At 39.7% G+C, this 119,417-nt stretch overlaps 3 protein-coding genes across 3 annotated transcripts; 2 read left to right on the plus strand and 1 right to left on the minus strand.

Annotated features, from left to right (window-relative positions):
• Positions 1–28,591: 28,591 nt before the first annotated feature.
• On the minus strand, positions 28,592–33,684 carry FAM217B (family with sequence similarity 217 member B). Its single transcript, XM_077831780.1, has 4 exons — positions 33,590–33,684; positions 32,118–32,229; positions 31,923–32,008; positions 28,592–29,795 (listed from the first exon to the last, which is right to left on the minus strand). Exons 1-4 carry the CDS (start codon positions 33,682–33,684, stop codon positions 28,592–28,594), a joined length of 1,497 nt encoding a protein of 498 aa, XP_077687906.1.
• A 7,419-nt stretch (positions 33,685–41,103) lies between these two features.
• PPP1R3D (protein phosphatase 1 regulatory subunit 3D) lies at positions 41,104–43,418 on the plus strand. Its single transcript, XM_077832029.1, has one exon. It carries the CDS (start codon positions 41,639–41,641, stop codon positions 42,560–42,562), a length of 924 nt encoding a protein of 307 aa, XP_077688155.1. The 5' UTR covers positions 41,104–41,638; the 3' UTR covers positions 42,563–43,418.
• Positions 43,419–56,173: 12,755 nt separating this feature from the next.
• SYCP2 (synaptonemal complex protein 2) lies at positions 56,174–116,365 on the plus strand. Its single transcript, XM_077832460.1, has 43 exons — positions 56,174–56,197; positions 58,197–58,337; positions 60,551–60,679; positions 61,723–61,827; positions 63,457–63,481; positions 65,977–66,062; positions 67,006–67,094; positions 68,309–68,343; positions 69,054–69,196; positions 69,275–69,327; positions 71,404–71,449; positions 71,689–71,784; positions 74,026–74,086; positions 75,134–75,282; positions 76,785–76,859; positions 78,156–78,311; positions 79,937–80,036; positions 81,362–81,537; positions 83,138–83,233; positions 83,343–83,421; positions 83,539–83,596; positions 83,855–83,991; positions 84,109–84,485; positions 85,187–85,311; positions 89,721–89,778; positions 90,614–90,669; positions 91,204–91,252; positions 91,618–91,792; positions 96,916–96,983; positions 98,429–98,611; positions 102,254–102,455; positions 103,462–103,715; positions 106,407–106,592; positions 107,263–107,353; positions 108,318–108,470; positions 109,747–109,827; positions 111,043–111,170; positions 112,786–112,880; positions 112,964–113,063; positions 114,100–114,158; positions 114,519–114,597; positions 115,862–115,918; positions 116,294–116,365. The coding sequence occupies exons 1-43, from the start codon at positions 56,174–56,176 to the stop codon at positions 116,363–116,365; spliced, it is 4,707 nt and encodes a 1,568-aa protein (XP_077688586.1).
• The last annotated feature ends 3,052 nt before the right edge of the window (positions 116,366–119,417 follow it).

Raw genomic sequence — 119,417 nt, forward strand, 5'->3', positions numbered from 1 at the left:
TCTCTCTGGTCACGCAATCACAGACATGAAGGTCGCTATCTTAAAACAAAAAAACTTCAAATCCAGACTCCAGCGAGAAACTGCTGAATTGGAATTCATTTGCAAATTGGATACTATTAATTTAGGCTTAAATAGAGACTGGGAGTGGCTAAGTCATTATGCAAGGTAGCCTATTTCCTCTTGTTTTTTCCTCCCCCCCCCCCCCCCAGATGTTCTGGTTTAACTTGGATTTAAACTTGGAGAGTGGTCAGTTTGGACGAGCTATTACCAGCAGGAGAGTGAGTCTGTGTGTGTATGGGGGTGGGTTTTTGGAGGGGGGTGAGGGAGTGAGAGAACCTGGATTTGTGCAGGAAATGGCCTAACTTCATTATCATGCACATTGTGTAAAGAGTTGTCACTTTGGATGGGCTATCACCAGCAGGAGAGTGAATTTGTGTGGGGGGGGTGGAGGGTGAGAAAACCTGGATTTGTGCTGGAAATGGCCTAACCTGACGATTACTTTAGATAAGCTATTACCAGCAGGACAGTGGGGTGGGAGGAGGTATTGTTTCATATTCTCTGTGTATATATAAAGTCTGCTGCAGTTTCCACGGTATGTATCTGATGAAGTGAGCTGTAGCTCACGAAAGCTCATGCTCAAATAAATTGGTTAGTCTCTAAGGTGCCACAAGTACTCCTTTTCTTTTTGCGAATACAGACTAACACGGCTGTTACTCTGAAACTAGTGTTACAGAACATCATGTCATTGATGCATCCCCTGAATCCCTGCCCAGGAAGAGTGTAAAAATAACTACAGCTTGTGAATTATTTGACCCACCATATTTGAAGGTCCTGAACCCATGAGCCAAGTATTTGGGGGCATAGCTGAACTACTTTTAATTGAAAAACTTCACTGAAGACATTTTTAAACACCAGAAAATAATAGACTAGACCACTGGTCCATCTAATCAGATGTCCTAACTCTGACAATGCTAGATGCTTTAGAAGGAGATATAAAACAACACACCTAGCTAACTTATTTCAGTTACCTTGCACAGGATCAGCTAATAAGAACTCCAAGCACAAAACCATAAATATGTATAGAAGTATTAGCATCAGTGTTCTACAAAAAGGGAACGGACTTCATTATTATTTTTAGACAGGGGTATATTTTATACGAGTCTTTATGTTATCCAAATAGTATGATAATGAAATTATAGTATTTATATCAGTGCATTTTTATAACAGCATTATAGGCAGTATATATACATGTGAAGATTATAAAAAATATAGGTTGTCTGTCTAATTGGTACAAGTATATATAAAATATATATTTACAGTAGTTCTAAGTATGAATTATTAAATTGTACTGTTTTTTCTATTAATGCTAGTAGTTTATAAATGAACAGGTGTGAAATACGCATGTATTTACTAATTGATAATCAATTGATTTTGCATTCTGTGGGTTCTCCTACATGCACTTGTGTTTAAATAAGGCCCTGATTCTGCAGAGACTTTCACAAATGCTTAACTTCAAGCATGTCACTACAGTAGAACCTCAGGGTTACGAACACTTCGGGAATGGAGGTAGTTCGTAATTCTGAAATGTTCGTAAGTCTGAACAAAATGTTATGGTTGTTCTTTCAAAAGTTTACAACTGAATATTGACTTAATACAGCTTTGAAACTTTACTATGCAGAAGAAAATGTTGCTTTTAGCCATCTTAATTTAAATGAAACAACCACAGAAACAGTTTCCTTACCTTGTGAAATCTTTTTTTAACTTTCCTTTTTTTTTTTTTAGTCATTTACCTTTAACACAGTACTGTACTAGATTTGCTTTTTTTAATTTTTATTTCTGCTGCCGCCTGATTGTGTACTTTCGGTTCCAAGTGAAGCATGTTGTTGACCCATCGGTTCGTAACTCTGGTGTTCGTAACCCTGAGGTTCTGCTGTAGTTCCACTCAACTTAATGGGACCATTCATATACTTTACAGTAATTCTTTGTAGAACTGGGGACTGAGATTGGTACCAACACTTTTTATGTATTATTTCCATTGTTTTACCTTGTAGCAATATCCTTCCAACTTGTTTGGTTATGTTTTGCACAAAGAAACCTATTTCACAGAATCATAGAACTGGAAGGGACCTCGAGAGGTCATCTAGTCCAGTCTCCTGCACTCAAGGAAGGACTAAGTATTATTTAGACTATCCCTGACAGATTTTTGTCCAACCTGCTCTTAAAAATCCCCAGTGATAGAGCTTCCACAACCCAGTGCCACCCAGAGGATTCAGGGGACCTAGGGCAAAGCAATTTTGGGGGCCCCTTCCATAAAAAAAGTTGCAATACTATAGTATATTGCCCCAGGGCCTGGGGCAAATTGCCCCACTTGCCTCCCCTCTGCCCCCGGGGTGGCTCTGCCACAACCTCCGTCGGCAATTTATTCCAGTGCTTAACCACTCTGACAGGAAGTTTTTGCTAATTTCAAACCTAAACCACCCTTGCTGCAATTTAAGCCCATTGCTTCTTGCCCTATCCTCAGCGGTTAAGGAGAACAATTTTTCTCCCTCCTCCTTGTAATAACCTTTTATGTACTTGAAAACTGTTATGTCCCCACTCAGTCTTCTCTTCTCCAGACTAAACAAACCCAATTTTTTCAATCTTCCCTCATATGTCATGTTTTCTAGACCATTAATCATTTTTGTTGCTCTTCTCTGGACTTCTCCAATCTGTCCACATCTTTCCTGAAATGTGGCGCCCAGAACTAGACACAATACTCCAGTTGAAGCCAAATTAGCACAGAGTAGAGTGGAAGAATTACTTCTCGTGTCTTGCTTACAATACTCCTGCTAATACATCCCAAAATGATTGCTTTTTTTGCAACAGCGTTACACTGTTCACTCATATTTAGCTTGTGATCCACTATGACCCCCAGATCCCTTTCCGCAGTACTCCTTCCTAGGCAGTCATTTCCCATTTGGTATGTGTGCAACTGATTCTTCCTAAGTGGAGTACTTTGCATTTATCCTTATTGAATTTCATCCTGTTTACTTCAGACCATTTCTCCAGTTTGTCCAGATCATTTTGAAGTTTAATCCTATCCTCCAGAGCACTTGCAACCTCCCCACAGCTTGGTATCATCTGCAAACTTTACTCTCTATGCCATTATCTATATCACTGATAAATTGGAGAACTTGTGGCACCTGCTCAAATAAATTTGTTAGTCTCTAAGGTACCACACGTACTCCTTTTTGTGGATACAGACTAACACGGCTGTTACTCTGAAATCTGTGGTTGATGAATTGATCATTTGTAGGCTTGGAAGGATTAGATTTTTGTTGGTAAACGTTGAGTTCACCGTACCTACACAAACAGACACATTTCCATCCATGATCATTTAAATTTACAGCTAGCCAATGTAAGAAAAATTCTGCTTCAAAATGTACTAGTATTTGATTTAAGGATATTTACCTTGTATATTTTGACATACACTGTTGTCAACTTGTGTTTTAATGGTTATAAAGCCTTAACTTTTTGAATCTCATCTACCGTCATTAAATAATTAGTGTCTGGCCCCTCCTTAACTTCCCACAACTATGAAAATTTAAATTGATTAACAATCAAAATGTTTTAAAAGGAAATTATTGAAAAAAAAACCAACAAATTCTGCCAAGCCTACCTCTTGGAGATCAGCACATCTTTGAAGAAGGTAGGTTAACAGGCAAACAATTTCAAGGGCAAAGATTTTGATTTCCAAAGGCTTCCCCCCTATAAGCGGCGTTCCCACAGTGGGGGAGTTTAATGCGGGGTGGGGGGGTTGCTGGTGGCACTGAATTACTCATACCGGTGCGGGGGAAGCCGAGGCAGACTCCGTGTATCCTTTCCATGGGGGGAAAGGGAGACCCATCTGCAGGCTGCGGAGCCTTTCTCCGGAGCTTCCCCAGCTCCCGCATCCGCTGCCTGGGCACAGCTCCAGCCTCTTCCAGCGCACGGTGCCCGAACGCCCCCTGCCCAGCCACCACGGGGCGCCCTGTCCCCCACGGACACCCCCGCACCTACCGCCAGGAGAAGCAGCAGCGCCAGACCCGCCATGGCCAGCAGAGCAGGCGGCGACCGGAGCGCGAGCTGGGCTGAGCCGCGCCACCGCAGCCTCCCCGCTTATGAAGCGGGCTGGAGGAGCCGCCTGGGCGGCCAGGTGCCGCCCCTCCGTCCCCTGCGGGGATACCGCGGCCGCTCCCCGGAGAGGCGGGGGCCCGCGGAGCGATGGGGGGGCGGGGAGCTCCCCCCACCCCCTTCCCCCCACACACACGCTGGCTCCGGGGAGATGCCCGCGGCCCCCGTCAGTAGTTGCTAGGGGTGCAGGGCAGCTCCCCGCCCCCGGTTGCAAAGTGCGGGCAACACGCTCCGCTTCGGACGCAGAGTTTGGGGCCGGGACCCATCGGTGCAGGGGCCAGCGCCGGGAAGAAGGGGGTGGGCGCGCTACACAGGGCCCCCGGGGAAAGGGGTGCGGGGTCGGGGGAAGCTGCAGGGCCCCTGCCGTTCTTCTGGGGCGTTGTCCGAGCCCACGCCCCACCCCCGCGGCGTGATCCTGCGGCCCCCCACCCCCACTTCCCCTGGCTGTAGCGGGGCGGCTGAGAGTGAGGAAGGGAGGGTGGTGGGAGCCAGCTGTGCCCCTAACGGCAGGCTGTGCCCAGGCACCTTGTGGACAACACCAGGCTCCGCTCCGGGGAGATGATGCAGATGTTTAAAATAGGCTCATGCAGTGGTCTGCTCTGCTGGGCTCCACCTTGGCTGTGCTTGAGTGTAACCATGGGCTCTGCCTGGCTGAATAAGTAGCGGTGTCTCTAAAGCGCTACCCACTTGTAGCGCTAAAATGAGACACACACCCTAGGTGCATGGGTGCTGGGGCGGCGGGGGGGGGCTGCTGCAACCCCTGGCTTGAAATGGTTTCCATCTCATACAGGGTTTACGGTTTAGTTCAATGGCTCTCAGCGCCCCCACTCTACAGATTGTTCCAGCACCTGTCTCACTGCCTTGTCCAGGTCTCTGATCTTCCATCTCCTTTCTTACTGCTGCGGTGACCTACTTCACACGTTGACAGACATCATCATCACTAGATGAATGGGGCAGTTTGCCCCTCCCTGTTGTTCCAGGCTCTCTGCAAACTCAAATAGTTCATCTCTGCATCAGTTAGTCAAGGACACTTTTTTGTGGTTTTCTTCACAGCCACACCAGGTGGAGATTTCTTTGAAGAAGACTGAAACCTGAGATTCTGGAGAACAACACAGTATCTACAGAAAGGTGGAGTGTGTTGTCTAGGCTGGTACCAGCTTATTTCGAGCCTCAGTCAAGGGCACGCAGCGCCTCGGGGAGAGCTCAACACCTGCCAGGCCCTGGCCCACAGTGTCTAAGGCAGGGATCGGCAACCTTGGCAGGTGGCCCCTCAGGGAAATCCGCTGGCAGGCCAGGATGGTTTGTTTACCTGCCGCGTCCGCAGGTTCGGCCCACTGGAGCTCCCACTGGCCGCGGTTCGCCGCTCCAGGCCAATGGGGGCTGCGGGAAGTGGCGCGGGCTGAGGAATGTGCTGGCCGCTGCTTCCCGCAGCCCCCATTGGCCTGGAACAGCGAACCCCAGCCAGTGGGAGCTGCCATCGGCCAAACCTGCAGATGCTGCAGGTAAACAAACCGTCCCGGCCTGCCAGCGGATTTCCCTGACGGGCCACATGCCAAAACTTGCCGATCCCTGGTCTAAGGTCTTGTCTGCATCAGGGAGTTTTTGTACCATTGTAGTTTAACAGATGTAGTTCCACTGGGGCAAACCCCTCGTGTAGACTCATTTCACCAGCGTAAAACAGGGTTGTCACCAAGCTGCCCTCCTCAAAATGTCACTTCCAATGGAGTGCAGGTAGATCAGGGTGTGCTGCTCTATTACAGCTACATCAGCGTCACAGCCACCCTCTGATGCAAACATTCCTGATGCTGACAAGGACTAGATGATTTTCTTTAATATGCTATTTCACTTCTAATGTCAAGCTAAATTGAAATACAGCAAATCACGTCGTGAGCAGCTTGACCCATGTCAGTCCCACACTGGCTCTAGCCTTTCTCCACTGGTGGTTTAAATGAGCACCATTTCTGCTGATGCTACAATTCTAGCTGTTAACTCTGAGCTCATTGTATCAGTGAGGTATGTACCAGGACAGTAAAGACCACAACGTGTTAATGCATCATACTGTCTGTCATTTATCAATCAGTCCCAGAACCAAAGGAAATGAAACACTACCTCTCCTCTAAGAACCCAAGCCACAAAAAAGGAGACCTGCTGTAGGCAAGGAAATGCCCCCATTCCCCATAGTTCAGTGCAGGAGCAAGTGTAGTGGTAGATGAATCACATATTACATTTACTGAGTAGCCTGACCATTCGCACATGGATACCCAGTGTCTGTTCCTGAGCTTGGATTCTGGTGCCTTCACCAGCAGAAAGGGTGAAAATACGACCCTCAATTTAACTGGCCAAAATCATAGAAAAAATCTGGGTTTATATGCAAAGAGTCTCCTAGGAAATTAAGATGATTTCATGCAGCTGCTTTGGTAAATACAGTCTATAAAATGAGGCAAAGCTCATATCATCAGCTCCTTACACTGAGTTTCTGCAGCCATTGCATGCCATGTGTGAAATCCAGGGATAATTGCAGTCAAGGGACCGTAGATTGCCTCCTCAGTGCATGCCTGTGGACAGACGTCCTCAAAGGGTTGGGAAGGTTATGAGAGCATGGTCCCTTGGTACTGAAGGAAGAAGTCTGCATCACAGCATAATCTGTGAACCCCCTGTGTACAGGTGAGCTCAGGAAAGGACTGTAGCCCAGTTGCCGGCCCTTACAAACACAGTTGAGCCCTCTGTGACTTTGAGTAAGTCATTTAGACCAGAGGTTCTCAACCAGGGGTACACGTACCTCTGGGGGGACCAGAGATCTTCCAGGGGGGTACATCAACTCATCTAGACATTTGCCTAGTTTTACAACAGGCTACATAAAAAGCACTAGTGAAGTCAGTACAAACTAAAACTCCATACAGACAATGACTTGTTTATACCACTCCATATACTATACATTGAAATGTAAGTACAATACTTATAATCCAACTGATTTATTTTACAATGATATGGTAAAAATGAGAAAGTAAGCAATTTTTCAGTGATAGTGTGCTGTGACACTTCTGTATTTTTATATCAGATTTTGTAAGCAAGTAGTTTTTAAGTGAGGTGAAACTTGGTGGTACACAAGGCAAATCAGACTCCTGAAAGGGGTACAGTAGTCTGGAAAGGTTGGGAGCCGCTGATTTAGACAAAGACCTAATGGGAGTTAGGTGCCTAAATACCTTTGAGGATCTGGGCCTTTGTCTGTTTCCTCACTGGTAAAATAGGGGCAATACCCACTGTGAGAGATAAACGTCAATATTGACACAAAAATGGTTATTATTAAAGTTATAATTTATTCATATCATGTTAGGTGGTTACAAACTTTTCCACACCTTAACTAAATTTGAAGAAATAGCAGTATTTGTAAGTACTTGTATACACATGGTGCTTGGAAAATAATTTATATACTTATGTTTTCAGTTGATTGTTTTATTAAAGTGTTCAGGCTAATTAAAAAAAAAACAGAAGAAATCTCTGATTTCTCCCAATAAGTGACAGGCACAAGCAGCTTTGTTTTTGCAGAGTTTGTTTCATAGGAGTTTTTAATTGTGAACTGTGGGTGAAGTTATTGTAGATCCCACTTTTTGGAACTATTTAGATAACAGGGCAACATCCATGAGGAATGTCTGTCAAAGAGCCAGACACCGCCCACTTGTCAAGAAACATGAAGATGTTCTTTTTCTCAGATGTGATAGAGAAGTGGTGTGTAGCACCTCCTTGGTCAATGCCACAAAGACCAAGGCTGGAGCCTCTTCTCTTCTCCTTCTCTCTTCACAGAGGAAAAATTTCAGTTTAAAACTCATACAAAGAATTCTAGGAATATTTTAATTAAAAATTGATTCCTTCTATAAACACTCTGAAATCTTTACATAACTTTAAGGAAAACAGGTATTGTTGGGAAATGTAGAAAATCATTTATTCCTTAAATGCTTAGAAACAGCTTAAGCTGCTCTGAGATGTTTATTTACTAAAGTTTTGTGTTTATATAAATATAGATAGATGTTTTATGCACAGATATAGCAAGGTCACTTGGTCCTATCACTGGTTACTAATATATAAAATCCATTTGCATATAAAATATTGTTGTTAATTGGGGAATTTAATTATGTATCTGGCAGTGCTTAAGCAACTTCCCTATCAAACTTAAAAAGACAAGAGCCCCCTCTCCAAAGATTAAGAGAAGGGACAATAATTTATTTGATTGTGTAAGTGTAAAAGACTTTATTTAACAATTATTCAAGTTTGAAGAAACTATTTTGAAAGCTAATAAATTGCTTTTATAGATGATACAAGGGGTTTTGGACTTACATGAACAAAACCTCAACTCTCATGAAAGCCTAATGAAACTAAAGAGTATTTCAGAAAATGGACTGAATACAAGAAAGAATTAAAACTCTAAATTTAACAGATGTTCTGAGATTTCCCTCTACTAAACAGACAGTTACAACTCTTGTTGCATTTACATTAACAAAATGCATATTCATGAGCTAAAGAGGCTATCTGTACCATCCATCAACCAATGAAAGGGTGAAATCCAGCCATGCCCCAAAGGAGGAGTCTTGCACCTCCAGTGGAATTATGAAATAAGATTATAAATCTCTCTGAATTAAGAAAGCAGCACACTGCTCCCATCTCAACTTCAACATCACGAATGTCTCAACACGCTCAACTCAGCCTGCTCATCTCATCTCCTTCAATTAAGCAAACAACAGCAAGAAGACAAAGAAGCCACTTACTGCATCAGAAGCACTACTTCTGCAGCATAATGTTGTCACCAAGACCCCAACGTGAGGGGTGAGAAGAAGTTTGCCAAAGCATGGCCAAGGAACTAGGTTTAATTTTTTCTTGTAATGATTTTAATGGGACATTGAAATGCTATTGTAATTTAAGACAGTAATAGCTTCTCTTTAAGACCAAAAAGATTTAGACTGTATTCCTAACAAGGAGACATAAGCTAACTCAGTAAACCGAGAGAAAAGTGGATTTAATTAGAATATTAAGATTCTTAATGCTAATTAATATGTCTGTCACAGGACAGTTCCTGGAATGACTTCTTATAAGTAACTGAATTTAAATTTATATACTTTCTCTAGTTCCATAAGACTTAATTAAAATCAATTAAAATCAGAGATAAGGCAGGTGAGGTAGTGTATTGGACCAACTTCTGTGGTGGAAGAGACAGACTTTTGAGCTCTGTGATCTGAACAAGAGCTCTGTGTTGCTCAAAAGCTTGTTCCAATAAAATATATTACATCACCCACCTTGTCACTCCTAGACACCAAAATTCCACACAAAGATGGACTACAAGCTGTCAGGAACAGTATCCCTGATAATGTCACGGCAAACCTGGTGGCTGACCTTTGTGACTTTCTCCTCACCCACAACTATTTCACATTTGGGGACAGTATATACCCTCAAGTCAGCGGCACTGCTATGGGTACCTGCATGGCCCCACAATATGTCAACATTTTTATGGCTGACTTGGAACAACGCTTCCTTAGTTCTCTTCCCCTAACACCCCAACTCTACTTGCGCTACATTGATGACATCTTCATCATCTGGAGCCATGGAAAAGAAGCCCTTGAGGAATTCCACCATGATTTCAACAATTTCCATCCCACCATCAACCTCAGCCTAGACCAATCCACACAAGCAGTCCATTTCCTGGTCACTACTGTGCTAATAAGCGATGGTCACATAAACACCACCCTATACCGGAAACCTACTGACCACTATACTTACCTACATGCCTCCAGTTTCCATCCAGGACACACCACACAATCCATTGTCTGCAGCCAAGCTCTAAGATACAACCGCATTTGCTCCAATCCCTCAGACAGAGACAGGGAAACACCTACAAGATCTCTATCAAGCATTCTTAAAACTACCATACCCACCTGCTGAAGTGAAAAAACAGATTGACAGAGCCAGAAGAGTACCCAGAAGTCGCCTACTACAGGACAGGCCCAACAAAGAAAATAACAGAACGCCACTAGCTGTCATCTTCAGCCCCCAACTAAAACCTCTCCAGCGCATCATCACAGATTTACAACCTATCCTGAAAAATGATCCCTCACTCTCACAGATCTTGGGAGACAGACCAGACCTTGCTTACATACAGCCCCCCAACCTGAAGCAAATACTCTCCAGCAACCACACACCACACAACAAAAACACTAACCCAGGAACCTATCCTTGCAACAAAGCCCGATGCCAACTCTGTCCACATATTTATTCAAGTGACACCATCATAGGACCTAATCACATTAGCTGTGCCATCAGGGGCTCGTTCACCTGCAGATCTACCAATGTGATATATACCATCATGTGCCTGCAATGCCCCTCTGCCATGTACATTGGCCAAACCGGACAGTCTCTACGCAAAAGAATAAATGGACACAAATCTGACATCAGGAATCATAACATTCAATAACCAGTAGGAGAACACTTCAGCCTCTCTGGCCACTCAGTAAAAGATTTAAACGTGGCAATTTTGCAACAGAAAAGCTTCAAAAACAGACTCCAATGAGAAACTGCTGGGCTTAAATTAATATGCAAACTAGATACCATTAACTTGGGTTTGAACAGAGACTGGGAGTGGCTGGGTCATTACACATACTGAATCTGTTTCCCTAAGTTAAGTATCCTCACACCTTCTTGTCAACTGTGTAAATGGGCCTTCTTGATTATCACTACACAAGTTTTTTTCTCCTACTGATAATAGCTCATCTTAACTAATTAGCCTCTCACAGTTTGTATGGCAACTTCCAACTTATCTGTATGTATATATATATATCTTCTTACTATATGTTCCATTCTATGCATCCGATGAAGTGGGCTGTAGCCCACGAAAGCTTATGCTCTAATAAATTTGTTAGTCTCTAAGGTGCCACAAGTACTCCTGTTCTTTTTCCTAGTTAATACTGTAATTGTGATTATTTTGCTTGTTTTTCTTGTGGTGTCCACTAAGGCATGGCAAGAACCCCATGTGACTAAAATAATGGGAGTTGCATTCTTGACTGGGTATGAAGACAGACAGTTATTAAGATTTGGCCTGACCATTTCTTGTTTCTATAGATCATAAATTTAGTAATTTTGCAGATACAGTTACTTAACACTCAGCTAAAAAAAACCAAACCCTTTCTACCCTACTTTCAGGCCTTCAGGTGGAAGGTACTGTGTAAGTGCAAAGGACTGTTATCAAAGGGGGGGGGAAATAGTACAGAAGCCATCTGAACCGCAGCTGAGAGAAGATTTCAAAAATCTGTGTCTGTGATTTGAAATAAGCACTTGTGCATTTCAGCATAAAAGGATATTTGTCAGCCTTCCGGTGCTGGCTATTGGCAGCTCCTCCAATCCATGGGCAAAAAATAGTTTTTTAATTAAAAAAGCTCCCTGGCAGTATGGCTTCGCTAGAGCTGTATTAACAGAGACTTCCTGTGGCTACGACTGACCCCAAAACATGGGGGAGGCTGTGGAAAATGGCTGTATTGTCTTTCCCAAGGAATCTCCATGGTGCTGGAGAGGGCCCTCTACTGCTGCCATCTCCTGCTTGTCAGCTCGCCACCCCTTTCCATTCTCCTCCAGTGCAGACCCTGGATTCCACGGAGATACAAAGGAGTGTGGGAAATGATGCCATCGAGGTGTTTGAGCGTCCATTCTGCACAGAACAATGGGAGACTTGTGCATGGAGGATTCCGTACTGTGCTAATCTAGGGGACACATACTTGGGCCTTCAGCAGTTACATAGCGATTGGACTGTCCCCAAGAAGTTAACACAATGGCTCATAAGGAGCAGGTAGTTCTTCAGTAACTAGTTCACCACAGTTCTGTGGTTGTTAGAGCTGTTTTGGGCAATGAGCAGACATTTCTGACTTGGCAGATTTCTTATCAAATAGGAATTCAACGAACAATGATTGAGATACTGTTAAATGAAAATGGATAAAAAAACAAATCACAACTACTAGTTTGGGTAGCTCTAGTGTTTTGTCACTTCATTGCACCTTGTACATAAGCTTGAGTGATAGAAAAAAACAGGTGTCTTTCTCCACAGAGTTCTTTGGAAATTCGCTTTCCAAACAACTTCACAGTAATTGTTTTGTAAAAGATAGACAAACATGACTTGATTCACAGGGTTTTTATGGTAGTTTTAAGTAAGTTGTTTCCCGTGAACTATTTTTTTATCTGCCCACATGGAAGGTTACCTCATCTGCTCAAGTGACTGATTAAGTCATACATTTATGCAACATAGCCATAAACAACACTGGGATTGTGTTGCACTTCAATGAAACATAATAATGCACCAATAAAAACAATGAGAAAGTCCTTGGTGCTTCAACTTCTGAAATACTTTAACTCAACTGTTAATATAGGGAAATACGAAAAAAACAATTTTTGTAACATCACTGTAACGGGGCCCTTTTATGCTCATGTCCTTTTCCCTGTAGAAACTGCGTGGACTCTCCTAGGTGTGCTCTCCGTGAAATTTTATTTCAATTCCCCTTCACCAGTATCACCACAGTCTCCCATGTTCCCACCTATTTACAATATTTGCTGACCTTTAGGCCCTCTCAACAAGACCTGAGGGGAATAGGGATCTCCTAACTCTCAGCCCTCTGTATTACTAGACTCAGCTAGCCCTGTTCTGTTCCTTTCCCTTCCCCACTTCCTTCCTGTGCCTCTTTTATCAGCCTGGTGCTGATGGGGCCAATTAAGTTTTTCCCCCATCCAGCCCACCAGCCTGAGCAGATTATTACCCCCAATCAGCTTCTCCTGGGGCACTAATTAGCATCTAAGTGATCAGAGTGCAGGCTCACTTTTACTCACTCCCTGCACTCTGTCACAATCATGTAAAATACAAGAGACAATCTGAATAGTAACTAAATAAAACAGACACTGAATAGTTCAGATGCAAGCAATAATATTTGAATTTTTAACAAACATAATGATTTGTCCTGACATTTATTCCAGTGCATTACGATTTTTGCCAAAGAAACTCAAATGTGATGGCTGAGTAAGGCAAGAAAACATCTTGGTATGTGATTTATTGAAAACAACTATGATTTGTATTGTGACAATGCTTACTAGGCATAATAATGTTTAGAGCTCCACTGTGTTAGGCACTGTGTACACTCAGAAAAATATTCTCTTCCTGGAAAAGGGAGTCGTCATTTTTCTGTGGTTTACTTCCTTGATACAAATAATACTGAGATGTAAGGTAAAGTAGGTCATATATGTGGTTAAAAACATCTTGACTGCAACGTGCCCTGTAAAAATGATTTTTCACTACCCCTCAGGTAAATCATAGAATTTCTGGATCTTCCTGTCCCCTTTAGATTTCTAATTTCCATGGAAAACCTGTTACATTTTTATCACTGGTAATAGAGGGACTGTATTAGCAAGCTTTTTCTAATCTCAATAATAGCTAGACTTCTAATTTTTCTGATATTTCTAACAAAACCTCAAGAGACTTCTTGTTTCAGCAGAAGAACAGGATTCATTTTCTTTGAGGTAAATATTGACTTCAGCTTCATCTTGGTATGCTTGACATTTTTATTTACTCTTTGTGTGAATAAATATTAATACTTACCTCAGCAGAAGTCAGTAGACTCATAGACTTTAAGGTCAGAAGGGACCATTATGATCATCGAGTCTGACCTCCTGCACAATGCAGGCCACAGAATCTCACCCACCCACTCCTGTAACAAACCCTTGACCTATGTCTGAGCTACTGAAGTCCTCAACTCGTGGTTTAAAGACTTCAAGGTGCAGAGAATCCTCCAGCAAGTGACCTGTGCCCCATGGTGCAAAGGAAGGTGAAAAACCCCCAGAGGCAAAGTATTTGTTTAGATATTGGGCCATGCCTAATTTATCCTTAACCTCCACTCCATCCTCAGTGTTTAGGAGTTCCACTTCTTCTTTCTTTGTTTTCTTCTTATTTATATGGCTATAGAACTTTTTACTGTTGGTTTTAATTCCCTTTGCAAGGTCCAACTCTACATGGCTTTTGGCCTTTCACACTTTATCCCTACGTGTTCTGACCCCAATGAGGTAGCTTTCCTTGCTGATCCCTCCCATCTTCCACTCATTGTAGGCTTTTTGCTTTTTCTTAATCACCTCTCTGAGATGCTTGCTCATCCAGCTTGGTCTACAACTCCTGCCTATGAGTTTTTTCCCCTTTCTTGGGATGCAGGCTTCTGATAATTTCTGCAACCTTGACTTGAAGTAATTCCAGGCCTCCTCCACCTTTAGATCCACAAGTTCTTCAGACCAATCCACTTCCCTAACTAATTTCCTTAATTTTTTAAAGTTAGCCCTTTTGAAATCAAAAACCCTAGTCACAGATCTCTTATCCTTCCATTTAGTTTGAACTGAATTAGCTCATGATCGCTCGAACCAAGGTTGTCCCCTACAACCATTTTTTCTATGAGGTCCTCACTGCTCACCAAAACCAAATCTAAAATGGCATCCCCTCTTGTTGGTTCAGCAACTACTTGGTGAAGGAATCCATCAGCTATCGCATCCAGGAAAATCTGAGCCCTATTATTATTACTAGCACTTGTCCTCCAGTCTATATCTGGAAAGTTAAAGTCTCCCATGATCACACAATTCCCATTAGTAGCTACTTATTAGTAAATAACAAGGAGTCTTCAGCAGTTTGACTTTCTCTTAAACTCAAAAGGAGGACATGACTGGAATGGGGATATACATCAAGTCTCAATCAGGGGGAAAAGATAGATGGAGGATCAGCTACCCGGAATCATTACAACTAAAAGCCCTGGGGTGGCCATCAGTTAGATTAATTGGTGTCTGGGTTTTGCTGGAACATGAGATCAGTGTTGGGACCAAAAGAGTGGGTGGGGTACACCCGTCCAGGAAACAAAATGTGAAAGAGTTACAGCAATTACAAAGTATTACCCTTCAGCCAGCAAATGTTCCCTTCTGAAGGGCCCAACTGCTCCCAAACACGTATTTTAGCCAGTAGCTGGATTTTCAGGTCTTCTAAAATCTTAAAACTCCATTAAGACAACCATTAATCCAGCTCACAAATGCTTGTCCTGGCTTGCCAGAGCACAGTTCTGGTTACTGTTTGCTTTTCTTTCTTTTGTGACAAAATCAACAGTATTTTCTGTACCACACAATTGCTGTGGGCACGGAGAGGGAGAGAGAGAGAGCTTTGTATTTATCTTGTCACGCTCATGTGAAACACTTTATTATGATAAACCCATTTAAGCAACATAGCTGTATGTGGTAAATGAAGAACATTGCAACATAAATGAGTAAATTTAGGAAAAGCACTTGTATACCTGGAGAGAAAGATAATGTGTTCAATTTACATTTACAGTATTCAGCATCTAGTTCTCAACTGAAATCTCATGACAAAGTTTGTTTCCTGCATTTGACAAGACAATTATGGGACAGGCAAATAGTAAATAGAAATTCTTCTGCTTTGCTATTATGCAGAAACATCGTATGGCCCGGATGGTATACAAAGTTTTGAAATATAGTAGATGCCGTTTGCCTATTCAGCAGCAAGCTGGTCAGTGTCCAGTTACACAGACGGTCATAAGTGGGTGAACCTCTAGTCCCCATGTATTTGTCTTACTGCAACTTATTACTAACTTGTCCTGACAAAAGCCATTTCTTTTGCAAACCTAGAGACTGATTCTACAAATCCTTACTTGCATAAGACAGTTCTTCAACTTTATATGAGTAAGAATGGGTAGAATTGGCCCTTACTCCAGCCAAAGAATAAAAACGTCAGTGGGAGTCAGGCTTATGGGAATGCAGTGCATAGCCCCAAATTAAGGCCCAAACTTGCAAGGTACTGACAGCTTCTCCAAACATACTGAGCACGCTCAACTCCTGCACCTCCCAGGAATAGCTCAGCAGCTTGCAGGATTAAGCCCTAACAATTGGCCTCATCCTGTTGCCATTTATGTCTATGGAAAAAACTTCCATTGAATTCAAAAGAGCAGGATCATTTGTGGAAGGGCCACTTTAACAGCATGGGGGCTGATCTTGCTTGCATCAGAATCAATGGGAATTTTGCCACTGATTTAACTGGGAATAGGAACTGGCCCATAGTGTTCCAATGACAATCCTGTCCCTGCACAAATGTACCAGCTTCCCGGTATAGGGGCCTTCTGCAGGGATCTGGATTTGTCCCTTTGTTAAGTGAGTTAAGTGAACAAACAAGATTTTAAAAATCAGCACCACATACTAAGATGTACTGAACTATACACAGCTATCAGTAGTATGAAGGCAGAGTCTAAGATCTGAGTGCAGCGCTGTTTGCTGGAAAGAGGGGCTGCATCTCTCGTTCTAGGGGTTATGGAATTAGCAAAGTGAGGTTCAATATGAAGCTGAAGGGGGGATGATTTTTCAAAGGGGAGTTTGGGTGCCTACTTCTTTGACCTATTTGAAAATCCCATCCTGAAAGAGCAGAGCAGATCAATGCAGAGCCTGGTGCTGTTCTCAGATATCTCACTGACTTGGGACCTCCCCCCCACACACTCACACCTGCTTGCAGAAGTTGGCTCAGCATGGGTAAAATTACTGTAAGAAAATCCTTTGATAGTGAAGAAAGAGCAGATTTTTGCCCTTTGGTACCCCAGTATTAAACCACTTATGTCAATGAATTTGTATGGATATGAGGTCAGAACTTGCCCAAGTACTATGAATTTTTTTGCCGTAGGATTGTCACCCCATCTTGTCATTAGGAAGCACGTCCATTTTAGGCCTAATTTTTCTCAACCTCATGCAAATCTGGTATTTTTTCACTTTTACAATTCAATTATTTACATCCCAAATATCCAGTCATGAGGCTGATGTTATAGACAGGTTTCCTGTTGATTTCACACCCACACTACCTGTAGGGAGCCAGGGTGGCTTCCCTCCGAACCAGAGGGTAAAGAGCCACCCTGTCAGCCTGAGTGGGCAGGGCCAGACCAAACTTATGCCAATCCCCAGAAGGGGAGGGGTGGGACAGGAAGTACAAAGGGCGGGGCCCTTTGCCCAGTGAGAGAAGCACCAGGGAGGGAGACAGACACAGGCTGCTCCCTCCAGACCCTGCTGCCGACCCAGGGGAGGGGCCAGGAGGAACCTGACCAGGAGGAAGGCCTGTGGCGACCAGGACTGCCAGCCGCTGAGTACCCGGGGGACCTGGAGGGGCCCGGCTGTAACCCAGGCCAGCGTGAGCCTGACACAGAGGGGGAGCTGGAGCTGCCAGCAGCTGAATACCCGGATGAGCTGGAGGGACCAGAGAGGCCCGCTTGAGAGACCAGGTAGGAAGGAGACCAGGGGCAGAACTGCACCGTGGGGTGGGTGTATTTGGTCAGCAGGGCGCAGATGGCCCCCCGCTGACCCAGCGGCGGGACCTTCGCCTCCCGCTGCTGTCAGGGCCCTGGGCTGGAACGCAGTGGAGTTGGGTGGGCCTGCGTTTTCCTACCCTGGCCAACCTGCCTTGGGTAGCAGACTCGCGCCAGCGTGCCCCGGGGCTTGAGGGGTGCGCTACGGGCTCCGGCCGGCACATCTTTTCTGCTAATTCCCCAGCGCCTGAAATGTGTGACTAAGGCCTGCCCGCGGGACCCTAGCTCTCCATCACCCCCTCGGGGCTCGGTGGACTGATTGAAACCTGTCACACTACCCTATTGACTTTGATGTGACTTCCCTGTGGCACTTAGGGGGCTAACTTCCAGTTTCGGGACTACTTCAATTCACAAAACTCCTGCTGAATCCTATAGGCATCTAAACTCACTTAGTGCTTACATTTTTGCAGTAAAAGTTCCTAGGTACCTATGTTTCTGCCTGTGGACAGATACAGTGCTGCCACTAGGTGCCTGTAGGTTTATTTCCCACCCAAGTCCCGAGCGATTCACAAACTGGGGGACGACAGACGTTCAGCTGCCAAAGTTGTTTGCAGGACCCGATCCAGTAGTTGCACTCTAAGCATGTCTACTGGATCAGGCCCCACAGGCAAAGTCACACAATATGGCAGCAGTAGGCCCTCCCTCATAACTTCTAGCCTAGTGGTTAGGGTAGTCACCTGGGATATGCCTGAGGGGAAGAAAGGATTTGAACAGGGATCTGCCATCTCTCAGGTGAGTGCTCTATCCACTGGGATAAGGCTGATGTGGGGCTGTCTCACTCTCTCCTGTTGAAACTGTTCCACTAGACAAAGACTTAAAGAGTCACCGGAGTAGGGATCCTGGATCTCCTCCATCCTGTTGAATGCTCTAACCAGGTTAGAGAGTCAGTCTCATGTGTGTGCTGTCACTCACTCACTCTCTGTGCCTGGCCCAAATGACACCAAGTATTTATTCACAATGCAACAGCGTCAATAGAGATTCAGGGCACACACACACTGCCATCAGGATGTTCCATAGCCCAGTTGTTCAGGCACTCACCTGACAGGGGATAAAGTCCATCCTTTCTCCCTGTCAAGTGGAGGGGGACTTGAACTGGACATATCTCACTGGCTGCCTTAGACAGCTCCCTGCCTAATGTGCTGGCTTTTGTGAATTGCAGCGTAAGGCACCCATCTCTCCCTATTCATTGTACATGAGTCTAGGTGCCTGACTCAGGCTTTGTGAATTGCAGGGATTTTCTAGACATTAAGGTGCTATGATGCTCAGAGTCACAACACCTAACTTCTTTTCTGTGCCCTGGCATATGTGACTTCTGTAGGACAATATAGAACGTAAATGAGCACAAATGTTGGCCCATTGTTCTTTATATTAAATTAATTCCACCTCATTTACATGTTCCTGTTTCTTTGGTGTCTCTCATTTTGGGTGTTTGTCCTCTCTTTGGACACTAGCAGGCGATGCTGGGTTGCAATCAGCAGACACTCTGCCAGGATTCACAGTAATGAGCTTTGCATCTTAATTAAAAATATTACTAACAGACCAAAAATTGTATGGTGCAGCTCCCACTATCTGACCTCATCATTGTCAGTTCAGGCGGGAAGAGACTGACAATTTGCAGGGCATATGGGTCAGAAAAGATGATATATCGCAGTAAGCACTTATTAACCCCTCACACACAATTTGGTTTTACAATCTTGTGCAAAACATACTAAAAATCACACTTCCCCAACGCTTCCATCAAAATGGGTTCAAGTGTAATATGCACAAGAGCTTTGACCTGGAAACAAATGTTTGGTCATTCTACTTATAACAGTACAAAGAACAAGGATTGGGTAAATATTGTGGACTTTTCCAAACAGCTCAAATGGCTTTGGGAATGTGAAAAAATGTTTTGAGTTTACAACCATTTTTCAAGCCCAAATTCTAACCCTCAAGCTTTCCCCACACTTCAACAATGACTCAGTTTTGAGAGACAAAACATTTTTGCTACCTAGGTGAAGTTTGAGCTTTATATGACCCCCCACCCCCAAAGCAATCTAAACTCGCATAAACCACAGAATTATATACTTGCTGAGCCTGATTCTACTTTCAATTCACTGGCATATGTCACTAATAACTCCACACTGTAAACTGGCATAAGAGAATAATCAGGCCCAGTGGATTTATTTTTTGCATTATAATTTCCTCTTTTTCCCAAATAATATACACTCTGAGCAGAAGTTTTGAACCCACAATGCTTGAATGGGTTTGAAATTAAGCAAAACAAGTTTGTCCACACTTAGCAGCGGCTCCAAAAAACTGTTTTTAATGCCTTGCAAACGCTTATACTTCACTTGCTTGCAAGATCAGGGCCTAAGTATCTGTGAAGCTATCACAGAGCATGTGAAGGCCATTGGATTGGGTAGTTTATTTTTCAAGTTCAATCAACACATTTTCACAATACTGAAACTAAATTCCTCCCACTGATTTGAGGATCTTCAGGTGGACAGGCAATCAAAGATTAACTTGTGGTTGCCACCTTGTGGCTGACGAAAAAAATACATAAAAATGACAAAGGTACAGTATCACACCTTTATGTAAATAAATGGACAGTATATATATTGAATTAGCAAGATCATTTTCCTATTACTAGCAAAACCAAACATCTGCTAAACACAGGAAGCTAGGCTACAAAGTTATCAGAAAGTTAACATATTACTATTGTTTCATATACATCACATTTATGGCCTGATTTTCAGGAAGCCTGAACACCCACACATCTCCCTGATGTCTATGGGAGCTGCAGATATTCAAAACCTTTGAAAATCACGTCATTAAACGACATCGTAGAAATTTTATCTATTTTACAGACACAGAAAAAGGCACTGTACACTGAATATTACAAACCCCTCTCATCAAAAACACCATGAAAAAGTTCTGTAGCTAGTACTAGATCCTCAAAATAACAGAGTCAAGATGTAAATTGCCCCAGAAACAGCAGTGACCATCACATACAAAGGGAGCATGCAGGGGTTTTGATTTTTAAGGTAAAGTTTAGGAAATATGAAGTTAAGTGGGCAAAAATAGCCAGGTTATTGAAGGATATATATAAGGGCTACTGTACTTGTTTTGTGGCCATTTTTCTTATATGACAGGTCCAGCTCACAAGGATGAATTAAAGTTAAAATCAGATCCTATATGCAGTACTGTTTATGAGCCAAGTCACTCCTCTATCTTATAAAAACAGAAATTCCCACAGTATGGGGTCAGAGGGAAGAAAACATCAATGAGCCTCTGCATGTATCCCTTGAGTCCCATGTTGAACATGATGGAGGCAGGGGGACATTCACACAGATGCTCCCACTCCATTCTGCTTCTACACCTCCTCCATGCTATTCTTCACTGCTCTTCTATCAGTACCGTGCTCTTCCCTTGTGACCCCTGCTCTTGGGTGGGGGTTCTACAGTGTGAACATTCTTTATTCAGAAGTTGAACTCCAGGCTGTATTGACTTCCAGGTCAATTTCCTGCCGAGGTGTGTGTGATGTACAGGAGCCTAGAAAGTGTGTGTGGTTGGGGGGAAGGTGGAGGAAGGGTGCTGATAAGGCATCTGACATCCTCCATTCCACATGAGAAGGAGGAGATCCATACATAGAGGATTTTCTTTACATATAGATCCTTGTGAGATGTTCTGGCCTTTTCACGTTGACATGCTCTGGTGTGACTTTTCTGCTCTTAAGGTCAATATGGTGAGGTGTTATGCACCTTTAGGTCCCTCTGAATCCAACAAGAATGGAGGACGCTCAGCACCTTGTAGCAGGTATTCAACATCTTCTAGGACTGAGGCCATATCTAAGAAATCTTAATGATATAAGGCTTGATCCAAACCCCATTCAAGCCAATAAGATTTTTTACATTGACTTCAATGTGCTTTGGATCAAGCCCATACAGAGTTATTCTATGTGGTGGAGAGTAATTAGGGGAGTGAAGGCTGGGGCAGGATACAGAGTTACAAGTGATTCTTGTTAGCTGTGATCTAGGTCAGTGGTTCCCAACATTTTTGGGCAACTGTACCCATGTGCCAAATAGTTCCATTGCGCCAGTTAGCAATTTCCTCTTCTCCCTAGCCCCACGACCAGCATCAATCTTCTCTGACAATTTTAAAGATAATCTCCAGACTCTGTAGTAAGCACTGCCACTGCCCACTCCCATGTAGCTCTGTGCCCTCTAACCTGCAATGTCCATTACACTCTAGAGGACTTCAAATCCCAGAGTATGCTAAATTTTGGAAGATTGGGATTTGGACCTCCACGGCTGGTTAGCTTGCCCATGTGATGGGAGAGGGGTAGCAGTGGCTCAACAGGGCCATCATACTTATATAAAGGGGTTAGGCTTTGAATTCACTAGTACAATAAAAAGCAGGGACTACTAGACTGGAACATCAATGTTAAATTGATGGGAAACTGACCACAAGCAAAAGTTAATTTCATTGCGCAAGATGAGGGAAATGCAGAAAAAAAACACATGTACAAATAGAAAAAAGCAAATTGGTTTTACATTTTTAAATGTTAATCATTTGAGGTATTATTGGTAATGTAGATAAGGAAATGTTTGTGCTTAAAAATATTTGGGGCCCAAATTCTGTTTAGTTTGAACTCAGAGTAACTCCATTTAAGATAATGACGTTATTGTAGGTTTATATCAGTTTACCTGGAAGCAGAATCTCCCCCTACATTTACAGTGAAACCTCAGAGTATTCATTTCAGAAGGAAATAAACAGCTAGAACCTTGGGTTCCCTAAACTTGTGATAAATCACCTTAGTAAAATATTCCAAATCATGATAAATTTGATGTTCAAAAAAATCTTTGAATTTTAAGATTATCTGCAAAGGGTGTTCTTGACATTAACATAAGCATAATGTAACAACAATAAAAAACAGGAATGATTTTAAAATCAAACACAATAAATTCAGTTCAATAAAAACTGGTCTGTTCCTTTTCTACTTGTGATCCTGAAGGCTATATCCCTGAATGAAAAGTCCGAAAAGTGTATACAAAATGAGTGAAGTGTGTACTTTGAGCCTGTGCATAAATGATTGCATTCATCGTAGGCCCAGTGTGTGCACAAGTTAAAATGGAAGAAGAGGAGGAAAACAAAAAATGGCTTCCATATCAAATTCAAGTAAGGGCTGGAGAATAAAGTCCAAATCTCACCATCTGCTGGTCTGTGGAGGAACCATTATGCCTTTAAGGAACAGGCTGAAGCCTACAACCAAACTAGTTTGGGTGTAATCAAGGTCCCCCTGCCCTGGGGTTGAGTTATTTAAACAAGAAAAGGAACTGGAGCAGGATGAAGGGGGTTAGAAGCTATGTAGGCTGTGGTCTCAATGCCTCCTCTTGGGCAAGACCAGAGATTTTGTTTCCTTACTAACTTTGGAGGCTCTGAACCAGGGATCTGAGGTAAGGACCTTATGAACTCTGTTAAGATTGCTTCTTTCCCTGAGACCTTCTTAAAGGGGATATTTGCTTTGTTAGTTTGTTTGGTCCGGACCCATTACATGGTGCTAAAAATAAATAATGTAAGAATTGTTGTTTAGAGAAAACACAACACTTTAGTTCTATAAATGGGGAAAGGAGGCTTTGTTAGGAATAACAGGAGACCAGACTTTTGTGTTTATTAGTAATTTAACAAGTGTTATGACTTACACCAGTGGCATCACCATTCTTACCTGCTTGATGAATTTATTTGGCGTCCTGTGACAGATTCAGATACTACGGAATACAAGCTTTCATTTAAAAACAAAGCTTTCCAGCCCTTCCAGCGTAAACTACCATAGCTCTGTTTAAAGCAGATTGAAATGGTTCTTAGAGGTGTAGACTGCCACACTGATCTCAATGCTAAAAGCTAAGGACTTTAATAGCAAATTTTCTTTTAAAAATGTCAGTGCCAACTTGTATCTGGATACTTAACTTGTGTAACTGTGTATGCAAACGATCAAATAAGTGCAGTTTATATAGTCACTTTTCAGAGGAGAATCTTGTTTCTCGTAATACTCACTGAAAGACAGATTCCTGGTTTTACTGGAATTTGGCTTTTAAAATAAGTATTAATGATTATGGCCCTGCTCCTGCACACCTTCACTCATGTATGTAATCCTTACTCTTGAGTACTTTCACTGACTTCCAGGGAATTACTCATGTGAGTAAAGGAGTACTCATACAAATGAACGTTTACAGGATTGGGCCCAAAGGATGAAACTCACCCTTTGGACTCAAGACCCTTTAAGCCAAAAGGCGGAGTGTCATGCTCTCTCTGAAAAAAGATGGACCAGCAGATACAAGGGTTGTACTGCAGCTTGCTGGTAGTACCCCCTCTAATAAAGCCAATTTATTTGATTTTTGGGCACAGGCACTTGAACTTCACCTTAGCTGACTACATGCAGTCATGACATGCAACTACAGTAGTTTTAAAAATAATTGCAACCTGGCTTGATTATTAAAAATGGAAAGACTATGATATCTTAAAGTGATTTTTCTTCCATCATTCTATCAGAGATGCACATGTTTGGCCTAGAGTTGACTAGGAAGACAACATTAAAAATCACTCAAACTATTCCTGAGCATATGACTTCATTTGGAATGTACCGTAAAATATTCTATTTTATTACTACTTTTATGAACATTCATCTTTCCAAAGTACTTATAAATACATGCTATAAAAGTTTACAGAGCTGAAGTCAGGCAACACACAATGTCGAAAAAGAAACAACTCAGCATTTTAGATAGCGAGTTCAACCAATAGCAACATAATTTAAATAGCTTAATTTGTTCTCTTGTATTTACAGCTTCTTAATGTAAACCATAATAGGCAAGAGCTACTGAAGAGTCATGACTTAGTCATATGTCAAGTAACAGCTCTGATGCTTGTCCCTGGAGCAGAAGTTTAGCATCTGCTATATAAATATTTTCTTCTTTAAAAATAAGTATCAAACTTTTTTCAGATTTTTTTCCTTTGTTTTGAAAAGGCAGGGCTGTATCCTCAGCTGCCGTAAATCTGTGTCATTTCCTGGGCTTGGAATTACACCAGCTGATGATCTCATCCTACAATTCTTTGGTAGCTGTTACGCTAATCTCTCTACTTTCCTGTCTTTCACAGAATTCCACTCTCCCAAAACAAACACTGCAGCCCAAATATGGTCCTGAAACAGTGCACAATCCTGGCTGTAGAGTTACTTTCTGCAGATTCACATTACAGCAGATTTCATGATATGGAGTCATTTCACCCACTCCTGAAATTGGAACCCAAACAAGGTGAAGTAGAGTGGACTGCAGGCCAGTGCTACGGACTGTAGGTGGAGATGTATGTAAGCGATTGAAAAGGGGCTAAAGATGTATCAGTGCTTCAGCAGAAAGCATGTAGAACACATCATGTTAAACCCTCTCCCCAGTAGCCTGATTTTCAACAGGAGCTGCAGAGCTCAGCACATTTGAAAATCAGGCCACAATCTAATGGGATCCATCATTTTTCCTTATTCTTCAAACCTTGTAGGAGATGTGGAACTGATCAGAAAGTACAGAAGTTTCATCTAGAAAGTTTGTGCGAAGAGGGAGAGGAAATCGCAACAGAGCCATAAGCCAGTTGTCCGGTTCTCAGACATTTTCCGAGTAGGCTGGAAAAAGGGCCTTGAGTATAAATGATTGGGAGAGGGGGGAAAGGTTCAGGCAACACAAAAGGCTTAAGAGATCATTATAGATGCCATACATATGAGCCTGAAGGTTTCCTCAGCCATTTTATGTGGGACATTCTGGACAAGGAAGGAGTAACCTAAAATCAATCTACAGCTGTCCCAGATCGACTAGAAAAATGCTACACCAAACCCTCCATCGTTTCTATCCACTGATCACTTTGTTTTAGCCAAAGAAATTCTTTAGAGCTAGGGAAAGCAATGCCACAAGACACAGTAACTTCAAAGGTATAGGGCAATGGTTACTTCTGTGTCTTTGGTCTAGAAATTGAAATAAATGTGTAATTACCATAATTCTTCAGCTATCTTGCTCCTGACAACTGTCATCTCTCCCGGCTGACCAGGTAGGAGAAATCACACTAAAGAAAGATATGAAAAAGACAGACTCCAGTTCCCAGGGACAGGTGTCCATGTCATGAAAGCCACCACCACAAATGGCAGCCCCAGCAATGAGAGGGAAGAATGGTCTGAAACACTGAATCACCACAGTGGAGACAGACCTGGAGAGGAGGGCTGAAAGGGGAAGACTGCCACTCTCACTGCCCAGGCTGTGTAGACCAATAGCTTCATTCCCTAGGGCTGTCAGTTCACCTCTCACCAGCATGACAGTCACATCCTCTTTTTAAAGCTATGAAAGAGGAGCTGATTGAAGTGAGAAGTCTGCAATAGCTGTGCTTTAACTCATTCCTGCTCCTGGGAAATGGTAACATTACTCCACTGGGCCTAATTTTGCTTCCAATGTTGGGGGGGCGGAAATATTTTCAAGGGTTGTTTGAATCCAATTATTGTCACACGTAAGAATGTGATTTTATGTAGACAAGACCAGGCTGTTGTCTTACAACAAACTTATCTTTACTGGAAAGGGAAGAGATGCATTTTTTCTCTAAACCATTGTGGGCCCAGTCCTGCAAACTATTCAGTAACTTCAACCTCCATTGCCATCACTAGGAGCTGAGAATGAACAGGAGCTTTCAAGATAAAGGGCCCAATCACAAGAGAGTGAACAGAAGAATGGCCATATAGGGTCAGATCTGTAGTCCCGTCTAGCCCAGTATCCTGTCCCTTGACAGTGGCCAGTATCAGAAGCTTCAGAGGGAATGAACAGAACAGGCCAATTATCACGGGATCCATCCCCAGTCATCCAGTCCCAGCTCCTGACAGGCAGAAGCTTAAGGGCACCCAGAGGACAGGGTTGTGTCCCTGACGTTCTTAGCTACTGGCCATGGATGGGCCTATCCTCCATTAATTTATCTAATTCTTTTTTGAACCCAGTTATACTTCTGGCCTTCACAACATCCCCTGGCAACGAGATCCACAGGCTGACTGTGCACTGTGGGAAGAAATACTTCCTTATGTTCATTTTAAATCTGCTGCCTATTAATTTCACTGGGTGATCCCTGGTTCTTGTTTGTGAAGGGGCAAATAACACTTCGTTATGCACTTTCTCCACACCATTCATGATTTTATAGAAGTTTATCATATCCCCCGCTTAGTCATCTCTTTTCTAAGCTGAACAGTTCCAGTCTTTATAGTCCTTCTGATATGGAAGTAGTTCCATACCCTTAATCATTTTTGTTGTCGTTCTCTGTACTTTTTCCAATTCTAAATAATTTTTTTGAGATGGGATGATGTGACAGGATATACCAAACCCTCTGTGGTCCCCTGTTGGAGGCCTCATGGCCCAGCCACACCCTGCCCCCAAAAAAGGGCAGTGGAGAGGGTCCTCCAAGCTGCCTAGAGTGGCTGTGTGGGATACAACCAGTCAGGGCCCAGCAGCCTCGTATAAGAAGAGCTGCAGAGCCAGAGGGAGATCAGTTCCTTGCTGGAGTTGTAGGAGTGTGGGTGATATGTGGTGGGCTGACAGAGCTACAGAAGCCCGGACAGGGCAGCGCTATCGTAAGTTGGGGAGAGTGAGAAGGAGCTATGAGCTGGTTGCTGGGACTCCATTAGGACAAGGCCCTGAGATAAAGGTGAAGACAGCATGGGGAAGTGGCCCAGGGAATTATAGAAGCCATACAACATAGTTAAAGGGACACAGCAGATGGCTGCGATCTACAGGATCCCTGGGCTGGGACCCGGAGTAGTGAGTGAGCCTGGGTCCCCCCACCTCATCCCCCATCAGCCACTGGGGGGAAGTGGCCTGGACAGTGAGGCACCCCAGAGGGGGAACTGAACTATAGTGACCCAGATGGAGAGCTGCAGCCAGGAAGTCCCAAGAGGGCAAAGACATTGTCTCCAGGGTGGGAGCCCTGGGGTGCTGCTCTATCCCAGAGGAGGGACTATCAGAAAGCGAGAGTGTGCAAGTGTGTGCACTTGGCCAAGGGGGCACTGACGAGAGGTGAGTGCACTCTGTTACAGGTGACCAGAACTGCAGTATTCCAGGTGTGGGAGTACCAGGGATTTATATAGTGGCATTATGATATTTTCTGTCTTATCTGTCCTTCTCCAAACAGTTCCTACCATTCTATTAGCTTTTTTGTCTGCCACTGCACACTGAGCAGATGTTTTCAGAGAACTAACCAGGATGACTCCAAGATCTCTTTCTTGAGTGGTAATAGTTCAAAACGTGAAGAGGATCACCTTCTAAATGACACAAAACAGCAAGACCTACAAGGTGGACTTTAAGGAAAATGGTCTAACACTACAACAAAGGTAGCTGTATAAAAATATCCAGGCCATATTCTTTGCCTGTACCTAGATGAGCAGATGTCAATCCTTTAGCAGTGGTATGATTTTAACTAGTAGAATCTCTTCTGACTCGGAAGATTACTTCAAAACATTCTCTTCTCTCTGCTCCTCACAGTCCGATTTCCTGCTCTTCCCTCATGAATGAGAGACTTTGACTTTGCATAGATGAGCCTGGCCAGTTCCATTATCTTTTAAAATCAACTAAGCTCTTCTCCATCAGAAAGAAAAGCAAATCTGTTTCCCCTTATACGACACACATGTGTGTCTGCTCAATGGAGAATGTATGGATTTGATTCTTCTCTCACATACACCAGTGTAAATCAGGAGTAACTCCACTGAAGTCAGTGAAGTTACATGGGTGTCAGTGTGACAAGAAATCAGACATTTTATGTTTTCCTAACCTTAATAGATAGAATCCTCTTACATAAGCAAGTGTCAACCCTTTGAGGAAAGACCAGTGGAAGACATTTGCCTTCAGAGAAAAATATTACCTGTTGGCCCAGTTTAAGATCCAATGTGCAGAAATTTGCATCAAGAACAATTTTCTACAGGATTTCCTGATGGAAAAACCACGGCCCCTCCGCTCTCCAGCAGTCAGCATTGCATTGCCAAATTACTAATAAATGATTCTTCATTATTTAAATGCACATGATGTTTGCTTCACACCATTTGTTTTTAACTTCCGGTCCCCTGTTGGTTTCTTGGAAGGAACATAATTATTAGCATTTCCATTCTTCAGATTTGAACATGCCTGTGTGTTTCTCCCCTGGATGGGGGCAGCTGAACTATGGAACTTGGGGGAGTGTTTGAGGGGTCTAATGTTACCAACATCCTGAATACCAACATCCTGAATCTTAGAGCTGCTTGCACAGGGCTGCATATTGAGAAGTTGCTGCTTGGAGGTTGACCTCTTTTTTACCTCATTCCTCATTTCATAGGCACGTCTCTGTGGGGATGACGTGCCACCCATCACCTCAGCAACTTTTGAGTGACTTGGATATGCATTTAACTGGCTATTTTCTTCACAGTGTACATCTCTTCTGTGACCTGAAAGGCTGGTGGGGAGCTTTATAACACTTTCTTGGGGAGTTAATTGCTTGTTAGGCAAAAGGCTATGCAATGATTTGCCTTTGCCAGGGCTTTTTAGCGTCCGAATGATACTAGGAGCCGTCTGAGGCCTAGCCTTGGCTGTCTTTCCTTTCTCATTCTGTATAGTTTGCACCTGCAGCCACTCCAGCTGCAAAAGCCGATCGATATATTTCTCAAGAAATCCTGCTGGCTGTGGTCGAGATTCTGATTTACACTCTGTGTTAACAAACATTGCCAGCTGCTGCAGGTCCCAGGAGTTGAAAGGGGGTGGGAGGAAGTCAGGATAATAATACATTGATTCTTTATACCTCGCATCAAAGAGGTGTTCAAAACATGCTGGGTCAATTTCTTCAGCTCGGAGGTTGAGTTCCGGCGGTGTGCAGGGGGAAGGGGGAATGGGAATTCTTTCTGAGTCAGAAAGGTCACTGGCACTGTCCTCAGCAGCATTCTCTTGAATAATTCTCACTGATTCAAAGTCAAGAAGCATCTCATTCACAGAGGTCCCTGGATGTTTAGAAGTGCAAGGGACAGCTTCAGTCACATGCTCTCCAAGACTTCTTTGAGATTCTCCTTTTTGATTGGAATAAAATCTTTGCATCAGTCCATCTTCTTCCCTACTGGAGCCACCTTGTGAATTCCCCTTCAAATTGGAAGGGGTTCTATATAGTCCAGATTCACTTTGCTTTCTTTCCTTGAGGTCCTTCTTTGCCCCTCGTACTTTGTACAGTGATGTGCAAACACTCATCATTCTATATGAAAAGAAAAAGCATTTACAGTTAGATCATTGAACCCCTTTGGAACTCCAACTACCCCAGGGCTTGCTAACTCCACAGCCTCTGGATCCCCAGTTGTGTCCACAAGCTGAGTCAAAGCTGAAAATGAAAGATAAGAGAAGTGGTATGACTTGAGAATCTATGAATGAGATTAAATTAATATCTGCTGGCAGAAATAACCTTGCCTAATGTCCCATTTCATGGTTTGACCATTTTGATGTACATAACTTACAATATGTGTTTTAGAGTAACAGCCGTGTTAGTCTGTATTCGCAAAAAGAAAAGGAGTACTTGTGGCACCTTAGTGTGACACATTATTAAGGATCTACAACCTATCCTAAAGGATGACCCAACACTCTCACAAATCTTGGGAGACAGGCCAGTCCTTGCCTACAGACAGCCCCGCAACCTGAAGCAAATACTCACCAACAACCACATACCACACAACAGAACCACTAACCCAGGAACTTATCCTTGCAACAAAGCCCGTTGCCAACTGTGCCCACATATCTATTCAGGGGACACCATCACAGGGCCTAATAACATCAGCCACACTATCAGAGGCTCGTTCACCTGCACATCCACCAATGTGATATATGCCATCATGTGCCAGCAATGCCCCTCTGCCATTTACATTGGTCAAACTGGACAGTCTCTACGTAAAAGAATAAATGGACACAAATCAGATGTCAAGAATTATAACATTCATAAACCAGTCGGAGAACACTTTAATCTCTCTGGTCACGCAATCACAGACATGAAGGTCGCTATCTTAAAACAAAAAAACTTCAAATCCAGACTCCAGCGAGAAACTGCTGAATTGGAATTCATTAGCAAATTGGATACTATTAATTTAGGCTTAAATAGAGACTGTGAGTGGCTAAGTCATTATGCAAGGTAGCCTATTTCCCCTTGTTTTTTCCTACCCTCCCCCCCCCCCCCCAGACGTTCTGGTTAAACTTGGATTTAAACTTGGAGAGTGGTCAGTTTGGATGAGCTATTGCCAGCAGGAGAGTGAGTTTGTGTGTGTGTGTGTGTGTGTGTCCCCGGGAAAAAAGGGGGGGGGGGTGAGAGAGCCTGGATTTGTGCTGGACATGGCCCACCTTGATTACCATGCACATTGTAGGGAGAGTGGTCACTTTGGATGAGCTATTACCAGCAGGAGAGTGAGTTTGTGGGGGGGGGGGGGGGTTGGAGGGTGAGAAAACCTGGATTTGTGCTGGAAATGGCCCAACTTGATGATCACTTTAGATAAGCTATTACCAGCAGGACAGTGGGGTGGGAGGAGGTATGGTTTCATGATCTCTGTGTGTATATAAAGTCTGCTGCAGTTTCCACGGTATGCATCCGATGAAGTGAGCTGTAGCTCACGAAAGCTCATGCTCAGATAAATTGGTTAGTCTCTAAGGTGCCACAAGTACTCCTTTTCTTTTTGCGAATATGTGTTTTATGTAAAGTGCAGGGTATAGGAAAGCAAATTTGGATCTGCAGGAAAAGGCAGGCTCTTGCAAGAAGATCTGAGACAGAAATAAAATAGCTAGGCTTTCCGGGCCCTATCACCAACTGATGTAAACTGATGTAGCTCCCTTGACTTCAACTGAGCTTTGCTAACTTATACCAGCTGAGGAGCTAGCCCTCTGTGTGGTTAAATGGTTAAAAACCAGAAAACTTTTACTCTTAGCTCCTAAACCAGTAAATACAGATGTTAGCCACCATTTGCCCACGGGTATCATGAGGTGAACTGGAGAGATCAGTTTTTAACTATGCTTAGAACAGGAAATAATGGTGGTAAGCATGTGGCTCCTGTTGGGGAATGTTGTCTTTATAAACACATACAACTGACTTTTTTCCCCTCTTGCTGTCTCCTGTTTCATTTGAATCTGATTTTGACTATAAAGCTCTTTGAGGCAGGCTAGCAAGATTCCAATATTGGTAACTAAAATCTGTGTTCCTAATAACTGAACATGAAGGGTGATATCATGGCCCCAATTAAGTCAAAGGCAACACTTCCATTGAATTCAAAGCCAGTATTTCACCTGAAGTCTTTTATGTGCAGCTTTCAAAAATCTATGGACCTCAGATAGACAATATAAAAATGTTTACCTGTTTTGCTGATGAGCCTCACCTAGCTTGTTTCTTTCCTTGTAAAGAAAACTTGGTTGACTATCATCCTGGGCACAATGGAAAGTCTAGAAAACATATGTAAATATATGTACCTAAAACTGTAATAAAGAAAAATCTGACATAAAATGTAAGCACATTTTTTTATATATATGCAAAGGATTTGAATTGATGTACCTTTTTCGTGGTATTTAAAATACTTTTGCCTAATCTGCTGGAAGAAGGTCTCACATGGGGAAGTGGTTTCTCTAGTCCTTTGGTACTTGGATGGCCCTTTCCACCATTGGAACTAGCAATAAACAAACAGGATATTGTCATTAAATAACAATATACTTGACAATCACAGCTTCAGTACAGATTCGTTTTAAAAAGGGGGCGAGAAAGATAGAGTCAATTATACTTAAGTGTTCCTTAGATTTATGGGATTTCTCATTTATGCTTCACAAACTTTTTCATGCATATTTGGTGGTCCCTGTTAATTTACATGCCACATAAGTGCTTAATTCACAAATAGATAATTCAACAGTAATACTTCACACTTTTAAAGCACTTTCTGAGGATCTCAAAGCAATTTACAAACATCAGTAATTAACCATATTACTATTGTTTTGCATAGTACATTGAGGAGCTGGTTCATGACTGGGACTAGGTGGTTCCACAATACAACTTAAGTAATGATAATAATATGCAGTAGTAAGAATATAGCAAGCCAAATCTTGCTTGCCTTTTTTATATGCATAGTGCCAGTGATGCTCAAGGGATTACTCATGAGGATGTAAGCAGAATTTGGCTCAGAATGTGCAGTTTGTTACAATAGTAATAGAAGCTATTTCACAACAGTGGCACAAAGCAAAATTCACAGTTTTGTGTGATTACAGGTTGGTGCTTAAATCAAGAGCAAAAAAATCCCACACATGTTCAAAATGAATGATATGCACTACTGATCTGGACAATTTGACATTATAAACCAGAGAGTAGTTCCTTAAATAAATCAGAGACACTCTCTCTGGGGCCACGTTAGAAAAAAAAAATTTTAACATTTAAAATAATGTATTCTCTAAGAATAAGAAAAGTTGCATCTGCATTGCCAATGAGAAATATACCTTATTTTAAAAAAGAATGCTTGAAAATGTCACTTCAAAACAGCAACCATATTCTGTCTGCTTTCAGATGGATTGCAGTAAAATTCACTTCTGTCAGTACATAGTACTCATTTTTAGTTGAAGTCAGTACAGTGTGTTTTGTTTGGAAAAATGATGTTTTGTCACTTTAATGGGTTATAAAATAATGAAAGGAAGTCCCTGGCCCTCCAGCATGGAAACAATCACCTCTAACTTTGTGACCTGCACATAAACTATTTGATCATCTGTGCTGTTGTGACTAAACAAATAGATACATGAAAAGGAAGTAAATGACAACTTGGCTAGCCCTAGGGTGACCAGATGTCCTGATTTTATAGGGACAGTCCCGATTTTGGGGTCTTTTACTTATATAGGCTCCTATTACCCCCGCACCCCACCATCCCATCCCGATTTTTCACATTTGCTGTCTGGTCATCCTAGCTACCCCACTGAATCACACAATCAGTTAGCTACTAATCTGCAATAATTACATATTTCCCTAGCAAAGAGAAAAAATAATTTCCTTACATTACCATTCCTTTGTGGGTTTCATGGATTTGGCTGTCCTTTTTCAGCGTCCCTCGCTGCAGTAGTAAGAGGTAATCTTGAATGCCTGGTCCCATTATTATTCCTTTTAAAGAGTATTTGCAAGTTGCACCTTTTTTTTTTTTACATCATTTTCCACAATCTTAAAGAACTCCAAGCTTTTCTGCCTATAAGATAGAGCGGAGTGGATACAAATACCACCACATCCTGTGGATGCAGTAAGCAAACACCATGCACACCCCCCCCACACACACACACGTGATTTAATGTTTTATAACAGTAGGATAAAAATACTCAGCTAGCCAGCTGCACTGGAAAACAACATTTCCCTCCCCCAAAGCTTGCTGAAGGAGCAGCTGCATTATTCATCTTCTTAATGCTGATCTTTGTTGGGCTGTCACCACCAGGGCTATTGAATGGAGAGCAGCACCGTGCCCCTCCACCCTCCCTGAGGAATAGGTTGGCCATTAGAATTGCAAAGCATTGTGGGTCAAGGACAGCAGGGAGATACGCATACTTTTCTAGAGGAAGCTCGGTGGCTGCTGCTGCAATATTTATCAGACACAGCCTGTCATTCACTCCTGCCTACCATACCCTGGATTAGGGGAGGCTGCGCTAGTACCATCCCAAAGCATGAGTGCCCCTGGGAATCTGTTGACAAACATGGCTCAGCACGATCGCTTGTAAAGGTAGAGGGCTGCATTTAAATGCACAGCAGCCCTGGAACCGTGACCCTTCGTACGCTCCGTCGTGATTTAATTTCCTCTTGCACAGAAGCATTGGGTGGAGCTGAGTGTTATTTCCCAATAACTCTCTGCTTTTACAGTAACAGGAACAGGTGATCAGCCACCTGTGCTTTCCCTTTGAGCTAGCCTTTAGTTAAAAAAAAAAATGCATAGACCTTGTATATATTTGTAGACACTGGCAAATTTTAACACTACATCCATTTCATTTTTGGCTCCTCCTTCCAAAATTAAATCCTAAGTAAAGTCTGAATTCTATATCGAAAATGCCTGGACTGGAGCAGTCTATGGATGCTCTCTCTTATTCCCTTGAAATTGCATTCTCTGGACCAGGAATAAAGAGAGGGAGGTGATGTAATTTCCAGGTGACAGACAACCAATTCCAAAATTCCATCCCCTCACCTGTCCTTAGTTCTGATCATGTTTCTTAAACATTTCGCTCCTCTCCATAAGAAATCTCATCCCTTGGACCAGGACAGAGGACACGTGGGGGATGAGATTTCTGATGCGTTTCTCTGCCATCCTTCAGCAATTGTTTCAACCACTTGTCCTCAGCCCTCTCAAGGGATGCAATTTCTGATAGAGTGAAACATCTCAGAATTTGCACCTCATCTATTCTTGGCCCTGTTCCACAGGGGAGCAGATTTTGACAAGTCTCTCACCCTTTTGAGAATTTTGCATCACTTGTTTGCTTTAAAAGTGATGACTTTTTTGTTACTTTTAGTAAATATTACATTTTACTTGGAATGTTTCAATAATTCTAATTATATTCCAGATGGGAATAATTTTTAAATGGTACTCTATAAAGGTATAATGATGAACATTCTGTTGGCAAGGATGCCCAGTTAAAAGTAATATTCCTACCCTGATTTCTGTCTGTGTCTGTCCCTTTCCCATAGCTGTCCCACCAGAAAAACTGAAATACTGTCATTACAAAAAAATTAGGACCAGATCCTTGCTCCCAGTAAGAGTACTTTGTGCCTTTCCAGCTAACAAAGCAGCCTTCAAGATGATCTAAGTGGCCAGCTGGGGATTCTCCTAGTATGATACAGAATTTCCAGGGGCATAAGACCAGTGTAGCGATGGTAACTGCAGATGTTCATCCCCTTGTTAATTCATGCCAATTATTTTGGCAGTCAATAATGTCCTTAACTAGTCTGTCACATTCCCTCTACCCCTTCTGCTCTACCAGTGACACCACTATTAACATCCCTTCATCCCCACACACAAACATCTCTGCACCATCTCTACAAATATGCCTGGAACACTCTCCTACAACCTATTTTTCAAGTCACTGTGGGGAAATTTTCCTAAGTGGCTAGTGATTTGGGATGCTTCCCTTTTTGAATGCCCAACTTGAGACACCTTAAAGAGGCCTGATTTTAAGAAAATGCTGAAAACTCATCTCTGAAAATCAGTCTTAAGTTGGACCCCACAAAAAACTGAGCCATGGAAAATCAAGTCACTTTTGACAAACTTGGTCTAACTCTCTCCCAAAAATTCACTTTTGCCACAAAGCCTGAAAGAAGTGAACTATAAAAATGTAAACTTAAAAAAAGTTTGCTAAAAATTTGCATGAAGTGAGTTACATGATCATGTGGATTTAAACTTGTCTATTTCATCCCTTTCTGCTATAATTTGTTCTCTCCATCCTTTGTTGTCATTTTAAACTTCTAAACTATAAGTGCTTCAGGGCAGAAACCACGTGAAGATCCTTGCACACCTGTCCTCTTAATACAAATAATAAATTATGGTTTTTTGTTTGCAATCTTTTATTGTTTTGTGAGAGTAAATGTATACACAGCTTTTAAGTGTTAAATACATTCCGTTGTTAGCTCTTTGGGGGCAGGGACTATGAATTATTTTGTATTTGTGCAGCATCTAAAAAAAAAGGCACCCCAAATTTAATTGGAGCCTTTGGACACCAGCCGAAGATATTAATAAATAATGGCAAGATCTCCAGATTATCAAATCAGTGAGGGGAAGGTACCTAACTTAAAAACGGCTGCAAAGCAATATCCAAGTTCCTCTAATAGCTTTGAAATGGTTATTGGAAGAATCTGTCAATGAACAAATGCTAAACTCTCAGAGGCAGGGCAAGGCCAGCCTTTTTGCTGTGTTTATAGACTGCCTTGCACAATGGTCCAGGACTGGGGCTCCCAGGTGCTATCACAGTGCAGAGTCGCATTAACTTTTTGTCGGCCCGGCGCCAAATGTGTTTGTGGGCCGCCCTGGGGAACAATTGTAAAAAAACAGGCAATCGACACAGGAGTTATCTTTGACACAGCGCACAGCTGCCGAGCACAGGTTTTATTTAAGAGTTTAAGTTGCAGGTGGAGGTGGCTACCACTAGGGTACCAGCAATGGTAGCCCAAGGGCAAAAAGAACACACACAAGTGCACGTAAAATTAAATTACAAAAGAAAAATACAAAATTAAACACGGTGGGTAAAAATAGCTAACAAAAGCCAAAGCTGGCCAAAACACCAGCCAGGTGCTGCTCCCACTGAAAGGAAAACTTCACACTATCTCACCCTTCACATTTCTCATATGAACTACCACGGCTTGAATTGATTTTTTTGTATGAAACTGGGGCAGATTTAAAACATTTAAATATGAAAAACCATAATATATTTTATTTACAGCATTATTATTCATACTAGTCTTGCTTGTCTAACAAGTACATCTGCCATACTTGAAAGAACCCAAGGAAGAACCTCCATTAGGAAACCCTCTTTAAATCTGATTGATGGGTTAACAGCAGGATGCTGCCTTTGCAGTAGAAGTGAGGGAAGCAGGTGAACTGTGAGGAAAGACTGAGATCTAAAAAGATATGGGTTGGCAGCCACCCTTTGAGAAAAAGTTAAGGGATATTAAGATGTTACCCAGTTTATTAATTATTATTACTGGAGGATGTTCATGCTAAAAGTAAAAAGCCAACCTTTTTTGCTCTAGTCAAACAGCATTTGCATTGTAACAATTTAAGTTTCAGGAATAACCCATTGTAGTTTACCCACACATACATACCCTATCACACATGAGCATTACAAGAAAAGAATTAACCTGGCTTAACTGCACTGACATTATTACTTAGCCTCTTCTCTCATGGTGTGTTGAGGGATAGATATGAAAGAGGTTTATTTTTCATTTTAATGAACATTTCATATACTTAACATTTAGATTAAGTTCTCTCCCCTTCCTCCTACACACACACACTTTTGACTGAAGCATTATTCACCCCATTACTAACACTGCATCAGTATATTTTAGGGCTGTCAATTAATCACAGGTAACTCACGTGATTAACTTAAAAAAATTAATTGCAATTAAAAAAATTTATCGCGATTAATCACAGTTTTAATCGCACTGTTAAACAACAGAATACCAATTGAAATTTATTAACTATTTTGGATGTTTTTCTACATTTTCATAAGTATTGTATTCTGTGTTATAATTGAAATCAAAGTGTATATTATTTTTTATTACAAATATTTGCACTGTAAAAATAAACAAAAGAAATAGTATTTTTCAATTCACTTCATACATGTACTATAATGCAATCTCTGTCCTGAAAGTACAACTTACAAATGTAGATTTTTGTTGTTACTTAACTGCACTCAGAAACAAAACAATAGAAAACTTCAGAGCCTACAAGTCCACCCAGTCCTACTGCTTGTTCAGCCAATCGCTAAGTCAAACAAGTTTGTTTACATTTACAGGAGATAATGCTGCCCTCTTCTTATTTACAATGTCACTAGAAAGTGAGAACAGGCATTTGCAAGACACTTTTGTAGATGACATTTCAAGGTATTTATGTGCCAGAAGCATTATCTCCTGCAAATGTAAACAAAATTGTTTGTCTGAGCGATTGGCTGAACAAGAAGTAGCACTGAGTGGACTTGCAGGCTCTACAATTTTACATTGTTTTATTTTTTAATGCAGTCTTTCTTGTACATAATTCTACATTTGTAAGTTCAACTTTCATGATAAAGAGATTGCACTACAAAACTTGTTTCAGGTAAATTGAAAAATACTATTTCTTTGGGGTTTTTTATAGTGGAAAATATTTGTAATAAAAAATAAATATAAAGTGAGCACTGTATACTTAGTATTCTGTGTTGTAATTTAAATTAATATATTTGAAAATGTAGAAAACATCCAAAATATTCAAATAAATAAATTCTATTATTGTTTAATCATGGGATTAATCTGCTTAATCGCTTGACAGCTCTAGTTTATTTTAGAAAGCTGACAAACTGTGGAATGGTATAAAGGCATCCAAGGCTGCAGATGTGCCAGTTTAGCATTCAGCTCCTGCGCCACACACCGCTCCGAGTCCCAGTGTGCATTTAACCTTCTAGCTGTTAGAAATTTGACCCCCTCCCACATAGGTGGAGCACAGTAGCAGGCCTATGATTTTTCCTCTTGCCTCAATTCACTCCATTGAGGCTTCTGTCAAGCAGGTTCTCACCTTGCAGGGGCAGAGACTCCGAGATTGAGGGGGAAAGTATACATACCACTTGCTCCTTTATTCTGGTATTCTCCTTTCTAAATTAACCCCCTTGCCCCCCAGCGAGAGAAGTTTTATGGTAATTTCTACAGGAACATAACATGCCATTCACTGCAACAGTACCATGAAGCTTTTCAGTTGCAATATCATCACAGTGTAACTGAAGCTGGCATGTGGTGACAAGCTAATGCCACCTAGACTCATAGCAAGTGACACAGTTATATGCACCAAGATGTCATGCGATTCTGAACTGGCATTTTACAGGACATTGGTCATGATGACCAACAGCATATTCCCTCCCCTGTCTCCTCAAAAGACAATCACCTCTGTTACGCTCCTATTTCTGTATACAGTATGTTTGGCATAGCTTGGTTGGAGATGAAAAGGTGGGAAAGTGGTAGCAGCAGATAACGGAGATAAATTAAGAATATCAGTGTTGTGTTACTGCAATTTTCCCCAATAAGGGCTTGGAGGAAAGGACCATTTTCTGAGCTGCACAGACTTCTTTCCCCAGGTGTTGCCTATGCCCATGAAGAGGGTATAAGATTACCCTTGACCCAGTGGCCACCCATGTGCTCATCCCTAAGGCAGAGGCCACTATTCGAAAACACAGCTGTACACAAAAAGGATGGCAAAAAACTGCCAGAATCAGTGCTGTCCAGGCATACATATTGTTTTCTGACAAGCAATCATGCTGACAATGAAATAGTCTTTTTAATTATGAAGAAATGACACACGATTAGAAGGATCTTAAAAGAATAAAAGAAAGTCAAGATGAACTCTTATGGGGAAAACTGGGAGAAGTAATCACTATGCCACGTGCAAGCCATACAGTACAAGCCTGCATGCTCTGATTTGTACACTACCAAGTGTGACTTACACTTGCAGAAATGCCCCTGCTCTGCACACGCAGCAGCTGTCTCCTCCTGCAGCTTGCTCTGCCTATCAGGCCGCAGACAGAACAGGAGTCCTATGAGCACGCTGGCACAATCGCAGCCGCCTTGGCTTCCTACCTATCGTCCTCCTTGTCCAGCACCCTTGTCCCAAGGGCAGCCACTCCTTCTCTCCCCCCTTCCCCTCCAGTAGCTGTCTCCGCTCCAGGGAGAGGGAATCACAGAACTGGAAGGGACCTTGAGAGGTCATCTAGTCCAGTCCCCTGCCATCAAGGCAGGACTAAATATTAGACCATCCCTGACAGGTGTTTATCCAACCTGCTCTTAAAAATCCCCAATGATGGAGAGTCCACAATCTCCCTCAGCAATTTACTCCAGTGCTTAACCACCCTGACAGTTAGGAAATTTTTCCTAATGTCCAACCTAACCTGCCCCTGCTGCAATGCAAGCCCACTGCTTCTTGAAGTGAAGGGGGGCCGGAGCGTTCGGAAAGTAAATGCGCTGCGGAGCGAAAAACACACCGGGATCACCCTCCCCCCCTTTTCTCTCCCCCATCCCAGCCAGCCAAGGCGCCACGCGGTACTGTCCCCACACCATGCTCAGTGCCCTACAGGGAGCAGTTTCCCGCACTACAATACTCCCGCCTTTTTCCTCTCGCTCTCCCCCCCCCTTTGCCCCGCCTTCGCCTCCGCCTGCCCGCCTCTTCCTGCTCTTGCAAGCAGATCCCGCCAAGGCCTACGGGCAAACCGAAAGGCACAGCCCAAGCCGCAGCGGCTTCCTTTCCGCTAATGCGCATGCGCCGAGAGGCGGGCGGCCCGGTGGTACGATTGGTCACTGAGGGAAGGCTGCATGGGAGGAGGTGCTACCATACTGGAGGAGACGGGGGGCGGGGCGTTGCACGGGAGCGTCAGAGGGGGGCGTGGCCTGCGTGCCCCTGTTGCAAACTGCTGCAAGGGAGATTTGGATTGCAACCATCTGTCAGCTGATGCGCGGGGCGGCTGCACCCCTGAGCGCCCGGGGACCTCGTTGCTGGGCGGCTTCCAGCGCTCGGCCTGTGGCGGGGCTGAGTCTTGGCTACCAGCCCGGAGCAGACGGGCGCCGTGGGAGAGTAGTGGGAGTAGTGGGAGGGGCGGGGTTGGAGGTGGGCTGCAGCGCCGCCTCTTCCCCCCCAGACCTAGATTCCTCCCTGTCCAGCCAGTGATACAGCATCGATTCCACCACCAGGCATCCTGACAGCCTCCAACCTGCTCCAGCCTGTGCAACAGCCTCCTTGCAGCCCAGTGACCTCCAAGTCCCCTCTAGCCTGTGCAGGAGTCTCGAACCATCCAGCGTCAAGTGGGACTGTCTCGAATCCTGCTCCATCATAACAGCCTCCAATCCTCCTTGAGTCTGTGTGACAGCCTCGAACCCCATAGTGCCCACCGCAGGAGCTTGCAGTCCGCCCTCAACTGGTGCAAGAGCCTTGAATCTGCCAGCGTCCAGCACAACTGTCTCCAGCTTTCGTGACAGCCTCAAGTCCACCAGTATCCAGTGTGACAGCCTTGATCCCACCTAAGCCTGTGCAACTGCTTTGAGTACTCCACCATTCAGTGTAATAGCCTTTTAGCCTTGAATTCTCTACCCAGTGAGACAACATATATCCTTCCATCCAGTGCATTAGCTTCAGATTCTCTTCCAGCTAGCGCAGTAGCTTCCAGATTCCTGTCATCCATTGCAACAGCCTGTACCACTTCAGTCAACGCTGGTTACACCATCCAGTGCAATAACCTCAAATACTCCGTCACTGCCTCCGCAACTGCTGTCATCCCGGAGCCCCCTCCCTGTCACAAAAGAGGCAGTTTTCAGTAGCTGCGGCATCAACTTCATCACCTTGCCTTCAGGAAACAATGGAGCTACGTGTCCCTCAGAAAAGCCCCAGTTACCTCTCTGATCTGTATCAGAACATGCTAAGGGCTGAAGAAGGATTGGGTCCAGGACGGTGGCGGCAGGAGCACCAGCCACTGCGTAGCAGCAGGGCCAGTCTGAGCACCCTACCCAAGAGGGAGCCACAACCAAGTCATCTTCAGAGCAGCACTACTGTCAGCTGTGACCCACATCTCCAGCCTATCATACGCCGACGAGCCAGGTCTTTGCCCACCTCCCCTGAGAGGTTGAAAAATACAGCAGCACCATGCCGTGTTCCTGGGTGCAGCAGAAGCCGCATAAACCGGGTGAGATTTGCTGATGCATTGGGCTTGGAGCTGGCTGAAGTGAAAGTCTTTCAGGTTGGGGAGGACCCATCCATCCCCTTGCATGTCCTCTCCAGGCTTTCCATCAACTCGGACCTTTGCTGCAGCCAGATGGATATGGAGATCACCATGCAGTGCTTGGTGCCTGACTTCCAGCAGCCTGTGGACTGTGTGGACTTCTCCACCCGCCTTCATCAGCAGCTGGTGTGTCTAGAATGTGTGACCAGCTCAGACCTGGGGCTCAGTGGCACTATCCAAGTTCTCAATGTGGCCTTTGAGAAGCAGGTGTCTGTGCGCTACACCTTCAACCAGTGGAAGAGCGTGCATGAAGTGTGTGCTCACTGGCACAACAGCAATCCTGAGGAGGATGGGAAGGGCCAAGCTGATGTCTTCACTTTCTTTCTCCCCATGCCTCCTTTCCTCCTCCAGTTGTGCTCTGTAGTCCAGTTTGCAGTGAGATATCGTGTCAATGGGCAGGAGTACTGGGATAACAACCAGGGTAAGAACTACAGCTTCACCTGCAGGCGTCACCTTCTCAAGATGCCTAGGGAATGTGAGGAGAGCTGGATCCACTTCATCTGACCAAGAAGAAGATATATGGATATGGAATGGCTACAGTGGCCTTTTCTTCCTTGGTGTTCCTCTCTGCTTCTCTGACACCACAGAAATCTTTCTAGAGGCAAAGATGTTTCAAAATAAGAGAGTAACAACTTGTGATCTGTACGAAGCTTTTTTGTAAGAGCCTCAGAAAGGATAAAGGGCCAAAACCTGCACAGATTTACATGCCAGGTGACTTCATGGGATTCAAGGAGATTTCATAGAACAGAAATCAGGGCAGAACTGGCTCAAAGGGACACTGTGTCAGGCTAAATATATCAAAAGGAAAATTATTTGTTATTATTAATACTTTAGATTACATAAACAAAAAAGTTTAAAATTCCAACTTCTTTGTCACCATTTTATACTGTTTAATTTTTTGCACTTAACTCACTGGAAAATAGGTTAGCTTTACTTTTTTGTTACAGTTTCGTTTGTAGTATTACACTGGTTCTTGAGCATAATTCCAGTGCTGCAAATGCTGGGGTGCAAACACTGCAGGGCAATGTTTATATCCAAATTATTTGTATTCCTATTTAAACACAAAAATATTGATATTGATATTTGGTTTTATTATTATTTAACAAAATCTAACTATTGATCTGAAACTACCTGATGGGGTCCCCATAAATAAGGTTTTAACCTGATTCTTTTTCTTTCTCTTTTTATTTTTAATCTCCAGTGCTTGCCATTGATACAGTCAGAGTGATTCTTGCTAAGATGTGTTTCTTAAGCCATAAGGCTGGCCCCCTTGGGGAAGGCCTGATATTTTCAAGGTGAGGTTCAAGCCGTTCTTTGGATAAAGTTTTAAAATATAAGCTTGTTCCTTTCTTGCATAATTATTTTCACTAAACAAAACCAGAGCAGTTTTGCACTTTTAATTGCATCTTCCACCTGAGGATCTCAAAGCCCAATACAAATGTTAATGAAAAAAGCCTCACTGCCCCTGTGTGAGACAGATAATTGTGCCTATTTACAAATGGAAACAGACACAAGAGGTTGAGTGCCAAGGCCACACAGTGAATCAGTTTACAGAACCATGGAACAGAGCCCAGGAGTTGTGATTGCTAGCCCTCCGTTCCAGTACCCTAACTATTACCATAGTATTTTGAATCCTAAAATTAGTTAGTTCTGATCTTTTCTGACCAGTGGAACAAGAAGTTATCGGCTCCCTCCTCTCTAGCAAAAAGTGGGGTCTTCAGGGAGGGACAATGGCATGGCTGGTAAATCCATGTCTGCTTGGATCCACAAGCAGAAGTCTCCCCTCTATGGGCGTGGGAACACAGCAACCACTTGGAGAGAATGGCTTTCTCCATACTTAGCCTGTTGTTCTGCCTCTTTGTTGAAGAGGCTTTGATCCTATAAAATTTTTGTGATATATTTTGTGATATATGCAGTCTTCAGTTTGGAAAATAGGAGATAAAATCTGCAGTTATGAAAACATGTGAAAAACTTCTCAGATAGCTAGATACCTTGTTAATACAGCCTAAGTATTAAAAAATGGCTCGTGATCTTGGGTGCCTGAATTTGGAGTGCTCAGCTAAAGGCACCTTAAAGGGGACTGATTTTCAGAAGAGAGGTGCTCAGTACTTCCTGAAAATCAGAGCCCCTTTAAGGTGTCTCAAGTTGGATATGAAAAATTCAAGCACCAAAATCACTAATCACTTCTGAAAATTAAGGCCATAAGCAACACACACAGCCAGGTGTATACTAGTACAAATACGCACACACCTGAGTTATGCAGTGCAGCCTTATGTCATTAAACACCTAAGAAGTGATTGGTATCCAGCTACTGTGCAACTTAAAGTATTAATGCTTTTTGTTTAAAAAAAGTTCATTAAATAAATAAGAAACAATTACTTTTTTAAAAGTGCATAAAATAATTGGACTGGAAATGTCATTCTAACCTTAATCAGCTTTGTTTGTTTTTTTAATTAAGCACTTTTAACATCCTGTCCTAACACTGATTTTAACAAAGTGGATAATAGGTCAATACAGCAAGTTTTGGAGACCAAAGAACTTTAAAACTGCTCTTTTAAATGTACCATCTGGTACCTAAAGTCTGTAGGTAACTCTCGGAATTCCTCATTTTCAAGTTTCAGCTGTCAACCACCAGCTGAAATTGACAAGTGACATTTCCCACTCTCCTCTGCTGGTTGCCAAATGTTAAGTACATCTTCAAATATAAAAATCCTATAGGGGGAGCTATTCCAATTAGTATCATTAGGAGGAGATTTGACTGGTGGAAAGAGCAGAGAGTGGCAATCTGAAAATCCGGGTGCTGTCCCCACTCTTCTACGGTTTTCTGTATGACTTTGGGCAAGTCATTCAACATCTCCATGATCTGTTTCTCTTATGTAAAGTGGGAATAATACCCATTTTTATAATGGTTTTGATATCCTTGTATAGGAGGTGCTCTCTATAATAACTGTATTATCTATAATAAGAGCACATACAGAATGTCTATCCTTTCAACGTGAGTTGATTATTAAAGTTAATATATTTAATTGGCTGGCAAGCTCGAAACCATCAAATATCTAGTATTACTGCACAGGTCAGACCTAATAGACAATTTTTCTTTCATGAAATTACATTCTGATCAATTGGGGAAACATCTTAAAGCATATTTCTTTAATGAAATGTTCCCCCCCCAGTTTATAATATGGTAGCATAGCCTAAGGGGTCTGATTCTCAGTTACTTCATAGGCGGAATTTTATAAGATGGCAAAGGTGCGTTTAGGCCACCTTTGAACTACCTATATTTTTGGTATTGCTGGGGCCCTGCTTCTATGAGTCCTGAAAAACAGAAAACTGTTGTAATGCACTTTGGCTACACACCCAACACTACCCCTTCCAGGTTTGGGAGGAGAGCCAGAGTAGAGCTGTTATGACAACTCTTCATTGACTGAGTAGGCCCTATAGGAAGGAGAGATTTTCTGCTCTCTTTAAGGCCCCTTTGCATTGCTACATCTGTTTAGAAAGGAACTTGCTGAATTGAGAATCCCTAGGAATCTGCTGTCCTAATAGATGTAATTTTTTTTTTAAATCAACAATTTCTCAGCTGACAGCTAACAGCTGAAAATAATAAAAGTTTTCACACAGTTGCTGGTACCTATTTGACAGGGTGTTAACAGGCCAAGGGCTTTCAAAACTAAGCTAAGCTCTTTTGCTCATTTTGATTTTCCTAGCTCTCCTATGGCAAACTATGCAAAACTTTTAAAATCAATCAGGCATCCACGCTGCTCAGTGTCTTTTGAACTGCACCAGGTTTTATCTTTCATTTTCTATTTTTAAAAGATTGCCAGGGCTGGTTCAGTGATATTATAGTAATGCAATGCACTGTCATGCTAGAAGGAATGGCCTACAAGCTTAAGTTAAAGTGTTGAAAGTGCTGAACCACCTGGAATTACAGAGTTGGAAATAGGAGGGTTGATTCACCCTTCTACATGAGGCAGTTTTATTAAGTACTGTGTAGTTTAATGTATGTAGGGCTTTTGAAAACAGCCTTCAAAACTGAAGTCCTAGCTGCTCTTTGTAGACATTAAAGATTCCCTGGTGGTTGGTAAAAGTGAGGATTTGCCTCAGTCTTCTGGCCAAATTTCTGCTCTGACAATGCTGAGCCTCCAGCTGTGCCAGTTAACCTTTGCAGAGTCAAGAACTGAAACATTGTTGGGCCTGGTATTTGTCCAGCTGGTTTAAAAAAAAATAAAGCTAGAGATGGAACATGAGAAACCCTCATGGGAAAATAAATGATATCTAAGCTTAGTCTCAAACCTATTTTTTACAAGAACTGAAAGTTAAAAGCCTATACAGCTGCTAGTAAGAGCTATTGAAAACCTAGATTGGCAGGCTAAAATGTAAAACTGAAAGGGGAAAGGCTCCAGGGTTTACATAGCAGTTGAAAAAAACCTAGAAAAGTTTAAGGAATTTTTTTTTATTAATAATATACAGCTAGTTGTACAGAAGTCAGTATTTTCATCGTAGATGTCATGTAATAATAAACCATTCAAGCTTGGCTAACATAGCTTTTGTTTTTGATACAAACCCAGAAACTATATTATTATATAAACAGGTGTACACTTTCTGGATTCTTTATTTGATATAACAATTCTGTTATATCTTGATTTACACTGGTAACATAATCATCATGATAGCCTAAAACTGGTCAAATAATTTAGAATTAGCAGTGGGGGAAGACCTCATAATAAACTATTTAACAACTAAAACTAGGATTTTCAAAGGAGTATAAGGGAATCAGGTGCCCAGATTCCTTAGGTTCCTTTGAAAATCACAGCGTAAAGTCATGGCGCTCACTCCTGTAAGTTGTTGAGCACCTCTTGCAAAGTGCTGAGAAAACTCAACTCCAGTTTAAGCTAATAGGAGTTGACTGTGTTCACTTTGCAGAATAGAACCAAATGATTGCCAATTAAATTGGGCCTATGTATTTGACTGTATTGTTCTTTATATTCTGAATTGCCAAATGTTTGAGTTTTGCAACCTACAATCCTATGAACATAGCTGTAAAATCAGTCTGAATTTCAAAACAAAATTCACATTTCTCAGATCAGTGTTAGTTTTATGGAATTTAACATTATGGTGTTTAGGCAAGCTTACAGAGTAGTTAAAATTCCCATATTGAATGCTTACAAATTGTTTTGGTAGGGAAGAGAGAGGGATTTCTTTGAAAACAATTATTCACCAAAATTTTCCGCCTGCATTGCATTTGATACTATAATTTGAATTTGCTTCTCAGATAGTTTGCTTTGGCAAATGCTACTACTGAAGCCTCTGCTTATGTGCCTTTTGTTCTTTTGAACAGAGAAAAACAAACAAAAATCTAAGACTTGAGTAATATGACTTAATGTTTCTGCTAATGTACTGTATTATTCAGTACAATATGCACTTTATACAATGAGGGGTCTGTCTGACTATCAGAGGTGCCAAGCATCTGTCCTCCCACTGAATTCAGCTGGAGTTGTAATTACTCATCACTTCTGAAAGTCAGGCCAGCCCTGAGTGTAGCTCTTCATTATAAATAACTTCAAGCTACTAGCAATGTTTTCTATAAATTGTGTATGTAAATTATTTCCAATTACAAGGATGCTGAGTTAAACTACCAAGCTTCCCATTGTAAAAAACATAATTAAGGTTAAGATTCTGTCGCTGGTATTTTTAGTAAATGTCAGAGACAGGTCACAGGCAATAAACAAAAATTCATGGAAGCCTACAACCTGTCCCTGTCTTCTACTAAAAATACCCTGTGGAGGGGAGGGGTGGAAACAGAGCGCTGTCGGGGCTTGCAGTTGCTCTGGCCCTGCCACTGCTCCTTCGGCAGGGGCTGACTGCTTCTGCTTCAGCCCAAGGGGGGGCTGACCCAACCCCAGCCGCTACTCTGGCGTCCTGGGGCTGTCCGCCAATCAGCTGTTCCAGCGCCCTGGGGCTGGCTGATGGTCAGCTGTTCCAGTGACCTCAGGGCTGGTCGATGGCCAACTGTTCCGGTGGCTGCTGCTCCAGCTGCCCCAGAGCTGACAGCTGCTCCATCTCTGCCCCAGAAGAAGTCCTGGAGGTCCTAGAAAGTCACAGAATCTGTGAGCTCCATGACAGAATCATAGCCTTAATCATAATTTCTATATTAGTCTTTATTATAGCACAACCTTAAAGGTCCTGTACAGTATTAGAAGAAAATGAAATGCAGTAATACGTTGAAAAATGATTCTGTAAAACTGCCACTGTGAGGTTCCAAGTTTACATATAAATTGTGTCTTTAAGGCACAGAGCCAGGAACTTACAGAGGCAAGCATAGTACTCCTGGGATTGCAAATGTATGCACTTTGAAAGGGTACGGCATGCTTCCGACCACGTTCCCTGTCCTCCAGATATAGGCCAGAGGAGTCGGGTTTTAACACAATCTGTGGCAGCTCTTGTGCTCTGCAAGGAAAAGGACAGATTGTGTATAGCCCTTGTGCAGGGATGCCAGGAAGAGTGGAAGGCTCTGGGGGTATCCACATAAGGCTGAGCACATTCTAATCCTAAAACATATTGTCTCTCAGTGGCTCCAGATTACATCTGCTCACTTTGAGCCCAACTGTGTACCCATTATGATGCAAAACACTTTCTCACTTGATTAGTCTCATTAAAGTAATTGGGACTACTCACATAAGTGTTTGCCAACGTGGGTAAGAACTATTCAACTGGGCCTTTATTTTTTGTCAGAAAAGTAAGCAGATGAAATGGAATACACGCAGGAAGTACTTATGTTGAGCAAGAAAGTGCCACTTTTACATCGTCATTTTTTCTGATCATAACTGCTTTTCTTCCATTTGTAAGAAGCACTGAATTGCCTCTAGGTAAATCACTAGAAATCTTTCTTTTTTGAGTATTGAATTAAACACCAATTTATCATGGATGCTACTAAACCCCATTGTTTACCATTGGTTTATGGTAGAAATATACTGCTGGCTTCCACTGGTAGAAATTCAGCTAAGTGTTGGTAAATGTTTAAAAAAATCTTAGTGTGAGTGCAGGCAGTGCACAGTAATAGTGCTGCCAGATTATGCAAAATTGAGGCTCTCAGTTTAAAGGTTATGTCATATATATTGCAATATCTGGAGGAGAGGGTAGAACTGAGTGACTAAGCTGTATGGGCTTTCAACATACGGTAGTTTTATGTCTCCTCCCTTCCGCAGCATTGAAGGAATTTACACATGCAAAACCGCAGTATTTGCCCACTAATATCAAGTCCAGTTTTGCCTGTTAGTTTGCGTAGCTTGCACTGCTGGATAAATAAAAGCTAAAAGTGACTCTTATTAAATTATCTGTATAACATTGCTGACTACGTGGGTTGAGTTGGCCCAGCATGAAGTAGAACTGAGAGCAGTCTTGCTTTAATTTGATATATGAAGTGGCTTTTCTTTGAGATGCTTTTAAGTAAATAAATATTCACACACTACTAATGGTTCCTACCACTGCATATGATATATGACATACTCCTACTTATATCATTTTTCTTTACACATATTCTGATCATCAACTGGTTTTGAGCCATCCAGTCCAAGATCTGTACATGGTGGGTACATAGCACCTCTTGTTGCATTGTGAAGGCAAACTTGTGACCACCTTTGTAAATTCACAGGACAACTAAACTTGTCTACATGTGGTATCTTCAAATTCAGTGTTTCCCATCTCGTAGTATAAATTTTGTAAGAGTGAATTCTTTACAGACAGATTGCCACATAATGCACTTTAAAAACAATCAAATTACTGTATATTTAAAATGTTCACATAGTAACTGAATGTCTGTTAGTTTACATCTTGCAACAATGTTTCAGATTCATTTTTTAAAATTAAATATGGAATATGTGTCAATGAGAAGAAAATAAAGGCATTGTCATTATCAGTAAAATGTCTCATAATACTGTACAGAATAAAATTGATCACAAATTTACCACTGCACTAAAAAATGCTTTGGTATATGTAATAATGTTTTGTGTATAGTACATATTCTGTAAAATGCTCTATCCGTTTAAAATAAATAAATTGAAATTTATAATTTTACTATGAAAATTGTGGTTCCAAAGCATTCCTTTTTCACTGTTTTATGTTGTCATTGGTCAATGATACTTTTGTTGTATGTAAATACACAGTGTTTAGAAACCTCAATATGCAGTTTAGCACTATTTTGTTATTAAAAGAGTGACAGACTCAGGTTACTTAGAAAATAAATAAGATGGTGTTAGTTGATTCAACCAATTCAAATAAAGATGGAAATTTCAGACAGTGGACAAGATCCACAAAGGGGACTTAGGCATTGCTATGTTGTCTTATTTTAGGCACCCTGCTGAATCTTCAGCTCTGAGTTAGATTTCCAGGTTCCCTTTTCAATGCATGAGGGGAGTTAGGATCCTAACCATGGGATTCAGAGCAGCCAGCAAGCTGAGTGAGGAGCTGCCTAAGCTAGCCAGTAGGAGAGGGTTGGTGTCTAAGCTCCACCTCTCAAAGGGAGCTAGGGTCCTAAATGGGCTGGAGGGAGGCACCTATTTTCATTTGGGATTCACAGCCAGGAACCCTCTCTTGGAGTTGGGTGCCTGAGACAGGTCAGCCCTTTCTCACAAAAAACAATTGACAGTTCCATACACACAGCAGCTGTAGGACTAGTCTTAACGTCTATGAAAGTAGACACGACCTCACTCTTCTTCATCATTTGTACAGCCTGTTTATGTTGGCAATTGGTGCCAATGAGAAAAAGATAAATAGCTGCTGTGGGATATCTGGGATATGCTTACATCTTTTTTATTTCAATGTGGCACTATGGTTTCTTAAACTGCTTTACCTTAATAGACATCATCTCAAGTTCTGTTTGTATTACACATACTAATTACATTAATTTCAGTTAAGGAAAAATTGCACTGTATTATGGGAGAATTGTACAATAATATCCTCATAAACCTATACACAACAGGGGAGGCATGTCAATTATTTTTTGTGTAATATTTATCTCTTGGTATACTCTTTGTGCCTAACTATCAGAGGATATTCTGCCGTTAACAATTTCCATGATATGTTAGTTTATATTCCAGGCCTTAAATATTATTTGATGTAGTGTTTGTGAATAAGAACTTATACAGATGGAGGAATCTTGTTTCTACACTAATAAACAGAACTACCCCCACTGTGATAAAGCAGAACAGTAAAATAATAGAAGCAAGATGTAGTGAGCTAAATCCCTGTCCCATTGAAGCCAGTGAGAGTTTTGCAACTGATGTTAATGAGGACAGAATTTGGCCCATGTAAGTTGCATACATTTTACATCAGTTTTATGAAGTTATACTATATTTTAAAAAAAATCTTTTGGGAGGGTTAGTGTACTGGCTTTTTTATCTTTTAAGGTCACGTGAGGGTTCAAATTTGTCTGAAACCCTTAAAAACGTTATCCTGGTTAAAATACAGTATTTCTCATCTCATAGCATATTGTTTCCTGTCACATGGTTCTTCAATATCTGTCCACCTAGGGTATGTTAAGATACTCTTAATATGCACAGTGATTACTTTAAAACTGTAGTAATTATTAAATGCAAATTCAGATTTATCTTGTATCTGAAATGCCTTTTCCTCAACACTGAGCAAACACTTATTTCAGATATGTCAGGTGTGTATGTAGATATAATTAAATATTTGACCCATCAATTGCAGGGCTTCTTGCAATGCAAAAGAACAACCTGAAATTAATTGTGATGTATATCATCAATATACATTTTAATCAGCATTAATAACTCTGACATTGCATTGTCAAATTTATTTGGAGAAGAAAACATTACAAATGACAGACTAAATAAATGATAGTATTTACATTATTCTAGTTTGTTTAAGAATGTTAGTTTCACTTTGCAATTGTCATACAAAAATTTGCATTGAAGGTGGGGGGATGTAAAGTAGAGTGCTTTTAGAAATACATAGTATTATAATGCTGTCTGTATGACTCTCCTCTTCCCCTTTTCCTATGCTACTACCCTAAAAACAACTCATTATTTAGTGCTCACATGAAACCAGAATGCACTTTACCCCTTTCCCTCTACTGGTCTCCTTTAAATTATGTGCATACTGCAAATCTATTGGATGAAATGAGATGGGACTGGATGTGGTAGTTGCACAGACATATATCACCCATAGTTTTTATACATATGGCCAATTTCTGCACTGTTACACTAATGTAAAGCTAAAGTAATGCTATTAAAGTCCACAAAGTCTCCATGAAGTGATTCCAGACAACAGATTTTTGTCCACAGATTTCATATAGCACTTTTCACATGTATTCTAGTACTTTGCAGAAATAATAAGCAACGGTAAAATCAGTCACAAGTTTAATCAATTTTGTTGCTTAGGACATCATACGGTTAAGGAGTGATAAAATGGCAGCATAGCTTTGCTGATAAAATGACAATATCTGTCTAAGCAGAGAGAAGCTATTTACTTCTGTATTTTGGCTCTGAAAGATCAATGTAAACGCTAATTGTGTGTAACTGTAATCCCTTTGCAGCCCTTAGTGCTCTATTTTTACTGAAAAATTGATCCATGCTATTTATGTTGCCTCACTGTTTTATAGCTCCAATTAATGAGCTATAAAGGTATCAAGAACATTAAGATTAGCTGTTTTTCTAAGTCACTGACTTCATGTTTCAATAAAGTAAAAATCTAGCCTTCTGCTTTATTTCAGTGGTAGTTTTATAGTTCTAAACATATTTCTGTTATTCTTTTACGTTGAATTACCAACCCGTTGTCTTTATTTGCCTTTATTTTTCTTTAAAAGAGAAATAAAATTGTTAGCTTTTAGTAATAATTCATAAAGAGGCAGTTATATCCATACTTATTTTAGAGCATAATCAGTGTCTCAGGTCTCTTATCTTACTATACATACTTTCCAGCTTCACTTGTTAAAAACAAAGACGAAAAAGGGCAAGGCTAAACTTGTCAACACAAGTCTAATGTTAGAACCAGCTTCTTCCCTGATTAGCTCTTCTGCCTATGATCTCAGACCCACAACTATTTCTGTTAAGGTAATTCAATATGACACCTGACACTGGACCTTTTTGGCATAGACACCTTTGCCCTTTCATAAGGTCTTTCCACATCAGTAGAGCTGACTCCTCATTAGAATATTTAAGATCATGAAGTACTAGAGTAGGAAGAACAAAATCTACAAATCCTTTTTTCACAGTATTATACTCAGAACTCAACACTTGCATAAGGATTTGTTTTGCAAAGGCTTTTGTTATACTGTCAAACAGTCAAACTTTGTTCACAATTTTTTTGATCTTAACATTATCCTTCAAATTTTATACAATCTACAGGCCTAAAAGTGTAGTCACATTTTAAAAAAAAATTTTTGTATGTGCTGCAACATTAATAAAATCATCCCATGGAGCACTTTCCTTCTCCTTTGCAATCATGTAGATCACCTCTCTTCCCATTCACAATCACATAACATTGCTGAAGCAATTACAGCAGCTGTTTCTATAGAAAACACTAAGGAAATATTTAATATATCTTAGCAATCTTTATTGCTAATTAACACCTGAAAACAAGGGAAATGAGTCAGCAACCTGAGACCAGCCAGCTTCTTACAAACCGGTTTGAGTCCTGCTGAAATAGCCTTCTAATGCTACTTATTCTCTCACTTAATCCATGCTACATAGAATGCCACCTTAATTTGACTTTTCACTCACAGCAGGCAAAAACATATTTCAGTAAGGTAAAGGGTCCATTGTAATGGAAGACAGTATCAGGATGCTAGGAGGGAAGGCAGTTATTCTACATACAGGTGCCTGCTAGTGTCTTTAGGACGGGCAACAAGATTGGTGCATAATTTTTGACATTTTGGGGAATGGCATCTGCAAAACATATTAAGCCCTTTAGATTCAGAGATGACAAGGAGAAACCAGTGATGTGGAGGTGAAGTAGGGGGAGTCCTGGTGGGGTCACCAGAGGAAAGGGTGTCGTGGTAGGGGAACGGCATATGAGGAGGTTCACGGGGTACAGGTGGAAAGGGGGTTCATGGTGGGGTATCACACGAGAAGGGGTGTCATGGAGGCACAAAAGAAAAGGAGGGAGGGGGAGACACAAAAAGGGATGTAATGGGAGGGGGCTTGTGAGGAGGGGAGGGTGAAGAACGTAAGAACGGCCATACTGGGTCAGACCAATGAGTCGTCTAGCCCAGCATCCTAGTGGGGTGGTGCCAGATGCTTCGGAGGGAAGGATCTAAATAGGCTGCTTCTGGCAGTTGGAGGCTTAGGACATGCAGAGTATGGGTTCACGGACAGGAGTCTGCGAGGGCGGAAGCAGACGAAGAGGGGCAGCACTGGAGTCTCGGGGGAAGCCTGTGCAGGGACAGGCTAGGGTCACGAGAACGGGGTAGTCTGAGGGGGTTTTCACCTCCCGCCCGGCGGGCGCCCAACGGTCAAAGAGGAAAACCCGCCTTCTCGACAGTCGCTGATTGGCTAAAAGGCGGAGTAGCCGTACACCGGAGGACAGGGAGGGGCGCGATCACGCAAACACAGCGCTCAGGAGGTGATTGGCTGCCGAGACGCAGCGCTGCGCTCGTGGGCGGTGATTGGCTAAGAGCCCTTCCCCTTATTACGTGAAGGTGATTGGCTGAGAGGTCTGGCGCCCTTTTTGCTCTGGTGGGGGCGGGGTGTGTGAGTCCGTAAGAGGACAAGTAGAGTGTTGCGTCCACCGTCCGTCCCTTCAGGGCCTCCCCGACGCTGGGGACTGGCCAGGTGACCGGGGAGGGGCAGATTTTCGGTCACTATGGTGGGCGTATGGGGGAAAGGTCGCTTAAGGAGTTGTCCATGGGGCTAGGGATCAGATTTCTCACCTCAGTGAATGGGGTGGGGGGCAAAGTCCCGCTCCTGGCTAACTAGGTCTGGAGGTGGTTCTAGGGAATATACGTAGCCCCTCAATGACTAGAGGCAGGAGGGCCTTTCAGTAGCTAGGTATGGGGAGGGGACGATGGCTTTTAGAGTCTACAGGCCTCAGCAGGCATCAAATATGTGTCATGAATCCATGAGGGCTTGAACTCTTCCACCCCTTTTCTAGCATATGTGGATCCTCAGGCTCACCACTGAAGTAACAAAGAAGGTGGTTCCTATGCAAAATAAATTTGCTGTGGCCTTCCAATTGCCACCATTTTTGACAATCTCAGCAGGGAGCTGAAGGATTGAATGAGCAGGATCATTTCAATGCAATGGTGTGCCATTGCTTCAAAACTGTACAGCAATGGTTGCAGAACCCATCTCCTGCAGGAGGCGTTTGACACCTCGGAGAGGGCATGTTTGAGGCATATTAGCAGGGCAGTACACGGAAGATTGCGTTCGTGCTGTCTGCTGTTCTGGTGGGAAAAAAAGAGAAGAAGGGCTTAAATTGCCAAAATATTCCTTGGAGCCTAGCACATTGTTGTGGAGTTCTCTGTTTGGTGTCTCCTCTGAATCACTTGTTTTGATCCTCTCACCTACAAATCTGCCCCTGTTTTTTTGTTTTTGTTTTTTTTTAAATGTTTTGTCTCCTCATATCTGTTGATATCTGGCTACTCACCCCTCTGCCACCTAAGGGGGGGGGTGTGGATCTTTTGTTTTTTTGCTGGGCTTTACTGATCCATACCAGCTGTCAAATACATTGGCTCTTTTTCACAAGCACAGAATTATCAGATGCTAATAAAGACCTCTTATTGAGTGTAAGGTTTCTAAAACTAAAATGGAACTGTTGAAACTAGTTGAAAATTCATTAAGATAAAGCAAAGAATTGCTTGAATGCTAAAAATAATCTAGGCTTTAGGTGAAGTCTTAGGGCTTGATCTTATGCCCATTGACATCAAAAGGAGTTTTTCCATTGACTTAATTGGGTGCATGGTTGGTCTCTTTGAACAAAACATAATACTTCTTGTAGTGCCCCACTCAAATTTTTAGAAATTCTAATGTACTTTCTTACATTTCTTTGACTAAAAATTAAACCATGCTTGTCAAATCAATTGTAAACTGTACTGGAAAACCCATTTTTTTCTGACATTTTGCTTCTTTGTTGTACAGCTGATTATGTGAAGTTGCCAAAATGCCGGCTAGACGTGAGGTGCAGGTATGTATTTGTAAGGTAGGAAAACGGTGTTTACTGTGTATTGGTTAGTTGTTGGTTTAAATTAATTAATTTACTACCTTTTCTAGTCCTTAGTTATAAGTAAAGATTTAAGTATTTAACTCTCATTAACTCCCAAATTCTACAGATTTTAAAAAAATATTTTGCTATAGGTTTATTATTTAACATTTGAGCAGAATTGTGTGCTTATTGATGTAGAAAAATATAGGAATACTAGGTCAAGAATTCTAGTTCCTTTCTCCAAGGATTTTACAATGTGACAAATTAGACAGTTTGGAAAATTGAAGAATGTAAGAAAATCAGGTATTCATTGACATCTGAGATGTTGAAGGAAGCTTGTATCACTATATATTGTTCTTGTTCATTTTCAAACGATAGCTTTTCGTCACAATAATAAAAAAGCTATGAAATGCTGGACAGACTACACAATCTCTGAGTGATCCTAGGAACGGGACAAAGCATACCAACCTTTATTATTAGTAGAGCCCTGCATGGATAGAAAATTTGTGTGCGCATCAGGTCCATGAAATATGATCCATGAATATAAAGCAGATATCTGCAGATTTGCAGGGCTTTAGATATAAAATTTGGATCCGCATCCATCCACGATCTGCAAAAATAGTCCACGGATTTGGATATCTGTGGCTGTAAAGCAGATATCCAGCAATTTGCAGGGCTCTAATTATTAGGTAAACTAGAAAATTAAGAAAATACCACAGAAATAAGATATATTTCTTCCAAACCTTTTTATTTTAAAGGACAGGTATACACTTTGAAATGAATAAGGTGCTGTAACGTTACTGTTTAAGAAAGAGATGAGGTGGGTGAGAGACAAGGTTTCCTGAGGAAGAGCTCTGTGTAGGTCAAAAGCACCCACCTTGTTTCTCTCACTAATAGAAGTTGGTCCAATAAAATATTACCTCACTCTTATTGTCTCTCTAATACCAACACAGTTACAATAACATTGTATACAATGTTTTAAAAAGTTGTATTAATTTTGCAAACTTTTTGGGAATTTTATTTTCAGCTTGAAACAATTTTTTGTGAAATCACTATTTTAAATTCAGAACCATCATGTGTTTTGGCGTGTCATATATAATTGTACAGTAGACAGAATTTTGATGGTACTAAGTAAGTAACTATTATTAAAGATAGAATGTCGTATTTATGCAGTCCAATGATTCTATAGGCCTGATCCTGCAGTAAGTACATGAGTAACTTTAGTCATGTGAGTAGTGAAGTGAATTCTATGTAGTTTTGGAATACTTGGAAAAATGCATTTTTCTTTACATGTTCAGCTTTCCTTTTAAACAATGGTATGGTAGAACTCAATGAGATTACTCACAAGTGTAAAATTGCTCATGTGTTCTGGTGTTAGCAGGATTGGGCCCTATATTTGATATTAAAGATACTGCATAATTAGTTCTATGGCATAACGCTGAGAGGTAGCTTTTTAGCACTGTCCAAGTAGTTGAAGTGCTAACATTGTACTATATGAATGTTACTAACAGTTAAGGCTAACTGTGTTTAACACTTATAATTTTAGATTATATTTTCAAAGAATAACTGTAAGGAAGTAGGACAGTGTGAGTCCCGGTCTTGCTGCAATTGAAATCAGTGGAAGTTTGCTATTGACTTCAGTTGGACAAGGAGCAGGCCGTTGCTTATTTAAAAAATAATAATAATATTTTTTGTTTGATTTTAGTTGATGCCGGGCTAATAAGAAGTGACAATAACCAGTGTCTATCAACTGCTGTCTTTTTCTCTTCACTTAGACATCTGATCTTGCAAAGTGCCAGTGTTCTATAATGCACTTTTCCACATACTTTCAATATTGTCATATTTATATGGAAAAGCACCACATTGTTAGCTAAGGATCCTGAAGAGGAGTGTGTTGAAATTTTTTTGTATCAAACCTTGTTAAAGTAATATAAAATCTCAACATATAGTAATGTAGTTATTTTTTTGTTTTCTTTGGCAGTTGGAAAAATGCATAGATGATGCCACAAGAAAAAATAACTTCCAGTTATTAGAACAATTTCTGCAAACAGAAGACTGTGACATTATCTCTCATAAGTGCAGCAAACAGTTTTTCAACAAATTTGACAAACTTATATGTCGGGTAATTCGCTTTTTGTTTCAAAAAGTTCCAGGCTATTATTGCTTGTGGAATATTGCAAAAAACATTATGTCGGATGGTCTGGATTACATCAGCAATTCACTGGAGAGCTGAAAAATAATAGAGACATCAAAATCAGGGTTTGATAGGGTTCTTAAATTAGTATTTCCTTCAGAGAATGAAATATTCGTTACTAAATATCTACTATTATCTACTGCTCAAATTTCTGTTATTTCAATACACTGACCTTCGGTGCTTTGTCATTTTTCACATTTGGCTGGTAAAGTGTCACTTTTCTATCTGTACTAATTTTCTTAATATTCTTCCACCATCTCAATTTATCTAAGGGCACCTTCCTGTGCTCCTTGCCCACCCCAAGTTCCCACAGAGATCATTCTGTTCCCTTTTCACTTCCTTTCAACAAAGAACCATGGGTTAGATTTTCAAAAGTCCTCTGCCTTCATAGGTAGGACCATCTTCCAAAAGAGCTCAGCACCCAGAAGCTCTCACCGAGAATATACTTATTCATCTTATTCAATGGGAACTGCTTGGTGCAAAGTATTTTTGAATAATCTGCCCAATTATTTAGGTGCCTAAACGGGAGCTGTTATTTGGTGCGTTCTTTTAAACATTTGGCCCCTTAGACTCATGTGATCTCTGCCCACTTAAGGCTCAGTCATGCATTTCTTTTCCATCGAAAACTCAGTGTGTATGTGCAAAGAGAGGTTGTTGAGAACTTCTCCTCCATCATAATCCCTATACAGAGGCCAGCCACAATGAAAGTTCTTGCACTCTTACTGGGCTAGTGCTTCTGTTTGCTCCTGCCTCTAGTCTACAGAGATATCTGAGAGGAATTTGGGGCAGAGTGTGGTGCAGAAAGGAACACTTGGTTCACCTTTAAGGATGATGTAGTGTCTGCCCTCCTCTGAGCGCCAGGAGATATTGCATTTCCCTGACCTCCCTCAAGGGCAGTAGATTCCACGTTGTTCCCAACACTTGACTGCCTTAATGCCACAATTTAACTCTGATTAATTACAACACTAGAAGTCTGCTGGTTCTAAGGCTACTAATTAATCTTTCAGGTAATTTATACAAAAGTTTTATGTTTGTCTGAGCCATTGAGAAGAAATTTCACAATTATATTGTCTGTACGATCTGTATTGCTACAAGAATATAGAAGAGTTTTTAGCTGCAATGCTATGCTTGTATATAGCCAGCAACCTAGCAAAAAAAGTCTTGTTCATGCCACTAGCGTTTTTTCTTCAAAAAGATCTTCCTTTATGATCACAGTATACTTTGGGATATTTGAATCAATCACACTACATTATATTACTTTTCCTCTGTAATGGTGACCTACTTCTTACTTGACCATTCTAAAACACCAAATAAATTCCATAGCAGTCATATCTTTTAGTGTTACATTCAGAGGAGTTTACAATGGCATTGCAGTGCTTACTTGTATGTATCACTTTAATATCAATACTCCGCATGTACAGTTATTCAGTAGTCCTGTGTTAGAAACACTAATTTTGAAAAAACACATTTCATTTTAATATATGTTAATTATACAAATTTAAACATAATTAAATGTGATTTAAACTTCTAATTGAGTTACAGGGTATTTAGAAGAATGTCAGGAATCTATCTAACTAATTACAGAAAAGACAATTTTTTTAAGTGTCTTGAGGTGTTTTAACAATTATTGTGACAGGTTTTTTTTCTATTTTAAACAAATGCATTTTTATTTTTGAAAGTTTTACTTGTTTACTTGTTCATCTTGAGATTGTTCGTTTGTTCCTGAGGTAAGGTGATTCTCTCCCCAGGCAGAAAAACATTTTCATGTATACATAAATTAAGATTAGTTACCTCTAATTTTTCAAGAATAAACCTCAACATACTGCTTGAAAATATGCAATTTTGAATGAAAGCTTTAGATTTTATATGGTTTTACTTTCTCTGACACTAAAATTAGATATCTCTAGTGACCTCCAGTGGTAAAGAGTTGTAATGAAAGCGTATAGATTACAACTGAATCATTGAGGCACCGCTCCAACATTTAACAGCAATTCTCTCTCTCTCTCTCCAACTGCTTGAAAGAGAAATATTATCCAAGCATATGTAATAATTTATGAGAACAAAAAAAATTTATTTTGCTAAATGAAGTACAGATTGCTTTATATTGTACACTGAAGCTTCTATTGGTATTTCAATTTTAGGAACTTGACAAACAAGAAGTCAAGAATGTTTCAACGTTGCTAAATTCTCTTCAGAAATATGGTAAAAATATCATCATACCAGGTGGAGACGGTTTTCCAGCAATGATAAAATATGGTCTTGTTGAAAAGATAAGTATAACAAAAATCATACGTATTGCACTATAAAGCATATATAATGCTATGGGTAGTTTAATAAGCAAACATTTTTTTCAAGATTGTCAGAAATTTTGTTAATTCAGAAATAACTGAAGACCAGAATAACTGATTAATCAGTTCTAAATATTATACAACAAATTATATCTTGTAAAGAGATGCTGATACAGCACAGTGAAGTCTTCATAAATAACGTAAGGTGTAAAGTATTAAGATATTCTAGTAATTATTGTAATAACAATGATGATAGATATTTCATATGAGCTTTGTTCCTGGCTAAATTAGGAACCTTTTGTATTTTTGAAAAAGAGAGAGAAGAGAAAAGAAGTTCTGTTTTAGGTTTTCATAAAATACTGCATTAGTGCCAAAAGCTGGAATTTCCTGGTGCAATGTGTTAATAAATTTTGCATTAGAGCTAGCAATAGGAACCTCAGATCTAGCACCTTCAAGGGGTTAACATACAATTTCAGTTAATTACTACCAAATCAACCTTTACAATATGTGCACCAATCCATGACTCAAACCTGTATATTCATACTGATACTATATAGACCACTTCCAGCTTACATTCAGTATCTGTTTCGCTGAATAGAATTAACAGTGGTAGCCTTAGAAAAATGTTTGCCGCTGGCTTGTTTCTCAGTTGCTTTCAGAAAAAATAGAAAAATGACAAGATGGGTGATAATTGCATGACTCTATTCACATCTATAGACAAATTTTCAGCCAGCCTTGTACCCTCTCCCACTTTTTTGTGTAAACAATAGCAGTCACAAAACTGGGCACATAGTTATTGTGAGTACAAATCATGCAGTAGGGTATGTAGTTACAGAAGTGATCACTTTGGTGGGTAGAAATCAGCTGTATTTTCTTAAGTATATATGCAAAATTGGAGGCTGCGGTTGTAATCTACTCAAAGAAATCTGGACACTTTTAAAAATAGAATAATCTGGAAATGTATACTACAAAATATTGCTAGTTTGCTTCATGTTTAATAATAAAAGTAATGTTTTTCCATTTACATGGTTAGTTGGTTTGAAAAGGCAAAAGAAATTCTGATATTTAGAGGAAATGAAAAAAATGAAGCACTTACAAGTCTAATTGAAGATTTCTTCGATGTTTTGATGGTAAAATATTTCATAAACCATTTTATAAAATATTAAGCATGTATTTATAAAAATAGTGATTTAACAGCAAAAGACATTTTCAAACATTCTTTTCCTACTTAATTTTCTTTTTCACCTAATGTTGCACTGATGCAGTTTTTTACAAAAATAGATTAGAAGCTTATTTTGTTAAAAAATACTATACTTGCATTCAAACTTAATTATTCCATATGTACAGGAAATACTGCCTACTAATAAAAGACCTGACCATGCAAGTGCTTAGTGCACAAAATTTCCTACCTTATCCTATTAGTTTATCCAAAAAGTAGTAGCAGTGCATGTCTATTAAGCCTTCGAGGCCCTGATCATGCAACCAGTTTACATACGTGCCTAAATTTATGAAGAGAGACGAGGTAGGTGAGGTAATATCTTTATTGGACCAACCTCTGTTGGTGAGCGAGACAAGCTATCAAGCTATCCAGAGCTCTTCCTCTGGTCAGGGAAAGGTACTCGGAATGTCATAGCTAAATACAAGATCAAACAGATCGTTTAGCATAAGTAATTAGCGCACATTCAAGCTGTGACACTGAGTACCTTTTCCCAGACCTAAAGAAAAGCTCTTTGTAGCTCAAAAGCTTGTATCTCACCAACAGAAGTTGGTTCAATAAAAGATATTACCTTGTGCATCTTGTCTCTAATTTCATAGGACTGACACAGCTACAACATCACTCCATATAACTTTATGCAGTCATTGGCACTACTCATGTTCATAAAATTAAGTGTGTGCATAAATGTTTGCACCATTAAGGATTTAATTATTGACATGTATATTCTATATTGGAATTGGCAAAGGTTCAGAAATCATGCAGTAGGGTACGCAGTTACAGAAGCCATCACTTTGATGGGTAGACATCAGCAGTAGGATAGGTTCAGAAAAGGGCAACAAAAATGATTAGGGGTATGGGACAGCTTCCATATGAGGAGACATTAATAAGACTGGGACGTTTCAGCTTGGAAAAGAGACAACTAGGGGGATACGATAGAGGTCTGTAAAATCATGACTGGTGTGGAGAAAATAAATAAGGAAAAGTTATTTACTCCTCATAATACAGGAACTAGGGGTCACCAAATGAAATTAATAGGCAGCAGATATAAAATAAACAAAAGAAAGTATTTCTTCACACAATGCACAGTCAACCTGTGGAACTCTGCCAGAGGATGTTGTGAAGGCCAAGAGTATAACAGGGTTCAAAAAAGAACTAGATAAATTTGTGGAGGATAGGTCCACCTATGGCTGTTAGCTAGGATGGACAGGGATGGTGTACCTAGCCTCTGTGTGCCAGAAGCTGGGAATGGGTGACAGGGGATGGATCACTTGATGATTACGTGTTCTGTTAATTCCCTATGAAGCACCTGGCATTGGCCGCTGTCGGAAGACAGGATACCGGCTAGATGGACCTTTGGTCTGACCCAGTATGGTCGTTCTTATGACAGATATATTAAAATAATATACATGTTTTAGTTGTGGGAGAGAAATGTAAAATCTGAACATTGATCAAATATTTTTAGGTATATGGACACAAAGTAAATTATTCTGCATCTTAATATGTAAAGTGTTTAAAATGTATTCATAATCTCATTTTATTATAGCTTGTACATGATACCAACAGTGAAGGTATGTACAAAAATCAGTATTTAAGTTACTATTAGTTTGCTAATCCTATCCACTTTTTGATTGATCACTAATGAAATAGCTTCTTTATATTACTGGCAAAGGATCTGATCTAGTCAAAATCAATGACCTTTGGTACCATGTGTATTCTGGAAAGTTTTGGATATTTGATCTACTATGGAAATCCCCAAACAAACGAGCATTTGTGGAGCTACCTAGAAACATAAGAGCTCAAACAAATAAGCTTTTAAGTCCTTGAGAAATTAAAGCTCCTCACTTGCAGATGCCAGTGTGAAGCTAGCAGAAAGTGTTCCCACAGTATGTTGAAGCACTTCTCCTATGTGGTCATGACTGAACTATGTGCATACAGAATTGTGTTTTGCCAAAGAAGTGTGACATTTGTTAAATTGCTGTAGCAACTAATAAGCACTTTCTTTTTCAAGTATGTGTCCATGAGGATCTCACACTATATGGGCGAAGTCATAATCTTTCAAATAAGTGTCCATTGGGCCACACAGGTCCTCGTGCCCCCCACCCAAGATCATGGCAGAGTGGCTGCAACTGTTTTTGTTTCCTCTTACTGCCCATGGCAGTGAAAGGGAACTAGTGGTGTGTGCCTGCTACCCTTGAGAAGATTTCTCTTCTACCAGTAGTTATCTACTTACAGTTAAGTTTCCCTAAATACTTCTCCTTTATTGTTTTGTTTTTCTGATTCAGATGAAAAAAACAAAACAACCCCAATCCTCCACCCCCAGATTTTCTAAATTTTTCCTGTCTGATCAAAGGCACATCCCATCAGGAGCGTTGCTGCAGATCCCATGCTGCAGCCTTGAACTATGTCCATCAGTCATTCACTCAGCTGGGCCTCATAGCTAACTATAAAAAATCATCTCTCATTCTCTCACAGACAATAGAATTCATGGGAGCTGAATGCAACTCCTAACTGGCAAAGTCATATGTTTCTGATTTATCTCTAGTTGATAATCACCAGTATCAAATTGAATCCAGCAACTATAGTACGGAACTATCTCAGACTTTAGGTCACCTGTCAGCCTGTACTTGATGTTGCTTGCCAGGCTTTACCATCATCTATTACAAGCTTAGCTAAGATTGGGGTATTGCCCTATGAGACATCAAATGTGTATGCAGATTGTTGTTTCATCACACAGTCTGTGATCTCTGAACTGAACACCTCTCTCTGACCTCCAGACATTTGTAGGAGAAAGACCTCTCTCTGAAAGACACTGATCATGGATGCATTGGGGACAGGGTGGGACATGCATCTTGCCACTTCTAAATACCAGGAACCTGTTCTCAAAAGGATATGACTCTTCACATACATGTTCTGAAGTTAAGAGTAATCAGAGTAGCTTGCATGGCATTCTATCCTGTCCTGTGGAATTCCACAATGCAGATTCTCACGGACAACACATCTGCAGAGTACTCTGTAAGCAAGCAAGGAGGTGCTGCTCATCACCTCTGTGTCAGCAGGTTATCAGATTATGGATATGATGTCAACAACATGGGATAACCTCAAGAACTCTTCATCTCCCAGGAGTCAACAACAATCTAGGAGACTTTCTTAATAGACAATCCATGACCAACTGCAAAGGATATCTGAAGAGCTCCATCATCAAGCCAATATTTCACCAGTGAGGCCATTCAATAATAGTCTGGTTTGGTAGCAGTGACAATGTAGAATGTCCAGCCTTTCGTTCTAGGGCAAGCATGAGCCCTTGAACAAAAGAACCTTCCTCATACCATGAGATCAAGGTCTCATGTATACCTTTCCAATCCCCTTGATTCCCAGAGTGGTGTACAAGATCAGGCAGGATGTAATTATACTAATCCTGATGTCTCCATGTTGTCTGAAACCATGCTAGTTATTTTCTCCACATGTCTATTCAGCCTCCTATACCACTTCCAGTACAAAAGATCCTACTGCAAAGTAGGACGCTTTCCACAAGGAAAACTTATTCCTGTAAATGGAAAAGATATTTAATCTGGACAGCTCAATACAATCTTGACATGGTGAAGGCCCTTTCTTCAAAGACCCTGGACTCTATTCTGCATTTAAAATATTCTGGGTTATGGTAACTCTGCCATTTATGCCCACGGGTCAAGGTAATGCATAGTGCAGGCCTGACCCACTACTATTTAAAAGGTTCTGAGCTCATGTTTGTGGGGCACGTGCATATCTAGAGTTGAATCCACACAGATGACATCTCAAAGAACCTCATCTATAAGGTAAGCAGCCGCTCTTTGTGCATTTTAACTGCAATATATGGAATTTAGGATGTCGGTACACTAAATATCAGCGGTCTTGTGTGACTTTGGAAAGGAATGATTAATATGGATAGTTTCATTTGTAAATAAAAACATTTTTATTGGATATATAATAATGCTAGACTTGTGAATATTGTTGAAAAACTAATGTGTGCAAAACCTCTCAGTTCATGGATAAACTGCTTTTTAACTTTTTTTTCTTAATTGATTAGGTAAAATACAAACATTAGAAAGCTTTGTACTGAGAATATGTACCCTTGTTGCTGATGTAAGAATCAATATTTATATTCAGCAAGAGGTAAAAAAAATTTAACCAACATTTTTATTAGTAGGCATTTAACAGAAGGTTGTGAATTTCCTTAGTAATTCAGCTAGACATATACTGTGAAAAGGGGAAGAACAAAATATTTGTAGAAACATTTAATGATCCTGCCATCTCTCTAAGAATGTACAAAAGTTTACTTGCCTAGACTAAAATTTCCATTTTAGGCAATAAAGTACAAAGCATATGCTATTTGTTATATAAATACTATAGTGATAAGCATATACAAGCATATAAAATAATATGTTATATTGAAATTGCCAGAAGTATCTTTCTTCAAAGTCTGTTAATGAAAAATGGTTAATAAATTGTGTCTGTAGTATACAGTATTATACTTAGTATGCGTTCATGTCAATAAAATATCTTGGGTGAAATCGTGCCCCTATTGAAATCAATGGGAGTTTTCCCATTGAATTTAATAGGGCCAGGATTTCATTCCTTGGGTATGAAACTATTATAAAATCATTACCTTTTATAGAAAGACACACTTCATTAAGGACTAAATTTTCAAAAGTCCAGCCTTTTTTATGGATTCATATTGCCCACATTTGTTGCATCCATAAAAATTACAGGTAATTTTTGCTCCCACAATGAATTGTAGGCACCCTGATTTACATCAACAGGTCAGGATGCTGGCCTTTTAAGTACTTACATTAGTGTCCGTGTTAATGTAATTAATTGAAGTCCGATTGTGTTGCTTTGAATTTACACTAGTGTAACTAAGATCAGCACCTGTCACTCTTTTATTTTGCATTGTGTCACAACTTTAGTTATTTAAACATGTTCTTTTCTACTTAATATGTTATAAACCTACATCACTGTAAGCCCACAATGTAAAGAGAGAATAATTTAAAAACCTATTAAAAAAGTTTAATAGTGTGTTTCTTTGTAAACATATTCTTTTTTCCCCTATCTTTAGGCTGTAAGAAAACTTAATTCAATGCTTGATACCATGCCTCGAGAAGCCAGAAAAAAAATTATTTCCACGAAGGAAATGTTGCTTGTCATGTAATTAATTAATCTTTAATATACTTTTTGACATGAATATATTGTTTACGTAGTTGTGAAGAAAACTTTTTACACCTGACTATTTTATTGGAGCCATTTATAACTGTACAAATATAAGCTCTATTCAATCCATGATTGCCTTTATCACTACGTAGCAGATGGAGATTGCACTTTAGTCTATGCAGGTAATCCTTCCTTGGATGCTCAAATCTGCCCTTCTCTCAGTCATAGTTAGGGTCCACCTCACCTGATTGTCCTAAAATAATTGGTTCTTGGGAATCACTTAGGAGTCTTTATGAATGCACTGATTGGAGGGTAGATTGTTCATCCAGGGAAATGTCTTGAAAGGTCTGCATAGCCAAAAGAGAAATCTCCAGGCTGACAGGTCAGAAACAGAAGTGGATCTGTCATCCTTGAAGAAAGATGCATGGAGTCGGTGGAAAAAATATTGTGATTTCAGAGGGGTGGAATGAGGAAGAGAGAAGGAAGCTACTAGCACCTTTTTCATATGGGAAGACCCTCTCCATGGGGAGGGATGGTACTGCTATGTTGGGTCACCTCCACCCCGCCACTTTCCCCAAGTGGATTTGAAATGAGTTGCCTTTCATTTCTTCCCTCAACTACAGGTTTTCTTCTTGTTTCTGTTTTTAAAAAAATCTCCAGCATGTGGGACTTCTCACAGTTTCCTCTGGTGGACATGGGGTTGGAAATTTACAGTGGCTCTAGAGTTTTTTTTGCAGAGCCCCAGCAGCATAGCAGAGGAAGAGGTTTGGATTGAAAATCTAAATCTTCTGCACAATCCAGGTTCTCAAACAGAACAGGGAGTAACACCATGTGTGGAGTGGGAAGGGGAAGGCATGGAGAGTTCTACAGTTCTTCTCCACCACCACCATCCCCAAAGACTTAGAACAAAACAGGTGCATCTACAGGTCTTTCACACACAGTTAAGGATGCTCACTAAACATTTGGCCAGTAAATTCCTATATTTTAAAATTACTAATTTATCCTGAGCCAAAAACACTGCTGTTTCATAGAATATATATTGGCCCCATTGAAGTCAATAGCATAACTACCAATAAGTTCAGTGGGACCAGGATTTCACTCCATATTTTGAAAGTTAAACTCTCTGATGCCAATATAAGCTTTTCTTATGTACTTTTACATTGCCATTTTATTTGGGTCAAACTGAATCTTCTACATTGTTTATTTCACAGGAATGATATGGGAAAGAGAATTTTAGATGCTGGAGGTAAGCATAGAACCTCAGTTAAAAGGTTCATTATTAAACTGTAATTATTTTGATGTTATATACCCATTAAAAAGCCTGGCAATAAAAAAAGACAAGACTAGCAGTATTCAGTCATCTGAAAAATGTATTTTTCAGAATGGCAGTTTAAAATGGCACATATGCAATATTAATATACATTTAGAAATTTTAAAGCATTTGGAGTATTTTAGGAATATATGTCATGCTCCATCAGTCCTTCCTGGCCTTCTCCACCATAGAAGTTCCAAAATGAATTGATATAGTGTGGACCTTTGAGGACCATTATCTGCCAGCACAGGTTAGAGCAGCCTTGAGAGTTAGTTTGTCTCCCAACAACTTCTGGTGGACAGTAAGCTGGTATACAGCCACCTATGACGCTCTCACCTTCCATGTGTGAGTGCTGTTCTGGTGCACCTAGAGATCTAGCCTGTAATACTTATTTTTGAATCGTAGTTTCTTTAACAGCTTTATAGCCATTTTTTGTAGGACATCACTGCATTATATGGTGGCATTTTATTGAATATCAATGTAAGAACATCTAAAGTATACTTTAGTTTCTTTTTAAGTTGAAATAGCTTTGATTTTTTTATATGAGACCTTATGTTCAACAATATTAGTATCTGTTTCCTACATATAAACTTTTAAGCTTGGCATTCTGTTTAATAGTGCTGTTCCTGTAAAATGTATTATAGACTATGACTTGCAAGTAGCCATTACTGAAGCTTTATGCAGAATGACATCAGAAAAACAAAGAGGAGAACTGGCATGCCAGTGGTTTTCTATGGAGTTTGTGACCAATGCATTTAAAGGAATTAAGGACTCTGAGTTTGAAACAGTAAGTCAAAAAAAAGCACTAATTATTTTCAGAGAGAGAAAATGTTGCATTACTTAAAGGTGCTCTGCTTCTTAATAGGACTGCAGAAAATTTCTTAACCAGGTGAACGGAATGCTTGGAGACAAAAGAAGGTAAATGAGTATTGCTAAAGGAAAGAAGTTTTCTGTTTGGAATCGAATGACTATTCAGAAACAAAAAGTCTGAAACCTCCCCCCTTTTTTAATGAATTCTGAGCTATAATAATATTAGCAGGAGAACAGGATGCTGCTCTGTTGCAAAAACAGCAAAAGTGCCATGCACAACTATAACATTTTAGAGTCAATAAATAGCAAATATAATGAGAAATGCTGAGGGGTTTGGCATATGTTCTTTTATATATCTGTTATCTTTTATAACTAGATGCTGGGTTTATAAAATTCCCACGTGTGTGTTTAAAAAAGATAACTTAAAGTTAGGATTGTTAGGGAATAACTATTACAAGAAATACATACAAAGAGTATTACAGTTTTTAAAAATAACTAAGAAATAAGAAACAGAAGTGTTCAGTTCTCTCTCTTTGGCGCAAGATGAATGGAAACAAGGTCATACATGCATTGTCTGCAATCACATTCTTTATGTCTCTATTGCAAGATCCTTAGACTTTCTAGTCCTGGAAGAAGGTGGCTCTCTTAAGTACTGTGGGTCAGATTATCATTGATTCCAATAGATTTACACCAATTTACATCAGCTGAGAATATGGCTATGGCTATATATCACTTATCCCATGATTCCTTTTATTTAGGCTATCTTTAGACTGAGATAATGCACTAGTCCAGGATGATACCTGTTGGAGAGGTCGGACCTAGCAGAGGTGAAGAAATATATATATATGTTGAGGGTACTCCCACATGTCATTTTAGTCTTATGAGTTGGCAGGATAGGTCAGTGATTATGTGATATGCACTCATATCAAGGGTCTATTCAGTTCTTATTTTAAAATTATTGCAGCCCAATTCTGTTTTTGCTTAAATTGTGAGGGTGCATTGTGGAAAACTGGAAAGTAGTTATATTTTTATAACTATCATATGCCCTTCAGTGTATCTGTGTCATAGTATCCTGCCTGAATGCATAGTTAGATGAAAGAAGTTGTTAAGGAAACCAGGCAGGAAAGATAAAACAATGGCTTCAGTGAGGAGCTGCTTCTCAAATGCAATAGCCAGATATATAGCCGTGAAGAGGGACTCTTCAGATCCGACTCTGGCAACTGGGCTGTTTGCCAAGGCAAAGACCCTGGAAGATCAGAAGACCTGACCACTTGAAAAGGTTCCACTGCAAGGGTTGAGGGAGTGGTCAGCATGCCATGAAGTTGACACAGAGAGTTTGTTCTGCAGACTGGCAGAGACCGATTGCGAGCCAGGGTCATAGAACCTTAAAAATGTAGGGCTGGAAGGGACCTCAAGAGGTCATCTAGTCCACCTCCCTCCTTCCCCAGACAGAAAGCAGGCTACAATCTGATCTTCAAGAGAATGGGAGACACCAAAGCTAAGTCATGTCTACCTAGGGGCTCAAGGGGAATGGCAAGCATGGATAAGACAATGTATATAGGTCTTTTTGTTCATAGAATATCAGGGTTGGAAGGGACCTCAGGAGGTCATCTAGTCCAACCCCCTGCTCAAAGCAGGGCCGTTTGTTACTTTAGTCCTCTTCTCTAAGCATTGTGTACCTATTGGCAAAATAAATCATACTTTGTTTTGGAGAAGCTGCTTCTGTGTCACTACATAGTGTTGTTATCCAGAGGCTGCCAGAGGAAAACCCTTCCAGATGCCAAGCCCACTGGGCCAGCTAAGTAATATGGTTAGCAACCAGGGGCAGGATGTAACCCAAAGACAATGTCAGAGAGTGGTTGGGCCATGGGACCCCATCCCAAAGAGAAGTGGAGGCACTAGAGATGCACTTGGGGGAGAGGGAAAGAAAGGATCTCCGCAACAGCAGCCAACCCAGAGACTGTGACATGCATACATGTAATTTTTTTACTTTTTAGAGGGCAACTTTTGGATAGTCCACCTTCCTTGTCTGTCGCACTGATTGCTTTCAACTCTTTTTCTCTGAAGTAGAATTTTTTGGCAGCGGGGAGGGGAACTAACCCATTATTTTTATGTTGTTCTAGTCTAGGCATAAAGTAATGTACATAATTTTGCAAAAAGATTTACTAAGTATTTTTCTTATAGGGTTTTTACATATCCTTGTTTGTCAGCAGTCCTTGATAAACATGAGGTAAATTACAACTCTATTGTGAATTGTATAGATTTTCCCTTAATACAACTAATGTATAGTTCTGTCTGTAAGTAGAGAACAATTGTAATACACAGAGAGTAAAACAAAGATTATTTTAAAGTGCTGTACAGACATCTTGTATGTATTTAAGGTTTGTTTAAATTACCTACTTTTGTGTTATAATACATTTATTTTGGGAACCTCCTGTTCCTTCTAAGTTAATTTTTTATATATTTTAGCTACAGATACCTTTGGATGAAAATCTTGAAGAATTTTGGATTGATTTTAATGTTGGTAGCCGAAGTATATCCTTCTATGTTGCAGCAGATGATGAAGTAAGCTCACTTTCCCTGATCATATGGAAAAATTTTTTTTTTTCAAAGAAAACAATTAGCCCGGAAAGGGACATTCTCAGCACTACTGTGAAATTGGAGAGTGTATTGCAAACCAGTACAGTTCATTTTAAAATAAGTGCTAAGTGGAAATACATAGATGGTATCTCACTTATTCTTAAAACATAAATATTAAGAGCAAATGGATGACAAGTACCCAATTTACAGCATTATTCCATGAGGTTTTTACATACTTGGAAATTGTGTCCCACATTTTGTAATATGTTTATACACACAATTTCCTGTGTAGTTCTATGCCTAAGTTGTTTGACAATCTGTTTTATGTGTCCTCCTTCAGATAGGCAGTGGCATTACTGATCGATCAGCCATAACACATCAGTTCAACTTCAGTTGGGATTCTTCCATTTGCTAAATCCCTTACATGTTTTTTCACATCAGATGTGTACAACTTCAGCATAGTAAAAATTACAGGCTGTTAAAACTAAGAATTTCCCTTCTGAATCTAATTTGCAGCTGTTCATTGCTGAGTGGGTCTGCATCAAATGTTCTAATTTCATCTTTGGAAATGTCACTCACACCAAAGGAGTCAGAGTGGGCACTTCTGCTCTTCAAGTGCTGATCCACAGGGTTCCTAACATTCAAATGAAAGTCAGCATATCCTGGAGATAATAAATTAGCAACCATATTCTTTCATTGATAGCTTTAATCCTCTCACCTATTGCTTTAGGTATACAAGAAGCCCTTTATATGATGGAAAACTCAAATTGCTGCTTTAGTTAGTGTTTTCATCAGAAGTCATTTTTTATATTATGGGGCTTCTGAATTTAGGAAGTTCAAGATTTTCTCTAGGTGAATAGATCCCGGGCCTGGGCTGGCACCCAAGCTCTGGGAACCTCACACCTCACAAGGTGCTGGAGCCTCTGCTCTTGCCTGAGCCTGGAAGTCTATACTGCCGAAGTCCCGGGAGCCTGAGTCAGCTGTCATAGGCCAGCTGCAGGTTTTTCATTGCAGTGTAAACATACCCACTGTCTTTGTAACATGCCTCTTTTTTCTGACAATTCCACATAGGGTTCATGCAGTTTGTCATATGATGGTGAATGTGTCCAGAAAAGTGTTTTGTTCAGACCTTCCTTGAAATACTAGTTTTATTTATTTGCCTATTTAAAGTGATCATCTGTCTGGGAAAGATACAGCTGAAGTATTAAGGTATATGTCATTGGACAAGCGATCTGTTCTTCATTTGCAAGATAAAGATGTTGTTCCTCATAGGATTGCCCCTAATTTCCAGAGTAATAGGATTGCGCTCAAATCCTTAGTTTCCATGCGCTTCACGAATTTTGTCATTCACTTCTTCTGCACATCTGCAGTACTCCAAGTAGGACCCCGGGGGTGGGCACTTTAGCTTTATTGATGAGGCATAGGCTGAGATTAATATTGACAGATGAGTGATCTTTAAGGAATACTGCATGCATTTTGATTCACTTAGCATACTTCTTTGCTCTTATGCACAGATGGAGGAGAGTGCTTTCTACACTGTATGGCATTCTTTTCATATTAGACAGATGTTTCCATTTTATTGCAAGAGTTTGTAAAATGTTGGCAGGTCACATATATTTGTATTAGAATTTTTGGAAAATGTGGGAATCCTTCATTGCTACGAGGACTGAGTATTGTATTTCAGAGGCATACCATGCTGAAGAGAGAAGCTATTTTCCACAAGTAGGGCTATGATTGCTTCCTGGACAGAAAAGGGAGAGCCCATCCTAAGAGTACTTTTTAGAATTCCGTTTGTTCATTTATTCTCTGTTAGAGGTTAGCTATTCTGTTTCAGCAGCCACTAGATGTGTTACTGTTGAGACTTTGAACTCTCTTGAACTTATTCTTTTATTGTCCTTTGCCCCATACTATCTCACGCTGTTGCCAGATATCATAAGTTTTTGTACTGGTGAGTCTGAGAGTTCAGATGTGAGAAATACCTTTCCTTTTATAGAATTTTAGTTTCTGCATTTCAGCTCCTTCATTCAGAATACATTCTTTACATCCATTCCAGTTTGTTCTGAATTGATGGATTTGAAATATCTATAAAAATTTTTATGTCACAAATGTCTTGATGGTTCAGGATATTATTGTTAAAGAATAATTGTAATAATGCATATTTACATTTAATTGATTTATCATTTAATATGAGTTTTTATTTTCAAAACATCTTGTCTTTTGTTTGAGGATCAACAATGGGAAACAGTCAGCATACCTGAAGAAGAGGTAGAAATGTACAGTCTTGAAGGTACTGACACACATAAATGTATTCTTTTACTCCTAAATTATTCTGTCTACCTAACTATAAATTAATTTGATATTCTGAGTTACTTTGGATGAAATCCTAAAGTCCTTACTCAGTTCTTAAATTAGCAGAATTCTCATTGCTTTCAAGAACTTCAAACCTATGCATTTATATGGATTTGTTGTTAGTTGCGCAGTTGCTCTGCAAAATGCATGCTTAATTTCCTTGTGCAGTTACCACAGCTGCATACATATTTTGGGTGACTGTTCACAAGTGGCTAATTATGATTTCTTTGCATCTACCTGATTTGCATAATTAATTATATTTGGACATGCACATTAAATATACAGTTTTAACTTATTTTAAAATGTTATAAAATTATTTATAAACATATATTAAGGAAAAGCCCACAGCATGAAAGAGTGATGCATTATAAATTATAAAACTCTTCGAATCCTGATTTATGAAATTATTGCAAAATTTTGGAAAATATAATGGTATTGCAAGAATTTTATTGGGAGAATAAAATTAACTTGTTCTGCTATTATAATTGTTGTGACAGGGAATATAAATATTATTGGGCTTGATTTCTTCAGTGCCTTGTAGTCACTTAAACCTTTACAAAACGGGTGCAAAACGCTATCAGATTGGAAATCTGTACTCATGTACAACACTGTCAGTATTTTACACCCACTTGTCATTTTACCCAGGTGTTACTAACTACACAAACTGCAAGGCAGTGAAGAATCTGGCCCGTTTTCCAGAAAATTATAAAAAATGTAAAGAATTAAACCATACGTTCTACAGTACTTATTAATTAGCCTGAAAACACAGTAAATATCTTTTAAAGTACTTTATTTTTTAGAAAAATAACTATTTTTCATACAGTTGAACTTTGAATTGTTTCGTTTAAATATAATCCAATTTAGTTTTGATTAGAGAGCAGCAGGTAGGCAAATTGATAACTCTAGAATTCAACTGAGTTTCATGTTCTTTCAAGTGCTAAACAAGAAGTGTTTGAAGACTAATGAATGCTTCATCTTTGTGCAGAAAAAGAGTCAAAGAAGTTACTAACAATAATTCTAAAAAATCCAGTAACTGTGGGTAATCAAGAAGGGGAGCAAATGTTCCTATATTTTGATCCTGTCTTGAAAATCATGGAAGTGGTCCGAAAAGTTTACGGTGCAAATAAATGTAAGGTAAGACTTAAATTTTCTTCCTTTTTCAGCATTTTCTGTCCAACTGAAAAAAAAAAATGATTTCACTGTGGATCTGTTATTTTAAGATGGTTTCTTTATTGATATTGTTATGTATTGAGATGCTTACTAACGTTTTCACAATAGATGCTCCAGCATTTCTATTATAAGCTTTTCTGTTAAGGGTTAACAGCTTTTAAAATATACTGCAATTGAGTTTAGTGGGCTATTTATAATTGGTGTTTAATTGGACATGATAGAGGTTGGGACGAAGATTTATAGTATTGTGTGTCTGAAAAAATGTATGTGCAATTATTGGATGCACGCAAAGGCAGCGAATGCATGCACATGGACATTTAACTGTGTATTTGCCATGCATTTACCACTGTTATGAGCACAACCCCAGTAATTGTGCATGCAAACTAGCAACTTGGTAAATAAATGTGTGTGGTTTTTGAACAGGGAGGGACCTTTTTCCATTCTATTAATCTGGGCATGAATTAATGTTAAACCAAAGAATTAGTTTAAGTCAGTATGTAACAGGGCCGTCTCCTGTCTAACTTGCCTAATCGGCTTCATAGACTGTACAGACTATTTAAATACAAACAAGAATTTGGAATTCCTGTGGTGAAAATTTTTTGTCCATTTTTATTTTATTCTTTCTTAGATAAGAAAAGGCCTTTCTAAAGATTCCAGAGATTCCTTCTGAATTTCATTCTCATTCTTTTCATTGTCATGTATTTCAGTGTACCACATTTCTTACAAGTGAATGTAGACCAACAACCTTGCCATACAAATCATGGACCATATTGTCCCATCCTTCTCTGCAGATGGAGGGAAAGAAAGCAGTCAAATCCTAGTGGGGGGAGCCTCGGTAGGAAACACTGCTGCTTTGGTGGCTCCCTCTCAACCTTGCAAAAGTCTCTCTGTAGGATTTGGGTTCCTTGAGTTGGGAAAGAGAAAGAATGGTACGACAGATGTTGCCTACATCACCTCTCCTATAAAGTAGCGGGCTTTCTGGGAACATAATAGTGCATTCTTTAGTAGGACATTAATAAACCTCACCCGCCTCCATGATGTGGAACATCCCATAAGGGGAATTCTAGTACCAGTGGCTTCCAGAGGAATCACTGACTGCACTACGGCAGGAGAATTTGCTCCCAGGAAGCCAGAAGTTTCTGTGACCCAGAGCCATTGTGGGACTTCACATAGACGACCATGTGCCTCTGGATATCCTAAGATTTGCTGGTTTGAAGAACTTAACTCCCTGTTACTTGTGTGGATTAGCAAACTGCTCTTCCCTAAACTCCATCTTATGGAAGAATTCATGATAAACTCATCTGGTGCAAAGTTGAAATATTTTCCCCTATGTGGGAGTAACCTGAGTTGAGGACTATATAACCCTATGAACTTAATGTTTTATTTGTGATTCATATAGAAAAAGACGAGAAAGATTAGAAGATAGAACAAATGTATATTTTACATTAATTATTTGTGTTTTGTAGGGATTTACCAAGAAGCAAGCCACATCAGTTGCCAAAACATCAGTTCATATAATTTTTGATGAAAGTGGATCACAGGTACGTTACATAGTTCTGATTGGAAAATTATTTTAATCATGGGGATTTTCAGCCCCAAATCATGTGTCTTTTCAGGGGCTTTACACAGTTGAGAGAGGAGACAGGCTGTCATAAATGATGCATTTTGTTAGATGGATTTCTCTATTGGTTGTAATCATCATGGTCAAACCTAAAGACATTTAACATGGTATTTCTCTTATGTTGATGTTCTCCAATAGCCAGCAATTCTCTTGCTTATGAGCCAGTTTGGTTGTTATAAATCATGATAAGAACAGATGGGCTTTTAAGGCAGATAGTAAATGGTTGGAAGATAGATAAATAACTAACATAACAAACTTTTTTTATTTTGTTTTCTTAAATAGAAATCTTGTATTTATTTTTTCAAAAAGCTCCAGCAACATACAAATCATAAAACTATTTAGACAAAATCTATGCAAAGAAAACTCACTGAGTAGCTATGATAACAATTAATATGATTCAGGAAACTTTATACATAACCATATTCAGGATAGCACTTAGACGTTTTCCTGAATAGGAATGCACTTAAGCAGATGTTTAAGTGTTTTCCAGAATTGGAGCCACTAGTCTTCCACACTCCTTAAATTTCCCTCCAGTGGCAGCAATGATGGGAGTTATGCTATAGACGGGGCTCCAAGAAGCAGCTGGCATTTTAACAACTAGGTTGTCTAACACTTTTATAGCAGGTCTATTCAAATACGGTGGGTACCACTCGCAGATCCCAGTGCATTATTTGTAGTAGCTGCTGCTACTATGAGTGGACCTACGTCACTGGGAAATTTTAGGAGGAACATTTAGAATAGACAAGGCCAAAATACACAGATGTAGTGAATGTGGGGCGGGGCGGGGAGCTACAGAGGAAATCATTAAAACATTCTAAGTCAGGAACTTTGAAAGCAAACCAATCTGAGTAGAGTTTTTAGTGCCCTATTTCCTTCCTACAATTCATTCTGTATTTTTCCCCTCACCTTTTCGTGCCATGTTCCACATAAACCCCTACTCACCTTGCAAGCAGGAAGACAGTCATGAGAGAAGCTGCAGTGGTGGACCAGAGTTACATACAAAAGATTGTAAGCACTGATGAACCCAGCAGTATTATTTAGGGCCTGTTCTTGCAAACTCTCCCACTTGTCTAGTCATACTGCATGTGAAAAGTTTAACAGACGTTAACAGGGCTACTATTTAAGTAAGGTTTTGTGGAATTGTGCGCTTTTTATTTATTTTAAAATAATATATTAAAATGACATGTGATGTCATTTTTCCCAAAATACTGAGTAGGTTCTTGTACCGGAAAGTCAATTGTCACCTTGCTTGAAAGAAAAATCAGGAATGGAAGGGAAATCCAATAAGTCTGTAAAACAAAAACTTCCTGTACAACAAAGGAATCAGAATAAAAAAACTAACCAAGAGAACTGCAAAAATATTCAATCTAAGGTAAGTATGTTTATCAAAACAGAAATAGCATAAATAAAAATTAAATTAAATTCTCGGTTATAGAGTCATGATTAATATATTGTAGTTACACTGCAGTTCATAGACTTCAAGGTTAGACAAAACAGTCATGATCATCTAGTCTGACCTCCTGCACTTTGCAGGTCAGAGAACCTCACCCACCCACTCCTGTAATAGACTCATAACCTCTGGGTGAGTTACTGAAAACCTCAAATCATGATTTAAAGGATTCAACTTAAAGAGAATCCACCATTTACTCAACTTTAAACCAGCAAGTGACCCATGCTGTAGAGGAAAGCAAAAAAACCCAAACCCCACAGTCTCTGTCAATCTGACCTGGGGAAAAATTCCTTCCCAACCGTAAATAAGACAGTCAGTTAGACCCTGAGCATGTTGGCAAGACCCACCAGCTGGACACCTGGGAAGGAATTTACTGTAGTAACTCAGAACCCTCCCCATCTAGTGTCCAATCTCCAGCTGTTGGGGATATTTGCTACTAGCAGTTGCAAAATGGCCATGTGACTTAAAAACTTATCAATCTAAGTTTCAAAACCACTTAGGTTTTTTGCCCTCACAGCCTTTGAAGGCTGTTCCACAACTTCACTCCTCTGACAGTTAGAAACCTTCATCTAATTTCAAGCCTAAACTTGTTGATGCCAGTTTATATTCATTTGTTCTCATGCCAACATGGGCACTTAACTTAATACTAATTATCACTGGGCTATATAACTGAAGGTTAACTCTCTTTCTGAATTTTTAGCTTTTTGGTTTAAAAATTAATAAAATATAAAATGTTATTTTTAAATAGGCCCCCTGCAACTCTGAGAAGGATCTTTAGAATGCTTTCTTAATTTTTTTTGTATATTTGGGTCTCCCGTGGTAGATGAGGTCTAAGTATATTTTAACCCCTTGCTGGTCTGTTAAAAACCCTCAGTATTAACATTTCTCACTAGAGTCAGGTCTCTCTCTCTCACACACATACACTTGTGCACGCATACACCCACACACAGAATGCAGCTCTAGGTGAGGATGTGAGAAGTCTGTAAAGAGGCTCTGCATCCCTTGTGTACTCAGAGCACAACTCTGTGTGTATCTTCCTGTGCATAGGGGATACTGTAAGCTAGGCCATGGGAGGAACAGAATCAGTGTATTTGTGAGTACATGGGTTCACTAGTCATTATTCCACACAGTGGTTCTGCAGCCTTAAAGTTACAAATATAGCAACTGAGTGGCTCTACTGCTGCATCACAGCCTACTTGATGGATTCTGACACCAGTGGAACTCCTTGTAGTCATCCAGTTACTTGTGGATGTGCTTGTGTTATGTATTGAGAAGAGGATTTGGCTCTTGCTGAATTACTTCAGAAAATCCCAACTGCTGTTCTCAGTTACAAATTACATGCTAATTAAAACTCATTATTTTATGTCACATTATTCTCTTAATATTTGAGAAGTAAAACTTTACACATTGCCATCAGCACAGGGTGCAAAAATTGAGTCACTGGTAGTTAAAATATTGACTGACTTCAAGAAATATTAAAAAAAAAACCATGATGTCCTAAGCTGTGGTATTAAAATGTATTGTTTGCCTTTTTTATGTATTTCAAGTTTACTACACCGATTAAAAGGAAAGTGTCTGAAGCATCAGTGATTGTCCCAGGTACCGGTGGATTGCCTCTGAGGAGCCCATTGGTATTTGTCAATACGTGTAAGTTGATATTTATGTTTAATGTTAAAAATAAGTTTAAAATAGTTTTTGTACTTTATTTGTAATTTAAACTAATTTCTTTACCTGAGGCATTATGTACTGGTATTTAACACTTCCTATAGAAAAACTTGCATTATGTTACCACAATCAGGCATGAACTATGATATGTTTGTGGAGATGGAAACAAGGCTAAAATGTTACTCATGGGATCTCCCCAGCAAATGCATAGTCCTTAAATTTCTATGCCATACTACTCAAAGCCCTGAAGAGATTCTGAAGTGAAAATTGTAAGGAACTCTTCCACCTTCATTGGCATATTAAGTATCATTTTCAGGAAACTCAAATATAAATAAGTGGCATTTCATAAATAATATCGGGCAGCATTCTCAGGAATCACAGTGTTTACAATATCTACAGCAATCACAGTGAAACTTCTGTTCTTCCCCATTTGTACACCAATCAACCAAACTTTACTCTTGTCTTCTTGACAAGGCACATGACCAGCTTTGTGAGAGTCATTCAGTAGCACCTTTTCCCTCACACTTTTTGTTTGTCTCTTCAAGAACAATCTGACTATCTTGCTGACTGAGGAGGTGCGGGAGAACTGCAGGTCTGGGCAGAGGAAACCAGGTCTAGAACTGCTTACATTCTCTTCAGAAGAGAATCGCTGATAGAGGAGGAAGTGCAGGAGAACCTTTCCCCAGTCACTCCTGGCTCACCACCATCATCTTCTCACTGGCAAACCCACTTCAGCAGGCTCCCATCACTTGCTCCTTTCCCTTTACATAGAAGCTGCTTAGGAGAAAGGCCAGTAAGAGCTCAAATGTGACAGGAGAGGGTGACAGGAGAAATGAGAGGAGAGGGTGATTGAGGAACATTCATTGATGTAGCTTTCTCACAAAATCCCCTCAAATGCACAGTATCCTCATACTATGTATAACATACAAAGCTAAGTTAAAAGCATAATAAAGTTGCAAAGCCAAGCATTCTAAAGTTAGGAAATGCCAGAATTAAGGTTGCCTATGCTACCTTTAGTTGACTTCTCTGTGCATATGCATTATGATAAAGACTTTAATTTCATGATCACATACTCTTTTTCACAGGACTCATGCCTCTTTCAGTACACAGAATCCCTATCTTCTTATCCAGTAGTGTAGCTTCCGTAATTTCACTGGCATAATTTTTGATTTTCACTTGTGTGATATCAGAATAGGTTAAAATTGTTTAAAACTTTATTAAATGAATGTAGTGATGAGAAACAGCCTTTAAATGTTGTGATGCCATTGGGAAAAAGTAAAATTAAAAAGTCTTTGGTTTGTTTTCAGCAACTCCCCGCAAGGCCCGCTTTAAACTGCCTTTGCAAATGATGAGCTCTTCTGAAAAAAATAACATTAACAGAATAACTGAGAGTGGAACAAAGAATTTAGATCTAGAGCATACTGGACCACATATATCTTCTATAGCTGACTCTCTTAAAAGGCGTAATGTTGCTGCAGAAAAAGTAATTAACATATTTATACTATCTGTTCTTCCTAATTCATACTTTAGCAAGCTTGTGTTTGTGATCTCATTGTGTTTGTAATCAATACTTCACTTTTTAGAAAAGAATAATCCATTTTCATCTTTTATTTTCTTCATAATACTTACTGATCTCATCAGGTTTTGTGCTGATACAAAAGTGGTCTTACAGATCTCTATTTTTTTCCCCTCTAAATCCTTTTTTTTTTTTCTAAATCCTGCCTTATTTCAGATTCAAGCTTTCAGCTGGATAAAACTGAACAGGACTCCGACTGGCAAACAAGGATACCCATAAAATTATATTTGCAATTATATCTGTATTGGTCCCTGGATATTAGAGAGACAAGATGCGTGAGGGAATACCACACCCACCTTCCATCTGTAAAATTATTCTAAGATCTGCATTTTATCCCTCAAGGCTGACCATACCTACTCTCACCCTCTGGCAAACTTGCTTATTCTTTTCCCATCCTCATACACAATCTGTCAATTTTTTATCCATTGGAATCTCCAGTTCACTCAGCATAATAGTCCCTATATGCTATAGTGTTCAAGGGTTAATGAGCTTTTTTTGACTAATAGGATAGTTCTACGTTACTGACATTTAATACAGAAAACATTTACATGCATTAATTTTTAAATTGCAAAACAGACTTTTTTGGAAGTGATCACATTTTTACTGCAGTTTCAAGGACAATGCGAATCTAAAGAAATGGAGAAGATAAAGGTGTGGCCTATTTATAACCAGCCTCTACCTCTGCAGTGCTATCAAAACACAACAACCAAAGATTTTTAGTGCCAAATTTTTAGACAGTTTAATTGTCCGATTGTGTTTCTACTTTGTGAACACAATTACTACAGATGTTTGGGGAAATCAGATAGTTGCATGATCAAATGGATTAGGCTTGTTTCTATACACAATCCCTGAGTTTGAATGAGCATATTTTGTGCATGTAATTTAATTGTGCACCTAATTCTCTGGAAAACCATCTCTTGAACTGCTCAACTTTATTAAAATTCCATTGTCATTATGAAATATGTTAAGGAACAAACAATACCATCATCTACATCTGTGAAATGCCATTGTGTCCAAATTATGGTATTACTGACATTTCTGCAAACCGATGGCCTGACCCAAAGCCCGTTGAAGTCAATGGAAGTACTCCTGTTTACTTCATTGTGCTTCAGATCAGACCCTCAGACTAAAGGTTAATGGGGTTGCACAGATGTCACTTGAGTATTTAACCTGAAGACACTGGTTTTGCACTGGTGTAGCTGAGGAAGAATCTCTCTTACTGGTGTGAGATGAAAAGATCTGTTTGACTGTCAGAACCATGTTGAGTTTGTAGGGTTTGGAGGTGGAAAAACATCTTTTTACTTCAATTTGAACAGATGTCATTAGAAATTACTGAGACACAATGAATATGTAAAAATGATATTTTGGGATTCCAAAACAATTTTTCAGGGTAGAACCACACTGTCTGAAAAACATTTTGTAAGAATCACAAAAATCGTTTTCCAAAATTTATTCTTTAATAGTAAAATTACTTCCTTACTTAACATTACTGACTTTTGCTTTTTAGGGTAGAGATGGCTCTGTACTGGACAATGTATTTTGCGAGACTCAGCAGAATACCAGCAAAACAAGAATCAGAAATGAGGCAAAACTATCTGAAAAGGTTTTGGGAGCCATTATTTTCTAACATTAAAAAAAACTTCTATTCTAAATGTATTTTTGTATGTAACAATGTATATCTCCACTCCAATATATTTTTTGTAATTTTTCAGCAGCATATGTCAGCTGAAAAAGTTTTGGAAATGATACAAAATGAGGCAGACAGTGAGACCAGCCAAAAAGAAACACTACGTGAGCACTTTTGCAAATTTTGACAATACTCTTTTAAAATCATTCTGTTTTCATATTTTTACAAAAGAAACTGAGAAAATTTAATGTTTAATATCAAATTTAATATGTTTCATTTAGATGAACTATTAGATATTGTTCCTGATTCTCAGCCAGTAGGCAGAAATGACAAACCTTTGTAAGTATTAGAAAACCACCCTAAATAACTGTTCGTTTTATCTTAAAAAAACCTTTTGAAAGCTATATGTGCAAGTATTGCCAAAGACAGTGCTTCTGAGATTTTGATAATGATCTCCAGAGATCTCTTTCAGCCCTGCATTTCCATGATATTAATTTTAATTAACCAGCAGTGTTTTTATTTGTAAACCTGTTACATTTAGCAATAATGACCAAATTTCTGCAATTTAGTGTAAATAAAATAGGATTATTTTTGTAGATTGCCTGGTCTTTTGGAAAGTTCTGCTGATAAAAATAAAATCTGGAAAAAACAGGCATGCTCTGTACCTGAGAAGCTTATAACGAAGTGTGACAAGCAGAAGAGAAGTACATCATCAGGACATACATTCCAAAAAGGTTAAGTTTATGCCCTGTTACTAATAAGTATTTGTGAATGGCAAATTATATTTTTTATGTTCAAACTTTTTAATAAATTTTTATCTTAAAAAGATTTTATTTTCTTGTTTGCATTAGTTCCTGTTCTCAGTGAAAGAGCTGCCAAACAAAAAGCTTTCTATTCAATATTTGAGAGTACTTCTCCAAAACAACAAGCTCAGAGTAAAAAAATATCAAAGAAGCAACAAAATGAAACCAAAAAACCAGAAGAAAACTGTGTAAGACACAGAGGACAAACGCTAAACAGTTCTAAGCATTTAGAACAGAAAATACTAAGTACAGAGGCAAAAGAAGTTCCCAGCACACCTGAAACATCTTTTAAATCAGTTTATCCAAGTAAAATGACTGAGAAATATCTGGGATCTTCAACAAAATTAGTGTTGACCAGAAATTCTATGGAGGAAGTTGATGTTTCTTTTAGAAAAGGGACTACAAATCATAAAAAATCTGAGAAGGTGATGGATTTTCGTCTTGGTTTCTCTGACTTAGCAATAAAGGGAATGGTGTAGTTTCAGTGTTCTTTCCACCATATTTTCAATATTTCAATATAGCCTCAATAGCATATTTTTAATTCTGCTTATTTCTAAATTTGTTCATCATTTAGTTTACACTAATGCAGAAGAATAAGGGGTCCACCATATTTTCAAATGTAACTCATTTTTATATATGTTTTGTGCTGAAAATTTAAAATATTTATCTATTTTAATTTCAGGGGGTTCCTTTTGTTTAAAAATATGAACCAGTCCTTTGTTCTGGTGGCACTTGTGATTGTTACAATTTAAATCAAGATCCCTGATGAAATATCCCAATGCAAGCCCAACCGTATTTAAATATTGGGTCAGAGACAGGATTTTAAACTGTCCATTAAATGGAGCTGGTTTACTGATAAAAATATCCAGATTGTTGCCACTTGCATCGAAAGCTGTGGTAATTTTGTGGGGAAATTTCTGTGAAGGCTTCCTTACATTGTTCAAGTAGAGGGGTGTGATTTTCTTCCTGTGGAAAAGCTGCCCTCAAGCCTGGTGATCCTGAGGGATCCATGGGTGTCGAGTGCCAACTACATGGAGTCTTTGTACCCAAACTGCCGCTCTACCCTTTTATTGTACAAAGTTTACTGTCAGAGTTAACAGGTTATTTACAAAGTCTGTTGTTACAGAAAGCAAAATCTAAAGAAATGGCTGAAACAATAGAATCAATAATAAGTAAAATCAGTGACAGATATAAACAAAAGGATGATATCGAACATACAAGAAAAGCAGGAGAATTTTTAGCTAATAACAGGTATGGTATAAATTGTTTTCTTAATAGTTTGAACAGCTTGATTGTGACTTACTTCCTTGTGCACTTGCAAAGAAGAAAGAGCAAATAAAGCCCCTATGCAGCCTAGTTTGGTTTATCCAGATCATAAATCTGTGTGAGAAGGTGGAGGACAAGCTCAGCTAAGCCCAGTTTGTGAGTAAGGATTTTGAAGCAAGCCTCCCAGCCCAGGTTGATAGACTTGGGCTCGCTCTAGGGCTCTAAAAATAGCTGTATAGACAGAGCACGAGCTACAACTTTAAAGTGCTGCCTGTACTGCTATTTTTAGAACACTAGCAGAGGAACTGTGATGCTCAAAGTTCCTTTAAAGGCTACAATAATTTGGTTGTATGTAAACTTAATCACATAAAGGTGTGATCTTTAGTGATGCTTAACACCTGCGTCTTCGATTGATTAGTGGGAGCAGTTGTTTCTCAGCACCTTTGAGAATCAGGTCATCAATCACAATTTAAATAATTTTTATATTTATCTAATTGTGAACAAATGCATCAATATATGTTGTAAAATTGGTTATGAAAATTATTTTGAAAAACGAAAACAGTAACACAAAATAACTTGAGTTTATGTTTGCAGCGTAACTCATGATATTTGGCAGTTACGGTTTTGTAACTTAGTTCACTCTAACTACTATTTGTTTGCAGGCAGTTCCTGCCCAGCTCTCCCTGGAATTGGTTCTCTTCTGTTATGCAGAAATGGAGAATGCTAGGAGCTCCAACAATAGTGGAAGGAATTTTGGGGGTTGGGATGTATAGTTATTGGTTCTGTGACTACACAGATTTTCAGTACTACCTATCCCAGTATGTTAGGGGTGCAGATGTTGCTGCCTGGGGATGAAGGATACTGGGACAGTTTTTTTGCCAATTTAAATGGATGTAGCTCCCTGCTACTGTATCAGCTTACACTGGCAGAGAATTGGGCCCTTTGTTTCTAGTGCAGCAAACCTACACAAAGAACAGCGACTTAGGGTAAAAATTGTAAAAGAACCTAACACACTGAAATCAATGGGAGTCTGGCACCTAGCTGTGTCTGAAAATCCCTCTAGGCCCCTATGTATATCTAGGCACTTAAATACCTTTAAAAATCTGACACTTAAGCACCATGGAAATTTTACTTTTTAGTTTAAAAATTTTTTCCAAAGTATCGAGAGTCAATGGGACTTTGACCCTTATGGTCTAATTCACTTTTGAAAATGAGACTGAGGCTTAAGTCGCTTAGGCTCTTTTTATAATTTTACCTTTTGAGCTTTGTGCAGTAGTGAGAATTTGGGCCTATTGGGAAAAAAAATGAAGTTGTCTAGATTTGGCTTATAATTGTGCAGTTTTTTTGTAGACTAAGTTCTAAGTTACTAGAATTTTAAGACCTATTTTTACTATATAAAGTCATATGTTATCTTAGAATCTGTTATTGAAGAACTCTGTGATACATTATACAAGCAAATATTTTCTTGTTAAGGTTTTCATTTATATTAGTAATATATTGAACACATTTTTGGTATGCATTTGATGGTATTTGATAAAAAATTTTTAGGTCACGTTTAAATAAGTCTGGTTTCAAACTCAATAAGGTACGTTTACTGTTTTTTGGTTTTTTTAACATAGAAAATTGATATAATCTACTAGAATCTAAGACAAAATCTTGTTCATTATAACACTTTTCATATTTGAAATATCCCAATATACTTTAGAAAGCAATGAGGTATAAAATTATATAAAAATATGGCAGTTGGTAGATGCTCCACAATAGTTGACTAGCATTCCTGAATATGAAATCTCTCTTCTTTAAAAATGACTGTTAGCCAAGTCACAGGATTTATTCCCAGTCATTTTTAAAATGATCATGGACTATTTAATTTGCATCTCCGTCTGGATATCCAAGAGTGACAGGCATATGGGACCATAATTTTAACATCACATCCAAAACTGGTACATTGCTGCACCTACCCACCTTATTTCTTCACAGCAGTGTCAGCTCATGTGTTGGTGTGTTTTTATAGCTATTCAATAATGTTTAATATGATTCCTTAATAGTACCGCCTATAATAATAGTGACTGATACTTATATAACACCTATCAGATAGAATTCTCAAAACTCATGACAAATTTTACAAACTAATTTCTAAGGGCTTGTATACATGAACATTCAGTTTGTGGCAAACTGAGGTGTGAATCCACCCCATGGTAGTCTGCTGTACACTAATTGTCTGTGTCCCTGCAGACGTGCACTGAAAGTTCTTCAAGGCTATCGTCAGCAGGTACTCTTATAACACCTGCTAACCCTACGGTCAGCCGGTTCTTAAAAGGGCTTGACGGGCTACTTCTCAAACTTCTGTACTGGTGAACCCTTTCACATAGCAAGCCTCTGAGTGTGACCCTCCCCCCCTTATAAATTAAAAACACTTTTTTATATATTTAACACCATTATAAATGCTGGAGGCAAAGTGTGGTGGAGGCTGACTGCTCGTGACCCCCCTCCCCATGTAATAATCTCACAACCCCCTGAGGTGTCCCGACCCCCAGTTTGAGAACCCCTGCTATACCCTAACATCCATCAGCCTGTCCCTGCCTGGGACCTCAACCTGGTCCTTTCTAGGTTCATGGGGACCTCCCTTTGAACCATTAGCAACATGATCCCTTTTCTACTTCTTATACAAGATGGCATTCCTAGTAGCGATAACCTTGGCCAAGAGGATGTCTGAGCTCAGAGCCCTAACATCAGAGCCTCCCTACATAAGGACAAGGTTCAGCTCAGGCCTCATCCTGCTTTCCTCCCGAAGGTTGTGTTGCATTTCACATCAACCAGGACATCTTTCTCCCAGCATTCTACCCTAAGCCTCATTCCAGCAGCAGGGAGCAGAAGCTCCACTCTCTGGATGTCTGCAGGGTGCTAACCTTTTACATCCAGAGAACCAAACCTTTCATAAAATCGGTCTAGTTATTTGTGTCCGTGGCAGACAGAATGAAAGGTCAGCCTGTGTCGTCACAATGCATCTTATCATGGAGCGCGTCCTGTATTTGTGAGTACTACAACCTGGCAGGTGTTCCTGCACGTCCAATCACTGTACACTCCACCAGGGCGCAGGCTTCATCAACAGCACTCCTGGCTCAGGTTCCCACTCAGGGAATCTGCAGGATGGCGATGTGGTCCTCCATCTATACTTTCGCCAGGAACTATGCAATTACCCAGGAGGCCAGAGATGATGGGGCCTTCGGACGAGCAGTGCTTCAGTCAGTGGAGGACTCCAACTCCACCACCTAAACTTGGGCTTGTGATTCACCTGGTTGGAATCGACATGAACAAGCACTCGAAGAAGAAAAAATGGTTACTCACCGTCTCATAACTATTGTTCTTCGAGATGTGGTGTTCATGTCCATTCCAATACCCACCCTCCTTCCCCCTCTCAGAGTAGCCGGCAAGCAGGAACTGAGGGGGTGGTGGGTCGGCGGGGCTCTATATTGAGCACCATGAAGGTGCGACTCCAGGGGGTGCCCAGACCGATGCAACAGATGTGGCTATGGGGAAAATCTTCTGGCCACCATGCACATGCGTGCGCACGCACACCTGGTTGTAATTTTTTCCTTAGTGTGCTTTGATCTACCTTGTTTTGAAAAGGGGGTGATCAAAGCTCACTAAGGAATGATTAGTGTGACTAGTAGGGTCTTCATGGACAGTTAGTATGCAGCAGGCTTGTGCAGGGTATATTCATACCCTTCTCGACATGAACTAAATGTTCATGTAGACAAGCCCTTACCATATAGCATATAATGGGATCATTTAATTTGAGTGAAGTTCATTGTTCCATGATATGCATAGCAACATTATACAGCAGTTTAAAAGATACAATTAAGAATACTTCATCCAGATCTAAATATATGAGAATAGGTAGGAACACACATTGCTCAAATGGAATTTGAGCATGGTACAGAAACCAACACTGTTATTTTTGGAATAAGTACCATGAGATTTTTAAGGGCCACAGATGATGAGGACTTGTATTTTACATCTCAAAATATTTCTCTTCCAGCAGCCCCTGACCCCTAATACCATATTTGAATATTGTAAGTTAAGTGAGGTTTAGATTCAAAAGCAATTAATTTATCACCCATGCTTCTGTTAAAGAACTTGCTGATGTATTGATGACTATAGATGACCATGTTTTGAATATTAGACCTGTGTAACTCTTCTTGTGAATATGTAGGGAAAAGTTCAGAATAGAAGCTGTAGAAACGTAAAAACTACAGCTGTGCTTAATATGACTACAGGACATATTGTGTAAGTATCTAGTAATTTTGTTTTAAAATGTTTTAATTATCCAATTATGTTAAGAATATTCCTTGATTCAAGAACTAAAACTTTATTTGTATCTGTTTTGACAGGGATGATGTCTACAATTTTAACTTAAGTGCATTTGATGAACCTACGATAAAGCTTGGAGTAAGATTCCAGTAGTCTACATTAATGTAAACTGGGAACCTTTTAGTTCGTGCCCACAGCATCCACATACAGGAGTTACAGCATAGCACAGTGGTGTGCACTGCTGTTCACATCCTTGTAGTCCAAATTGTAGGGCAATATAGACAAGTCCTGAGAAAGACTCAACCCAAAATACCTAATAGCACAGTGGTTAGGGCACTCACATAGAAGGTGGAAGATATGGGTTCACGCCTTTGCTGCACATTAGGCAAATGTAGGAAATTGAATCTAGGTCTTCCACATCCCGGGTGAATGCTTTTTAAACAATGGGCTGAAAGTTATAAGGGGGAGCACCACCTCCTCCTCTCTATATATTTTATGGGTTTAGACATGCTCTAAGCCTTTTGAAAGGGAGAAGAGTGGAAATTCATGGAAACTAGTTCTCAGTTCCATGAAATCTGGCAGATCCATCCTCTAGCTTTTCCACTCTGCTACCAGCTCTGTCTTTAGCATAAACTATGATGTAGTAGCATACAAGCCACACATCTGAAACTTTTCTAAGTACAAATTGGAGAATATGGGCCAATTTATAACTCTTAAGAAAAAGCTTAAAATATGCATCTAAAAAGAGTAACATTATTTATGTGAAATCTGGGAAGTTTGTACTAAAATATTCAAAGAGAAGATGTGAAATATTCTCTAATGTGTAAAGTGATCATTGTAAATTATTGCAAACAAGAAATTTTGGCGTAAAAAAGGCTTAGTGTTACTCTTTGCATGAATAACTAATATATTTTATATATATCATGAAGATACATTTGCAATTATTTTTAATTTATTTGTACTTACATTTTAGGTCCAAGAATTACATGTTACCAACCTGAAAGCTAGTACAAATCTCACAGAAAAAATGTAAGAATGTTACATTGTATTATACTAATGTAAAAAAAACATTTTTTTTCTTAAGGATGGTAATAATGAATAGTTTTGTTTGCATTCTCCAACATCCCCCTATGCCAATCAAGATAGCAGGGTGCAAGTCCTTCTAAAGATATAAACAGGAAGAAAACACTCTTGTTGTCTCACTTTCCCTGTAAAGTGGGCTGGCGTAACTTCATCATTTATTTTCCTTTCTTCAGCAGGTAAAGGCAGCTCCAATGGCTTCCTCAGCTGCATTTCGTTGTTGTTTTTTGTTTGTTTGATTGTTTTACTGTTTTCCTTTTGGCAAAGTTCTTCCTAATCCTTTCATTTTCATCAGATTACTAGTTTAGTGTTTGAAAGTGAACTGTGGTTTCCACACTTGCCAAAAAGAGATCAAGTGCATGTGCCTCATAATTCCCCTCCCACACACTCACATACATACCAATAGCCGAAAGATGACAATAACCCCAGCAGATGTCTTCCGCTTTGGATGCATTTATTAATGTAAATATCTCTTTGTTTAAGGAATCCTGATGAAAGCAAAAGTATCCTCCAGAAAAAAGTAGATAATAAAGTAAGTTTCTTAAATTCAGGGAAACTGATATTAAAAAGACCAAAATTTCAATATGGAAAATAACCATTTTTTCCCCTTAAAATGATACAAAGAATTATAAAAAACTCTAAGCCATCTTTCCACTCACATGGTCCTTTATTTGAATGGAGGTGGAACTGCCCCTTGACGTAACTTAAAGCAGCCTGAAGTTACTGAATTTAATACTGTGAAAACTTTTGTAAGGATAGGCCTTTAGACTTGGGTTTTGTAGCTCAAATGCTTCTTATCTCTAGAAATCCCACATACTTTCAGGTAAAAACTGTATTATAAGTCGAAACAAAAATAAATGACCTGTAAGCATTTTTGTTTGTTTGTTTGTTTTGTAGAATAAAACTAATAAAAACATGAAGCATCTCTTTAGTGACACTGACACAGAATGCAGAGGTGATGACAGCAAGACAGATATCAGTTGGCTACGAGAGTCTAACAGAAAACCTAAACCCCAACTAGTAGACTACAGCAGAACTAAAAATCTGAAGAAATCTAAAAGTATAGAAGCAAGTAAGAAACTAATTGTTGAACATTTAGGGACTGTGTTTCACTTGCCTGTAAATAGTTTTTAAATTATTTAATTATATTTGCCATGCATAACGTATGTTGTGTGCAGTGTGTCACAGTTCATGGTAACTGTCCCTTGAGGGCAAACACTCTAGGCTCCCACCTCCTCAGTCGCCGCCTCTCCTCGGCAGAGACCAACAGTTTCTCCTTCCTGACCAAGGGATCTTTAAAGACTGCACATTCCCTGCCTTCGCTATGATATTCCCAGCAGTCCAGACTGCCTAAAAGACCACCGTCTGCACTATGCTTTCTCTTCACAGTCTCTGCCCAGTGTATTGCCCGTAGTTATAAGTTACCACACAGCTCTTTATAAGCAAGCACATTCGTTCATCAGGTGAAAGCATTACAGAAAAAACATACTAAAAACAATAAAAGAAATATACAAATGCTCACAAGTTTACTAGAGGTTACCCAACTCCAACATGGGGTTCTGGTAGGTGCCAGTCCTTAAAATCCACAACTGGGTTTTCCTGAGGTTACAAATACATAATTTGTCTCAGATTCAGAACCAGAACAATCATGAATAGTTCAGTCATTCCTTTGTACAGCTTGGGCTTTTGATGTTGGCCTTATGTAAAGGGATCAGCAGACAATGGCTCTCTCCTCAGGGTGTAGCTTCAAAAGGCTGTGTTTTTGCATAACTGGAAGTGGATAATTTGTATTCACCTCCCCTTAGATATCCTCCAAGAAAACCACTTAATATTTTTTGTTCAAGAAGTCCATTCTTTTAGGGTACCTTGTTTCAAATAATCCTTTGAACCTGCAGGTCTCACCTAGAATAGAATCATAGAATATCAGGGTTGGAAGGGACCTCAGGAGGTCATCTAGTCCAACCCCCTGCTCAAAGCAGGACCAACCCCCAACTAAATTATCCCAGCCAGGGCTTTGTCAAGCCTGACCTTAAAAACTTCTAAGGAAGGAGATTCCACCACCTCCCTAGGTAACCCATTCCAGCGTTTCACCACCCTCTTAGTGAAAAAGTTTTTCCTAATATCCAACCTAAACCTCCCCCACTGCAACTTGAGACCATTACTCCTCGTTCTGTCATCCGCTACCACTGAGAACAGTCTAGATCTATCCTCTTTGGAACCCCCTTTCAGGCAGTTGAAAGCAGCTATCAAATCCCCCCTCATTCTTCTCTTCCGCAGACTAAACAATCCCAGTTCCCTCAGCCTTTCCTCATAAGTCATGTGTTCCAGTCCCCTAATCATTTTTGTTGCCCTCTGCTGGATGTTTTCCAATTTTTCCACATCCTTCTTGTAGTGTGGGGTCCAAAACTGGACACAGTACTCCAGATGAGGCCTCATTAATGTCGAATAGAGGGGAACGATCACGTCCCTCCATCTGCTGGCAATGCCCCTACTTATACATCCCAAAATGCTATTGGCCTTCTTGGCAACAAGGGCACAATGTTGACTCATATCCAGCTTCTCATCCACTATAACCCCTAGGTCCTTTTCTGCAGAACTGCTGCCTAGCCTTTCAGTCCCTAGTCTGTAGCGGTGCATGGGATTCTTCCGTCCTAAGTGCAGGATTCTGCACTTGTTGAACCTCATCAGATTTCTTTTGCCCAATCCTCTAATTTGTCTAGGGCCCTCTGTATCCTATCCCTACCCTCCAGCGTATCTACCTCTCCTCCCAGTTTAGTGTCCTCTGCAAACTTGCTGAGGGTGCAATCCACACCATCCTCCAGATCATTAATGAAGATATTGAACAAAACCGGCCCGAGGACCGACCCTTGGGGCACTCCACTTGATACCAGCTGCCAACTAGACATGGAGCCATTGATCACTACCCGTTGAGCCTGACAATCTAGCCAGCTTTCTATCCATCTTGTCCATTCATCCAGCCCATACTTCTTTAACTTGCTGGCAAGAATACTGTGGGAGACCGTGTCAAAAGCTTTGCTAAAGTCCAGGAACAACACGTCCACTACTTTCCCCTCATCCACAGAGCTAGTTATCTTGTCATACAAGGCAATTAGATTAGTCAGGCATGACTTGCCCTTGATGAATCCATGCTACCTGTTCTTGATCACTTTCCTCTCCTCTAAGTGCTTCAGAATTGATTCCTTGAGGACCTGCTCCATGATTTTTCCAGGGACTGAGGTGAGGCTGACTGGCCTGTAGTTCCCAGGATCCTCCTCCTTTCTTTTTTTAAAGATGGGCACTACATTAGCCTTTTTCCAGTCGTCCGGGACCTCCTCCGATCGCCATGAGTTTTCAAAGATAATGGCCCATGGCTCTGCAATCACATCTGCCAACTCCTTTAGCACTCTCGGATGCAGCGCATCCGGCCCCATGGACTTGTACTCGTCCAGCTTTTCTAAATAGTCCCAAACCACTTCTTTCTTCAGAGAGGGCTAGTCACCTCCTCCGCATGCTGTGCTGCCCAGTGCAGCAGTCTGAGAGCTGACCTTGTTCGTGAAGACAGATGTAAAAAAAGCATTGAGTACATTAGCTTTTTCCACATCCTCTGTCACTAGGTTGCCTCCATCGTTCAGAAAGGGGCCCACACTTTCCTTGACTTTCTTCTTGTTGCTAATATACCTGAAGAAACCGTTCTTGTTACTCTTAACATCTCTTGCTAGCTGCACCTCCAGGTGTGATTTGGCCTTCCTGATTTCACTCCTGCATGCCTGAGCAATATTTTTATAATCTTCCCTGGTCCAATCTTTCACTTCTTGTAAGCTTCTTTTTTGTGTTTAAGATCAGCAAGGATTTCACTGTTAAGCCAAGCTGGTCACCTGCCATATTTACTATTCTTTCTAGACGTCAGGATGGTTTGTCCCTGTAACCTCAACAGGGATTCTTTAAAATACACCCAGCTCTCCTGGACTCCTTTCCCCCTCATGTTATTCTCCCTGCCAATCAGTTCCCTGAGATTGTCAAAGTCTGCTTTTCTGAAGTCCAGGGTCCGTATTCTGCTGCTCTCCTTTCTTCCCTGTGTCAGGATCCTGAACTCGACCATCTCATGGTCACTGCCTCCCAGGTTCCCATCCACTTTTGCTTCCCCTACTAATTCTTCCTGGTTTGTGAGCAGCAGGTCAAGAAGAGCTCTGCCCCTAATTGGTTCCTCCAGCACTTGCACCAGGAAATTGTCCCCTACATTTTCCAAAAACTTCCTGGATTGTCTGTGCACCGCTGTATTGCTCTCCCAGCAGATATCAGGGTGATTGAAGTCTCCCATGAGAACCAGGGCCTGTGATCTAGTAACTTCCGTTAGTTGCCGGATAAAGCCTCGTCCACCTCATCCCCCTGATCTGGTGGTCTATAGCAGACTCCCACCACGACATCACCCTTGTTGCTCACACTTCTAAACTTAATCCAGAGACACTCAGGTTTTTCTGCAGTTTCATACCGGAGCTCTGAGCAGTCATACCGCTCTCAAACAGACAATGCAACTCCCCCACCTTTTCTGCCCTGCCTGTCCTTCCTGAACAGTTTATATACATCCATGACGGTACTCCAGTCATGTGAGTTATCCCACCAAGTCTCTGTTATTCCAATCACATCATAATTCCTTGACTGTGCCAGGACTTCCAGTTCTCCCTGCTTGTTTCCCAGGCTTTTTGCATTTGTGTATAGATACTTGAGATAACTCGCTGTTTGTCCTGCTTTCTTAGTATGAGGCAGGAGCCCTCCCCTTTTGCGTTCTCCTGCTCGTGCTTCCTCCCAGTATCCCACATCCCCACTTACCTCAGGGCTTTGGTCTCCTTCCCCTGATAAACCTAGTTTAAAGCCCTCCTCACTAGGTTAGCCAGCCTACTTCCGAAGATGCTCTTCCCTCTCTTCATTAGGTGGAGCCCGTCTCTGCCTAGCATTCCTCCTTCTTGGAACACCATCCCATGATTAAAGAATCCAAAGCCTTCTCTCCAACACCACCTGCGTAGCCATTCGTTGACTTCCACGATTCGACAGTCTCTACCCAGGCCTTTTCCTTCTACGGGAAGGATGGACGAAAACACCACTTGCGCCTCAAACTCCTTTATCCTTTTTTCCCAGAGCCATGTAGTCCTCAGTGATCCGCTCAGGGTCATTTTTGGCAGTATCATTGGTGCGCACTTGGAGAAGCAGGAAGGGGTAGCAATCCGAGGGCTTGATGAGTCTTGGCAGTCTCTCCGTCACATCATGAATCCTAGCTCCTGGCAAGCAGCAGTCTTCTCGGTTTTCCCGGTCAGGGCGGCAGATAGATGACTCAGTCCCCCTGAGGAGAGAGTCCCCGACCACCACCACCTGCTGCCTCCTCTTTGGAGCGGTGGTCATGGAACCCCCATCCCTATGACAGTGCATCTCATGCCTTCCAATCAGCGGAGTCTCCTTCTGTTCCCTTCCGTCAGATGTATCATCTAGTCCACTCTCCACATTAGTACCTGTGGAGAGAACATGAAAATGGTTGCTTACCTGTATCTGCGCTGCTGGTACATGGACTCTCCCCTTTCTTCTTCTGGCGGTCACATGCTGCCAAATTTCTTCACCGTCCTCCTGTCCCCACTGCGCGGCCTGCTCTTAATCTTCAGAACATTGTGCCCGTAGAAGCATATCCTGACATCTGTCCAGGAAATCTTCACATCTGTCCTCTCTCCCCACTTGAGAGGTTACATATAGTCCTACCCCACAATTATACATGAAATACAATAGACTTCAAAGATATTTAAATTTAATTAAATACGATCTCCTGAAGATAGGGCAGGAAATTGCCATATCTGTCACACAATGTACAGTATGTTTTTGTTCTGCTACCTTCCATAATCTATGGACTTTGAAATGTGCTTATCCTCAGTATTTGTGAAGGTGAATTTTGTAAAAAAGTGTTTATTTAGGACAAAAAGAATTCTTTTTAACAAAACTACTACTGTCCAAATAGTAATCTGAAGGCAGTTTAATGCATTGATAAAGATCTGGAAAAGCTGAAGTCCAGGAACAACAAGTCCACTGCTTTCCCCTCCATTGCTTTTCCCACAGAGCTAGTTATCTTGTCATACCTTGTACTGACAATTAAAATTGTAGATGGTCAACGTTTTTTGGATATTAAGCTAGTTTTCTAAATGTTATTGATTTTAACAGCAGATACTTTCCCTGACCCTGCATGTCTGATGGATATATCTGAAGGGAAAAAAGCAAAAAATAAAAAGGTAAAGTAAAATTGCAACTTAATTTTAATCGCTATTTTTAATCTATTTTAACTGACCATAGGATTTTTTTTAAATATTTGTATTAATGCACTGTTAACTTTCAACAGAATCCTTTCAAATTCACAGCCACTAAAAATGATTCTGACTGCTCTAATAATACAACAGAGCCAGTTACAATTCCTATTCCCTAATAATACTAGCTGAGAGTTGGAATGATTATGGCATTTTGATGCTTGCGTTTTGTTTTCTAAGATGATGTATAATTTTTTTCGCAATAACTAGTTACTGGTTAATGGCAAGACAAACCATTGTATTCAAATTATTCACTTTTTCAGTGATTGGTTTAGTTAAGATAGCTTTTTGCCTCTGAATTATTTACTGCATTATTTATAATACCTCTGAATTGTTTGTAAGATTATTTAGAAAAATGATAAACCTAACTAAGTATAAAAGCTATAAACTGGAAAAGTCACACTTGAAGTTACATTTATAAAGAGTTTATAATCATTAATAAATTATTACAAGATGTTATAAATATGTTAGACATGAGTATAGATGGTTATAACCATATTAGTGGACAACATATAGATGTTTATAAGCCATGGTTCAAAGCAATCTATTGACCTGCTAGACTTTATAACAATTGATTAAACTGGTTATTAAAACCTCTATTAATTATTAAGCCTTCATAAACTATTTATAAGCATACACTGAATATAAAGTGTGACAAATAAAAATAATGTGATAGCTCTGTGTGTGCATTTAATAATACAAAATTAAATGGAGGGTTTGTATTTTTATGGCTATTTTATGTCAGTCATAAGCTTCAGTCCTTTTGATATAGATCAGGACAGGAGTATCAGGCCTATAGAAACTATATCCCATATCATAACTAAGAAGGAGGATGGAGGAAACATTCACTTTACCCCCCCATCCTGAAGTCTTCTCTTGCTTTTCTAGGCTCTTCTTTTTACTCATGACACCTAGCAGAAGATCATTAACCTTCAGTTATCACAACTTACATTTTCCTCTGTTCCATTTACAAGTCCATGGAACTTCTAGGTTGTCCAGTTCAATAAGTATATTTTGATCCTTTTCTACCCCGGAGAATGGGGAACAGGAAACCTTTTCAATGAGTAATTATCCTTTACCTTGTCAACCTTTCAGGTTTTGTCTTGGCCAGTGCTAAACTACCATTAAAGATTACTTGCTAAATTCATCTCTAATATGAGTCTGCTGAAGTCAGTGGAGCTACATCAGCAGTATTATTGGCTCCATGTTCTATAGAATAAACATGTAAAATTCTAAGGCTAATATGTGCTTCCTTTTTCCAAAGTACAGTAGCTAGTTCCTGGTACATACACCATGGTGCAGTGCAATTTGTTCTTTTACGTAGTTCTTGTCATTAGAATCTTCAACTTACATCAACATTATTTCTTCCAAAGCTACCTGTTAGTAAAAAACAAAATGCAAAGGCTGATGAAAGAATAAAACAGACAACCAGACCAAAATGGCCTCGAAGAGCAGCATTAGCAAAAAAAAGTTATAAGGATTACTCAAATTCAGAGTCTGAGAGTGAACAGGAATCGTCACAGTGCTTATGTAAGAAAGAAAAATTAAGAGTACAGGTAAACTGTATTATTGATCTTCTGCAGCATCTTTATGAAACTAGGGCCCTAATTTTCAAAAGTGGCCACTGATTTTAGGTGCCTCAAATTTTGATTGCCCAAGTTGGAGAACCTGGGCGGCGGGTGTAATAGGCACTTCTGCCGACCCGCTGCCGGTCACCTGGGCCATGGTGAACCTGGCCCTTCCATGAGACCTCCAACTGCCTCCTCCACTCCACCCACTTCTCAGGTCCTCACTGCTTGCTGCATTCCTCCTCTTCTGGACAGGGGAGGGAGGAGGGATGTGGAGAGCCGGCAGACTAAAGAGGCTGGGGCCGGCAGCTTGGCAGGGGGTGGGGCCTTCAGGGGCCCAAGGAGCTGGCACTAGGGTGATGGCAGTTCGGCCTGGCCCGACTCTGGTGGGGAGGACGGCGGCCCGGCAGGCACTTGGAGGCCAGGGAGAGGGCGACTCGACCTGGTGCTCTGGGAGGCCAGTGGGTCTACCTAGTGCTGGGGGAAGCCGGCTGCTCAGCCCAGTGTTGGGGCCAGCCTGACTCTGGCGGGTGGGGAGGTGTCAGCAGCGGGAGGGAGGGGCAGCGGCTCAACGTGGCACTTGGGCGGGGTAGAGGGGCCATGGCTGCAGCTCAGCCCGGGGTGGGTGGGCCAGGGTTCCCCCAGTCGCAGAGGTTCCTCAGAGTCAGAGCTTCTCCTTTTATGGGGTGGGAGGGGGGTTTCAGGGCTCTGGCATGCAGGGAGCAGGGCCTTGGGTACAAGGGGTGGGGCCAGCGAGCTAGCTTCCCGAAAGCAGGGGTTCACCCGCCGCCCATGCTTGAGCTTGATTTTCTGAAGCACCTGTACTTTCCATTGACTTCAACTGGAATTGTGTGTGCTCAGACCCTCTGGAAATTATTCCCTATTTCTTTTTTTCCTACTCTAAAGTAGTACATAGATTTATATAGAGAGAACCTTCTATACTCCAAAAACATGTTTTAGTGGTTTTTTTTCTTTTAAAAGCACCTAAGCTTTAAAAGCACCTATCTCCCTGAGTAGGCTCTTTTAAATGACTTAGACACTTTTGAAATTTTAACATTAGTCTCTTTAAAACAGAAAATATGTTGACCTCATAAAAGAGGTAAGGCTGTTGATTAATCACAGTTAACTCACGCGATTAACTTAAAAAAAATTGTCACGATTAATCGCAGTTTTAATTGCCCTGTTAAACAATAGAATACCAAATGAAATTTATTAAATATTTTGGGTGTTTTTCTACATTTTCATATATATTGTATTCTGTGTTGTAATTTAAATCAAAGTGTATATTATTTTTTATTATAAATATTTACTCTGTAAATATGATAAAAGAAATAGTATTTTTCAGTTCGCCTCATACAAGTACTGTAGTGCAGTCTCTTTGACTGAAAGTGAAATTTACAAATGTAGATATTTTTGTTACATAATTGCACTCAAAAACAAAACAATGTAAAACTTCAGAGCCTATAAGTCCTTCCACTCAGCCCTACTTCTTCTTGTTCAGCCAATTACTGAGATAAATAAGTTTGTTTACATTTACAGGAGATAATGCTGCCCTCTTCTTATTTACAATGTCACCAGAAAGTAGGGTGACCAGATGTCCCGTTTTTATTGGGACAGTCCCATTTTTTGGGACGTTTTCTTATATAGGCGCCTATTACCCCACACCCCCTCTCCCATTTTTTCAGTTGCTATCTGGTCACCCTACCAAAAAGTGAGAACAGGCATTTGCATGGCACTTTTGTAGCCATCATTGCAAGGTATTTACGTGCCAGATATGCTAAACATTGCTATGCTCCTTCATGCTTCAGCCACCATTCCAGAGGACATTCTTCCATGCTTATGACACTTGTTAAAAAAATAATGCATTAATTAAATTTGTCACTGAACCCCTTGAGGGAGAATTGTGTGTCCTCTGCTCTGTTTTACCAGCATTCTGCCATATATTTCATGTTATAGCAGTCTTGGATGGTGACCCAGAACATGTTCTTCATTTTAAGAACACTTTCACTGCAGATTTGACAAAACGCAAAGAAGGTACTAATGTGAGATTTCTAAAAGATAGCTACAGCACTTGACCCAAGGTTTAAGAGTGCCTTCCAAAATCTGACATGGACGAGGTGTGGAACATGCTTTCAGAAGTCTTAAAAGAGCAACATTCCGATGCAGAAACTACAGAACCCAAACCACCAAAAAAGAAAATCAATCTTCTGCTGTTGGCATCTGCTGCTTTGGATTGTTATCGAGCAGAACCTGTCGTCAGCATCGACACATGGCCTCTGGAATGGTGGTTGAAGCATGAAGGGACATATGAATCTTTAGCGCATCTGGCACGTAAATATCTTGCAACACCGGCTACAACAGTGCCATGAAGGGTTAATGTTTAGCTGTTCCACCTGGAAGCAGGCGGGGCACACCCTGACTGTTTCGTAGAAGCAATGCACACATTGCTCTATCCAAGGACAAGGGCTAGATATGAACCATGAGAACTTGATTGTTTGGACAGCAACTGTGGGAGGCTTTCTTAGCCTGGGCTCAAGGCCTGAGAACCAGGATTGTAGTAGTTAAAGGATGGTAACTAAGTATATGAATCAACGTCATACATTCCTTTGTGTAGCAGTGTGTAATGCTTAGGGGGAGAAATATAATAAAAGGAGAAGGTGGAAGGCGGGGGGCAGAACAGCCCATCTCCGCTGACCAGCCTGCTTGCTTGCATAAAGCTGTGCTCTGTCTCATCACTGAACCGCCACAGTGCCATGTGAACACCTGTTCTCACTTTCAGGTGACATTGTAAACAAGAAGTGGGCAGCATTATCTCCTGCAAATGTAAACAAGCTTGTTTGTCTGAGCGACTGGCTGAACACACAGGACTGTGTGGACTTGCAGGCTCTAAAATTCTGCATTCTTTTATTTTAGAATGCAGGGGTTTTGTACATAATTCTACATTTGTAAGTTCAGCTTTCATGATAAAGGGATTGCACTACAGTACTTGTATTAGGTGAATTGAAAATCCTATTTCTTTTGTATTTTTACAGTGCAAATACTTGTAATCAAAAATAAATATAAAGTAAGCACTGTACATTTTGTATTCTGTGTTGTAATTGAAATCAATATATTTGAAAATGTAGAAAACAGCCATAAATATTCAAATAAATGGTATTCTGTTATTGTTTAACAGTGCGATTAATCACGGTTAATTTTTGTAATCGCTTGACAGCCCTAAAAAGAAGCATATATTAATATATTTGTTGAATGCCTAAACCAGTTCAGGATCAATTAAGCAATGGTATGTTTTAATAAAGTACTGACAAACTGAAAGAGATTTCATTTTTTTTAATAATTTTAATATTACCTCAAGTAAAATTTATATACTGGATTAAACAATTTCTGCAACGTGACAAATACGCTCAAATCCCAGTGAAGTCCCTGGGAGTTGAAGACACCTAGGTGTGTTTGAAAATCCCATTAGGTGCCTATCTGGATCTTTAGACACCTAAATACCTTTATAAATCTGGTCCTTAGGACTAAAGGAGAAACTTTAGATATATTGTACTGTATACTTATCTATATATACACGTGTGTAATATCTAGTGTGTTTAAATGTAATGCTTATGTAGATTTGTGTACCTCTAGCAAGAACACAAAAATGGCCAAAACAAAGCTGTGAATCAACACAAGGAACTACAGAACAATATTTCTACAGAGCCAAAAAAGGGAATATCAAGAAATCAACAGAAAATGTTTACTAAATCAAAAGATCCTATGAAACAGAGAAAATTAGAAATGTCACCAGTAGCCTCACCTGAAAGCCCAGCATCTGTTGAGACGATGAGATGTGTGTATTATTTTGTATTTTCATTTTTAAAGTTGTCAACTCCAGTTTTGGATATGAATTAATTAATGTCTCTCTCTAATATCAATTCATTCCAAATAATTGCTTTAAAATATACATACTAATCTTCTTTACATCCATTTAATGTACAACGTTATATGTTAAAATGCAGAAAATACATAGGTGTGCTGTCATCCATTGTTATAGATATATAACAATGGACTCCTCGTTATTTTTGCTGATACAGACTAACGCAGCTACCACTCTGAAACCTGATAGATATTATGGTTGATATTTCATACCAGAGTGTAATAGAAATACAATATATCAGTGAAAAGAACGGTTGGTAATTTACTTGCTATTAAAATATACTATAATGATGAGCAATGCTAAGTAAAAGCAATTTATTTCTTGTTGTGTAGACTTTAAGGACAAAGCACTTGCATGAGAGTAACTCAGTTGTGATATGAAAATATATTTCTAAATATCCAGCTGTTCCATATGAAAGGTATAGCATTTTATTACAAAACCCAAATATTTTATGGTCATGGGCAAATACATGTTTTTTCTTTATATGGTCAACAAAGAAGTTCCAGTATGTATTTTACTTGACTGCTTATTCAGTTTCAAAGGCAGTTTTTAATATGAAGTATGTCTTATTAAAGGATCGGATTTTCATGGGGAAATCCCAGTCCATTCAGTTTGCAATTCTTTTTTTTTTCCTAACACTATGGATTGTATTTTCTAAATAGTATTATAGTTCTTAGGTCAAATCTGGACCATTGAGCACCCACAACTCCTGTTCAAGGTAACTGGAATTGCAGATGCTCAAAGACATGCAAGACAACCCCTTGAAATCCCGCAACATGACTTTGTGTCCATCCTTCCATGGAACTCACAATGACATCAGTAGGAATTCTGTACACAGAGAAGACTTGTGATATGAGGTATAAAAGAAAAAGAAGGTGTTATGGCCTAATATCCTCAATTAAGTGTTCATACTTACTAGGTGCTGAAAAAGTACCAGAGGAAGCATTTACCCAGGAACATGTTTCCTTGAAAAGATCAACATCATCCTATCTTCAGGACTCAACACCAGAAAAGAGGGAATCCTTAAGCATTGTGAAAGGAATTTCAGCTAACAAGCTTTATACAACAAAAAAGAATAATCCAAGTATACATCCAAAGCAATCCTCTGAAAATGTCAGAAAGTTGGTATTTGGAAATGAAAGTTTATCACCAGTTTTAAGTCCACTTTCTTTGGTAAGAATTTAAAGTTACTCTTTACAATTCTATCAATGTCTGCATTATCTTAAGTAAAGTATACAGTATTCATTAATTAATTGGAACAGCTTCTTCATTTGAGTGTTTTCAGGGGAACTGATGTCTATTTATAGTAAATGAGAATTAATTCTGTTTAATAGGAATAGAACTAGTAGACCATTCTAACAAAAAATCAGGCCTGTAGAAGGTGTTTAAATTGTATTCAACCAGGTGCTTTTGTAAGTGCAAAATTCCATGCTCTTTTTCAAAACAGAACTATCCAAAAAGAGGTTTAAAAGATGGAACATTAAAGCACAGATATGATCAATATAATTTATATTATTTTATATTTATGCAGTTCAAGTATTTAACTTGAAGATTTGTTGTATTGTCTCTTTTTTACTTGGTGTCATGATTAGGACAGATGCATAATCAAGAAAACCAAGTAGTGAAATAGGCTGTTGTAATCAGGAATACTAGTGTAATAATCATGGGAGGCATTAACTACAGTATATATCAAAATTTACAACAATGCAAAAAGTAATATTGCTAAGAGGTCCCAACCAAGATTGGGGCCAGCCCCCTTCTTTTAACTGCTTTATGTATACATAGTAAGAAATAGCCCCAACTTCAAAGAATTTGCCTTCTAAATAGACAAGACAAAGGATGGGAGAAAAGAAATATTATTCCCATTTTACAGATGAGGAACTGAGGCAGCGAGAAATTAAGTGAGTTGCTCAAGGTCATACAGGAAGTCTGTGGCAGAGTTGGGACCTGCACTCAGAACTCCTGAGACTCTGGCCAGTGCCTTACCCACGAGACCATCCTTTCTTCTCCCTCACATCTCTGTTTATTCATTGGTCAGAAGAAACAAACACTGATTTCCCCAAGAGAAATAAAACTGAATATCTTCCAGCACAATGTATTTATATATTTGTATTAATCAGAGTTATCATTCAGTTGCACATGTCCATTTCAACAGAGAGGTGCCAATGAAAATATCCTCCTGTATGTATACTTTTCTGTATCTCCAGCTGGGGACATGAATTTGAGGTTTTCCCTAACCCACAAACACATTCCAAATTGCTCAGTCTAGATTCTCACAAGTATGTATTATACTCATGTGGGAGCATGACAACTCTACATTTTCACTCATGCAGCTTTTGGAAGTCCTGTTTACTTGGCAGTAGGTTGGGCCCACATAACCCATGAAGCTATTAAATTCCATGTAGATGTTAGATCAGTGGAGGCCAGGACTATCTTAAAGTGCCTTCAAACTGCCTCCCACTTCTTGGCTGTCCTCTCATCCTCTTGGCAGCAAAGCTCAGAGTTCCATGTTTCCAGGGGTACCCCACACTAGCCACTTTCTCCAAGTCCTGCTTTAGAGATTTCAGATCATGAAAGGGAACACATTTAAATTAATAGACTATAGGTGGAATTTTCAAAAATGCTGACTTAGAAACACGAATCCCAATGACTTTCAATGACACCTGTGTTTCTAAATCACTTATGGTGGGATTTTCAAAAGAGCTTAGGTCAGCATTAACTCAGTCAGAGGATTCCTGCATGGTTGAAGAGGTGAACTCTGTGGAAAGTGTTCCCTTGTCATAGATTTCAGTCCCTGGAGTACACTCTCTGAGAGGGGTGTTGAGGTGGGGAGATGGGAATATCACAGAGTATACACTTTCTTCTTCTATGTCCCCACCTCAAGTCTGAGTCTCTGACTTCTTGGATCTGTGTCCTCTTCATTTGTAGACACTTAGGTTATGATCTGTCCCTTAATTATTAGAAAAGTAAAGACAACTATTTCATCTTTATCTTACACTTTCATAGGATTATGAACATGTTTACAGTCACTTTTATTTTAATTATGCATCCTGCTATGTGCTGAGATTTTTTTTTAAACTTCTGTTTAGATTTTCTATAAACTGATAAAATCTTCTTCTTATGATATGACTGATGTAAATGTAGAGCAACAATTATAATTTTACATTTAGATGGTTAAGCCAGATAATTGCATCTGGAGTAGCATAGTGTATTGCTGTGATGCCTCCTTTGTATCTGTGAACCGGGCATTGAGTTGTTCCACGATCTGTTCTGGGTGACCAGTCACACACTGGAGAGTCTTTAATTTTCCATTTGTACAACAAGTATCCGCATCTGCCATGATTTGTGTGGATACAGTTTAGGGTTGTACATGAGCTTTGTGGGAGATAGAAGCCAGGGATCTTCTGCATCGGGTCTTTCATGAGGTGTTTGTGACTTCTTGTGAACTCCATTCAGCTTTCCATGCTTCATCAGGGTTGAAGTTGCATTGTTGAAGGTTAAATGCGTGGGTCCAAAAGGGCTTACACCACTTCACGCAGTGGTGAGGGATGTTGTTAAGGTCCTGGTGTAGGGAAGATGTTCATTTTCCATGATCCGCTGGAATTCCCAAAGGGTTGTGGCATCACAGCAAACGTACGGGGGAGCAATGTGCAACAGCACTGGCAGCCAAGGTGTTGGGGTCAATGTGAGGGTTCCAGTGATGCACCACATTGCAGTGTTTAGTTGGACATCAACAAGTCAAGTATGGCTACTTCTGGTCCATACCAATGCACAGTATTCAGCTACAGAGTACACAAGGGCTATAAAATTAGTACATTTGAATATCCATTTTTAACAATAGTTTTATTATTTTCTTTTGTGTAGCCTAGTCTGACTCCAGTAACTATGGACAAAGCTGTCATGAGTGGAAAAGACATAGAGGTTACTGAACCTGAGGTGGAAATATGTGATATTAGTGAGGCAGCGAATGTTACAAATTACCTTTCAGACAAACTCTCCACTGACACAGAACTGAAAGATCTCACTAAAAATATGAAAAACAGAGGAGAGGTATGATATAGACCATCTATCCCATTTGAAAAGCTGCAGCGTTGTATGTTTGTTTATTTTACAGTTGGTGGCATTAGGGGAAAATGTATGTTTATTGCTTTACATTTTTAACATTGTTTTCAAACGTTTTCTTGTCATATTGCCTGCATATTTCAGTTTAGTATAAAAACAGTGTTGTCTTGGATGTCATTGTTAGAAACTATCTTAATTCAGACTTTGCCTGTGTTATGACTGTAAGGAAATAATCTCTCATCCCAGCAATAGCGCTGATGATTTGTATTTTAACAAAGAACACAAAACATATCTTTGCTTTTGCCTTGAATTTTTTTAAAATGGAAAAAAATTTCAGGAAGAAAATGACTTGACACTTCTGCATACAAAAACTTACAAAATAAAATTAGGTAGTTTCTTCTACTTTTAGCCTTAGGCTATTAATAGAAGTCCTGAAGAATTAATAATTATTAAAAATTTTGCCACCGAACCAAAATACTTTGACAAAACTAGTATGTGCAGACTGATTTGTTTGCTGTAACTGTACCTTAGTATTTTGATATTTATATTTCTAGTTTTTAAATAAACATGTAAATGTTCATTTATGATGAAGACTATCTAAATTGGTTCACTGTTCTGGAGGTTAATATATAATTTTTTATATTTTTTTTTTTTTTAGGAATCTGTACCTCCATCTCAATTGTGCACTTCTAGTGGAAGCAGAGAACAGTCATGGTGTGAAGATCCCTGTGGCATTATACATGAATCTGGTATGTAAGTGTCTCTTATGAAAAAGCACTTTCTTTGAATATCTATAAATAGTTAATGAAAAGCATGTCTAAGATACAAAAATATGGCCTGATTCTTCAAGCCCTACACGTGGAAATGGAACTCCTATAAACTTTATTTAGTATTTTTTACCAGTATATTTGTCTTTTCATATATACTCAGTTTATTCTGTTCCTAAAGTTAGTGTTAATCTTTGTTGTTATTGATAGGAAGCTACTGTTAGATGTGAATGTTTTTCACTTAAGCTTAGAAGCATCAATTGGGAGTCTGTTTAGGCACCCCTGCCTATATAAACTGAGAATTTAACTCGAAAAAGCCTCTAGAGGTCTGCCTTCATGAAAATAATGGTAAGTGGAACTTTTTAGCACTCCCAGGATTGCTAGACTGGGTATGTGAGAGGACAAATTTACAGGTAAGATGCTAAATTGGCCTGTTTGGAGAATGTGGTTCGATAGAGATGCGTGGTTATAGCTATGGATCCACAATTCTGCGAGGGCCATGGAGGCTATTACATCCCTTGGAGCCCCATTGCCACACTTAATTTAGGAGCCAAATTAAGTGCTTTTTGAAAGAATAGTCCCTTCATCTTGATTTAATTAAGTACCCAACTTTTCTCCAGAGGGTTTTTCTGCCCATGAGTCTTTCAGGAGTAAGGGATCTGCAGAAGCAATTCCCAGTGAAAAAAGGAAGCATATTTATTTTAACAGATGTTCTGTAAGTATATTATGTCAGCAGACCCACACTATTCGTATCATCCATCCTTTTCTGCTTCATTGGAGTCCTTGCATGGTATATGGCCTAAGGACACTGAAGGTGATTGGGGCAGCAGCCCCTTATATTGACATGCACCAAACAGTCAGGGCTGTGCACAAGTCCTCTTGCAAATGCAACATTCATTGATTTCTCTATAGCTCTGAAATTAAATATGTTTGTCATACTTTAAAGGGCCTACAGTACAAGTGAATCTCAAACGAATGTACCACAATGATGCAGAAAGTGATTCTGATGAAGTAGAAACGAGGGAGGAAGAAGAAGAGAGAAAAACAAAGCTGCTCCCTAGAAAATTATTTAAAGCAGATGATGATACTGTGTATAAAGGTTAGCTGGAGCTATAGTCATACAATAAATGTAAACCAGAAAACTGCTTGAAGTATTAACTATGAACAATAATATTGGAATTCTAATTAAAACCCTTAGGATAGGGTGACCAGATGTTCCGATTTTATATGAACAGTCCTAATATTTGGAGCTTTTTCTTAAATAGGCGCCTGCTACCCACTACCCCTTGTCCTGATTTTTCATACTTGCTATCTGGTCACCCTACTTTAGGACCTCTTAATAAGCTCCATTTTTATTGCAGACATTTAAGAAAAGAGAATTACCTGCTCTTCTCTAAGACATTGATACAGAATGTTGTGGAAAATTTTCTTTCCTTAACTAATAAAATAAATGTTCAAGAAACACAGCAGTCGACTTCTTATCATTCAGATGAATAAACAAACAGAAGTTTGATCACTTATGGTCAGTAAAGACTAATTGCGTGTTTCACATGAGATGCATCCCAGTATTCTCTCCAGATTGGAATCTGAATATTTATATTTTGCCTACCTAAATTTGCAATAGTTTACCAGTTGGATAAGGTGTTGTCTGAGATCACTTCTTTCTCTTACTGAAACAGGAATACATTCTCCATAGACTGTTATGTCTCTATCTATTAGGAAGTAAGGAGGCAAATAATTCGGAGTCACTGCAGGTATATCAGAGAAACGAGTGCCCCCTACTCTGATATATACTTCCCTCAACCGGTTCCTTGGCATGAGACTCGCTGGGGATAGGGAGAGGAGCACTGACTAGAAGGAGAAACATGTAGTAGAAGATAAAAGGCCGCATCATGCTCAGCAGTACAACAGTGAAACTGGTGGCCTGGGACAGCAGGGCTGATCATGAGCTTCACCTAGGGCTCCTAGAAGAAGAGGAGTTAACTTTGAGAATACTTAGGGGTCAAGCCCATGGACAGAAGATACTCTGGTAGAAGACCTCATTCCCAATAGGTCTCACTCCCACCCCAAAGGGCTGTAGAGAGACACAACTGAAAGTCCTGAATTCTGGGAACTAGAGCTGGATGACACTCTAGCTCCTCTGTCCTTTTTTTCTGCTTGTTCTCCTTTCTTGCTTTTTCTTGTCTTTTCTTCTTTCCTCCTCCTTACCATCTTTCATCAGACCTGAAGAAGACGACGCGAAATTAGGGGAGTTAGCTGAAGCATGGATTCAATGCTTGCAATAAGAGTCGAGGCAAAGAAGTCTTAGACTTGGGGAGGGCACTTTTAAACCTCGGCTGGCTCATAGAATTTGTTGTGTCCTTGCTTCCTGCTAGGGAAATCCATAACGCGGTGTGGAAGAACTCATTCATTTTCCAGAAAAGGGAAGAAGTGGGCTGCAACAAACGAAATAACTGGTAAGAAATCATCTGTCATCACTTTCTTTACTAAATTGCTATATGTTAAATTGTTGTGTGCGGTATAATAGTAGCTAAATTTCATTCAAGAAGTCGTTGCAATCTCTTTGGTGGAAATAACAATGTCTGTTTTATCTTTGTATTGGTATATGTTTAAATATTTTAAGCATTTTGAAATCCTTTAGTAGTAAAGATGGTATGCAAATTCAAGGTATGGTTGGGTCATAGCCTGCGTAAGGACTTCAGGATATCTCCTTTAGACATAACATTTTACCTTCTGAGAGATCTACCCATTTGAGTCCTAATTTTCAAACATTAAGTATGCAATGACATGCCAAATTTGTGTGTGCAATGTTTTGGGGCAGATTTTCAAAAGGTCTAATATTGGCCTGCTTTTTTCATGCTCAACTTTTTAAAGTTCTGATATAATGTCATTTATGTATTTAGAGTGGTGTTGCCCCTGTAAACTGAAGAGATAAGGGAGAGAGAGTATGTGTGTAATACATGTGTACTTGATAAATCTCTGGAGATGTTTTAGTGACTGGGTGGATAATAGGCTTTTTACCGAATTTCTAAATAGTATACTATATTTAACAATTATAGATTTCAAATCCCTGATAAATAATGTCTCATGCAAAACATTTGACATATTTAAAAAAAATTAGAAAGAAACAAATCAACCATATACAAATGAAATCTGTTAAAGCCGGAAAGGGGTTAGTATACATATTACATTACACTAACCCAATAAGGATTACATTACGCTTTCCTCAACGGACTTACCCTGTTTTTATACCAAAATTATATGCAAGGGGTCAGATTGTATGACTCTTACTCAGCCTGCGGAGCACTTTCTTAGGGGGAATAGTCCCACTAAGTCACTGAAACTACTCCCCTGAGTAAGTCCCCACTAACTTGAGTCAGGGTGGCACAGTCAGCCCCATATTGTTCCCGTTCAGCCTATTCAGTCTATATTGCTGGGAAATCTCTGCACATTTGAAAATCAATGTATAGTAATAGTATAAGAATAGTATAGAAGAAGGTGAAAAGTTTAATTTCTGAAATTAAACTGGATGCAATTGAAGTTGACATGAGCCCTAGTCTTGGGATTTATAAACCCAGGCCTCAGAACTGAAATAACTTATACTGTACAGATGATACATTAGTGTGTTCCTAATTCTCTAATGTTACATATGATCTTTTACAAATTTTCAGTGTCCGAGAGCATATCTACTATGTCTGTAAATGAGTTGTCTGTTTTGGATGGAGAGGTCTGGGACCCTGGTTGTTCAAGTGTAGGGATAGGTCAGAAGCTCCATAAGGAATTTACTAGGAAAATTCAGGTAAGCTATATATGTGTGTGTAGAAAAAATACTGTGTTTCTTTCATTCATTCATTCTCATATAAGGTTGCCATGTCAAAGACTGAGAAGTTAGTAACTAATTCCAGAATAAAGGTTGTCTGCGCAACCTTTATATGGTACCCTTTTTGCATATGCATTATGATGCATTCTTTTAATTACATGATCATACCTCAGGACCTCTGCCTCATTCAGTGCACAGGTCGAATTCTGCTCAAGGATTGAGGCAATTCTTCAGTATTTCTTTTTATCCTTCAGTGGTGGCCCCATGTTACATTTACTACATACCAGTCAAACCCTGCCCAGCATACAGAATTATTAATTTCCTCAGGATCTGTTTTTTTCTTTTTCTTTTTTTTTGGGGGGGGGCACTTATCACTGTTGCATCTGAGTGCCTCAGAAACATTTATGCATTTATCTTCACAACACACCTGGCTGAGGTAATGTTATTATCCCCAATATGCTGAAGGGAGATTGATGGATAGTTGTCCATATAGACAACAACCTTGTTTCACTGCCTGAGTTCTGTTCATCCTGTGCATTGAATGAAGCATGGGTCCTGTGGAAAAAATTGTATGTGATCATGTAATAAAGACTATAATCATAATATATACGCATAGGAGAGATAAATTAGGGTTGGTCAGGAAATCTCAATTCTGGCATGACTTGACTTCGATAAAACGATGTTCAAGTTACATAGTGATTTTTTTCTATATAATTTGCTAGTTTTTCAAAAACACAAAATGATAAAACAAATTCCATTATGCAGAACTGTGTTTACCTACATATGGGTCCATCAACAGATTTGGAACCATTAAATCCACAGCAAAGACCTCTGTGAGTTATGGAGTAGTTGGTAGTTACTTGAGGGAAATGAGAGACACTTTGCCAGTGAGTTTCACAGTGTTTGCTGACAACAGAGGAATGTTAAGACTGAATCCTGACTTCCATTCTGGGTTCTAGAGGGGGTATGTTCCAGTGGTTAGACCCTTTTGTCCCTGTGTCCCCTAGTATGTCTTCCTACAGCTTGTGTCCCATGTGTCTGTCCCTCTCTGCTCTTGTCCCTTCCCAGCCTGTCTTTCTTCCTCCTTCTCCAATTCCAACCTTCTCCTGTCCTGTAGCGCCTTCTCTGCATTCAAGTTCTGCTACTTCCTCCTTTTTCACTCACTTGGGCACTGCAGGGAACGCTGAGAGCACAGGAGAGGTAGTCTTCCTGCTCTCAAGTCTGGTATGCAGCAGCCCCTGACATGAACAAACAGAAAAAAAGACCTGTTCAGTCTAGGCTACAGCATGCTCAGTGAGCTCTCTGGAGGTGGAGCATGCTCAGTGAAGACAGGACGCTTGTAGAATTTTGCTATCCATCTCTAACTAACTTCTAGTAAGTATATGCAAACAGTGATTTTTCAGAGACTTATAATTCAACTACATTTTGGTGGATTTTCAAGGGAAAGCAAAAGGAATGTCCCTGATCTGAGGGTTAATGTTGACTTTTGTCCACTTTTGTCCACTGATCTTTTATAAGTAACTACTGTGGTTACGTTTTATAATACAGTATTTTATCATTCTTTCCTCAGTCAATTAAACAATTATCTTTCTAGAGCCGCTCAAGAAGAATGGACCACTTTACCAAGCAATCCTTGAAAACAGCTCAGCAGCATTTGACAACAATGAATTGTCAGTTGCATGAATGCAGGTCTGTAGCAGAATACTTATTCAAAAACTTAATTTGAATGACATAAATGCTTTTTTATTTTTAGTTTATTTCTGTTTTGGTAGGATAAAGCAACTGGACAAATTTCATTTCACCATCGTAGAGGAGCTTGAGAGTTTTGAAAAAGATTCCCAATCTTTGAAAAATATGGAGAAAGAATTATTGGTTTGTATTTAAATTATTTAATGGAAAAAATCTGTTTTCTAAAAATATTGGATTTTTCTCTTTTTTTAGTATGGCATTTATCTGTGGACCATTACTACTGGCTCTGAGAAGATGTGTTTTGTAACTTGCTATAAAAAAGAGCTACACATTTTGCATAAAGTCAAAAATTTACCATCTTCCTGGCATTTGGCTTTATTTTTATTTTCAGAGAAACTACTAAGTGGTTAGGATGTTTCAGGCAAACAAATCCAGCCTTTGAAATTGATTTATTGTGTATTCTAAATAAAACTCCTAGCCTCCATAGGCCTTAGTTAACTCAGAGGTAAACTTCTTATTTAGTATCCAAATGGCTCACCTTGGACTTTGGTGAGTCTGCTGCTGGCTTTAATGTAAAATTAACAATAAGAATATTAATATTAAGGTGAAGACAGTGAATTAGTACACTAGGTTTTTACTCTGGAAAGAGCTTAAAATAAAACGTAAATCACGCATTGGAACAAATTTAGTCTAATTTTAACCACATTGAACCCTGTTTGGATTGTCTGATCAAAGTGTCTTGGGCTTTCTGTTTGCCAGTAGGGGAAACAGCCATTCACGATAGATTCTGGGAAATATGGGCTGAAATTGCTGGTTGAGTTAAAGGTGAGTGCTTTACAGTTTGATCCTGCCCCACTGAGCCTTTAATTTTTTAAAACACCTGAGGATATGATGGGCTCTTGTAGAATGCCTAATCATTCTGTTCTTAGTCTGTCATAGGTTATTTGGGAACAGGAGAAACCTATCTTTTAAAAAAAAAGAAACGGAGTACTTGTGGCACCTTAGAGACTAACAAATTTATTTGAGCATTAGCTTTCGTGAGCTACAGCCCATTTCATCGGATAAATTTGTTAGCCTCTAAGGGGCCGCAAGTGCTCCTTTTCTTTTTGCGGATACAGACTAACATGGCTGCTACTCTGAAACCTATTTTTTTTAAAAAGTCCTACATTCCGTGGATTAACTTCTTACTGGTTCAGTTAATTATTTTATTTCTTTTTAGAACTTTTGGAAAAAACATGCACTTACGTTTAGTGCATGCAAGAAAAATGAACAGCGGAGGTTAGTGGGGTTTGTTAATGTTGTTATGAGACCTGGATTCCATTCATGACTCTGCAGTTGACTCAGTATATGACTTTGAGCCAAGTAACTTAATGCTCTACACCTTCATTTCATCATCTGTATGTAAAACATATTGAAATCTATGGATGAAAAGCGCTGTATATGAAAACATTAATAAATAATGTTGTTATCCACATAAATTTCTGCCAGAGTCTAGTGGAATATTACATTAATACGGATAATAATGGTCATCAATGTTTTTCAATAGTATGTTAGACTAAAAATTGAATTGCCCTATTCAAGATCTTTGTTGTATTTTCATATATGGCAAAGATCATTAATTTGCATTTTTGTTGTTAGGATTCAGATTCTTAAAACTTCATTTGAAAAGCACATCTCCCACAGTGTTAACTATGAGGAAAATATTTTTACTTCTGAGGTATGACATTTGTTCTCTTTAGTTTTGTTTTTATTTCTTACATTATGTCACCTGATTACTTCTTTATAGGCCAAGTCTTTACCGCCAGCATTATACTAATATCCTCTAGATACTTTTTAATAACGTTTTTCCTTAATTTGACCATAACTTGTGCAACGTTAAGGACTTAATATTACCCTTTTAGAAGAGATGAACACCTAATTTGATAATCATGGCAGAAATTTCATGGCCATGCAGCATAGTTTATATTATATTCTGCAGCTTTACTCACCAGTGTTTCAGTTATGCAGGAAAGAGCCAATTAGAAACAAGCAGTATGGCAACTGTCCTCTCAATTTTTCTCTCTTCCTCAAGTTTTTTCCTGCCTCGCAATTAAGAAAACATCAAGCACCTCTAGCTTAAGTGCTACCTTTCAGGCACCCAAACTTGTAGTTCTTTGGGGAATATTATTAATATCTTGAATTTCACCAGGGAGTGAGTGAGCAGGAAATAGTTGCAGTCTTTGGAGTACTGGTGTAATATGTTCCTTGTAAGCAGCACTGCTCAGTGAACAGGACACTGCATTGTGCACTAGGTGTATCTCCTGAGTGGGGCTAATCTTGAAGTCTGTATAGAGACCATTACAATAATCTAATATGAAAATCATAAATGACAATGTCCATATCGGAGAGAAATGGGTACTCACAAACATGAAAAAATGTCACTTGTGGCTACAAAGGTCACACAAGGTCTCCGAAATAATGAAAGATCCAGAGTTACCTTTAAGTTGTTAACTCCTTTGACAAAGGGCCGCTATGCTTCCTCAATCAAGGAGGATCTCTAGATGTTTCCCTTTATCCAACATCTTTGCTATATGTAGATTGAGTCTCAACCAATTCTGTCATATCTAGGGCCCTGATCTTGAAAACACTTAAGCATGTGCTTATCTTTACTCATGTATGTAATCCCATTGAAGTAAGTGGAACTACTTACGTATTTAAAATTAAGTAGTTGCTTAAGTACTTTGTTGCATAAACGCCTGCTACTTGCAGGATCAATTCCTAAACCCCTGTCTCAGCCAATCTGAGGGGAAAAACTGTCTGAGTGCAGTAGAGATATTTCCCACCAGTTTCCTGGACAGCCTTATTTTGAACTATGGGAAGACTGAGCATTAGTACAATCTGATTTTACATTTAATTTGAGGACGTAATTGTCTTCATTAAAATGTATTGTCAATTGTGAAAAGAAAACGTATGTATATGACCTATGTTGTCAATTTTTATAGATGCATCTAATGAAAGAAGACATGAAAGGGCTTCAAGAGAAGCTTCTTAAAGAAATGGTAAATAAAGTTATTTTGTCTCAATTTGTTTTTGTATGTTTTCCTAAAAGAACATAATTATCTGCACATTCACTTTTTAAAAAGTTCCTTTCAAGATGCAATTTCTAGTATACTGTCATTTGAAGCAAAAAGGAAATTATAATAAATAATATCATTAAAACAATGCTTAATTTTTAATACATAAAAAGTGATATATATGTATATACTCTTTTAGTTTTATGCTTATGTAGTGCCTCATTTGTGTTTTAATAGAGTTAATATTAGCACGAGAAGGAAAAAGACCATTCTAATGTTGCAATATCTGCCTGAATTCTGTGATAGTTTTAAAAAGTTTGTTTTAAAGTGTATAATAAATGTGATACTGTTCTACCATAGCATGAAGAGGAGCTGTTTAATGTTCGCAGAGGATTGCAGACACTCTTTCTGTCAGAAGGGAGAAAATTCTAATATTGTAAATTCATATATTTTGAAAACTTTTGTTTATATTTAGATTACTTTTCACTAATGGGAAGTTTTGACAATTGCATATTTACTGACAGCTTTTTAAAGAAGTGCTATTTTAAAAGGATCTTCACATAATAAATTAGGAATATTTATTAACAAGGGGTCATTTTAAAAGGTTTATTTAATTGACATAGAAAAAAGGAGTAATTTTTAATTAAAACTGAAGTAAGCGTCATGTTTTGGATTTTTTTGTGTACATAGGACTTCTATTGCAATTAATGGGAGCTGTGTTGTACACAACCAGACACAGAATTTGACCATACATTCTTTAGCACATGAAAAGGAGATCAAATGGCATTTTTGAAAGTTGTATCCTATTTACTTATGGTATTAGCTTTCAGTTGGAATTAGTCATTGACTAAAAATGTTTTGTAAAAATATATATACGTTTTAACCATATTGAAAATGTGTATTAAACATTTCAGAAAAAATATACTTTGAGTCTTTTTTCATATTTACAAATTTGCGGCATTATCACAAGGCCTAAGCAAACTGGTGCATATTTTAGGCCATTTTGAACTCGGAGTCTTTGTAAATCTATGGTTGGTAAAGCTCTCTAAAACAGATCATCCAGGATGGCCTGCCCTTTATATAGAAATACATCCTGTAATAGTTATGCATGTCCATAACCAAAATGAGATTTCTGTGTATCATGATGGATTATAATTGACTTTTCCCCCATGCTGCTATTCAATGTCTACAATATTCTCCCTGAATTTATATGCCATGCAACCTCTCTTCTCCTTCAGATGCTCATAGCCACCCTGTCTTTTTTCCACAATCTTTCAAACAATGCTTTCCTTTTAAATTTAACAAAAAACAGTAACTAACAGGCATATTACTTAAGTAAACCTATAACATTTATAGGGCTCTTTGAGTTCCTTCTACCAACATCCTTGCCTCTGTGATCACTCCCAGGATTTTCTCTTGTCATACTCAGTTTAGATTGTAAACTTTTTGAGAATAATGGATTTGTAACTATAGTATTTCCCATTTCGTCAGTAGCTCTTGAAGGAAACTGAAGTTAAGCATATCACCAGGTTGCCAAAAAGAAGTGATGGATATGGAAAATAATTCATAAATTCTACATACCTTAGAGGGCCCAAACCTCTCTCTGAAGATTGTTAATATGTTGTCCAATTTAGAGCTAACTTTCCCTTTCACCATTTTAGTTATTCTGTAAATCTGGTATTTTCCAAACTATTTTCATCATATTCTGTCTCAAAATTAACACACTGATCTCCATTTGCTGTCTGCAGCATCACACGTTCTCTTCACTGTCACTTATTTCATTACCCTGTCAGCCTCTGATTTTTTTTTTCTGTTGCCCTCAGATACCTCTCTTCCTCCCTAGATTTGTTCCCTGGTGACACCATGACCTTTACTTTCAGCTCCACTTGTCTCTTACATTTGCTTCTCATACCACTTTTTCCAATCTTTTAACCACAACATTTCCTTTCCCTCATTTCCAATGCCCCCATTCCTGCCCCATATTATTGTGTTATGCTGCTATTATTATTATAATTTATTTTTATTAAGCAGCATTATTGGTGAAAGTCTGAATACATTGATTTCCTCATTTTTAGGAGTTGTCTTGGTTTTGCTTTGCATTGATAGGATTCTTACGCATCCAAACCCTGCGGACTCTTCTGCACAGGACGTTGTCATTTTTTTTCAAAACCAATTTTGCCACTTAACAATAGATGTTCCCTGCTGAGTCTCACCATCCTCTGTGTCTTCCTTAATGTTTATCAAATTCCATTTTCTCTTCTTTGACATAACTCTCCAGGGTCTCCAACCCCCCTACCCACTTCTAGATCCTCAACGTCCCCACCATTACTCATGACAACAAACATGGAATCTCATGATGCTATTTTATAGTCTCTCTTTTCAAAGTAAAACTGCTCTCTAAGACAAGGCTTACAATATGGAAAACTTCCTGCAATTTTAAGGCTTAACATCCTTGATAGAGTTCCTTGAAGTAGAGGGAAACTTCTACTATCTTTCTAGAAAGTACTGTTATTGTATCTTTCTGGTTTGAGATACATTAAATAACAATTACTAAAGGAGAAATGTGCCTTTAAATTAAGGGAATGGAAAAATCTGTAATCCAGCGTTCACCCTGACCACACCACACGATCCATCGTCTACAGCCAAGCTCTGTGATACAACCGCATTTGCTCCAACCCCTCAGACAGAGACAAACACCTACAAGATCTCTATCAAGCATTCTTACAACTACAATACCCACCTGCGGAAGTGAAGAAACAGATTGATAGAGCCAGAAGAGTTCCCAGAAGTCACCTACTACAGGACAGGCCTAACAAAGAAAATAACAGAACACCATTAGCCCTCACCTTCAGCCCCCAACTAAAACCCCTCCAACGCATTATTAAGGATCTACAACCTATCCAGAAGGATGACCCAACACTCTCTCAAATCTTGGGAGACAGGCCAGTCCTTGCCTACAGACAGCCCCCCAACCTGAAGCAAATACTTACCAGCAACCACATACCACACAACAGAACCACTAACCCAGGAACGTATCCTTGCAACAAAGCCCGTTGCCAACTGTGCCTACATATCTATTCAGGGGACACCATCACAGGGCCTAATAATATCAGCCACACTATCAGAGGCTTGTTCACCTGCACATCCACCAATGTGATATGTGCCATCATGCCCCTCTGCCATGTACATTGGTCAAACTGGACAGTCTCTACGTAAAAGAGTAAATGGACACAAATCAGATGTCAAGAATTATAACATTCATAAACCAGTCGGAGAACACTTCAATCTCTCTGGTTACGCGATTACAGACATGAAAGTTGCTATATTACAACAAAAAAACTTAAAATCCAGACTCCAGCGAGAAACTGTTGAATTGGAATTCATTTGCAAATTGGATACAATTAACTTAGGTTACCTTGCATAATGACGTAGCCATTCCCAGTCTCTATTCAAGCCTATTTCCCCTTGTTTTTTCCTACCCCCC

The sequence above is a fragment of the Eretmochelys imbricata genome, chromosome 13, assembly GCF_965152235.1.
Source record: "Eretmochelys imbricata isolate rEreImb1 chromosome 13, rEreImb1.hap1, whole genome shotgun sequence".
NCBI lineage: Eukaryota > Metazoa > Chordata > Testudines > Cheloniidae > Eretmochelys > Eretmochelys imbricata.

Bases quoted from the DNA above. Each gene is read 5' to 3' on its own strand.
- SYCP2 (XM_077832460.1), top strand. From the start codon at position 56,174: ATGCCGGCTAGACGTGAGGTGCAG. The intron at 56,198-58,196 runs GTATGTATTTGT...TTTCTTTGGCAG, and splicing joins CGGCTAGACGTGAGGTGCAG to TTGGAAAAATGCATAGATGA. The intron at 83,422-83,538 runs GTGAGCACTTTT...TGTTTCATTTAG, and splicing joins CAGCCAAAAAGAAACACTAC to ATGAACTATTAGATATTGTT.
- FAM217B (XM_077831780.1), bottom strand. From the start codon at position 33,684: ATGGGACCAGGCATTCAAGATTACCTCTTACTACTGCAGCGAGGGACG. The intron at 32,009-32,117 runs GTACATCAATTC...TATGTTTTCTAG, and splicing joins TTTTAAATACCACGAAAAAG to ACTTTCCATTGTGCCCAGGA. The intron at 29,796-31,922 runs GTAAACATTTTT...CTTTTCATATAG, and splicing joins GAGGCTCATCAGCAAAACAG to AATGATGAGTGTTTGCACAT.
- PPP1R3D (XM_077832029.1), top strand. From the start codon at position 41,639: ATGGAGCTACGTGTCCCTCAGAAAAGCCCCAGTTACCTCTCTGATCTG.